The 144,179-nt window shown below is 42.0% G+C and overlaps 1 protein-coding gene and 1 long non-coding RNA gene across 5 annotated transcripts; both read left to right on the forward strand.

Annotated features, from left to right (window-relative positions):
* Window positions 1-23,430: 23,430 nt before the first annotated feature.
* Window positions 23,431-100,378, forward strand: Kit (KIT proto-oncogene, receptor tyrosine kinase). 4 transcript variants are annotated; one of them, XM_021722807.3, is made up of 21 exons: window positions 23,431-23,591; window positions 56,580-56,849; window positions 59,734-60,015; window positions 61,099-61,235; window positions 66,218-66,389; window positions 70,638-70,827; window positions 71,609-71,724; window positions 84,043-84,157; window positions 85,831-86,024; window positions 87,150-87,256; window positions 87,349-87,475; window positions 87,750-87,854; window positions 87,940-88,050; window positions 89,685-89,835; window positions 91,740-91,831; window positions 92,095-92,222; window positions 93,274-93,396; window positions 96,406-96,517; window positions 96,622-96,721; window positions 97,050-97,155; window positions 98,488-100,378. In XM_021722807.3, the coding sequence occupies exons 1-21, from the start codon at window positions 23,525-23,527 to the stop codon at window positions 98,614-98,616; spliced, it is 2,934 nt and encodes a 977-aa protein (XP_021578482.2). In that variant the 5' UTR covers window positions 23,431-23,524; the 3' UTR covers window positions 98,617-100,378. The 4 variants fall into 4 exon arrangements, with proteins under 4 accessions (XP_021578482.2, XP_021578484.2, XP_021578483.2 ...); XM_021722809.3 differs by having other exon boundaries at window positions 85,831-86,012; XM_021722808.3 differs by having other exon boundaries at window positions 23,432-23,591; window positions 66,221-66,389.
* Window positions 100,379-116,063: 15,685 nt separating this feature from the next.
* On the forward strand, window positions 116,064-116,863 carry LOC144366504 (uncharacterized). Its single transcript, XR_013425567.1, has 2 exons — window positions 116,064-116,342; window positions 116,460-116,863. It is a non-coding gene; the product is annotated as an uncharacterized LOC144366504 (long non-coding RNA).
* The last annotated feature ends 27,316 nt before the right edge of the window (window positions 116,864-144,179 follow it).

The following is a 144,179-nucleotide window of genomic DNA, read 5'->3' on the forward strand; positions in this document are numbered from 1 at the left end:
ACCAGGAGCAAAGTCAGAGACAGGGAATTGAGGTTGGGATGGGGGAGAAGATGCTAAGAGCACTCAACCTGGAGCAGTATTGTCTAGGTGAGACACCCAGGTGCATTGTCTATGTGAGACATCCAAAAAACACAAGGAGTGGATGACTTCACAGGGACATTGTGAGAACTAAATGGCACCATGCAAGCAAATCCCTCAGGACACCATATGACACATCCCAGGTGTCCTATATGTTATTGATTTACTCTCACACCCCTCAATATCCACCAGGCAACATCAAGGCGAGAGGTCCATGAGTCAGACCTCACAGACTCCCCAAGAGGATCAACAAACCGAATGCCCAAAGTTGTACAAAAACCGTTTCATCTGTTTCTAGGTTAATCCTTTGCTAGCACCGATTCCCTGGTTTAAGAATTTAATCATTTACAATCATAACCGAGTAGTCAAAGAGGATGATGTTTCTTTAGTTTGAGGTAGGACTGGATGAAGGAGACATTGGAGAAAAACAATTCTAGGGATCTGCTAAAGGACCTGGTGTTGGTTGAGACTCCTTGGCCTCCCTTCAAGGTGACATGAAGGACAGCGAGGGAGCCCGGACTGGTCACACTTTGGATGAACTTTTCATCATTCTTTTTCCCCATGGAAAGTTTAAAAACTTGTTCAACTTCTAAACCCTTAGAGATCTGCTGCTTTGCCCTATGTCTCCAGTGTCTCTTTCCTGCTGTCCCAGTGGCAAACCCACGTTAGAAAGGGTGGCAGAAGATGTGAGTCTTCAGAGCCAAGCAGGCCTGTCCTGTTCACATGAGAGAGGATTTAGGAGAACCCTGTCCCTGCAGACAGAAGGCCAGGCTCCAGGAGGAGAGCTCTTGCTCCTACCCTCTTCAGCAAGTTGAAAAAGCATCCTGTGATGTTTATTTTTATTTTCTTTTTCAAATGTGCATAATTTTCAGGCCTAGCTTGGTAGGAAAACTGCTACACCAGGCCCTGGCTGGCTTTACTGATGTCCCACCCCAGAGGGTGAAAAACAATACCCCACAGTAATCCCAAATCACAGAGCAAGTCAGTTTTTGGACTCAAACTCAATCCAAGACTAACTCCTCCTTCGTTTTGGGAGAGTTAAGGGTCACAGTCAAATTTCCTCTGCAAGTACACTGTCAGATTTTCTTTTCTTTTTTTTTTTTTTTTGATTTTCCAATAAGCAATAGAACAAATGTACAAAATATTTTGATAAGAAGGGCCACTCGCAGCACTATTCCTATCTTAAAGAATGCAAAGCAGACCCGGTGACTCAAATTTTTGGCATTAAGGGAGATACTTAAACAGACAGGATCATGCCCCTGACTTTTATCTTCGTGGACTTCAGTTCGGTGAAAGTCAGTTCACAGAGACGTTATTACTAGGCTGGAGTTGACGGTCCATTTCCTGAACTGACTTTTCATATCAGAAGGCAGAGTTGACTTTCAACCTTGTGATTTTTATTTCCTAGAAGAAAAAAAAAAAAAAAAACTAAGAACGAGCAAACAGAGAGTCATGGGACTTGAGGGGAAACCCCCTGAACAACATGTGTCTGAAATGTATCTACGTCCTTCTCACCATCTCCAATGCCACCACCCTAGGGCAGTCAACTGTTATCTTGGCCTCCTGTTGATCTGCGGGTGCCAGTGCTTGCCCTACTCTTGTATGCATTCAGTACACATTACAGCCAGGGTGATTTTCAAAAAGTGCAAATTAGATTAAGTCACTCCCCTGATTAGAACTCTATAATAACTTCCCTCGTGCATAGGGTAAACCCCAGTGCAACTGTGCGTGCAGTCCTGCATGGCCTGTCCCACCAGGCTCAACTCATTATCCTTTAACCTCAGTAGGCTTCTTGTCCTTAAGAAAACTTTTCAGGCCTGAGGACCCTTGAGCATGCTCTTGTATCTAGAAATCACTCACATTCCCATTTCTTTCTTTCCAGTGATTTCTCTCCTTGCACTTTGCACCTCAACTTAAATATCACTTTCTGAGGAAGAACTTTCCTGATAATCCGGTTTACAGGAGACTTCTTTCGAGGCATGGTGGTTCACTCCTGTAATCCCAGCAACTCAGGAGGCTGAGGCAGGAGGATTACAAATTCGAGGTCAGCCTCAGCAACTTAGTGAGACCCTGTCTCAAAATTAAACTAAAAGAGGTTGTGGGTATCTTTCAGTGATAGAGCATCCCTGGGTTCAGTCCCTAATACCAGGAGGAGAAAATCATAAATGAGGTTTCTCATTCTTATCGTTAATCTCTACTTTAGTCTTTCTTATAGTATTTTCATCTGCTATTATTTTATTTATCTTTCTTTTCTTTCTGATTCATTTTCTGTTTCCCAGACTGGATAGCAGCAGGCTGAAATCAGTGCTTCTCATTCACCATTGTTACCTTTTCCATCTTGCAAGGCACCTGGCACAAAGTTAGGGACTCAACAAATATCTGTTGAATGAACAAACACTTTCTTCTGATGGGGGTTTTAAACTTGGCTATGCTTTCTGTGAAGTGGTCTGCTTTTCAAGTTTTAATTCTATCCAACCCGGTATGACATGCCCAAGTGTCAAAATCATCTACTTGTAAATTTCTTTGAGGTTTTTTTCCCCCATCCAATTCCACGTGTTTTGTTGTCTAGTCCTTTGTGAATTCCATGAATACAAATGTAAGTCTCGTTCCGTGTATTCTCTTCACTGCTGTCTCTCCAGTAGCTACAACAGTGCTGGGCGTATTGCAGGCATTATATATGGATTGTGGTTACATAAAGGCTACCCAGGGTGAAATCTCTCAATTGATTTATTGCTGTGACTGTAAACCCACAGAGCCATGGTGCTCACAGAGTTTCCAGCCTACCAGCTAGATGTGTCCCACCCAAGTGTATTGTTTGACCTGGTTAATGTTATAAATTGTTGAAATCATTTATCGATATTTTAAAATTGGGAGATTTCAACTAAAAATGCCAATGCCAACTTTTCCTGAAAAGTTTAGAAGTCGTAGCCCTGTCTAGCCTTCATGCTCCGTAGCCAAGTGGGCTGAGCCTGGGTAGCAGCTTCCCTCTTGCAAGGATAAGTTCTTTTCCATCTGCCTTTTCTTTTTCTTTCATTTCTTTCTCTTTCTGTCCCTTCCCTCCCCTTCTTTTCTCCTTCTTCTTCCTCCCTCCTTCCTCCTTCTTCCCTTCCTTCCTTCTTTCTGTCTTTTGTGCTGGGATCTAACCCAGAGCCTTACTCATGCTGAGCACACACTCCACCACTGAATTTGCACCGCAGCCTCCGTCTGCTTTTTCTGACAGATTGTGTGGATGGAATCCTATTTCATAATAATCATCCCAAAAATAATAGTCGGAGGTTTTTAAGCTAAGTAAACAGAGAATTCCATCCAAAATTCATCAGAAATGAAGAACTAACTCAGAAAACATTTGTGCAAGACTGAGATGGCACCAGGCCTGATGAGTCTTTCAGAAATTTGTTTAAAGTTCCTGCAAGTGGTGCAGTAGGTAGTGGCTGGAATAGAAATTATTTGTCACTGAGATCTTCTATGTTGTTGAATTCTGGAGCTGGAGTAAAAAAGCTAAATTGATTTCTCCCTCTCAGGATCAAGCTAACTCGATTCATAATTTTTCAAAATCACCACACTGCCAATTAAAAGAAAAAAAAAGAGGAAATGATGTAAAGGCAATCTTTAATTCTATTCCTGGGCCATATTTCAAGGCATGTGGCAAGCAGTGCATAGGCAAAACGAGTCAAAGTGCACATCCCAACAGTCGAGGAAGAGTTGGCAATAGCACCACATCATCATCATCACCATCATCACTACCAACACTACCACAACCACCACTATCACCACCATCACCACCATCACCGCCACCACCATCACCACCAACCATCATTACCACCACCATTACTACCAATACTACCATCATCACCAACAACCATCATCACCATCATCACCATCATCATACCAACACTACCACAACCACCACCATCACCACCACCATCACCACCAACCATCATTACCATCACCATTACTACCAATACTACCATCATCACCACCAACCATCATCACCAGCATCACCATCACCCCATCATCACCACTATCACCACCATCATTACCATCACCATTACTACCAATACCTCCATCATCACCAACAACCATCATCACCATCACCCCATCATCACCACCAACACCACCATCATTACCAACAACCATCATCACCATCATCACCATCATCACCATCACCCCATCATCACCACCAACACCACCATCATTACCAACATCACCACCAATACTGATACCATCATAATCATCACCAATACCTTCATCATCACCAACAACACCATCATCACTAACATCACTACCAACACCACCATCATCACCAACAACACTATCATCATCACCACCATCATCACCTGTTTTGATATGGTCATTTGAAATCAAGTGAAACTCCCAAACAGAATAAGCAACTGTTTGTGCCTGTTTTATCTGAAGTGGGTCAAGCTACATTTGATCAGAAAATACTCTGGCCATGTGGGTAATAGGGTCAAAATAAGAAGTGACTTATGAGACCTAGAAAGGAGTTTGGCTCAAGTAAATCTGGGCCAATTTCAAAATGATAATTGAGTTTACTGTAAGCATTTTGCTTTTTGAATTTTATTTTTTGCCTCTATTGGCTCGTTTCGGTCACTATGGGGAAAAAATAGGCCTGATGAGGGTAAAAACATCCAGAACTGCTGAGTTTGATTTAGACTAGCAATTAGATACATTTTTATAAGTGCTACTAATTGTCCCTTAAAATAAACTGGAATGCTATGAAAATGGATGTCACAGTCTAAAATTACTCATCTATTTTGAAATCTAATTCATAGCTTCCACTTAAATGTTTACAGATTATAGTAAAAACCAAGAACTACGAAAATTATAAAATGTTTAAGTGTAATTTATGAGGAATTTATCATTCGTGATTTAATTAAGTAGTTCTTTGCAGCTGTTCAGTTCATTCCTGGATAAAAATATCTCGCTCCAGCAGTACCGTAGAAAACCAGAAGTTTTACCACAGCAGTTTCCTTGTTTTATTTTTTTCTTTGAAAACATGAGAAAACAATACTATAGGAAATTGGAAAAGAATGATTTTTAAAGCATGGAAAAATTAACATGTAGTTGCTTTCTGGAATAGTAGCATTGCTCTGTGTTGTAGGAACCACTACCTTGGATTGGCGTTCATTTGAAATTTCTGGTCACATTGACTCCCTAGAGCAGCCATGCTTCAGGATCGTTGATGGGAGTTTGCTTGTTTGTTCATTTCTTTTGAGACAGGATCTTACTACATTGCCCAGGCTGGTCCTCCACTCCTGGGCTCAAGTGATTGTCCTGCCTCATCCTCCCAAGTAGCTGGTACTGTAGGTGTACACCACCTTGCCCAGCTAATGGCATCTTATTTCAAATGTAGGCGTCTCTGAGTTTCCAGTTGTTTAGCTCCTTGGCTGTATCTGATGATCTGCCATATTAGGGAAGTACAGGTCCAGTTCCAGAGGACGGTAGAAACACCACAGATATCTGAAATGAATCTGTTTCCTCTTGTCTTCAAACTCAGGTAAGTCTGGAACCTATGATCTGAACTAGGCAAGAGCCCTCTGGGCTGATGTGGTGGTTATATTCCAATTATCACAGATTGAATTCAAATGTCTAATCTAGAGTATATGATTATAAGGGATTGGCAATCTGAGGATCTGGATTCGAACCAGCTGTGTGAAATCAGTCTCATCTTGGATATAGCCTCCTGTAAAATGAATGAGGTGGGGTGCTGGGAATGTGGCTCAGTGGTAGAGTGCTTGCCTAGCACATGTGAGGCCCTGGGTTTGATCCCCAGCACGAGAGAGAGAGAGAGAGAGAGAGAGAGAGAGAGAGAGAGAGAGAGAGAGAGAGAGAAAGAAATTGGAGTAAATGACCAGAATTGCAAACTGGTGGCCCCAGAACACATTCAACCAGCAGATTTATTTTACCCGAGTCCATCCACATGTTTGAAAACAAATTTCAGCTAAGTTCCAGATAGGGATCTCTCTCTCTCTCTTTCTCTCTCTCTCACACACGCACATCTAGATTTTCATCTTGAAAAGCTGAAAATTCTGGGCAACACTGGGCTTCTCATTTTCACCCAGTAACTGTCACCTGGGTAGAGCAGTGCTAACTGTCACCTGGGTAGAGCAGTGCCTGTTCCTTTCAGAAGGGCCACAAGTCTGCATATTCCTACAGGAGCCTCCCTCTCACCTACCAGCCTGCTCACACATTTATGTTTCCTGCCTGGCGCCTGGAGTTGGTGGAGCTGTTGACTCTTGTCCCAAGGTCACCTCCAGTGCTCACGTGGCTTGATTCTCTAGATGGCACCTAAGGGCGGGGCTCTTTAGGTAGGCCGGCTGTTGACTGGCATCCTCAGTGGCATCTTCTTTGTTTTTGAGTCAGGAAAGCCATCTCTGCTCTTCCTTTCTCAGATCAAGGGAGTCTTTAAGGAGGAGGCTGAAGAACACAGGATTGGAGGAATATGGTGGCTGCTCCTTCAGAAAGCGCCCAAAGAGCTGAAATTTCTCTGTTTACAGATTCCGAAGTGAATTTACCCAAGTGGGTCTTCTTTAAGCTGAATGTTTGTACTGCTGGTTCTGTGAAGTTTCAGCAAGAGCAATGACATTACTAAATTGCCAGGTTTGTGCAAGTTATAATGAAAATTGTATGGCATGGAGTCCAAAATCCTTGTACCAATATAATAATTACTGTCTGGCTGGAATTGCTGAAAGGAAGTGGCTTTGGGGAGAAAACAGAAAGTGGGGAAATGTTTTCAGATTTTTCAGAGGCATCTTAAGCCTCAAGGTGGGGCATGAAGGTTGAAGGCCTTGTGTTTGGATGTTCTTGAACCGACACAGAACTGTTTGTGCATTAATTCAGTGTCACAGTTATTGGAGGGAGTGACCTAGACAGATGTATTTTCATACCACTTCCACCTAGCCCTCTTCAATATGTGCCCAATGCCAAGAGTGGCCAGTGTCCCTGTTATTCTCAGCTTTCCAAGGTAAGTGTCGAAAGCACGATCCTTTCCTCCAACCACTTTATTCAAATCAAATATTCCTTTTTTTTTGGTACCAGAGATTAAACCCAGGGGCACTTAACCACTGAGCCACATCCCCAGCCTTTTTTTTTTTTTTAATATATATTTTTTAGAGACAGGTCTCACTGAGTTGCTTAGGGCCTTGCTAAGTTGCTGAGGCTGGCTTTGAACTCTTGATTCTTCTGCCTCAGCCTCTGGAGTCTCTGGGATTATGGACCTGTGCCACCGTGCCCAGCTCAAATCAAGTATTCTTTTAAAAATTTGTTCTTTTTAGATATACATGAAAGCAGAGTGTATTTTACACATATTACATATATAAGGTATAGCTTCCCATTCTTGTGGCTGTACAGGATGTGGAGTTACACTGGTCTTTATTCATATATGAACATAGGAAAGTTGTGTTCCATCTGATCAAATCAAATATTTCTGATCCTCAGTTACAGGCATGATCCTGTTATAAAAAACAAAAATTGATCCCAGAAACTGAAGCATGTTACAGACACCTATTCTAGTGACCCACTGAATGTTTTGAAGGAGTTCGTTGTAGAGAAAGAAACAATGAGGTATGAAAATGGGAGGAGGATACTGGGCCTCAAAAGTTGGGAGAAGTGATAAGGTGACAAGGTGCTTTTAGGTAGGGGGTCTAACAATAGTAGCACATGTTTGGGGCCTACTGTCACTGCAGTTACAGCTTCTTGGGTGATGAGAGAAATATAAGGGAGTGAGAATTGGCAAGAAATGAGGTTAGAAATCCAAGTTACTGCCCAATCAGGAGGGTACTGAAGGCTGTGCTAAGGCCCTGGAACATTCTCTTTAGGTCATAATGAGTCATTAAAGTTTTCTGACTGAGGCATCAGAAGCGTATTTAGAAAAACAACTCCCAGCATGTGCCTGGGGAGGTGCCTATAATGGGGACAGGGAGGGACAGGAAGGTCAAAGTTATTTTGAGATTTCTTACTTGGATTTGTCATTATCTTCTACCTCAAGTCTTAAAAAGTGAAATATCTGTTAATTTATATTTTGTTCAGTCATGATTTAATTGTTAATTTAAGGTTAGATTCAAGTAACAGCACTCTAAGTACATTTTTTTAAATAAATAATATATATTATTTTGTTCCAATATACTCCTTTATTAAAAAGTAAAAATAAAACAATAAGCACAGTTCAATTATTTAAGGATCTCCTCCACCACCAGTTTTATGACTTCACGGGGCCTTTTCTTTTCCTTTTCTCGTTTTCACTGTGGTCTAAGTCATTTTGCAGTACTTCATGAGCCTCGCAGCAGAGTGTGGACGTTGAAGAGGAAACGGCAGTTGTAGATACAGTTTAGGGGGCTGAACGACTCTCTGTATGGCTGTTGTCTTTTGCTGCAGAAAGCTGAGCGTATTGTGAGGCATGGGGAATGGAAACGATTAAGTCGAACATGGTAACAAGTCAATAAGCAAGAAATCTGATTATGACAAGAAGTAGAAATGCAAAGAAGCATAACCCAGTGGGAGGGACACACACACACACACACACACACACACACACACACACACACACACAGAGGTATTTCTGGTATGTTGTACATTGGTCTGTTATAAATGGTACCTATTCTGGCCTCATGGAAAATGGATGATTTTTCAGTAAAATCTACCAATGACAGTCCTTTGGGGACTTTGAAGGGAAAAGGGAGACCTTCTGCATAAAATACAATTACCGCCATGTGGAATGTCTCATGGCTGGGTCTGCTATTACTGCCCTGCTCTGGTAGAAACATACTTAAATGTTCAATTCCTATAAATATGGAAAATGACAGCCGATAAGGACTATAAGGCTATTTCATGAATTTCACATAACTTAGGACACATTCTGCCACTAGTATACGTGGCTGCAGAAAAATTTAAAGATGAACAAAGGCTGAACTTAGCATTTCGTTATTTGGCTAATACTTTTGTTATTTTGGAGAAGTACTCACAAACTCCTTTCTGAATAGCTTTATTAAATATTACTATTCCTAATTATATATTAACAGCTATTACTAAAAATACAGTTGCAGAGGTTTTACTGGGGACGATGGCAAGGAGAAGTTAGTACGCCCACAGAAGTGACATTTTTTATTTTAATGTACAACTTCCATTTTATTACTTTTCCCCCAAAGAACTCACATTTTGAATGAAGGGAGTCACACCCATCTGCCTATAGCCACACCCTACCTCTACCCACACCCCACCTGCCTACAGTTACCACCCATTTAGTCCATTCAAACTAGGATGGACTGATTAGGTCACAGCTCTCATGGTCCAATCATCTTACCTTTGAATATTCTTGCATTAACACAGGAGCTGAAGTCATCTACTTTTAAGTTCCCGAAGGTGACAGTGATGGACTCTAGGACCCTACAGCAGTGATTCTCTATTATCTAATCATAAAATTCACAGTTTACTCCACAAATTATCTGTCTTCTCCCACGAATATACCAAAGTCAAGGCTAAGGTCTCCAGAGGACTGGAAAACTCGTCTGCTACTGGCTAGAGATCTGAGGAATCTTTGCCTCAGTTTCCTCCTATATAACATGGAGACAGTAATCTTGAGTTCTAAATAAGATGATTCATCAAAATCAGGATTGATCAACTTTAGCACTGTTGACATTTGGGGCTGGATAATTCTTTGTTGTGGGAGTGTGTTAGTCAGCTTTTTGTCTCTGTGACCAAAATATCTGACGAGGACAACTTAGAGGAGGAAAAATTTATTTTGGCTGGTGGTTTCAAAGGTTCAGTCTGCAGTGGTCCAACTCCCATTGCTCTAGGGCAAGGTGAGCCAGAATATTATGGTGGAAGGGCGTGGTGGAGAAAAGCTGCTTTGTCCCTGTTCTTGGTGGCCAGGAAGGAGAGAGCAGGGTGGTGAGAAGATAAACTCTTCCAGGGCACATCCCCAATGACCTAACTCCTCCAGCCACACCCTATCTGCCCACAGTTACCACCCAGTTTATTCATTCAAACTAGGATGAACTGACTAGGTTACAGCTCTTATAATCCAATGATTTTACCTCTGATTATTCCTGCATTGACAGGGGAGCTTTGGAGGGGCACCTCATATCTAAACACTAACAGGGAGGTTGTCTTGTGCATCGTTGGATATTTAACACTGTTCCTGAATTCCATCCACTCAATGCCAATAGCACTTCCCCACACTCCCTTCTTCCCAGTTAAAATGATCAGGCATTGGGCTGGGGATGTGGCTCAAGCGGTAGCGTGCTGGCAAGCGTGTGGCCCGGGTTCGATCCTCAGCACCACATACAAACAAAGATGTTGTGTCCGCCGAAAACAAAAAAATAAATATTAAAATTCTCTCTTCTTAAAAAAAAAATAATGCTCAGGCATTGCCAAATGGGGGGCAAAATACTCCCTTGTCTCCATCAATGACTTTAAGAACGTACCTGGAACATAATAAGTGCTCAGAAATGACCACCTATCATTTTTATTTTGCACTGTTAGTAAAAAGCAGCAATTTTGTGCTCATAAAATCTTTGTTGTTTTTCTTGTCCTTTGTGAGAATGTACAGAAAAATGGTCAAATGCAAGGAATAGGGAAAGCATGATTCAAAAAAACTATAATCAACTCCCAAACAGTTTCATTAAATGTAGTGATTTTCTTTCTTTCTTTTTTTTTTTTTTCTTTCACTAAGGAGAGGAACGTGACCCAACACCAACACTTTGATACTTCCCAATATTTCCCAAATTCTACCAGGCCCCACAGATGCCTAAGTAAAGAGACTGTTGTCTCTGTGCCAGGCTTTCTGTACGAGCCAAAGGATAACGTGGTGAAATCACTTGCACACTATTATACAAGTTGCGCTCTGGTGATCCAAGCCGTCCCTGAATGTAATTTCCGTGTATTTCTTCACCCCTCACCTCTACCACAGCTATTACTTAACCCACTGACCCAGAGAGCTGCTTATTAACATTTAATACATGTTGAAGTGTTAGTGGGCTTTGAACAAAACATGAAGAAGTTTCTGATTTGCTTTTAGCTCATTGCCCTTGAACCATTACATGAGTAATTCTTTAAAGCTCTGTTCTGTCATTGCTATCACCGTGGCATGTATTTTTTTTTTAAGACAAAATGAACAATTTATAAAAAAGAATTCTCCCTCCCCCATGCATGGAAGCTTTCATTCACTTAATGAATGTTGATGAGCTCTATTATGTTGGACAGTGCCCGCCTGGGAGATCACCATGTAGAGACACTGTGTTTATTTTCCAGTTGTTTGGAAGAAGGGAAGAGGCTGAGAGACATAAATGAGTCAATGGGAGATTCCAAATCAGTGGGAGAGGTGTTCAGACACAGAAGGTGCGTCCGTAGGTATACAGGGGATAATCAAAACACATTGGAGGGCCTGTAACTCAATCTTTAGGGGTTAACAATATTGCAGCACTATTTGTGATAACAGATATGGAGTCAGCATCGGCGCCCATCAGCAGTCAAATGGATAAAGATGGTGCATATATACCCAATGGAATATTATTCAGTCACAAAGAGGAATGAAATCCTGTCATTTGCAACAAAAGGAGTGAAATTGAAAGACAGTGTGTTAAGTTAAATGATTCAGAAACAGAAAGACAAGCACCAAGTGTCCTCCCTCATATGCGGAAATTTAAAAAGGTTGATCTGAAAGTAAAACAGTGATTACTAGGGACAGAGACGGGAGGGGGTAATGGGGAGAGGGTGAAATGATGGGGAAGGGTGGAAGAGGGGAGGATGAACATGATACACGCATGCTATGGGCATGAATGGAAATAGTCCGTGACTATTACAATTAATATCTACTAAGAAATAAGAAAAACCCTAATGGACCACCACTACCACCACTGCCCCCCCCCAAACAAACAATAAACAAACAAAAAAGGAGTGCTTCCACTACTCTCCCCTTCTCAGTACTCATATTGAGAAAAATACAGAACTCAATCATATGGGAACCTGAAAGCTTGTGACGTCTGAAGTGCACGGTCCTCTTACTGGCATGAGCATTTGAGGCTAGGGGCATTGAATGTGACCTAAATACTTACTAATGCCTAAGGTCACTCCAGAAAACTTGATGTAGCTAAATTTGGCAAACGGCAACTTATTTTTTAAATGATAAGTTGCTTTTTTTAAATGATAAAAGTAAATTTAAAATGCTGTAAGTAATAACATATTTGAATATAAGTTCAAACAGCACAGGAATGGAGAAATGAGCTCCCTACACAACGCCCCTCCCCCATTCCCAATTTTACCCTCCCAGCCAAAGAGGAACAGTTAAGCAGTTCGGTGCACGTCCTTTTCGAGTTATTTTTATTTACTAGGGAAAGTTACGTAAAATTGCTTATTTTGTTTTTGTGGTGCTAGGGATTGAATTCAGGGTGTTGTGCATGCAAGCACTCTACAAAAAACTGCTTTTCTTTTTTCTTTCTTTCTTTTTTTTTTTTTTTTTGATAAAACAGTCAAATTATCCACAACTTTGTAGGATTTAAGTGAACACCTAACCTAATTTGAATCATCCTATACATCTTATTCTGTGACCCCGGCTTTGCCTCTAATGCCCCATCTTTAGACTTCATTTGAGCAAATAGAGATCGGTCTTACTTCTCTGACAGCTAACATCTCAAAAAGTATTCATAAAAATAATCTCGAGGGGATGGATTAAGGCTGCAGAGAAGAGGAGAAGCTGATGAGGGTAGAGATGTTGGGAAGATTATCAACATAAGCTAGGTTTTGAAAAATAATTCCTGGTCACCTGAGGTCAGCATGCTCAGAAAGCCCCGTTCTTCCCTAAGGGGCCCAGTGTGCAGGGTTCTGAAGCTTCTCAGTGTGCAAACAAAAGAACACTCCAGTCCCATCCCCTTCTCTGGGCTGGCTCTGGCTGGCTGGCGTCATTTACCTTCCAGACACCCAGGGCTCTCCAACTGCTCAGTGTGGGGCTCCGGGCTGTCTGGGAGAGAGGCTGGCTGGCTCCAAGACCCTGGGCTGTAGTCTGCAACTAAGACTAAGTTTTTGTGTTAATAACAAACAGTTAACTTCTTTTCTGATGACTGCTGGAGTCTTCGAATACTACCTGCCCCTCCTAGATTGTTGTCTAGTATAATCTTTCATCATTTGCTATTTTTCATAATAATGCCCTCGGAGGGCAATTTAAGGGGAAGCAGGGCTGGATTTATGGTCAGAAACTTGTGCTTCAATGTCTCCTCCACTGTTTATTAAAACAGATAGATTTGGGCTAAATCACTTATCCTCACTGAGTCACAATTAGATTTAATAGCTCTCAAATGGGGATAGGAAGAGATGTATCTGTCATCTATTGTGTGCTCAGTGTGGGCCAGGCACATACTTTATTAACTCAGGTACTTGTCATTATAGCCCAAGGAGGTGCAATTGACCTTATTCTCACCCCATTTTACAGATGAGGAAATCGAGGTGCAGAGATGTTAAATAATGCCCAAGATCATGTAGCTAGGGAGGGAGAGGACTGAAAGATGTGCAATGTATGTAGAGGGATAGAGGCAGGAGCAGGGCTGGGCAAAGTGGTGCACACCTGTAATCCCAGCAGCTCAGGAGCTGAGGCAGGAGCATCTCAAATTCAAGGCCAGCCTCAATAACTTAGAGAGGCCCTAAGCAACTTAGCAAGAACTTGTCTTAAAATAAAATATAAAAAGTGCTGGGGATGGGGTTGGGGTTGTCACTCAGCAGTAGAGCATTCGCCTGGCATGAATGAGGCACTGAGTTCGATCCTTAGCAGCATATAAAAATAAACTAAAGGATATTATATTTACCTACAACTAAAAAGCATTAAAAAAAATGTGTGTGTGGGGGGGGGCGAGGCTGGGAGGTGTAGCTCAATGGTAAACCACCCCTGGGTTCAATCCCTGGTACCAGAAAAAAAAAAAATACAGAAATAGGAGTGGTTTTGTCTTTGATGGCTTTGACAGCTCCTCTCCTCCTGACCAGAGCAAAGAGTTGGTGAACATGTCTTTTTCCTTATTTAACTATTGCCCCAGATCAGAGATCATAAAGTTTTACAGCTGGATGGAACCTCAGAGACTATTAGGGTTAAACTTCTTATTTTCAGACAGGAAGACACTGGGCCCAGAGTGTCTGGGGGACTTGGGCCAGGTTCAAGCTTGTTGAAGATAGTGCTGGCCATAGATTGTGCTTCCTGTGACCCTGTTGCTCCCATGTTTTTCTGCTTTTTGGCTAAATACCATTTAGTTGTTTGTTTTTAAGGTACCAGAGATTGAACTCAGGGCACTTGACCACTGAGCCACATCCCTAGCCCTATTTTGTATTTTATTTAGAGACAGGGTCTCACTGAGTTACTTTTGGGGGGTCCTCTCTCAGGGTCTCACTGAGTTACTTTTGGGGGGTCCTCTCTCAGGGTCTCTCAGCCTCACTTTTTCTAAGGATGGCTTTGAACTCACAATCTTCCTACCTCAGCCTCCTGAGCCACTGGGATTACAGGAGTGTGCCACTGCACCCAGCAAATACCACAGTTTTTAAGAAGTGTTTATCATAGAAAAAGTTAAACATCTACAATCGTGTAATGGACCCCCATGTTTCACCACCCAGCTTCAACAACCCCTGGCCACTCTTGCTTCATCCATATTCCCATGGGCTCCATAACTCCCTTCTCCATCTCTTCCACCTCCCAGGGGAATGTTTTGGAGTGAATCTCAGACACCATAACATCGCATCATAAACACAGTGTATCTCTAAACTGTAAGAACTCTGTTTTTCATACTAACATAATCCTATTATCGCATCCTAAAATGAGGAATGTTACTTAAAAATGATCACATATTCTGTCAGGGTTCAAATTCTCCCATTTCCTTCACTATTTCTTAAAAATGGTTTGTAGTAAGTCCTGAACTTTTATCTAGCATAAGAGACTGGAGAATACAGGGATGGATAAAAATAATTTCTACGCTTTTGTTCTGAATAGTTGGTATGAAGTTGGAAACTGAGTACAGTATTAAAATGAAACCAAAGTGCACCATGATGCTCACAAGTTCACTGTGGATGCTGAGCTCCATGCCTTCCATTTGCTAACCAGCTGACCTCAAGTGAATGATCTGACCTATCCAAGTCTTCCTTTCTTTATCTGTAAGATGGAGCTAATAATAGACCCACCTCAAAGGTTTGTTTAAAGGAGAAATGCCATAATACAGGCACTTGGATCAGTACATGAAATCTCATAATTACTCAATAAACACTCACTAGTATTATATCCTGACATGGCTATGATCCACAAATAAGCCCTAAAGGCATGTACAATAGAAAGGTGGGTATTTATGGCAATTATGCTGCAAATAATAATGCATAATGATTATTATTATTATAATGATGATGATGCTTAGGGCCAGAAATTATTTTATATTTAATGTGCAAGTCAATGCTATTGATGTCTTTGTTCTCTCTGGGGTTCTCACATACTATCTCCCTCCAAGTCCCCCTCCAAGCTGAGGTCAGGAGCATTCAGCCCTCTAGCCACATCTCCAAAGTGTTTCTTTCCTAAGGGTCCCAATGACTAGAAGAAAGCTCATTCCTAATTGCAATGGTAGCAATAGAGGGTCAAAATCATCCTGTCTGCTTAGGAAACCTGCTCATCCTGGAATGCTGAGTTTCTGCCTGTTGTCCCCTTTTCACACCCAGAAGTGCCAGTGTAGATGATAAATTATATGATCACCTGCTTACACCCAATTCAAAATATCAGATGTGGGTTTTTGTGTGTGTGTGTTTTGTTGTTGTTGTTGTTGTTACCTGGGTTGAACTCAGAGGCACTCAACCACTGAGCCACATCCCCAGCCCTGTTTTGAATTTTATTTAGAGACAGGGTATCACTGAGTTGCTTAGCACCTTGTTTTTGCTGAGGCTGGCTTTGAACTCACGATCCTCCTGCCTCAGCCTCCTGAGCTGCTGGGATTACAGGTGTGCCCCACAACACCCAGCTCAGATGTATCTTTTCAAAAGCATACATTTTAGAGGTCTTCCTCCATTTATCTTCTTCTCTTGCTCTCCCTTCCCCATGGCCACAAATGCCATTTCCAGAGGCATTTAAACCACTGGAGGCCTGGGAGACAAGCAACCACCAGGGTCTCTTCTGTGGCTGGGAATAGTTTATGGCCCAGCACAGGTAACTAGAGCCATGGTCCGGTTGGTACCTTTTCCATTGTGGAAATATAAGAATAAAGGGTGGGTCCTAATTGGAGATCATTTAGTTGCAAATTTTAAATAAATGCACAAAGATTACAAGATTGGTCCCACCAATCAGGAAACCTGATATATCTCTACTCTTTCTTATGCTAAACATATATTTACTCCTGTTATTTACTCAAATAGTGGAAACTTGTAGTCTTGGAGTATTTTCTACTCCTCCCTGCAGCAATGCAATGTGACTTCTTTATCAGACCAGAAGGAAAATGTCAAAAGATGAAAAGGTCATGGAGTTCACCATGAGATTACCACAGATTTGAATTGTAAGAATTTATAGTAAACATAATAATGAAAAAAGACATTGGATTTTCTGGGGCCAAAATAACTCCTGAAGAAATTTTAAAAGGGGCTGGGGATGTGACTCAAGTGGTAGCGCGCTCACCTGGCATGCGTGTGGCCTGGGTTCGATTCTCAGCACCACATTCAAACAAAAGATGTTGTGTCCGCTGAAAACTAAAATATATATATTGAAAAATTCTCTCTCTCAAAAAAAAAGAAATTTTAAAAAATCTAAAATTAAAGCAACCAGATGCATAATTTTTCAGTGATTCAGGTTTGCAAATATGTGGTATCCACTGGGCGCACGGCTTTGTTTGACTCAAGCCTTGCAGAGAGACCCACGGTTGAGTTATAGTGCATTTCCTCAAAGAATTTATTATTCAGTGGAGAGATTCTGACAAGGTTACAAATAATTCTGATATGAGTTCAAGAAAGATGTATGACTGAAGAGGTGTCTGGACCATGTGCTGAGGGGATTTATGGAACTCCGAACGTGACTCTGAAAGTTTAGAAATACTTCTTATTCTGGGAGGCAACATGGGTTTAGACTGGAGGCCCTGCTATTATTTTTCACAGTGCCCGCTGTAGGAGGTTCCCAGGAAGCAGTCACTGAGGACGACTGTGACAAAGCGATCTTTTAGTATCATATTTTTAGTGTGCATGTGTGATTGTAGAGCTTTTAAATTGACCCTACACACTTTTCCCATTTCTCACTAGACTGTTCTTCCTTTAGATGTCTTTGTGTGTGTGTGTGTGTGTGTGTGTGTGTGTGTGTGTGTGTGGTGCTGGGGATTGACTACAGGGCCTTGGGCATGCGAGGCAACACTCTACCAACTGAGCTATGTATCCCTTTTTAAACACCCCTCTCCTTCCGGATCTTCAAGTGTCTTCATCTCAGGGTGGCTCAGGCCTCCTTGATTTCCCCCTTTGGCCTCTAGGCCTCCTTCCTTATAGCACAGAACTTAAGAGGTTTTTCAAGGAATAAATCCTTGGTCCATTTTTTTTTTAAACTTTTAATGCAGTCTAAATTCTGGTTCCACAGAGTCTGAGTGTGGGGTATGAGAGCCCATGTTTAAATTCACCAAGACCTCTACGTTTAACTAGGGAGTGAGATGTCCTGATAACTAAGCACAGGGACTGCGAAGTCAGCCTGCCAAGGGTTCTGGTCCTGTTTTAAATTTTGTGGGAGCTACGTAATTTCCTTGTGCCTCAGTTTCCTCTGAAATGTGAAGAGAACAAGGACACCCACACGCTTTTGACCCTACAAATATTGTAAGGATTAAATGAATAAATGTACATAAAGAATTTGGAATAATGGTAGGCCTTGCCAGATCTTATTACAATGACCAACTCCCTTTGTTGGTTTTGTTTGCTGGTTTGTTTGATGCTGGGGATTGAACCCTGGGCCTTGTGCCTATTTGTTTATGTTTGTACTGGACATTGAACCTGGCCCTCTACTGCTGAGCTACACCTCCAGCTCATATTTTATTTTGAATCAGGGTCTCACTAAATTGCCCAGGCTGGGGCCCTGCTGCCTCAGTGTCCTGAGCTGCTGAAATTACATGCATGTCACTATTTTGTGCCAACTTATAGATCTTACTTGGTTTTACTTTCCATTCTAGTATCAGGCAGCACATAGGTCCATAAAATAGAATATATGCTCCAATAAGCCAAGCAGAGGAGGTCGATTTTATAGACAGAAAAGGGATGAAGAAAGCAAAAACAAAACAAATAAAACAATACAAAAAACCCAGAGTGGTCATTTCAGAGTTTCTCCCCTTGCAAGCCAGGACAGGAAGACATACAAAAATAACTAACTGGTTAATATCAGATTAGTTCAAGTTATCTTTCTGTGCTAAGGAACTGCATTATCATCCTGATGGAAACTGGCCTAAATGGGAAATTTGGCGGTCATCTCTCTTTTTCTAGACAGGTCACATGAGCACTTTAGTTTCCGGTTTCCCGTTGGTGGCAAAGAACATTAGCATGAGTGACTCCATTTTGATTTTTAGTCTAGTCTTTTCAGCCTAGTGCAGGAGCCTGGTCCAAAACACCGGCTTTCTGTAAATCTTATTTATCCTGCCTGACCGTCATATGTGGGTATTCCCCAAGGAAATGACATCTCTTACGTGCTTTCCTTGTAATGAGGCTGCAGGCTCCTCTCTTTGACCCAACCCCAATCCATGAACACCTCAACACAGCCAGTTCAACTCCAAGTCTTTGCCTGTCACTCCTAACCTACCTCTGTGTCTTATTGGGGCCGTGGGGGTTGTGGACAGGTAGTGCACATCAGGCCGGGCCACCATCCCAGAGCTCCTCCTCCCACTCACCTCCACAATATGGTGGTTGCTCACCAAGGCCGCTGGAGTCTGTGTAGCATCTTCTCATTTCCCAGCCTCACCATTCTATCTGCTCAGACTTCACCCCTTGATCCTGTCAATCACTGCTGTGGCCTCCTTACCATTTTCTGCCTGCTTCAAGTTTTGCCCCTTTCAACTTATCCTTCAGTGAGCTTCCCCACTATCTTCCCCAAATATAAATCTTACACCATCCAACCCCAGCTCATTGGGATTGTCCTTTAGCCATTCTCCATTGTCCAAGGACGAAATTCGAAATCCTTGGCATAGAAAGGTTCTTGTCTCTGTGGTCTCAATCTTCTTCCCCAAGCCCCTTTCCGGACCTGGGCCACACTCCTCTTCCTCAGGTTCCTCAGCCTGTCTCTTGCCTCTAGTGGTTTCCAGGGGTACTTCCATTGCTCTGTTTTCCCCTCTCTTCCACCCGATCCTTCAGAATCCAGTTTCCACCTCTTTGGGGAAGCCTCACGAGGCTGCTGCCCTAGGTTCAAACAGTACCCTGTGCACAGCTGTCAGAGAACTAAGAGCAATCCAATCTTTGCTCCTTTATGTGTCCTTCCTCTTTCTTTGTAAATCCTTCGAGGGCAGCATCTTTGTATTCCTGGCTCTTAATGTAGTTCATCCGGCTCATAGAAGGTGTTCAATAAACACTAAATGAAAGCCGAATGGAGACCATATATTATCACCTTTCATGCTTACAAACCATGAGGTGGTTATCATAGCATGGAGTTGTACAGTGAGAATCATATTTTCATTTTAACTTCATGAACAAAAGACCTTCAGATGATTACAGACAAAACAAGGACTCTTAAACACCAAAGGAAGAGGCAAAGGATGTGGAAATTTCACCTTCCAAATAGGAATTTCACCTCTAGCAATCCATTCGAAGTAAATAGAGGCAGGCAAGTTTTATTCACCAGGAAGCTCATCCCCAAAACATTTATGATAGTAAAAAAACAAAACAAGAAACCAATAGAGAAATGATTAGACATCTAGAATGATGGTACACCCATACAATTGAATATTATATTGCCATTGTACCTCATGCTTCACAGAATTTTTATTGACATGAGACAATGCTCATGTCATTATTAAAAAAAATATGGGTTGAAAACTAGAAAATATTGTAAGGTCTTAAATTATATAGAGCAAAATCTCTTATATGTATGTGGAGAAAACAGATTGGAAAGAACACTTTGGCATTTATATCTTTGGTGATTTTTATTTTGTTATTTTTTGATATTTTCCAAATTCCTACAATTAGTACCTTTACTTTTACAGTTAGATATTTTCAAGTTAGAGATTTTGACTGTGTGAGACTGTAGTAAACCTTTCCTGCTAGGTTTGTGCAGCATTATTGCTGCTTCTTCTGGTAAAAGGACCTCAATTTTTCTTTGGGGACCTGCTTCTCCCCAACTTAGGCCACATGGTATGGATAAAGTAGACCTTTAACCTGGGCTCCCTTAGGGTGGGCACATGGCCCATACCAAGTTAATCCCATTCATCCCTTAGTAGATAGTTCTGGATGGGCATGTGATTTAAGCCAAGCCAGTAAGACTCAGTTTCAGTACTTTAATTGAAGATGTTTCTGGGGGTAGAAAAACTCCCTCCGGCCCCACTAGTGAGCCATAAGCCTAGAGCTGCCTGAATGCATATAAGGACAGAAAAGCAAAACAGAAAAGTTTGGTAAGGGATGGAAATAGAGAAACAGAAACACATACACACACACACACACAGCCTACTCTTCAACTCCTGATGACTTTTGAGTTCTTAGGTTCAGGACTATCTGAAACATGATCATCCCTGGGCTTTCCAGTTATAGGAGCCAATACATTCTAGGTTTTTTTGCTTGCTTAAGTCAGTCTCAACTGTGTTTCTACAAGTTGCAGTCAAGAGTCTTCACTAAACAGTTATGAAAACAACAGAATGTATAAGGTACAATGTATGAGTCAAGAGGACTATCACAGAATACAGTGCAGGACTGATCAATATACCCTACCTAGATAGAAAACATTTCCACCATTGCAAGTGCTCTGTGGGACAGCGCTAATCTATAACCTGGCTCATTCCCATAGCACTGCACTAATAGCACCTTAAACACAACTTCTTTCAGTACAAACTAGGCAGGGGGCATTATTAAAATAGCTAACATCCCTAAAAGCACAGGTACTGGAAGCTGTCTGCTGTGCTCAGCATTAAACCTGTAATTGCTGGATCTAAACAGACTTGAGGTATCTCAAGAGTGGATTAGGGTTGGGGAGCACCTAGAAGGGGCCTGCAGATGGCTTTTTAAATAACACTACAAAAGGATTTCAATATGCTATCAGCCAATATGGTCAAGTTGGCTGAATGCATGCTGTTAGCAGATATTATAGTTTCTTATTTGGGTTCTGTTTTCCCCATCAGAATATGAGTTTCCCTGGACTGGGACTTAAGTCTTATTCAGTTTTGTAGGTCTTGGTGCCCTCCTGGGTGCTCAATAAATGTTTGCCGCATGATAAATAGGAATGAAAGCCCAGCATTCTATAACTCCCTATTTGGCTTTTTTATTTTTCCTGATAGAAGTTTCTTGCCTAGAATTAAATTGCAATATGGTCTCTTTTTACCCTCTCTTCTGAAGATGTTATCCTCTCCAATATCAGTTGATTGAAGAAGAAAATTGTAATTTCCCTCTCCGGTATAATGTTGATATTTTAACTCATAGTGATTTTTTTTTCTTATGACAAAATAGATTTAGAAATAAATCAAGATCCCAGAAACTTATGATTTCTTTGGTATCTTTAACCCTGTCATCCTAAGAAACACAGGTGTGGTCTGAGGATCCCCCACAGCTGTTTGACTTGAACCATTTAGGTACATTAGGGTGTACATTAGGGTGTGGGTTCCCATATTTCACAATAAGGATTGTGAAGGCAGGGCCCACATCTATTAACAATAGTCCCTCGGTGCCTACCTCCTCCTTGCTGAGCAGTACTAAAAATGTTTGTTGAATGAATAAATAAAATCAACACATTTAAGGAGAGGCAATGACACATACTGATCATTCGATCATCTTTTAGAACTGAAATATCTTAAGTGATTAGCTTTAAAAATCATTTTTTTTCTTAATCTAGCTAGGTCCTATCAATATCCAAAAGGACAGCTTTCAATATTGAACAGAGTGGAAGAGCTGGGAAATTATAAATTTTGGATGATACTTTTAAGAGACTAAGTTATACCATCTTTTACTGATGAGCATCTCCCTTTTAATTTTTCCTTTCTTAAATTCTCTGGGAGGGAATGTTTTATTATTTTATCAGAATCTATGGAGGCAAAGCTCATCATACCCTGAAAAATCTTAAAATAGGGGCACAAACTTGGGATCTTCCCACTATTAGCTATGTGATCTTGGGCTTCCTTTAGAATAAACATATCTGCTCTACCTATTCCACCAAACTGTTGTTGTGAGCATTAATAAGAGGGTAAGAAAGAACTATAAACCCTTATTCAGATACTGTTGTTTCCTTCCACTTAAGGAGTGCCACCATGAGCAAGTGTAAGCACTTTAGGCAGTAAAGCACTTTACTTTTGTTTCTAAGCTAAAGCAGCCAAAAGGAACGCAGGATTTCCCAGGTCTGTAACTGTCATCTGATACAGTGGCAGAGAAACAGTACAGAACAGAATGGAAAAAAATAAAAATAAAAAAATAAAATAAAGGAAAGAAAAAGAAAGGCGCCCAGAAGTAAAGTGACTTAAAAACCGGAGATCTCTGTAAACTCCACAAGGCGCCCCTCCCAACTCCACCGCCCAGTCTCCAGAAGTCTCAGCAGGAGCTTGCTGGGCGGAGGCCATACCGACCAATAGAAATCAACTGTGTTCTTACAGGTTACGGAGCAGGTGGAGAAACTGAGCATGAAGAATTACCTAAACCCCGGCTCAGCCTTTTACCGCGGTGCCAGGCGCCACGCTGGACGCCCCCCACCCCCTTGACTAACTGGAATGGAGAAGAATGTTGGAACCCATTTCCTAAACCCTGGCTCCCTAATTCCAATCCTCGCACCACCACCACCACCACCCGGGGTCCAGCCTCCTCCTTCCCCAGCAGGCTCGAGGGGCGGGCGGACAACCTTTATTGTCTAGGGAGCACCTGCCAGGTGGCAGGCCCTTGCCCTAATGCGCGCGTGGTGCTGGGCTTCACAAAGCGCGCGGGCAGCACCGCCCTTGACAGGAGCCACCTCGGGCGGGCTAACCATTTCACCAGGGAGGATAGGTGGAGAGTTGCAGAAGCCTGGAGGTCGCACCCCCGCGGGCCCTCCCTGTCCCGGAGGGCACAGCCCTTCGGGATTAGCACGTCAAAAGAGCAGGGGCCAGACGCCGCCTGGAGGGAGCAAGACCCATGCGGGGAGGGAGGGGAGGCCGAGGAGGGGAGCCGAGGAGGGGCGTGGCCGGCGCGCAGGGGGAGGGCGCTGGAGGAGGGGCTGCTGCTCCGCGCTCGCGGCTCTGGGGGCTCGGCTTTGCCGCGCTCGGTGCACTTGGGCTAGAGCTGGAACGTGGAACGGAGCTCCGATCCCAGCGCAACCACCGCGATGAGAGGCGCTCGCGGCGCCTGGGATTTTCTCAGCGTCCTGCTCCTCCTGCTCCACGTCCAGACAGGTGGGAGAGCACGGGGACCTTCGGGCCGCGACCCCCCGGCGCAGCCTGTGTCTCGGAGGGATTGAACACGCTGGGGTGCATCTAGAGAGGTGGCTGCCGGCCTTTCAGTACCCGTGCGTTCTGGTCTCCAGGAAGATTCTAGGCGGACCCTGGACTCTCCTGCGTCTTACCTCGCTCACCTGGGCGAGGAGCCCCCAGCTGCCGCTGCTGGTTGTCTGGCGCTGAGCCGGGGGTCTCACGCGAATGGGAGCAACAGAGGGGTTTAGGCGTGAGCGAGGCTGCAGGCTGCGGACGAGTTTGGGTTTGCTTTTGTGCCGACGGTGCGCGGGTGGCTGAGGCGGGCGGTTCACGGGTCGCACGGAGCGCGTTATCTCTCCTCGAAAGGCGCGGCCGCAGCTTCCTTTTGTTAAAAGTTGCGTGTGTTTGACCAGCGCACCGCAGGACTGGCCCGCAGCTCCTCCAGCGCACCAAGGGCAAAGTTGGAGAGCCCTTTCTTTGCTATGCGGTTGCTGATTTCTAACCGCGGGCGCTCTTTGTGCACAGAGCAGGGGACTGACCCGCTGCTGCCCCTGCTACGCGCGGCGCCACCGTGGAGACGAGTCGAAGGCAGCGGCGCTTCCCAGGCGCCCGGCTATAAATTTACCAGGGAAGCGCAGCGCGCTGCTCTGGGGCGGGACCCGCGAGCTTGGAGGTGGCGGCGAATGGGACAACTTGGGCTGGGCGTGTGGCAAGCAGCCGCTAGGTTGCAGACTTTTTGCTTTTATAAACCCTGTTCTGGAGGCTCGTCCCTTTCTGCAGCGGTGTCGTTTTGTTTCTGCCACGCGCCGAGGAGCGGCTGCAGGCAGAGCTGGGCGACTGCTTCTCCGGGGAGGCAGGCACAGCGCGCTGGGACTCCGGGGAGTCTCAGACCCCAGGTCTCTCGCGCGCCCAGCCAGAGCGCGTTACTGACCTGACCGGGCTCTGGAAGCCCTTCGTCCGGTTGATCGCGCACAGTAAAAGCAGGTGCCCGTTTTCTTAAGCAATTCTGAGATTCACGACACCCCCTCCCACGTGATTGCTGTACTCAGGGCTGCCTGAGGTGGGGTGGGATGGGGGGTGGGAGATGGAGTGGAACTTCCTGCATATTTCACTTGGTTCTTCAAGCTGTTAGGAAAATCCAGTTATATCCGCGCGGGAACTTGGATCTGAAGGTGGAGGAGGATCTGCAGGCTCCGGCAGCCTCTCAGATTCCTGCCTCCCTTCCCATTTCTCCAGGTGTCGCTGGTGCACGCGCGTGTGCGGGTTGCTTGACTAGTAGTCCCTGAAGCCCTGTTATCTGCCAGGTCATTTTAAAACAAAAATAAAATAAAATAAAAAACGTTTAATGACACCCCGATGATGTTAAAGGATAGGAAGTGAGTTTACGCTGGAATCAAGCCCTATCGCAATGAGCCGTCGCGAGTAGAACACTGGTCAGTTTCTCCCTGAGTCTCCCAGCTTCCCACCCCGCTCTCCGTAGGCGAGCAGAGGGCTTCCCAGTGGGGGAAGAGAGGCCTTGCACCTGGACCCCTGCGCCTTAGGAGGGATCACCAGGGGTCACCAGTGAGTGTGTGGATTCTTTGGTGGATTTGATTGCTTACCTTAAAATGAGCCTCTAGGTTCTATTTTTTTTTCTTTGTCCTTTATAATTTCATTAAAGGTATGTTAACTAGACCCTAGTGGTAGTGGACACCAGAAAAAAATCATACTAATAAGATCATTACCTTTTAAAACACTAAATAAATCTTTGGTTTTCTTCCTTGGGCTCCACATAGCCTACTCTGACAGCTTTTTAGCAAAGGGATTTTGTTTTTTTTTTAACCACTGAGCCACATTTCCAGCTCTTTTTTAAATTTAGATTTTGAGACAAGGTCTCACTAAGTTTCTTGGGGCCTCCTTAAGTGGCTGAGGCTGGCTTTGAACTCGGGATCCTCCTGCTTCAGCCTCCAGAGCCTTTGGGATTACAGGTTTGGGCCACCCTGTGGGTTGGCAAAGGGAATTTTAAGGTGTGTCTCCTGGGGAGCAGCATGGTGTAGCTCCCAAGCTTGCTCTGCCCCTCCAGTTCTTGTCTCCTTTTCTCTGCCATTCACTGCTCCTGTGCCCTTGGGCAGGTCATTTACATTCTGGGGAGTTCAGTATCCTCTGGAGTGTTCCTGCAAGGCTTCCTGTCCAGAATGCTCCTCACTGTTAGGATTGTAGGTTTGGCATTCTTTCTCAACTGGTTCCCTGATCACTTCCTGCTTCTGTGAAATTCCTGCCTCTCCTGGTCACAGGGACCTTTCGGCCCTTTTGAGGCATCCTACTGCTCTGTCCAGTTCTAAGCAGGGAACTGTGGTTTATGTTGCCTGCATTCAAATCCCACAAGCTCTCCTACATTGTTCTTGTAATGCCCTCCGCCTCCCCCCATGGAGTTTACAGCTCTCAGTGCCCAACAGGATGAACCTGCAGGCGCTAGTGAATCAGACCTCTCCTGTTCCTGCAGGTGTGAGCTGGAGTCAGCCTCACACCTGGGCATAAGGCATTCTGGATTATTTTCCTGCTAGCCATGATACCATTTTGTAAAGGGACCCAGACAATTTGCTTCTCCCGGTTTTTGTCTTTTCCCATCCATCCACACACCCTTTTCCTCCTTAACTTTATAAATCATTGATGCTGTGCTTTTGCAACATGCTTTCTGATGTGCTTTAAATGTCACATTACACGTGCATTGTACCTAGTTTTTGCTCTGTGATTGGAAACTGTGCCCCATGCCCCGTGCAGACAGCTTGGCAAAAAGCCTGCTGTTTCCTGTCCGCTCAAGCCCAGGAGGTAGTACCATTTCTGCCCGTACCATTTTACAACTGGAGAAACTGACTGAGGATAAGTCGGTTTGCCTAAAATAATCCATCAGTGGAGGAGCCTGAGATCAGCTCCATATGCCTAACTATATATCCATTTACATGGCTCGCCAGAATCTGTTGTAAACTAAGATTCATGCCAACATGTTTAATGAGTGCTTACTATGTACCAGGTGTTGCTAGAGGTTCTGGGAGGACAGGATGACCAGTTCTGATGAAGAAAGCCTGGGATTACCTGTGGTGTAGCATTTGAGTTAGAGTGTTCTCATTTTAAGGGAAATATTTACTCTGGGAGGATTCATTTATAGCTCCCAGCAGGAGAGGTGTTTGACCCTGTGGTTTGAGTTAACAGTGTTAACTGTTCCATTTCACTTAGGGTCCCTCAGAATGGAAAATAGGCTGGCTCTCAAATGATGAAGTCAGTTGAAGTCCATCCCCCCCACTCCCAAAATAAAAATGCCTTTAGCATCCTCTACTCTTGCATACTTGTGAAAGAGAGAGCCCCCAATAATGGCTGATACCACTGTTGTTTACCCCCAAGGAGCATGACGAGATTAAAATGACAATTTACCACTCATTGCCTTTCTTCTCCCAGAAGTTCTCACCAAGAACGTGCCAGGTATTTTCTGGGCTTCCCTTGTAGCACATCCATGTACAGATGTTGTTGTGGTGATGAATTTTGCTGCTGTTGTTGACAGCCGGTAGAAGTTACCCTTAGGATTTTGACTCATTTCCTCCAGTCTCCTCCAGCTGATTAAAGAAGGACAGGAGGAAATGAGGCAAATGAGCCATGGTGTCCTGAGCGGAATTCTCAGAGCTGGACCACAGCGCTGGACCCCTTAGAAGTAGTGGACGGCGCTGCAGCAGCAATTTTTTTTTTTTTTTGCAGAATGATTTTAGTCGAAGAGTTGGCAGGCGAGGATGTGGGAAATGCTTTATTTTGCTGCATTCATGTGTGGTAACTTTTCAAAAGTGGGATTAAAAGACATTTGCAGGAATCCAAGTATGCTAAATTTCATATGCAGTTTCAGTAACTCGAATAGATATTTTCACGGCTGCAAACCCAGAGTGAGGAGGGACTTGGAAGGGAATTAGCAGAGGCAAAAGTTTGAATTGAAAGCAAATCCATTGCAAATCTTTGTTGAAAGTAGAGAGGACTTGTAGTAAGCCTGGACTAGCAGCTCTGATTTCTGACATTTTGGGACATGATCATTTTTTTTTTTGACTTAAGGACTCCACTGGGTAAAGAGCTGTTTTAAGCCAACAGCCTGCGGGCATATTTGTTTAGCTCCCAGGATGCTTTTAAAGAAAACATTGAGACAGCCAGGGGCGGGGTACATGCCTGTAATTCCAGCAATTTAGGAGGCTAAGACAGGAGGATTGGAAGTTTGAGGCCAGCCTCAGCAACTTAGACTCTGACTCGAAATAAAAAGAACTGAGATGTAGCTCGGTAGTAAAACGCCCCTGGTTCAATACCCAGTACAAAAACAAAAGACAGAACCAACATTGAGACAGTATTTACCAATCTAGAGAATTTTTATTGTGGTTTCCAATTCTCTGTCGTCTTGACAGTTGAAAAGTGGCTCCTTAGAGTAAGACCTATACTTTTGTGGTTGCTTTAGACTCTGTTGCTCTCTACTGCCAGCCCTTGGGCATTTTGCACCGGGTCCTGGTGAATGTAAGCAGGACCAGGCAGGTGCCAGTGGAGGAAGGAGCATGGGGAGCCGGTCTTGCATTAGTCTAGCGGCTCAGGGCTGGAGCCTCGGAGCAAGTTGCTTAACCTTTCTGAACTTCATTGTTTTATGCTAGTTTGACCGCTTACTTGCTGTGTGAACTTTGGACGAATTACTTAACCTCTCTGAGCCAGTAAACGTGTTGCTACATATAAAGCTTTGAGAGTGGTGGCTCATAGTACCTACTAAATATATGTTAGCCATAATTGTTATCTGTAAAGAAGGAATTTTTTTTTTTAATCTAAGATGGCAATAATGCCTACTCTTAATATGGCTGCTCTAAAGATGAGAAGGATTCTTATAAAGGGGCCTGGAATGGGAGGTACATCTAATGAATGAATGAATTCCTCTAGTGGATAGAATTTGATTATTTCCCTTTATGGATCCTTCTATATTGGTGCGAATAACTACTAACCTGACATCTTTTAAAAGGAAATAAACTTTGAATTTTGATCTAACAGTTGAGTTTTACATAGCTTTGGATGTTAACCGTTGGCAGTTCCTGGTCTTAGAGATTGAACAGATCTCAGACTCCCTCTCTCCCTCCAGGAAAAATTCCCCACACATCTCAGAAGATTTCACCAACAAAATTATCTGCACCTGATAATTTTCCCATTCATCTTAGGCTTTACCCTTCAGACTTGCATTTAGGTCTTGATGTATTTTCCTTAGGTATCTTCTGATGCATACCTTGACAGCTAGGTTTTCAACAGTTTTGCAAAATTCTAAGATCTAAGCTAAGTTGTATTATTCGGGGCACGTGGCATCAGAGTGAAGAGCTTGGTTTCTGAAATCGACCGCCTGGGTTTTTCCAGCTCACTTCTGGCCCTCGCCAGCTGTGTAATCTGGGACCTGATGCTTAACACCCGCTCCCTGCTTAGGCTTCATTTTCTCAGCTGTGAAATGGGACGGCTGCATCCTGCTCCTGCGGGGACTCAATGAGATTCTGCAGGTGACAGGCTGTAGGCTTGGAGCTCCTGGCAGAGGAAGTGGGTAGAATCCACTGTGAGGCTGATGTTCTTAGGTTCCTCTTTCGGCTTTGTCTCTTAGAAAACATTTGGAAATGTTAAATCAGATTATGGAGGGTGTTTTGTTTTGTTTGTTTTTGGTGTTACTATGAAACTTATACCTCGCTTTTCCGAAGTTCAGAGTTTAGTGATAACTGTGCACTAAAACTTTTTATTTTTAGCCAACTTTCCACCAAAGGGGATAGAGAGTGTGGGGATAAGATTTGGGGGAGGGTGAATCTGCAAATACCATTTTCTCCCGATGGGTAGCTCGTCTAGGGTTCTCAACTTTGTTCCCTTATGTAAAGTGGCTTTGAAGATATTAGGAGAGTAAGGTGCTTGTCCTAGGCTGCTCTCCCAGGAGTGCAGAGACTGAGCTGAATTGGCTCAGGCACCCAGGGGTGCCCAGTAGACAGTGCTTTAATGACTCTCCTGTTCTTCAGCAATCGAGCTGCGTTTTGAACATAATAAATGCTCATTAAACATTCTGAATTCAGCTTAATTAAACTTTATCAATCCTGAGCTTGGGTCCTTCCAGGGACCACAGGTATGGGCTAGAGTTGGGGGGGCAGATACACAGCGACTTGGTGGCATAGATGGGAAGGGCTTTGGATGGGATTTTAAAAGAGAGGTGCTTAAGTCTTGGCAGGTGTTAATACAGACCACACTTCAGTACGAGTGTCCATGTGGGAGATAATATTTGAGATGAATTTCTGCACCTTAAAGGAAGGAGTGTCCAGAGTTGAAGCTTCAATTGGAAAAAGCCACCGAAACATTGAGCAAGTCACATTAAAGTCCTCCTGGAAACTTGTGGGACCTTTTGAGTTGGTGAGATGGCTGGGGTTTAGGAATTGGAGGGGAAGAAGCTGGGGAGGTCGACTCCTGATTGGCCTATAGGAGCAGTGGCGTGGGGATATTTAGTGTTGAATTTGGTCCAGATTATGAAGGCTTTGAAGTTCATGCCAGCGTGACCCAGGAGCAGGGTCACTATTCCAGGGCCTTCTGCTCTACGGTTCTGTCCAGTTCAGTACATTCTACAGCCGGTGTCACAGTCTGGGACATGCAATGCCAAGTCCTATCCCCAAGCTTGGGACATTCCCTTGCTGTGGGCAGTCTCGACTAAGGAAGATTCTTTTTCTTCTTTGAAATTTTAAAAATTTTGGTAAAAATGCACACAACCCCAAATTTTATCTTTTAACCATTTTCAAGCTCAGAGTTCTGAAGCCTGGAGTACATTCGCATAGTGGTGCACCCCATCTCCAGAACACCTTGTCTTGCAAGATTGAAACTCTGTATCCGTTAAAGAACAGCTCCTTCTTCCCCACGTGCTCCCAGCTACTAATGTCCAGTCTCTGAATTTGGCTATCCTAGTTACCCAGTAGAAGTGAAATTGTACAATATTTCTCAGAAATTCTTCTAACTGGTTTATGGTGTGAGCTTGTCAAGGTCCTCAAGAATCATCTGGGATATGAGGTCGGAATTTCCTTCTTTTTAAAGGCTGAGTAGGATTCCACTGTATGTACATACCACCTTTTGCCTCTCTATTCATCCATTGATGGATACACAGATTAGTTCCCCCTATTGGTGATTGTGAGGAATGCTGCCTGCTATAAGCCTTGGCATTCGTGTATCTAAGGGAAAGTTCTGGAAGGGGCTCCTTTAGGATGGCTAACATGAAGGCTGATCACTTTGTGTTGGTGGGGACCTGGGCAATGTCAGTCAGGCTCTGCAGACTGTGTCTGGTGGAAGGCGTGGAGGCCTGGGTGTGGGATCTGGGGATTATAAATAATTATGCCTTAAGTGTATACCAGTCCTATGACGATAAGAATCATCTTCGTGGAAAAAAAACTGCTTGGCAGGAAGGCCATCTTGAATGTTTTTCTTTGTATGAGACCTTTTTTGGAAAGGTCTTATGGATATTTGGGTGTCAAGGAGGGCACAGAGTTGATGGAAGCTTTGGGAAATAGGTCTTTTGGAGACAACTTAAAGAAATGGAATTTAATAAGCCTGGAGAAGATAAGGTGTGGGAAGGGTTAGTGAATGACAGTCTTCAAATAGTTCTAGTGTGTGATGGAAGAGTGGGGCAGAGGCAAGAAAAGTGTCCCAGAAGAAAATCTGCCCCCCCCCCATTGAAAAAATTCTTTAATCGGAAGGGTTGGAATTGACTTTGTTGCATTACTAGAGCTGGTTATAGGGTCTTCACTGGAGATAGGAGGAAAGCCAAATAATTGTCATTTTGAAACCTTGAGGTCCTGCCCAACTCAATTGGTTTGAAGACCTTTCAAGGACCTGTCTGAAATCCTTTCTAAATAATTTGGAAATGAGAAAATAACCAGCGGTTTTTCTTTCCCCACTCCCTTGGCTCATAAATGCTGTGTCGACTCTCAACAATTTTTGGCTATATTGAAAACAGCCAATATAGAACCTACAGCCTAAAAATAGGTTATTGATCTTCTGGGGTGGGGGACCTAACCACAGAGTAAATTGTGCACCGCGATAGCTTAAACTGAGTGTCAAAGACAAGTCAAAGGAAGTTTGAGGTCTGCAGGAATCCATGGGCGATTGTTTAGAGAATGGTGTGTCCACGGGGATGAGCCAAGTGCCTCTTTTCCCTTGATTGCTCAGGGGTGGGTCATTCCCTGAGTGGTTTACCCACCACTCTCACTTCCTTCCCATCTGTCCTTTCCCTTTGGTCATGGTTCAATGACATGCATTGGATGAGTGGGGGAAGATGGTAGAAAGGAAATTGCAATTCAGCAGCCTCTGGTTGGTGCCGTTGTTTTACCTGTCTCATCAAAACACCTGACCTTGTGTGAGATGGCCTAGGATCTATGGGAGGATCAATGCTTGGTAGTTGCTAAAGTGACGCCATTGGTGATAAAATTGAGCTAACAGTCTGGTCCTGTTCATTACCATGGCCCAAGAGGACGCAGGCATCCCTCCTTGGGTGGAATGGCTGATTCAAAGGAGGTGATGAGATCTGAGAGAAATCTTGAAGAGTGGAAGGGGACTGGGGCAAGGGGATGAGCAAAGACAGAGGGTGAGAGTTAGCGGGAAGGCCCCCATAGAAGGACTTTCTGGAGAGACTGTTACACAAGGTGAGATGGGATTTTTTAGAGCACCTGGATTTTTATTTTTCAGTAATTGAGGTATTTCCTGCAGTGCCATTATGTGATGAGATTTTCATAAATGTAATCTGGTGGAGTAGATGCTTATTCAGAGAAATGACTTTAAAAAATGGAAAGCCTGCATCTCACTTCTGCACGTAATTACGCATGTTGCATGTACAATGCAGATTCTGTATGAAGATGTTCTGAGTTTTTGAGTCCAGGGCTAATTATGTTCCTCTTCTTTCCTACCTTCTGTCCCCAGCCCCAGCCAAGATTAGAAAGATTTCTGGTCCTGATATAGGATTGTGGTGATAGATCACCTCTGATTCTTTGTTTTATTAATAGATTTTTAAATCTTTAATAAAATGATAAATGCAGTATGTAGCAGGCTTTAAAAGCCTTATTTATGTCAATTCATTTATTCAAGCACAGTGACAGGAAGGCCCCCAAACCTTGATAAGGGTCCTGTGTGGGCTGGGACACTTTGCATTTTTGTTCCTGATTCCCCAGGCCATCCTGCATTGGGGGCGGTGGTGGGGTCCTGGTGGTGGCCCTCCCCAGAATAGACAGTGTTTGGAGGAGGAGGTGCCTGTTTGTGTTGGGCAGAGTTCTGTCCCCTAAGGAAGAGAGTCATGGATGACCCTTGTCTGGGAATGCCTTGTTCTTGACCAAATGGGGGTGGGGGAGATGGAAGTACAAAACAGGAGACACCCTGATTCCTTTACATTTTGTCTTTAAGTTATTTAGTGAGAGGAAAGATCCAGCTTCATTTGGGGTTGCCCCTGGTGACTCAGGTTATTTCAAAGGATGTTAAAAAAATTCCTAAACAAACTGGGACTTCCAATAATTTGCATATATTAGCCCCTGGATACTCTTAAACACAGGAATTGCTTGACAGAGCTGAGAACAAAGGATGTCATCACAAAGAACTTCCAAAGTGAATGTGTCTCTTTATTGGAAGGAAGTATATATAGAAAGGAATCCGTTGTAGATACTGGCTTCTGAAAATAGTATTTACTGGAGATTTTAGGGGTGTGGCAGGTAGCTGGTGGTGCTGGCTGTTACTGTGTGTGACCAGTGTATGTTTGAAAAGAAAATGAGACTGTTAAAAAAAAAAAATCTTGAGAATTTTAGTTGGAATAAAGGCAATACGGGCACTTTTAAAGCAATACAATTTTTGGCTTGTAAGATATTTTAAATGCATTTCCGTCCTAATTTTCACAATGTAGACTTCCCCCTTAACGGCTGATGTACCTTGGAAAGAGTTTCAATTTAAGAAATGGGTGATATTTAGTTGGCTGGTAAAACACTGCTTGGACTGGTTTTTCCAAATTTCTTTTTTTTTGTCATTGTTAAATTAATTTTAAATCTAAAATTAGGTTATTAAGATAGCCAACGAGAATGTCAAATGGAGATACTCAAATGTTTTTCTGTTGATTTTAGTAAAGTCTATCTACTACGGGGCAAATAGTAGATGAGTTTTTAGCTGATTCAAAAGCTTCACTTTAATAAAAGAGAACTCCTCCATCCCATTTTTTTTTTTTTAAATAAACCTAACATATGTAGAAGGGTTTGTGAGGCTTTTTTTTTTTTTTTTTTGGTAGATCTGAATGTGTTGCTTAATTTACATTCTAGAATTTTCAGGGGGATATTATTTAAAATGATCATCCCACTACCTTTCAAAGAGGGAGGCTGGCCGTGGGAGCGGATGCAGACTAGCAGGCTTCTCTGTCCACACAGCACAGGACACGACACCTGCAAGAGCAGGTGCCACCCGAAGACAGCGTCATTCTGTGGTGACTCTAAGCTGACCCTGTGAGGAACCCATAGGTTTATTCATACATAATTATTGAAATGCACTGGGTGGGGAGACAGCCCATTTGGCTGGATCCTCCTGGGGCTTATGCTTTAGTGAATTTGTGTTTTTCTTTTTTTTTTTTTTTCCCAAGACTTTAGATCCAAGAGCACAGAAAGAAAAGGGGGTGGAAGGGGAAGAAGTTGAGAGTCTCTTAGAGAAAGTAGTTTTAATTCAGGTTTATTTCAGCTCCCATACTGTGGTCCATGAAGGGAGAGAGCTGAGGAAGGAGAGGTTCCTCACAAGGGCAGAGGGACTGGCTGGTGGGGGACGAAGTCCAGACAGGGCAGCCAGGAGAGCAGAAAAAGGGGTGATTTGATTTGGGGGGTGAGGGGAGACTGGGAGGGCCTAGAAGTGGGAGCTTTCTGAGTTCTTGTCACCAGTGCCACCAGCCCTGCCCTCCCTGGGAAGGCTGAGCTTTGATTGACAGATGTCCCCGCCTTGCACCACTCCAGCCTTAGTGACTTCAGAGCACGTTTTGATCACAGGTCTTCCTGGTGATGGAACGCAGCAGGAATATCCTCCCCGGAGCCTCAGTGTGCCAAGGTGTGTTGTGAGTCTGAGGTTTGGAAACTTTTTTCATTTTTCCAGAAGGTACCTGAATGCTCTTTGACAGCTAAGAGATGCTTCAGGGGTCTGGACTGGATGCTTTTGTAAGGACAGAACGTTCTTTTATCTTGTTAAAGTGAAGGAACTGGTTTCAATAGGTACCCTGCTGAGGGCTGCTCCTGACGCCTCACTTTTGACAAAGCCCCCTTTAGCCACCATCAGTCCTACCTGCACTGAGTTTCAACTCTCCCATTGCTGTCCCTGGTCTGGGTGAGGTGCCCGCTAAAAAGGGGATTAGAAGGGACATTAGAGCATCTGAGTTTTGCATTTTAGCCTTAGGATGGCCTTTCAGAGGCCCCTGAAGTGGTAAGCTTTAAAAAGATGGACTTTACAAAGATGGACTCCCAGAGTAAGAACTGGCAGTGAGGAAGGACTCGGGACTGGAAGTTTTTTCTAATCAGTTCTGGGGCACTGGAACAGACTGAATCCAAGATAGAGGTTGTCTAGGGACAGAAAGTGATAGCATCTTGAGTTGGGGCAAGATGGCAACCCCAATGACCACAGTTTTTTTTGGTTGAGAGTGTAGAAGAGGTGTCATTTAAAAATTGTAATGAAGCTACCAGCTTCAGAGATGCACAGATGGGTACTTAAGTAATTAATGAAGTCCTGTACTTGCTTCAGGTTTGACAGTCCCTTTCATCTAGTGTAATCATTATACTGGTCAGTACCTGTTGTTTTGGGTAAGGATTTCAGGTCTTGTATTTAAATAGATGATGTTAAAATTTGCTACCAGTTGAGTAGGTAAGGGTAAACAAGTTTTAAGAAGCAGTAGGGAGCCTATGATTTAATATGTGTGTGTATGTGTGTATATATATATATATAAAATTTAGTTGTCATGGACCTTCATTTTATTTATTTTATGCAGTGAGAATCGAATCCAGTGCCTGATAAATGCTAGACAAGTGCTCTACCACTGAGCTACAGCCCCATCCTGAACCTATGATTTCTAAGCTACTCTCTGAGTAATTTGAAAACCTGTTATCAGCCATTGTGTTTCAACATGGAGGAACTGAACTTCATTAACTTTTATAAAATCAGTTTTTATTTTGGTGGTATGTGCCCGGGATTAAACTTAGAGCACTCGACCATTTAACCACATCCCCAGCCCTAATTTGTATTTTATTTGGAGGCAGGGTCTCACTGAGTGGCTTAGTGCCTCACTTTTGCTGAGGCTGGTTTTGAACTCCTGATCCTCCTGCCTCAGCCTCCAGAGCTGCTGGGATTACAGGCTTGTGCCACCCCACCTGGCTTTTTTTTTTATGTGTTTTTATTATGGGAGCATCATGGCCACAACGCAGCTTCAGCACTGCCGACAAGGCAGCCTTTCTGCTTTGCCTCTACCCTCCATCCTACCTTGCTCCACGTCATCTGTCACTGTTTTCAGCATGTAGCTCTAAGACACAGACTCCCTTTTCTAAACGTAATGATGCTGTCAGCATCATGTTCTTCCAAATCACTGTAATTCTACTCTGTCATCAAGGATCCAGGGTACACATTTCCCTTATGGAAAATAAATATGAAAGTGTAAACAAATATATTAATAAAAGAGACCAAGAAAGATGCATGCATTGCAATTGGTTGATATGTCCTTGTGCCATTGCTTATCTGTAGGCTTGGGTGTGTTCTCTGTTCTCTGTGGTTTTTCAGTCTGAATTATGCTGATTGCATTCCTGTGGTAATTAACATGTTCTATTCCCCACATTTCCTGTAAATTGTTGATCTAGAGGTTTGATCATTTTTTTTTTTAAAAAAACAAGAGTCTTGGATAGGTGATATGTTCTTCTATTCATTCATTTTTCTCTGACTCTTTCAAATACCTTTGGACATTTGCAAAATTTTGTATTTTTCTTCTATATTTTGTAGGTTTTGTTTTCCCCTTTATACTTATACCTTTATACAGCACCGTGACCCATTCTTGCAGGACTGTTTTCTGTTGCCTTTCAGCTGTAACATTTAAATGAGTCGGTGGCCTGATCTTTTCTCCCCTGAGCAGATGATTTCAAGAAATATCCTCCTCCATTCAAGCTTTAATCTATGAATAGGTGAACAGCTGTTTTCAGAACTGGCTGCTTTCTCATTTTTCTGGCGGCCCTACCAAAACGGCTGTGTTGGCGCATGCTCCATATAGTCTTAGTTCTCAGGTCAGTCTGCACTTAATGCTGGCCACCAGCCCTGTCTGCCCTTCCTTTCTGAAGTCTTCCTGTAGCAAATGCCTCAGGAGGCACCATGGGAAGTGTTTCCTGCATTACAGGATCACAGCTGCCTGCTGTAGCTTTTATACTTACAGGTGGGAGTATGATTAAAAAAAAAAAAATCCATGGCCCATCTTGTCTTTGCTGAGTTATCTTTAATATTTCACTCTAATATCTTTTGTTGTAAAGTGTCTTCAGAGTCTCATGCTAATCAGATTTTTTTCCCTGCACATTTGACTTGGCATGGGTGCCTGGATACCCCAAAAGACTCCTTTTACCTTTTTTCCTTGAAGTCGAGCAGTTTTATAGTGTTGGCAGTTCTGTGTTGATCCCTCTGCCCCCATGATACGCTGCTTTAATATGAAATCTCAAGTGTTCTTTCCTTTCTTCTTCTTCCACGCTAAAGATATTTCTTAAATAGCATAGGCTGTTCCCTCTGTCCCTTAGGAACTTCCTTCTGTTGGCTTAGGAACTCCCATTATGTGTATGTTAGGTCTTCTTTGCCTGTCTTCTATATCCGTCACTTTCTCTTAAATTCTTTTAGTCCCTTTATAATTACAAAATAAAAAATAAAAAGAATCTTTCCCATCTTGTAGACCATTTAAGGCACTATGCATTTTTGTTTGTTCCTATGTTCTCTTTATCCTTCCTTTCTGAGATTATTTTACTTCTGATTCTTAATTCTTTTGCCTCCCTTTGGAAATGTCCATTTTTTTTCTCCAGCCAACTCCTTTTTGAGTTTTAAAAATTCTGAGAGTTGCTATGTTTTTATAGTCTCTTTGATTTGCATAATTTCATTTGGCCCCTTTTGAACTATTAAGTTGTAGTTTCCTTTTGCATCCTTCCTGGCACTATCGTATTGTTCCTGTCAGGGATCTCATTCAGTCCTGTAATTTTTCTTAAAATAGATATTTGGAATTTAACTGTAATTCTTTTCTGGTTTTTTTTTTTTTCCCCCACTGAGTTTTCTTGTACTTTTTGGCAGGGTTGGGTTAGTGTGGTTTTTCTAGCATCAGGGTGATCCACTGATATTATTTTCATGAAGCAGCAAAATATGGACTCTGCTTCTTAATCCTATGATCTTGCTATCTTATGTCCCCACCCCCACTTTCCACCCAGCCAGACCCACCCCGCCCTCTGCACTTTTCTTAGCACTTTTCTTAGGGAGGGGCTCTGTCCTAGGTTATTAATTTAGAGGGCCCAGACCTTCCCCATTGCAGAATATTCCAGCACATTGGACAGAAATGCACCCCAAAATGCCCTCTGTGCTCCCTAATAAGATTGCAACGGCCTCTCCCAGTCTCTGTGGGCATTCTCAGAAGGTTCTCCCGAGCTTTCCAGGAAGTAGCTGATGGTAATCCTTGTAGCTGCAGGTAATTTGTTTCTACCCCATGCACAAGGGTTCCTGGGATACCTTGTGACTTCCTGTTGTTATAGATGTTTTCTGTCATTTTTGATTGTGCTCTATTTGCCCATTTTTATGGTTGAGGAGATTCAACAAGTGTGCTTCCATCCCTGCAGCCGCTGCCACCTTCCCAGAGTCTATATTGACTTTTGAACCAAAATAGTTTTAACCTCTGGGTCTACCAAAGCTAGACCAAAGGGAGATATTAAGTTCCTGGTAGTTGCTTTAAAAAATGATTTCCTTTCGAAATTATTAAAAATTTGTTGCAGTGACAAAAGTTAGCGGTTGTAAACTATCTGGAAACTGATTAGTATGGAAATGAACACGTTCCTGACATTGGCTTTCTAAGCTTACTGTTTATGCAAACATAAGGTTGAAATCATGCAAGCACCAGGAAGCTCATTGCTAAGCTGTTGTTTCTGAGCAAAATTTATAAGAAGTGACACCCTTTTGCCATTATTTGTTTGGTATAAGATTCCTTAAGTTCTGAGGAGGTAGCGTTGTTTGGGGTTTTGAAAGCATTAAACCACATGTATTCTTTTAATGCCATCTAATAAAGATAACATCATTACTTAATGAGGTACATTTTCCTTTCAGCTTTTTTTTCCCCCAGTGAAAAATTTGCATATCTCTAATTATAGTCATTGGGAAAAAAAATAGTATCAGGGCTTGACATATTATTGATTTAGATTTCCAAAAATATTAAATTTCCTTCCTCCAACGTGAGTTTTTCTTTTTTCCAGTTGCTCACTAATTTTAATTACCTAACTGAAAAGTTATAATTTTAACATCCCTCTCCCCATCTTTTAGGGATGGTCATTATTCTAAAACCATATAAGGAAGGAGTGAAACTTTCTCAATGGACATATTGGAAACTCTCTTGAAAAATTCTGGAAAACACAAAAAGATCATTTTCAAATGTTTCCTCTTGTTTTCTACAAAGAGATTGAGAAGAGATCATTTTGCGCACGGGGCTGCTCATTAAGAATTCCTTGCAAAAGGGAAGCAGGCTTAATGTATTGCTCTAAGTGAATGTCACCCCAGAAAAATTAAGAGAAAAGTGAGCAGTCATTAAGCAAATTGACCAGCAAGCGTTCTGATGAATGTTGAAACAAATTTGAATAAACCAATTTTGTCCATTAGTGTGCTTTTAAACCAATGCGATTGTTTGGGTCTAATTATTTTCTATTTTGTTTGTTCAAATGTAGAATGGCTTCAGAATTAACTATTGCAGCAATTATCTGATTAGCAATTTAGGAAATTGGTGAACTGGTATCTGCCCACGCACCAAGAAATGCCTGGTATTTGACAGGACCCTGTGCAAGATCACGGCCTGTGCCAGGACATGCCTGTGCTCTCTACTGTTTTTCACCTGCTGTGAGGGTTCAGAGGCCCCTGTGGAGAAACCTGGTTTGTGGATGTGGGCACTGGGCCTTCAGGATCTGCTCGGTGCAGCAGATTGCAGTCTGATGTGCTGCAGAAGTTGTCTTTGCCACCCAGTGTCACTATTCTGGAGTCCTGTAGCTGTGACTGGTGCATTCTGCAACATTTCCCACTTTGAAAGCTTGGGGAATCGAGAAATCTGTGCCCGACTGGCTGCCAAGGCTCGTCAGGGGGACCCAGCGCGAGGCCGATTTCTAGGTGTAAAAGCCAGGCAGATTCGCTCACTCAAGAAAATCTGTTTTTGCAGGTTTGCTTTGAGTTCCAAGATACAGATTCTGGTGCACTTTCTTGCTGCACAAGTGCCCTGGGTTTGGGTTTCTTCTGCTAGCTGACTGCCTTGAAGGGCAGGGAGTCACCCATTCTTCAACTGGGACTGGACCAGCAGTGTCCTGCAGTTCCTGGCCCCTGGTAGAGAACCCCCCTGCCCTGACCAGCCGCATGGCTGGGAGCAAGCCCCAGCAATCTCCTTTAACAAGCCCCCCCCCCGCCCCGCCCAGGAGTCTACTCTGGGCTGAAGTTTGAGAACCACTGGTGTCTAGGGTGTCACAATTACTGGACTTTGTCACAGTGCCAGGCTCGTGGCCTCTTGATCCTTTAAGGTCAGACGAGGGTGCAATTCTCAGTTCTCTTTCTGTCACACTAAGAAAGATAGATAGGAGTTTCGGTTAGTCCAGACAGGAAAACAGACAATTGCAGTACCCTGGGATAGCACCGAGGCTTCCAGGAGTGTGCACCGGTGGGGTGGGGGAGGGGAAGAGAAGGCCCCTCTAGAGGTGATGTTTTATAAGGACGTATGTGATTGTCACCCACCCTGACGACAAGCTTTCAGAGTCTGCCCAGGAATTAATCGTGTCCTCTCAGGCTTGCTGGTTTTCACCTTGCACACAACACCTGCCCTGTCCTTTGATCTCACCTAAAGGTGTCCAGCTTCTGCTCAGGGTTCATTGCCAAGGGCATAGCCCTTCTCCCTAGCCTCCTGTGTACCTCAGGCTCAAGCTCCTGAGTGGTCCTTGCAGTTCTCTTGGATCCCCAGAATGGGTAAGTCCCGTTGGCTCTGACTCTGCAGCTGATTCCTTGACACTGATCACATTTTAATAATATAATTGTGTTATTATTGCTTTATGGCTCCCCCCCCCCCCCAGCTACATATAAACCCCATGCAATGGGGGTTGGGGAGGCCTTGCCTTGCTCACTGCCATCTGGGGCCCAGCACAGAGCAGGTCTTGAGTTTGTTTTTGGATGAATGAAGGGTAGGGGTCATCTTCACCTTTATTTCAAGGACATGGGGGCTGGTTAATGTCCAGATTTGATAGAGGGGTCACCTAATGAGTTTTGGGAAGGTGCATGGAAAGTGCTCTTCCCAATGAAAAGGCGGGTCCCTGGCAGGGAGACGTTGGCATCTCATGGCTTGGTTCTGGTTGTGGGGCACCCCGGAGAGAAGCTGTTGAGTGTTAGTATTCCAGGGTCCTGGCAGAGGGACAGATCCTTCGCTCTTGGTGATGGTCAGAAAGTCCTAACAGCTGGTTCAGAAACCAGCAAGCAACCTGAATAGTAAAAGTGGCAGTGGGAAGTTTTCAGGAAAGTGGCTGTTGTTCCATCTCTCCTGGGGCTTCCAAGAACCCACTGCCTCTTTTGCTCAAAGAAGTGGATGTTGGGGTGCCATGCTCCTTCCCACACACTTCAAATCCAGTGAAGATAAGAATAGAGACATAGCCAGGCGTGGCCACACTGCCTGTCATCCCTGCAGCTTGGGAGGCTGAGGCAGGAGAGGAGGATCACCAGTTCACAGCCAGCCTCAGCAACTTAGTGAGGTCCTAAGCAACTCAGTGAGCCCCTGTTTCTAAATAAAATATAAAAAAGGGCTGGGGATGTGGCTCAGTAGTTGAGTGCTCCTGGGTTCAATCCCCGGTAACTCCCTCCCCACCCCCCACACAAAATAGCTTTAATAGAGATGCACTCCTTTGCCTATTTTAGCCAGTTTGCCTTGGCCTGGCTAAAGCTAGGCTTCCCATTCCTATCTAGAAGATGAAAGCTTGGAAGTTGCCCCCATAGGCAGCATCTCTCTAAAGAAGAAACTCAACCTTGTCAATATTTCATGTAAGAATTGGCAATACCATGTATTTGTGTTATTTATAAAAAAAAAAAAAAACCTTTCAGAGAGTGCAGACACACATTTTCTTTATGATAGGGATCTCAAGACCTGGAGGGGTAGATATGCTCACCTGCTTTGGGAATCTTGCTTTTGTTAGGGGAACTGGTGGTCTGTTGATTTTTGCAAATTCTTTGGAATGCACATGTGTTTCCATTGGGGGCTCAACATACTCTCATACCTACATATAAACTCCTGCTTGATTAAATGTAAGGGAACTGAGTAAGTGGGAGGGAACAACAGTCACGAACACAATTTTGTAAGAAATCTGCTGAGCTGGCCAGGAGTGTCAGTAGCATAAAGCCATAGAATTTTGTGCTTTGCTCCTATGTGCATTATTTTATTTATCAGATGTCATTTCCCCCATCACTTCAGTTCATTCCACACACCCCCTTTCCTCTCCTTTTGCCTTCCTGCCCCTTCTGCATCCTAGAGAGGCTGCTTCTCTGATGCATTCCCTGGTACTTCACCTGGATTTACCCTCTGCCCTCTGTTGCTGTTATGTGCAGTAATCCCAGCAGTACTGGTAACAACAGGGGACGTTTATGGAGTGCAAAGTACTTAAAGGATTTAGAAATGATGAACTGAACTATTCAGAGATGATCCTGAACCAGTTTACTCCCAATTTATAGATGTCACAGTGGACTTGGAGAGGTCAAGTTCACTTCCCCCAAAGCCTCTCATTGCTTGGATTGGAATCCCAGCAGTCTGGCACCAAAGCCCAGACCTGCTTCATGATATTCCTGTTGCTTCAAATACTCATCCAAACTCAGAGAAGCAGCAGCTTTTCCAGCCTCTAGACTTAGCTGAAGTAAGTTACAAAGCTGGATTGACTACTTTTGTCAAAGTTTCTGTTTGGAGACAATTTCAAACTTTAAAGTTGCAAATGAAGTACAAAGAACTGGGGCACACTGATTGTTAACAATTGGATACATTTGCTTTGTCAGTGTGTGTACGTATTATTTTTCCTGGGCCCTTGGAGAATAAGTTGCTAGCATGGCTCCTCCCTTTTGTGCTCCTTTTAAGACTGTTTGTTAAACTCTCAGCCTGGTGTTTTATAAGAACATTGTACCCTCCACCCCCACCCTACCCATGAATGCCTGCTTCCCTGATTTCCACTAGGACCAAGGAAAGGTGCAACTCCGAGGTAGGCCCCTCAGTTCTTTAAGTTCAATTCAGACCCTAAAATGCACTCAGTGTCTTCCAGGAAATCTCTCTCTAGCACCTAGAAAACAGATCCTCTTCTTTGGCAAGATAAGACCAAGGCAAGTCAATGAATGTTTCCATGTATTGTGAAATGAAGGAAGAGAGGGGATTCCCTGCTTTTGTTATCCAGAGCCACAGGTAAACTGTTTTCCCCCTGCACATTCAAGTTGGCCTGCAGTCAGTGATCAACACAAGTGCGCCTATCTCCAGCCACTGCCTCAGATAAAATGCCTTTCTGAAAGAATTATTGGTACTTTTGTGTTTACTTCCTTTGGTATAAGCCATCCCTGTGGCTGTGAGGCGACAGTTTTGAAAGTGGAAGCAGAAGGAAAAATATTTACTCAGTATGGGATCTAGGGAAGGTCTGATAGGCCCATTAAAGTGGAATTTTAGAGGGTATTCGTGAGTAAAATGTACTGTAAAATTCACCTGTTACGATGAAAATTAGCATAATTATCATTTAAGTGAAGTGTCATTCCCAGCGTTTTTTTTTTTTCAGACATAGAAAATCTGAGAGGCTGTTCCAAAGTGTAGATCATAGTTGAAGATGGGGTTTAAATAATGCCTTAGGGGAAATAAATGATCTAGTTGTCAGGATGAATGAAAAATGCAATATGACAGACACGTGCAGTGGAATATTATTCAGCCTTCAACAGGAAAAAAGTTCTGACACTTGATACCCATGGATGAACCTTGATGACATTGTACTGAATTAAATAAGCGAGATACGCACAACAAATAGCGAAATGATTCCACTTATATGAGGTACCAAGAGAAATTGAATTCATGGGGACAAATGGTAACCAGGGGTAAGAGGGACAGTAGGAGTTGGGCATAGTGTTTCTATGCCCAACTAATTGGGATGATGAAATGTCGTGGGAATGAATGACAGCGATGGTTACACATCACTGTGACTGCACTTGTTGCCACTCAACTGCACACTTAGCAAATGGTTAAGATAGATATATTTTGCCACAATAAATTTATTAAGTGCCCCATTGCCATAGGTGTGTGTATAAATGCATTTTCATATGTATACACCCCTATACGTGTATATGTGTAAATATTATCCAGTTCCTCAGTTAGTAATGTTTCATTTGATAGCGTTAGAATTTGATGCCATAGAATTAGAAAAGTTTAGAGTGACCACTTTTTTATTTTCTAAAGTCGTCCCCCCCCCCCCCCCAGTCTGCAGGGATTGGCATTTTGCAATTTAGATTTTCCATAGGAGGGAAGGGTTGGTGGATTAGTCCATCAGCATTAGAACGCCCTGCACCTGCCTCTGCCTCTGCCTGGGCCCAGGACGGTGCTAACTGCAGTGCCCGCCAGGATAGAATCTCGCGAGAGTTGGCTGCAGCCCAGACGGTGAGGATGTGCTTGGGGCCAGGCCCCTCCTCTGTCCTTGCAGCAGCTCCCAGGTCAAGCCGCCCTGTGAGTAGTGTGGCTGACCTTTGCCATGTTCTCTGTGAACGGTTCCCTTTTCCTTTGTTCTTAGTTGTTCTTTGAGTTAAGGAAGTTAATGTTGAAAGAAGGGAATGTCCTACCCCCACCCTGAGCTTCACCAGGGTGAGGGCCTCGTTCTGGTGTTTATTGGATGCTGGCCCTCAGCGCCTTATCTAGTGCACATTTCAATAAGTGCTCTCCAGAACTCCAAACACGGAAATCGACATATTTACCCCAGAGCTGTCCTGGACCATCAGGAAAAACCCACTGGAAATGAGAAAGTTCCTCCTTTCTGCTCAGGGATGTATCCCCACACATTGTGCTGGTCCAATTCAGACCTTATCTGACTCCCCAAAGGCGGACTTGGTAATGGCCAAGGGAGATTTCCTCTCTTGAGGTATTTTTATCTAAGATCAGGAAGGGAAGTCGGCTTCCTTCAACCCTGGGTTGTATTTTTCTTAGGATGAGTGAGCAGCGAATATATGAGGTAGTCCTGTGAAAGCCTTCAGTGCCGGTAAGCTGAGCATATCTAGAAGAAATTCTACAAAATAATGAGCTAAGAGGAACCCTTTTTGGAGTGTGGAATGATGCGAGCATCTTCCCAGATAGTATTGACTTTAGAAATTGTAAGAGCCAAGGACCAAATTCCATATGGAGGCCCTTATTCTATGTTCAAACAAAGTAATTTGACAAAGTAGGTGATTAGTTAGTTATCTCCTAGAAGAATCACTGCTCTTTATTCTTGCCACAAAACTTTCCTTGTCCTGTCCCCGGATCTTTTTTAAGGGGATTTCTTTATCTCGACCCTGTTATGACCTACGTGTCTGCAGGTCTTGCAGTTTTAGAGTTTTTGGTGTCTATGCACTGCCTCTTTATTTTTTTTAGATGAGGAAATGGAGGCCTAGAAAACCTAACTGACTTGCCTGAGATTTAGAATCCAGAGCTTTTATTTGTCTCACCAGTACCGTGTTTTCCCCTTTGCCTCTTTGACTAAGTATTTGAAAGCAAAAATTGGCAGCTATGCATTTTATCTAAAATATACTGATGTATCTTAGTGAAGATCACACTTAATCATTTTGCTCATGTCCTTCAACCTGAGAAAAGCTTTGACAGATGCCATCACTTTAAAGGCACTTGGTGGAAGCTTGAATCCCTGGGGCCTGGTCCTCCTAGTGAGTTTCCTTAGAAGAGCAGAACATCTGACATCTCTTTGATCTTGGTGGTGGTTTTCCGAAAAGCAGAAGCAGCCCAAGGGCATCTTCTTGCAGCCCTGGCCGCTGGTGAGTTGGGACTCAGTGAAAGGAGTAAGTTGGGGATTCCACTGAGAGGGTGTTCCCAGCTCGGCCTTGTGGAGGAATCCAAGTGGGAGACATATTTTATAGTCGAGAATGAGGTCACTCGATTGCCCAGGGACTATAAAATTAACAACCAGAAAAGCAGAAATGGTAAATGCTACAGGAAAGGTAGGAGCAGGTGATTTATGAGTTCTGGGTTTTGTTCATGTGGTGAAGGCAGAAAACGGGGCTGATGTGGGCCTGAGAAGGAAGCAGCTCTCACTCGCAGAGGCAGGAAGGGCCCAAACCACGGGTGGCCCGCTGAAAGCCCACACAGAGAGGGTCAGAAGGTGGGGTGGGGTGAGGTAGGGTGGCAAACCCTGACCTTGCCTCTGTTCGCAGTGGGGCATCCCGTCTAGCAATTACAAGCCTGGGAACCCACTTCCTCAAATATCCTTTGGAATGGGAGCCCTAGTTCCAAAAGACGAGGTCCAACAGAAGGGAAGGGACACATAAAAGAGTGTTTTCTCCATACCTTCAGTGCCTTTGGGCACAAAGTGAAAAATGCATCCCACAGCCCCTGGGGTCAGGCAGCAGCCCAGGAGCGGCAGCTCAGCTCAGGATCCTTCTCCTTGAGTCACTTGTGTCTCTGTCCCTGCCCAACTTCCTTCTTTCTTCTTGGTTCTCCCAGCCACCTGCCTCTCTGGATCCTCATCTTCCCAACTCTTTCTGAACCCAGCAGGAGGACCCAGTGTCTTCTGTCTTTCCACCCCACCAGCCACTGTCCCTCATAGTCACTGGCTCCCAAGAATTCTCCCTTCTCCTTCCCCCTCCCCAGACATTGGCCCCTGAAGTTCCTGCTGCCCCAGGTCCAGGCTCTCCTCCCATCTCCCTCTGCAGGACCAGGCCTTGAACTCAAAGGTGCTGGTTTGCTCATCACGGTCAGGCTCGGATGCCAGCATTTGTATCTAGGCTCTGCTGGTGACTTGCAGTGTGCCCCCAGGACTGGGAATGACAGGTGGCAGTGGAGTGACTCCCCCTGCTTGTTATCATCAGTGGCCAGTCCTGCACAGGGAAGACTTGGGGGCTGGCTCTCTGTCCTTGTCTGCTTCCTCACGTGCTGCCATGTCCTCTGAAGTTCCAGTGGCCATCTCAGAGGCCCTCTGCTCCATCTTCTGTGTCCTGTACTGGTTCTTCTTTATCAGCCGGATCAGTGTCATTTTCTCCCTACTGCAGCCGCCTTGGGCTCTGCCACTTCCTTCTGTGCCACCTCTGTTCCTTGTACTCTCCATTCCCTCTTTGGGTGATGCCTGGACACCCCAGGGGACTACCCACTATGTGCCACTAAGACTCCAGAGTATATCTGTGCCTCCAGCCTCTCCCTACCCCAAATATCCAGAACCTTCTAGCTGCCACCCGCGGATCCCAGTGCCCCTACATATGTTTTTCCTGGTCTAATCCCTTGGCCCCACCTCCCATCATGGAAGCCCCAAACTGGAGTGCCTTCCCCCTCCTTGCTCCTCACTGCCCAGGCCAGTCCTCCCGCAGGCCCCTCCTGTAAAGACCTCCTACCTACCTTGCTGTCCCCACCATCCCTGGTTTATGCTCTCATCTTCTAGCAGACCATGTCCCCAGTCCAGTTCCCAGAACTGTCGGGGCCGGCTCAGCACTGTACCATGGTCCAGGAGGCCCTGCGGTGGTCCCGCCTCCCTCGCAGCTGAAACGCTCTGGTTTTGTGACTCAGCACCCACTTCACTAGTTCTTCTGTGACATTGGCTCTTGTGTCCCTCCTGGTCTAATAAGCCTCTCTCCTACCCTCAGTCTGGCCAGGGAGGGCTCTTCAGTTGGAGTTTCTGGCCCTTCTTCCCCTGCCTACCCACGTAGTTTCCCAGCTAGGTTCTCCTTAGTGTGGATGATTTTTTGAGTTATGATAGGGCTGTGTCCTGATAAATCCATCCCAAGTTGAAAATATTGGCAGTCACAAGTGCATTTAAAGCACAGAACCTACTAAACCTCCTTGCTTAGCCTGGCCTACCTTAAGTGTGCCCAGAACACTGCATGGACTTACGGGTGGCTGAAGTCATCTAACAAACATCTAACTAAGCCTATTTGGTAATATAGTACAGAAGACCTCCTGTGGCTGAGTCCACCCAAGAGAATAACCAGTGACTGGCTTGTCTGGGGAAAGATAAAAATTTAAAATCTGAAGCTTGGTTTCTGCTGCACCATCCTCAAGTTGAAAAATTGGAAGCTGCACCAACCTAAATCTGAATGTTTGTACTCGGCTTGGTTTTTGACAAGTGTTTCATTGTATGGTAATTACCTAGTGGTCTGTCTCCCCCACTGGGCTTTGTATTCCTAGCCCCTGGCCCCTCCCAGGCTAAAAGGCAGGGCTCAGATACCACTTCATCAACCAAGATGTCTCAGAAGCGTTGGCTTTGTTCCTAACCCAGCTTTGTTTGCCATTAATTACTGACCCCTGAAACTTGGCTTTATTTGGTTTTGTTTCTCCATTCTTGAGATCTCTTGTGAATTGGTTTATCATCTTTAGACCAACCTTGAAATATACTTAAGGAGCTGCTTTCTTAAAAACCATGCTGCAGAGAAGCCTTTTGTGAATTTCAAACCTACTTTCAAATGGCTGATTATTTTACAAAAGAGTCTCTCACCATTACTGGAAATCTTAAACTGGCTCAGATATTGAAATGGATTTTGTACAATCACTAAATACGCTGTACCTGATAGGGTACTATGACCTGGCATGCAGAGAGAAAATTTCTTTAATTTTGCAAAGTTAAATAGAAATTTGCATTGTACAAAGGAATTATGTTTTCAGGTCTCGGAGTTCAGTTCAACACTTGAAAGATTATATCAGTTCCTTATTATTTATCTCATGTAAAAACCTGCAAAGATTCTAACGATGAGTTCTTCCCAGATAAGTCTGTTAGTCTCTGTATTACTGGATTAAAGATAGACTCCAACACTCTCTTATCCAGAAAGTCCTTTGGAAATGGCAGAATGGTGAATCCAAGTGCGATGCACTTGGGGTATTCCTGAACTTGTGTGACGATGTCCCAGGAGGTCGTAGTTGTAAGGTAATTCAATTTCTGAGGTGGGGTGGTGGTGGTCGGGGGTGTGTCCTGGGGATTGAACTCAGGGTCACTCAACCACCAAGCCACATGTCCCCAGCCTTGTCTATTTAGATACAGGGTCTCACTAAGTTGCTTAGCACCTCTCCATTGCTGAGGCTGGCTTTGAACTTGCAATCCTCCTGTCTCAACCTCCTGATCCACTGGAATTTTTTTTTTGTTTCAAAGTGCATGTTCCTCCATCTGAAAGTACATTTGATTTTTACCTTCTTTGTATGAACTGTAAAACGATAGAGGAGATTACTTAAAATGATTTGCCACCAAGTGAAATTGGTCTTTAAGAGAGCTCATGAGCTAACAGCCTAGATTGGAGAAGCGGTGTGAGCAGGACGAAGTCCCCAGTGAGTCAGCCCTCCTTCCTGTCTGCGCCTTCCCATTCCCTGGACTGTGGTCATTCCTCTGCTGTGTGTTGACTGAGCAGGTTCTGTATTCCTGGCATTCTTGAGGCATCATGTTTCGCAGACAGACCTTACTTTAGATTCTGGAAGTTCACCGATGAGGGGCTGGAGCTGGGGGTCCTCAGGACCCTGGTTTTTCTTGAATCACTGCACGCCTTCTTACTTGGAGAATTCTGCCTTTGCCTCTCCTCGAATACACATGCAACCACCCATATAGTCTCCCTGTCTCAGCTCTCTGGGCCTCACCCTGTGGAGCCTCTCACGGTCCCTCTAGCAGCAGGATGGCCGCCTCCCTTGAGCCCTGTGATGTGTTCACCCCCTCTGCATATTTCTATTTCATTGTCTGACTCCTGCCCAGCACCTCTGCATATTTCTATTTCATTGCATTGTTTGTCTCCTGCCCAGGGCTGTGGAGTCCCTATCAGCATTGAGTTCCAATTATGCAACTGGTGTATGTTGCAGGAAAAACTGGAATGGCTAAGGAGCAGACCTCTCCTCAGTGGAATGTGGTCAGTTCTGGCCCCTCCTCCCCATGCATGCTGTCCTTCAGCTTGCAGGGATGCTCTACTGCAAGAGCATTTTTGAGGACTTGGGTGGACTTCACTGAGTTCCTGTTCCCCCTTCCCAGTGTTATTCTGTTTCCAATATCATCTCTTGTAAGTAACACCTCCAGGGTGTTGTGGAAGTTACTAGGATCCTTCCATCTTGGTTTTTCACCCACTGTATTCCCATGGGGATATAAAAGTGTGTCAGAAGCCGTGCGACAACACGTCATTAGCTTTTATTTTTATTATGAATTGTGGTTAAACAGTACATGAACTGAGGAGTAGTTTGAACATCAACTTCTCTACCTTGGTCACATAGTTCCTGCTCTACTTCTCTAAAACCCGAACAGGACCCTCTACGTGGGTTTTCTTCCTAGCCATTGTTTGGCCTGGTTCCTTATATTTGTGTCCAAAGGAGGAAAGGTTTTGAAATGACTTCCTTACTTTTAGCCCCAGCTATAAATCCAGACCTTGCAGCTGTAGACACTTGTGAAGGATGCAAAGACCCGGAAGTGATGGTTAGCATGGCCCACCTCTGCCGGACACCTGGGAGCACCTGTGCTCCATCAGCAAGTCACCCCGCTCACTCCGCTCTGTGGGCCCTCGGTTAGTCTCTTAATTGACACATTGCAAAAAATCCAGGTATGCCTTGAATATTTTGTTTTTGTTTAAAAAATGAAAGCTGGACAACTGGTATATCTTTAGGTAAGAGGACCAAACTATTTTTTTTTTTTTTTTGGAGTTTTGATTGATAGGTTCCAAGAGAGTCCCCAGCTGCCATATTCACCATTCGCCATACCCCAAATGCATGATCTGCAATTTCTCTTCCTTTTTTTTTTTTTAGTTGTAGCTGGACACAATACCTTTACCTTATTTGTTTTTATGCGGTGCTGAGGATCAAACCCCATGCCTCACGCATGCTCGGCAAGTGCTATACCACTGAACTACATTCCCAGCGTCAAATCTGAAATTTATTATTCTCGTTTCCTTAAATGTCGTCCTCGTGAGACAGTCTGGATGCAGAGTCTCCCTAGGTTTTTGTGAACCGGAAACCCTTCTCGACGGAGGCTTCACCCACCTGGAACTCAACAGTAGATCTTTTTTAATGGAGCCGCTGTGAGAGTCCTTCTTGGTTATGTCTAGGCATACACTCATCTTTCATCAGTTTTTATAATGTGAGCTTTGTACATATGATTTCTACAGGATACATCATCAAGCACAATTTCCATAAACAGGTTTGGGCTTAAAACCAGGTGACTCAGATGGTGTGAGTGGAAGAGCAGAGATAAGGGTAATCAGCGTGAGCTTTAGGTGCCTTGGGCTCCCCATCAGCCTGATTTAAAAACAGGAGCCACTGGGTCATTCAGCTCAGAGGTAAAAGAGCTGATGCCCAGGGAAGGGGTGTGGGGGGGGAAGACGTGGTCCCTGCCCTCAAGCACAACCGTGGGGAACAATTAGAAGTGATGACTAATTAATTTTTTTTAATGATGAGATTTGAAATACCATTAGGGGGACTCGGGCTCAACTAGAGGTCAGAGTGAGCACATAAGAAAGAGCCCAGGCGGCTTGTGAAGTTTTAGGCCGTAACTGGACCTTGAATTGTTGAATTTTTAAAAATCGTAGTTTTTTTTTTAATGGCGATAAAATACACATAACATAAAATGTGCCATTTTAAATGTCCAGTGACATTAGTTATACTCACAGTGTTCTGCAACCATTACCACTGACTATTTCTAGAACTTTTTCTTTCATCATCCCAGACAGAAATGCCATTCATTAAACTAACTTGGCACCCCCCAACCTCTAGTGGCCTGAAGTCTTTCTTTGTGAGTTATCCTATTCTAGGGTACCCCACATATGCAGAATCATATTCTTTTGGGCCTGACTTAGTTAACTTGGTATAATGATTTCAGTCCTTCTGAGTTATAATACATAGCACATTTCATTCCTTTTTATGGCTCAGTAGTATTCCATATTGCAAGGCTATGCCATATTTTATTTATTCATTCATGTGGTAATGAACAGTTGGGTTGTTTTCACCTTTTGACTATTGTGAATAATACTGTTATGAACATTGGTTTACAAGTACCTAAGTCCCTGCTTTCAATTCTTTTAGACATGGTTAAATTTTATACCAGTAGCAGAGTGAATAGCCAAAGTGCCTTATGAAGCTTTGAGCAGAAGATGTGGTGGAGCGTTTCTTCTACTTTGTATTGTTGGTAAAATCTGATGTCATTGACTGTTCACTAGTACCTCCTTTGTGGTAGGACTATCTTTTTGCTTTTTGTAAGCAAGTACTGTCTTTTTGGCTCAGTACTCAGCAAGGTAACCAGGTTAAGTACTTACTGAGTAGCACCTGGATTTCCTAGCCTAGTATTCATTAGAGGAGTTGTTCCCCAGAGTGCCGAGTTTTGTCATCTATCATTTTCTTTTTGGTTCATTAATTAACATTATGTTCAGGGAACAGAAAACAGTTCTTAATATTGGCTTTAGCCAAACATAATTAAGGAAGTACATTTACTACTGCAAAAAGTCCCAATATAGATAAAACACAATTCAACAAACATTTGTTGACAACTTGCTGTGTACCAGAAACACTTCAAAATGTGTCATTTCAGAGCAGTTTCAAAGCTCAGGTGTAATACCTATTTGAAAGATGTTCCTTTAATCTGTACTCTTTTTTTTTTTTTTTTTAACTGTGAGACCATTATAACAACATTCCAGATAGTTTGGAAACAAGAGAATAAGCATTACCCACAGTCCCACACTAACAAAACTCTCTTTTCATTTTATAGTGTGAATCTGAGAATTGAACTAAAAAATCATTTATTTTGAAAAAATAAAATCCTGAATGCAGCTGTTGGTCATTAATTTTTAAATGATTTTGTAAAACTGGAAGTAAAACAAGGTACTGGTCTCGTTTGCAGGCCTCCGTTTTGCAGTTGCCCGTAACTGTTGAATCAGTGAAATAAGCCACTCTTCTCTTGGTGGAGCACTGAATTGACATATGATGTCTTTGGGGGACAGGGCAGTGGACTGCTGGCTTCTATGCAAGGGACTGGGTATTCAGGCACCTGTCCTCCCTTGGGTCTTTTATATGATCAGGGATTGAAGGGGATGCTTTGTGACTGTGCCAGGGGACAGAGCACAGTTTGGATGCTCACTTATGGGCTCCTTGGGCTCAAAGACCTTGCATGGGGCACAGGAGGTAAGACATGGACGGGCCCCCTGGTGAGCAAAACCCGAACCCAGGACGCGTGATGGAGCCTCCAGAGGAGTGATGGCTAGGACGTGCTGCTGCAGAGGGGAGGCGGCAGGAACCCACTTGGGCCACCACGGGAGCCCTGCACGTAAATAGGAAGTGGGTAAGACCGGACCGATGCCGAGGGGCGATAAGAGGTTCTTTCTAGCATAAATGCGCCTGACATTTGTTGTTTTCTGAGTGCCTGAGACAAAGCCCAGTGCTTTATACTTCAACTTTATAATTGCTGTCCCCACTTTGCAGATGAGGAAACTGAGGCAGAATTCAGTAACCCGCCCGCAGATGGCACATGCAGTAGTGGCACTGCCAGGGTGCATGTCTAGACGTGCTTTGATTCAGTCTGTTAGAGTGTTCCACATGGTTGTTGGTACTTATTGAAAACTTCCCAGCCCTGTTTGCACACCTCATTGATTGTCCTAAGAACTCTAGGAAAGGAGGATATTTTCATTTTCCTGTGTGTGCCAGGCATGGAAACTTGGACACAGAGAGTTCCAATGACCTACCTTAAGTCCCACAGCTAGGACTCCCACCTGGCCCTGGGAAGTCTCGAGAGGCCAGCAGTCTTTATTTGGTTAATAAATGAATCATGTTTCTGTGAGCTGTTAACATGGACTCATGAAGAGTTTGAATGGATGGAAATACATGGCAGTGTACATCCTTTTGGAATTTTTGGATCAAATTTACTACCACGAGCGAATTGACTTAGAGCTCCTTCTTTTTAAAAAGGGATGATTAATTGAAGTAATAGCATCTGCCTTTATTGCTGCCCCCATTTTTCCTTCTTCACTCCTCTGTACTTGCAGACACCCGGCATCCTTAGCCTGGCTGCCCTGTTTGGACACGGGGCCCTGCACACTCAGGTGGTCTCCCCTGTGGCACCTCATGTTGTTTGTGCTTAATAACATCTGATGATTATAATCAACCTTATTGTCACCCTCCCCAAACCATGGTGGCTTGGGAGCCTTTTGATGGGGGGTGTCCTCTGCTTAACACAGTGGGGCTACGGTTGTGCCTCTGGGTCAAGTATCTGTCCGCATAATCAAGAGGAGTCAGACTGGTCATCTGTACACACACCTGCGGAAACCGCTCCGGCCTTTCTGTTGCTGTGTGCTGTCCCCGCTCTTTGCACGTGTGAGTAGGTCTCCTGTTTCCTTTACCTTCCAGCCTCCTTTGGCCACAGCCTGGTCTACTCTTGCAGCTTTTCAGCCCTGGAGCCAAGAGACATTCCCACTCAACTCCAGTGGCGCTCTTGCATTTCTTATGGTCTCTTTGTAACCAAGTCAAGGTGTTTTTTCCCATCTCCTGTGACCTTGCTGTGGCATCTGCCCCAGAGCGCCCAGCTCTGAAGCTCTCTGATGTGTCACTGTCTTTGCCACTTCTCTGGGGCCTCTCTCTTTCCTTCCTTTTGAAAAATCTCTTGTGACTCTTTCCAACTCTCTTGGCTGGTAGAGCCCTGCAAGACTGGCGCTGGGTTTTTTTGTTTTCCCCCCTTTGATGATCTGGTACTGTCTGGGGTTTTTAACTTCCCAGGGTCTCTCTGTGCCATGACCATCTGAACTCCACGTGAACCTCAGGTCGGAAGTCACTCTCTGCTGAGAAGCCCCTGCATGCACCAGTTGGCAGGTGCGAGAGGCGCCTGCTCTCCCGTCCCAGTCCCCATCTCATCATGTCCCTGTCTCCCACCCCTGCTGTCCTGGACTTGCTGCCTACAGAAGGAAATGAAAGCCCCTAGGGAGCTCTGTGTGGTATTGGCCCACCTCATCCAGGGACCTTTTCTTCTGCACCTGTCACCTAGGTCGTCCATGACAAGCTATAACAACATGTTCTTCCTCTGGTTGCTTCTCCTCTTATTCTTGACTCCGTCAGCAGGTTCTCGTTGCTGTCACTTGCACACCAGCACCTCTCACTCCTTCCTTGGATCTGGTCATTTCTCTGGTGTCTTGCTGTGCGTGCGTGCCACTTTTCAGTGAAAAACTGATGTTCCAAGTACTTACTCCCAGGTGTGCAGGGCTGGGTGTGCAGGTTGATCTGGTCTCATACTTGGCCTTGCCCCTCACCCTCTCCACAGGAACCCTGTTTTGCAGCCAGGCTGGTTTTGTTATAGTCTGAAAGGCCTCATGTGCCAACCTCAGTGCCAGCCAGCTCCTCCTGCTCCTCCTTGCCTCCCCTTGATATGCACTGATACAGTCAGGACCCAGCCTGCCTCTTACTTTGTCTTCATCTTTTTGTTTTTTGGTACCAGGGATTGAACCCAGGGACATTTAACCACTGAGCCACATCCTCAGCCCCTCCTGCCCCACTTTTCCTCATCCCTTTTTTTGGTGTCTTATTTAGAGACAGGGTCTCGGCTGAGTAGCTTAGGGCCTTACCTAGTTCCTGGGGCTGGCTTCGAACTTACAATCCTCCTGTCTCAGCCTCCCAAGCTGCTGGGATTCCAGGTGTGCACCACTGCACCCAGCCTTCGTCTTCATCTGAAAGCTTGAACTTGCAGCCGTATTTTACTTATTCTGGCACATAAGCGGTTTGTTCTTTAAGCTCTGGAATGTGTGTGGAGACCACGAGTCACAATGACATGTACTTTCCCCAGCCCTAACACGACGCTTTTGCAGATCCTCATGAACAGACCTTTGAATACATGGATGCCTGCACGAGTAAATAAATTGTCTACTGTAAACGTTCTCAGGTTCAAGTTTCGTATTTGGAGTCTAAGGTTTTCGTCTTTATTAAACTAGATACGCTGGCTTCCTGTCTAGGAAACCTGTCTAGACATTATTAGGTTGATCAGGTTGAAACCCAGCTTCTGCCACAACTTTCTGACCTTAAAAATGGGATTCTCGTTTTCTGCCTTGAGATTCTGAATAGTTCTGCTTTTAATGAATGTTGCCATGTAAGGAAAATTATATAGAAATAACTGAATCCACAAGGCCTGAAGGACTAAGGATGTCATTGTCATGTACGTTCTGCCAAAAGCATGATCTGCTGGTGGCTTTTCATTACGGTAGCGTGAGACTTCGTTTTTGTCGTCTCTAACCCAACTGTCCGCTCCATGCGATGGCCCATAATCAGAATAGAAACCTGACCCGCTGGCGTATTTAACCCAAGAAGGCTGTGACATCTAGCAAGCTTGGAACACCAAATGTGACCCTTAGGATTAATTGAGGGTTGCAGAAAATAACTTTCTAGATGAACTTTAGAAACTCTCTTGACAGAACTCCCTTCCTAGCCATAAATAGCCAGCAGCTTTGTCCTATTTTTATTGTAGAGAGCACAGAAGATGGAACTCGGCACAGGAAGAAATGTTTTATTTCGCCAAGGAAGATCATACTCAACATGATTCTTATTTTTCTTGGCAGGCTCTTCCCAACCATCTGTGAGTCCAGAGGAACCGTCTCCACCATCCATCGATCCAGCACAATCAGAGTTAATAGTCAGGGCTGGCGACCAGCTCCGGCTGGTATGCACGGATCCAGACTTTGTCAAATGGACCTTCGAGACCCTGGATAAGAGGAGTGAGAGTAGGCATAATGAATGGGTCAGGGAGAAGGCCGAGGCCGCCGACACCGGCAAGTACACCTGCACCAACCGAGGAGGCCTGAGCAGCTCCATTTATGTGTTTGTTAAAGGTAAATGCCTGACCCTCTGCGACGCTCCGTTTCAGGGGACTTAACATCCTGTTCTTAATTTCTGATGGCATAAATGACTAACCCAAATTTAGAAATATATCTGTTTTTCCTAGGACGGGGGATTGAACCAGGAGTGATCTACCATTGAGCTATAAAATTAACTTAGCGCCCCCTCCCAACCTTTTTTTTTTAATTTTCGATTTTGAGGGTCCCTGGAGTGGCCTGGAATTTGCAGACCTCCTGTCTTAGCCTCCCAAGTTGGGAGTGAGATTAGGTCTGAACCACTGCACCTTGGTATGTGTCAGATTATGCTGGCTGGGTCTAGAAAACCTAAAACAAGTGGATAATTTTTTTCTTCTTCTTTTTTTTCTTTTTGCTGGTTTCTCCCATTTCTGGATTCATAGTGGCTTTGAGTGTGACCCCAGCTGGAGGTCTGCAAGGCTGTGATACTCTTCTTAATGAGATTGTTTAGTCCATTTGTCCCGGTGCTCCAAGTAAACCCTGAGAATAAATTATGCCCTTTGGGAAAGCTACATTTTAATGCCTTCAGATACGAGATACTCCCATTTAGCAAATACACTTTGGAGGAACCAAAGGCCTCTAAGGGCCTAAACAAACCAGCACTTCAAAAGATTTGGCTCTCTCTTAGAGAATGAATGTCTGAAAAACAACTTGGACAGCTAACATCCCTTTTCTGTCATAGATTCTTTGTACGGTGGCTGTTCCTTTAAAAAATTACATGGTCTTAGCAAAAGGAAAAGAAAGGTAATGGTTGGATTTCTCTACCTCATTTCTTATAAAGAATTCAGTGGTGCGTCTATTTGTGCTTTTGCTATCTCGTTAAGAGTAGGTTAGCTGGGCAGGGCTGTATCTTTTGGCTGATATAAACACAGATTTATGGAAAGTTTGAGACAAATTCAAGTTACAGGAGGAGAAATGAAGTCCTCCTGGGACTGGGCATACCAAAACTGGGACTGTCATTAAAAACAGGCCTGGGGGACAAGGCCTACTCCATGATATTGTGGATAAACAGTGGCTACATTTATCATGATGGGCAGTCTACAGCTACCCGAAGAGTCTATTTCCTCACTGCAGTATTTGAGTAAGATTACCAGTTCTGTCTTCCTTGGGGAATTGTTAGAATTGTTCAAATGCTAGCATGCTCTATCAAGGGTTAATAAAGCTGACTTGGAAGATTGCTATGAAATTGACTGTGTCTCAGCTTAGTTTATCAGCTGTCCTCTCCTGAGTGGGTAGCTGAGAAGAACTGTCCACTGATAAGCCAGAGCTGAGCTTCAGGGTACGGTTCCATAATTGTTGAGCCAGTCCACGTGACCTTTGAAAAGGTGCTCGTAATCTCCAGGTGATAATGAAGCATCGTTCCTACTTATTAACAGGACGAGTAGACAACTGGATATACGAGGAAATGCTGAATTAGCCAAATCACTCACCCACCTCACACAACTTTCTTTACAGGAAAAGTCATCTTCCATAACTTGGAACTGCCTTTAATTACAGATTGAAGGCGATTGGATCCTCCAGTCATCTATGTCATAGCAGTGAAGAAAAGGGGGGGCATGGTTGGAGGAGCTAGAGGCTGATGACTGAGAAACAGTAGGGAGAAAAACAACCAGCTGCAGTTTCTTCAGATCATAGTGTGACCATGACATTCTTTGAATAATTTTCTTTTTTCAAAATTAAATGATAAAATAGAACTCTATTTCAGTGATATCAGATTAATTTTTGTGGGACACCTGGTGTCCAGATGTAAAGGACATCTTGAGAAACCAATTTTTAATTGGTAATCTGTTGACCCACCCATTTATCTGCATTTTCATCACAGAGTACAGGGTGGCCTGGGATTGTGTCCTCAGAGTATACAGGATAGTCTCTGCTTATGTGAGGTCCCTATCGGTTGGAACCCTTCCCTGACTCTGCCCCATGTTCTGACAGCATGATTAACGGTGTTCCCTTCTGCTCACAAATGTCCTGGCCTGGGCAGTAAAGTATCTCAGTGACAGCCCTGCAACTCATAAGCTCTATATGTGCATTTGAGATTATTCACCTTCTACATTTCTTTTGAGAAATATGAATGTTGAGGCCTATGTGTTATTTGGACTGCCCAGCCTGCCCAGAGTTCTCTAGAATCTCTTCAGGAGGTGTGGACCATTCTGAAGCCTTGCCGTTCTGGAGAACCTTTTCCTGCCCCTAGCTGGAATTACGTGACTGACCTATTGACTGCTGCTCCTCAGGCTATTACCTTGTTCTTTTCTTACAACTGTTGTAATAGAATATTCTCAGGATTTTAAGAACTCAGATTTTGGGATCTATCACTCTTGGCTTTGAGTTCTGCCCAGTAGTTTCCAGGGTATATCACTTGAGGAGTCTTGCTGTCGGGAGACCTGAGTCTTCTTATCCAAATGGAGATAATGATACAGGCTGAGTCAACCTTATCTGGAAATTTGAAATCCTAAATTCTCTGAAATACGAACCTTTCTGAGATTCAAAGGGATACTCAAAAATTTTTGTATTTTGGATTAGGGATGCTCAACTGGTAAAGTCTTTGCTCAGATTTCAAAATCTAAACATCTCTGAAATCTGAAACACTCCTGGACTGAAGCATTTTGGATAAGGGGTACTCAGCCTGTTGAACTGATCACAGACATTTTGAAGACTAATGATGAGTGTAGTGGTCCAACCTTGGTGCCTGACCTTTGAAAAGTCCATAGGATTATTGAAATCAGTTTTGCTCCTTTGGGCAGAAAGAGGCATTTGGGTCACTAAGAATTGCTGTCACAAAAAAAGCAACATTTTAAATATTTTAAGAATGTTTTCAGTGTCTGGGACCAGCCATTCAAAGTACTAATTTTTGATATGTTTATAGATCCTGATAAGCTTTTCCTCGTCGGCCTTCCCCTGTATGGGAAAGAAGACAATGATACGCTGGTCCGCTGTCCTGTGACGGACCCAGAAGTGACCAGTTATTCCCTCAAGGAATGTGAAGGGAAACCTCTCCCCAAGGACCTGACATTTGTCCCTGACCCCAAGGCTGGCATCACAATCAGGAACGTGAAACGCACCTACCATCGGCTCTGTTTCCGCTGCGCTGCCATCTGGAAGGGCAAGTTGGTGCAGTCAGATAGGTTGATCCTGAAAGTGAGGGCAGGTATGGGCATCGTCTTTCCAATTTTCTAGGCACTTGAGAATCTATTCACCTGAGGTTGGCTTCTGTCTTTTCACTGTGCACCTTAGCATAGGTGATCAGGACATGGGCCCTTCATTTGGTCCCCTAGCTTCCAATTAATGTCAGCTCTCACCGTGGCAGCCCTAAACGACTCACTTTTTAACATTTTTCTAGTTGAGATGGGGAGTCTGCCATAGATTGGCACATAGACTACATTGGGATGGTCATTAAACCTACTGGCTTAGGTCATCCCAAAGATACATAATTGCATCAAGTGTTCACACCAAGAGAAACCCAGTAGGAAACTTTAATTATGCTGTTTGAAAAGATTAACCTTGCAATGATTCATTCTTTAATTTACTATTGACATGTGAATTGACTTTCTCTTTAGCCGATTAATTTTAATACATTTCCAAACTATTCCAGATCTGAGAAGGAAAGCATTAATTGACTCTGGACCTTGTTATTATTGTGGCATTATGTAGAATATTTCAGAAGCCAGAAGATAATCTAGGTTTTGTGAGATTATCTAATTCAGCACCAGTTGGCATTCAGCTGTTAAGTCATTTTTATTAATGCTTTTGAAAAAGTACGCTCTTTGAAATGAAGGGAAGTTTGATTATTTTAAAACCTGTGGTTTTCAGAAGCAAGCAAGGTATTGTTTGCATAATGAATGGGAAAGATGCTGTTTGGTTAAAAGAATAAAATTCCTTGTAAGTCCCATCCCCTGAAATCATCAAGATTGTCTGAGATAGAGAGCAAAACTGCTGTACAATGGGGCGGGTGGGGATAGGGGGTAGGGGGGTGGAGTGCTCCTGTTTTGAAAAAGCATTTTCTAGAATCTCATATTAGGCATACTATTCTACTCAATAGTAATTAATTTATTTGAAGGATATATGATATAATTGCTGATGTCCTCAAATAGGCAAATAATATAAGTAGGTGAGTACCATACTTTAAGTTATAACAAAGGAAACTGCACATTTGAGGGGGAAAAAAGGGAAGTTAAAATTTCATGTCAAAATAGAATGACTGATTTGAGGGCCGTATTTCTTTTTATTCCAGCCATCAAAGCTATTCCAGTTGTGTCTGTGTCCAAAACAAACTATCTTCTTAGGGAAGGGGAAGAATTTTCAGTGACATGCACAATTAAAGATGTGTCCACATCCGTGGGCTCAATGTGGTTGAAGGACAACAGTCTGGTGAGTGAATTGTTCCATTCGTTCATCTCAACACATTGTTCTGCATGGGAGTCTTTAAGTTTTTGTTTGTTTGTTTTTTTTAAGAGTGCCCTGGGCGGGACTCCACTGGCATGCTTAGCTGGTTGGAATTGTGGGGAGTGTGTTCAGATGCTTATCTGCCCTTTATGTACTTCTGCATATACATTTATTATTAGTGACAAGTAACTGTCATGTTGTAAATTTATTGGGCAAGAACGTCAGCATCATATTATTAATGCTGTTTCTTTGAATGACTTCAGTAGGGAAAGTTTTTTTTTTAGAAAGGGAGTGGTCAGCTTCATAAATACCTTGCTTTAAAGCTATTGTATTATGCAGGCCAGATTACTTAAAGTAGAAGGGGTTGCTAATGTTTCCCTTCCATACTTACAAAGAGTAAGTGGTCTCAAATATGAACCAGAAAGCGCTTTCTTCCCTGACAAAATGGCCTAATCACTGGAGAGCCAGGTTTCTTTTTGTATGGATCTGATTTCCTCCTTTGAGGCTGATTACCTGAGATTAAGTTGCTAATGGTTTTCTATTTGTTTTAGTTGCTATTAATAAAATGATTCTCTTTAATCCAAAACATTTGGACATGGTTAGGTTCTCATTCATTTAACAGATGTTGAATGTCAGAAACTGTGTTAGGTATCTTACAAATTTTAGCCACATTTTTGTTTGTTTGTTTGTTTGTTTTATTTGCTGCTTTTTTTTTTTGTAGTGCTGGGATTGAACCCAGGTCCTCCTGTGTGCTAGGCAAGGTCTTTGTCACTGAGCCACATCTCCAGCCATGATATTTAAAGCTTTTTCCTCCCCCGCCCCCCCATCCCTAAACACTCATATTACTAATAAGGCTTTCAAGTGTCTTAATTTCCCTAATATTTTACTTTTAAAATCCTCACTGATCAGATTTTCAGTAGCTGTTTCTCTTTCTTTCTTTTGAGTAACCTTGGCCATCTAGTTAACTAGCTATCACAGTGGTTTCTCTTCATTACACGTCTGCATTAGATTAAAAAGAAATACTACATTTTATTCCTCTCTCTTCCCCCTCCTCCTCATGCCTTATTTTCAACATTGGCAATTTCATGCCTGTTTAAAGAATTCTTTGCCAAAAACCATGGTAATTAGCATAGTGCAGACTTTCTGATGGTATTCATGTAGACCTGTGATAGATATCTTGCTCAATGAAGCCTGCCATTGACCTGGACAATGGATTGTATTAGAGACTTATTCTTTCAAGCCAGTGGCTCAGAGAGAAACAAGTTTTAGTTTTCATATCACATAATGTAATAAAAGCAATAGCTTATGTATGGATTTTTGGCTAACTTTACGGAACACAATCCCATATTAATTGGCTTTCTATAATCCTTGATGTCAGATGAGAGAACAATTTAGACTGTGTGTATGTGCATTTGAGCCTCTATAACTTGAAAATTAGCCTTTTTGAGATGAGAAATTAAATTGCCCCAGGCGGTTTTGTTCAGAACCATTTTTCCCAGGAGTCCTGCATGCCATTCCCAATTAATCCACTGGCGTTGGTAGATAAGCCTTCAGTGTTGGGAGCTCCTTGGGGAAATCCCAGGGTGTACCTCCAAGGGTTAAAGAAAACCAAATCACATGCAAACAATATGTAATGTGTGACTTGCAGATGGGGCTCCTGGCTGTCTGCCAAGGTTCACCCGTGAATCTTTGATTGATATCCTCTGGCTTAATTTGGAATGCTGTTAGCACTATCAAATTATTCCAAAAATCTATAATATTTGATCCTGACCTTTTAGAATTAAGTTTATCTCAGTGAAATTTAGGATAAAATGACTTTTTAAAGTTGCTGAGATTATTTGTTTGAGCATAAGAGAGTCTTGGAGTTCCTTCAACATTTGTTCAGCTTGGTAACCTTCCAAACTCTAGCATTTTTACTTGCTTTCAATTCTGAGCTTGACTGTATCCTAAATTATGATCTCTGGGTTGAGTGTGGAAATTGCAAGTTATCCCATCCAGCAGTGACCCATCCAGAGTTGCTGCTTGGCTTCCTCCTGTGGACTCTGACGCCCTTGAAAGAAACAGATGGAAGATTTTTTTCAATCTAGAACTTAGTATGTTCAGTCTAGAACTATCTGTGTTACTCTGCTTTTGGAGAAGAGCAATCTGAAGAACAATGGCTTGAGAAAGGCATTGGTAAGCTTGGCTTCACTTGGCTGTGATCTAATTGAGTGGAATGGCCAAAATTCTGCCAATGATTAGGATAAATTCTTAGAAGGGGTGATTTCAGATCTACATAGCGTTCTAAACTGGAAAGGCCTTTAAAGATAAATTTGTTTCTTCACACCCCTTTGGAACAACTGCTAGGCCTAGGATTGGTGGTGTCTTTGACTTGCCCAGGAGCTCACACTTAGTTAACAACAGAGCACGTTTCTCTTCTTTCCGTTCCCCTTAAAAACAGTCAATTTTTATGTGTCCTAAATATTAATGTAAAACAAATTTCCAAATTGGGCTGGAGGTGTAGTCCTGCCTAGCATGTGGAAGGCCCTGGGTTTAATATTCAGCATTGAAAATAAAATTCAAAAATATAATTAAAAACAAGAAAGAACCATAATCCCATGTTTGTAGATTTCAGTGTTGTGTAATAAAAATGTATTATGAGCTTCATATAATTCCAAATTTTCTAGTAGGTATATTGCAGAAAGAAAAAAAAAGTTAAAATTCATTTTAATCAAAATATCTTATTTGACCCAGTGAATCCAAAATGTTATCATTTCATCCTATAATTAACATAAATGTTATTAATAAGATATTTTGCATTTTTTTATTATACTCGGTTTTCAAAATCTGGGATATGTGTCTCTCTCACACACACACACACACACACACACACATACACACATACACACACACACACACACACACACACAGAGCATAACTCAGTTTTGACTACCACATTATAAGTGTGCAGTGGTTACAAGTGGCTAGTCTTTAAAATGTAATATAGCCCATTTTTTTATATTACTTTTGTCTCTTCCTCCATGCATATGTATTGTCATATGGCTGCAGTTTTAAAGTACATCCAAATTGTGATTTTTCAAGTAATATAAACATGTATCTTTAAAAATTTTTTAAAAATATTTGTTTTTATAAATACACAAAGTTAATCTAACAAATACCTCATACCCTCTTTTCAGACTTAATGAATGTCACATTTTCTTTGTTATAATTCTTTTCACATTTTCCAAAGTTTTTTTTTAAGTTTTAAGTTTTTTTTAAGGTGGACACAATATTTTTATTTTACATTTATGTGGTGCTGAGGATCGAACCCAGCACCTTGTGCATGCTAGGCGAAGCACTCTACCGCTGAGCCACAACCTAGCCCACAAAGTTTCAATTGAAGACCTCTTTGTGCATCCTAGTAGATCCTCATTTTTTACATAGTCATAATTTTTATTGTTATCCACACCTGATAGGTCATTTAGGTTCTTTTGAGTTTTAACTGCAGTCAGCATCTTGGAGCTTTTGGCATCTGTTGTTATTTCCTTGAAATAAATTTGCTAGAGTTTTCCAAGGAGGACTGCCAGGCTGTTTTCTGGAAGGACTGTTCTGACTTACAGCACTGTCCAGTGTTCTATTAGGGTTGCCACAGTCTGGCCAAGGAATCACCCTTGATTTCATTCCATGTCAATATCAACTCTTGTTTCTTTTCTTTCTTTCTTTTATTTTAAATATATTTTTTAGTTGTAAATGTATCTTTCATTTTATTTATTTGTTTATATGTGGTGCTGAGGATTGAACACAGGGCCTCACACATGCCAGGCAAGTGCTTTACCACTGAGCCACAACTCCAGCCCCGGTTGTTTGTATTTTCATTTTGATAAGAATGTGTGTGCACTTTACAGAAAATTTGGAAGATTAGTAGTGGACACATTATTTTTTTTTGGTACAGGCATTGAACCCAAGCATGCTTAAACTACTGAGCAACACCCCCATCCCTTTTTAATATTTTATCTAGAGACAGGGTCTGTCTTGAGTTGCTTAGGGCCTCACTAAGTTGCTGAAGAAGTTGGCTTTGAACTCTTGATTTTCCTGCCTCAGCCTCTGAGCTGCTGGGATTACAGGTGCTCACTACCGTGCCTGGCAATAGTTGACTCTTTTTAATCTTTTCAAGGAATTGCTGTAGTTTGTACTATGGTTTTTTCATGCTATTTTAAATGCATGCAATCTCGGAGAGATTGCATGCATTTAAAATAAGAGTGAGATGATATGACCACGAGGGTAGATTCACAGCCCTTTCTCTTCAGTTTCTGCTTAAATACTCCAGCATGGTATTCATATGTCTTGTGTTTCTCAGAACTCTTTCTTGTACAAGAACTGTGGGATGGGGACTGGGGATGTGGCTCAAGTGATAGTGTGCTCGCCTAGCATGCATGAAGCACTGGGCTCGATTCTCAGCACCACATAAAAATAAAGATTGTGTCCACCTAAAACTAAAAAATAATAAAAAAAACAAAACTGTGGGATGAGTTTTCAAGTTAGTTGTCCACATTTTGATCCTATTTTTTCCTGCAGATAATAAATGTTAATAAACTAGAACATTACTAATGCGAATGTGTTTTCTTTCAATCATTAGAATATAGCACAGGAAATGTTAATATGACATACGTGTGCTGACTCATTATAATATATCAGTATTCTGTAATATTTCCTATATGGTAACTTTTAAAATATAATACTGCAGGGAATTTGAAATGAATTTTCATGTTTCTTTCCAATCATTAATAATGACTATCTTTCAATATAACCCTGTAAGATGTGAAGAGTTCCAATGACAGTCTTGTCATGATGCTTTATTATTCCTACTTAAGTAGTGTATAATGAATGCTAATATGGAGAAGTTAATTGCTGCTATTTTTAATTTAGGAAGATCCTGAATATAAATTATATGGTAATCTTTGATTTTTTTCCCCCCCTTCTGAAACCAGCAGACTAAAGCACAGGTAAAACGTAATAGCTGGCATCAGGGTGACTTCAATTATGAACGTCAGGAAACGTTGACTATCAGCTCAGCAAGAGTTAATGATTCTGGAGTGTTCATGTGTTATGCCAATAATACTTTTGGATCAGCAAATGTCACAACAACCTTGAAAGTTGTAGGTAAATATCTCTATGGGAATGTATAAATTACTGGCAATGGTGAAAGAAGAAATTACTAGATAGTTTCCTTTTTATGTAAATGGAATTCTAAGAACAGATTCTTGGAATTTTATTATCACTGAATGAATGAATGAATGAATAATCTCCCTGTCGCCTCTTACAACTACAACACAAATGAATTCCACCAGTTTCACAGAAGAAAAGTCTGTCTCTGAAGTTTAAACCTGTCATTCTCTGTAACCACCCACTCTCCCTTTCCCGGCAAAGTACACGTTGAGCTTTTTCTAAAATTCTAGTCTTTGCTGAATGACTTGAGTTTGGAAACGGTTGTAGGTTTTATTTTTATTGGGAAGGACAAATGCTTAGAGGCTGGAGTATTTCTCTGAGTCTTTCTCGGTAGCTTTCCTCTGCCCATCATTGTGATCATCTGTGGTGCACCCAGAGTTGGGCACCTCCTGCCTGGTGCTCCCCGTCACCTCCCTCTGTCAGCAACCTTGAAGGTGATGGATGGCATAAGCCTTCAGGAAGGAGGCCCACTGGGGCGTGGGGCATTGGTTCTAGAGAATCAAGTAGAAGAGGGTCATCTGCCCTGACCCCATCTTATCTGGTATGCGCAGTTGGTTCAGCTTTATCTTCCCTGCTCTAGAAATCCCACTCGGCTCGTTTTCCAAACATCTCTTTACAGAGAGCAAAGTGTAGTAAGTTACTTGAAGTTGCTTGATGTTTTGGGGGCTGGGGGTGTAACTCAGTGGTAGAGTACTTGCCCAGCATCCTGAAGGCCCCGAGTTCTATCCTAGCACACACCCCCTCCCCCCTCACGAGAGTTGATTTACTGAGAAAAATAATAATTATCTTAATGTAATCCTATTCCTAGTGCTTGGCTTTAATTAAATACTTGTGGGGTGGTGGAATTCATCATCATGAGCAATATTGAAATGATGTAATATTTGTTTACATATCTCTCCCCCTCCCCAAGTTTCTTCAGTAATTTATGTTGCAGTGACTGATTTCTGATTCACCCCATGGTGATCTCACCAAAATTTTGGGGTTTTCGCCCATGTTCTAATGGACAGTATCTCACCAGAATGAATACAGAGAAGTTACGTCTTGCAATTATAGAGTTAGCACACAGAAAGTATACCAGTTTGTCCCTAAATGTGATTGTGAACCATTTATTAATTTGAATAGAAAGCTATGCTTTTAAAATATTAAACTCCATAAGCACTAATTTGCTAAGTTGATTAGGGAGCATGTTGATATATCAGCTTCAGCTCGAGAAAGCAATTAGTAAGGATGTTTTGAGCATATTGTTGTATGTAATCGGATTTTAAAAATCCATTCATCAATTTCCAAGAATTATAAATGTGTGACTGGAAAGACTTGTGGCTATGAAATCTGACTCTGGTTTTGTATTGTTTCGGGAGGGGGTCAGGATGGAAGGGGAACAGGAAAAGACAGAGAAAAGTAAATTTTTAGCAATTGGGAATAGGATTCGGATCCAACATGGAATGGTAGAGAGAAGGTGGCTTTGGGACCATCCTGATTTTCCCAAATTGTATAGAGTTAAGTTATACATGATGTTACAGGGATACATATAATGTGGATATGACATAGATACATGTAAAATAGATATAGATAATAAAAAAGTTACTATTATGAAGCATATCAACATAACCATAATCCCACCTAGTGATGGTTTTTTATTTTCATTTTGTGGCTAGAGAAACTTGAATCTGACCTGATTTTCAGTTGAGGGCTGCACTACTTAACTTTCTAATGCACCCTGCTTCAGTTCCACCTACATTTTCTCTTCTAAGAAACACAGCCACTAACTCCCACACTGGAAAGGAGAAGCAGAAGTAGGTTTCATGGAAATATCAGATGTAGAATTTATACTTGATTAAATATTCAAGTATCACCAACTTCTTAATGCATAGGTACTTGAAAACGATTATACTTGATGTTATAACAATTCAGATGGAGTTCTTTGATTCTTTTTGTTACAGCAACCAAGGTAAAGTTTTAATAATTTTTACATTTTGTGGATTTGAAGCTGTTTCACTGTATTGAGCAAACTGGACTACAGAAAGCTCAAGAAGACTAAGTATTTTCTATACAGTCATTGTGAAAGAAATAATTTCAGTGCAAATATTGTCTGAAATATCTGAATACTTTGCATTGTGTACGGTTTTTGAATGTATGACCTTGAGAACCTGAAATTTTAATGTAACATGCATATGATGAATATTTTAGTCCCTTAAAATTAACCTTAATTGGCTTACAGAATGGCAAGGTATCATTTATGATTCAATAATGAAATGGGGTCAGGGTTTCCATCATTCTCCAGGTTTTATTTGGATAATTTTTCATTCTCACCTGAAAGATCCTTTTTAAATTGGTAAAATGGACAAAGAAGATTTTGACTGTGTTTTTTTTTTTTTTTTTTTATTCTGAAATTGTAGGAAATTAAAGAGCAGTAAAAATGACAATGCCAGCCTCGTGGATCTCAATATTATTTACCCAGATAGCACCAAAATTAATGAGTAATTTTAAATTGTATAATTAGTTCTCGGCGGACACAACATCTTTGTTGGTATGTGGTGCTGAGGATCGAACCCGGGCTGCACGCATGCCACTCGAGCGCGCTACCGCTTGAGCCACATCCCCAGCCCCCTTAAATTGTATAATTAAATAAATAGAAGAATAAAATTAAATCTCCATCATCCTATTAACTTGTTAGAACTACTTGTAAGATTTTGTTAAACTGATAATATTTTTGTACATAAAAATTCCAATAATACATACAATTTTACTTATATTCTCACAAAATAAGAGTGGGTATGCTGTAGTAAAAAGAGGTAGACCTGACTTCTCAGACCTGTGTTCAAGCCCAGTGTCTGCTGCAGAGCTCTTAAGCCAAATGTAAATCATCTATTTCATCTAATAATTAGAGGTCATCATCAACTTTGTCTATAAACTAGATACCAAATCTATATATTTTTTCATCTATAGAGATTTCAGCTCTTTCATTTTTATATTTAAACATCATGATTGTTAAGTAAAATGTATGCTAAAGTGCTTAAGGTAGCCCTTGGCATATAGTAAACAGTCCATAAATAGTGGCTATAAAAATAATATGGACAATTATTTTATTGCTCTTTTTCAAGTTCTATTTTTTTTCTTATATAGCTATTTCTAGGGCTGCGTTATTTAACCAGTTTTCTATTTTTGTCATCTCAAAATTATTATGACTAGTATCAACAGCCCTGCTTTTGTGTCTGTCTGTCTCCCTCACTCTAGGAAGAATTCTCAAGTGGAAATTACAGTAGTAAGATTTAAAAATAGATAATTAAAAAAAACTATATTGCTAAATGCTTTCTAAAAGAACTGTGCCAGTTTAAAGTGTGTGAGTCAGTGTGCTACTTTTGCCACACTTGCAAGATTCTTGAATTTATTCTAAATTAGTTTTGCTATTTTTAATAAGGGAAACCTGGTAGGGTATTTTAATGACTAGTTTGGCCAAGCGTTTTTCCTTTTGTATTTTAATGTCTTTTCCCTGTTACCTCAATTAACTTTACTACACAGACATTTAAAAATGTTTATGTGTTCAAATTTCTTTTGTAGAATGTTTTTGTTCTGTTGTTTCCCGAAAGTCTAGAACCTGCCACATCCTCTTAAGTCTGAGAGGAATCAGTACCACGGTTTAATTAAAAGGATGCTTTGATTCTTCATTAAAATGGTCTTTGATTTATCAGTGATATATGAGGGCACCTAAGTTTATTTTTCTTCAAATACAAAATGGCATTCCTTCAGCATCTTTTGTAGAAATTAGGGCTATTTTTTCTTCACTCATGACATTTTTTAATCATATGTATAAATTTATAGGGTCTGGGCCTGGGCTAAGTATTTAGCCCCAAGACCTACTAACCTAATAAGCACTGGGACTAGTGGAATGAGAAGCCTTTTGAGATGGTGACAAGTCTTTTAAAGAACTGTTGTTTTGGGAAGTCAGGATTCCCTGTGTGTGTTTCTTCTCACCTTGAGACAACAGTTTCACAGAAGTAAAGCAAAATGAATCAGGGCTAGTTAAACTTGTCTGGCTTGTTGCTAGTTGATTAACTAGCAACAAGCAAGTCCTCTTTTTAATTCTAAGATGACTGTGTGTGTGTGTGTGTGTGTGTGTGTGTGTGTGTGTGTTTTCTTGGACGGTGGTAGATAATGATTCCTGTCTCCTTCTGTCACGATTAGATAAAGGATTTATTAATATCTTCTCCATGATGAATTCTACGATATTTGTAAATGATGGAGAAAATGTAGATTTGATTGTTGAATACGAAGCGTTCCCCAAACCGGAACACCAGCAGTGGATGTACATGAACAGCACCACCGCTAACAAGTGGGACGATTACCCCAAGTCTGAGAATGACAGCAATATCAGGTAAGAAAGGGACCTGGGCTGGGGGCGGTGTCACACACGTACCCCACTTCCACTGGCCTTCCCAGGTCCTATTTCTGTGACCTGTCAATGTACGAAAAGACACCGGACCAAGGGTTGGAGGGATGAGGAAGGGTTTACGGCAGTCCAAGGCTGCCTCTCCAGGCCCCATCTGGCATTCCATTGTGCCTGCGCCTCTCTGCCTTGGTCTTCTCCTTTGTAAAAGGGGCGAGGTGTCTCTGAGTGTAGCTGTCTTCTGAGCGTAGCCCAAAACAGTGACCAGAATATATTCAGGACACAATAAATAATTTTCTCCAGAGGATGAAGAAAGTTAATGCCTTTACTCATTGCTTAAAACTCTAAGGAAACTAAGAATCATTAAGTAGGTAGCTTTGGGCCAGGTAGTGAGCTCAAGGGCTTTTATATCAGACCTCTTAGTTGATCTTGATCTTCAAAATATTATAATAAAATAGTAGCAACAGAAATGCCTTATGCATGCTGTATATGTATAAGGCCAGGAGAGTAGCCAGGGACGGAAAGAGAGGGCACAGGCTCGAGGTTTCCTGGGTGTTCAGATGGCCTTTCCAAAGCTTTGTTACCATACAGCAGGCACTTGTCCCAAGTCAAGTGTACACGTTCATTAATGTGGATTTTGTTAACACTGAATTAAATGAGCCCTATTTTCCCCCAAACAGGCATCTGTTTCCTGGTAGACATGAAAAAGACATGGACAGAGGTGGAGGTGGTGTCCACTGTGGGCTGATTTATTGTCCTTTCCTTGTAGATATGTAAGTGAACTTCACCTGACCAGGTTAAAAGGGACTGAAGGAGGCACGTACACATTTCTCGTGTCCAACCCTGACGTGGACGCTTCCATGACATTTAACGTTTACGTGAACAGTAAGTCCAAGGGAGGGGCTCCTTATCTTTTTTATTTTTTATTGCATGTTGTGGCTCGTGTTTGTAACAGCTGCAGAACCGAGCTCACTTGTGTACCATGTAAATAATGTTTCATGATAATTTTGACCTTAACAAAGACCTTGTGGTTTGGTGGTGAGGAGAGAAAACCAATTCCCTGTCCTACTTTTCACTGACCACATGACCTTGTTCAAGTGGCACAAATTCTGGGGGCTGTCTTTGAAGTAAACAGGAGCCATACAAGTTGAAAAGAGCAAGTTGAGGGAAAAACCTGTTATTATTGATTGTTGAAACAGGAGCCAGATGTTGAATGGGAGCTGGGTTGTGGTGTCAGGTGGGAAAGAGAGGCCATCAAGCCCTGACATGATTTCTTTGTTACAGTGCTTTCTCTTTTCCAGGCTCTGATGCAATTTGTGTTTAGATTGTCCTCCCTTAAGACCAGTGCAGTATTGATCCAGCTCAAGGGTTCTTCCCAAGTAACGTGTGGGTCTTGTGGGAGCAGGTAGCAAGCAGGTGGTCTAGGAAGGAGGGTGGCTGTGTTTGTTCCTGGGAACCTCAATACTGCCCTGCTGTGGCCCTGCCCACCTCCTACCTGCCACATCTTAAAGAAATAATCTGCACAGGGGTTGAGGCTGAGGAGGGCCCATAGGGAGTGTCTGCCACGTGTAGGGCTTCTTCCTGACTCTACACCTGGTCTAACTTGCAATTCCAGGGAAGGGTGGACAGGTGCCTACCACACCATACCCACTAGAGTCTCCCAGTAAAAGGACTGTCAGAATTGGCCCTTCTGGGGTTTGGAGGATCTGGAGACTATAGGGAAACATTCCCCACAGATAATTTAGCAACTGAACTGAGTGCTTTGTGTGTGTTAGGCTGCAGGAGGGGTTGTGGAAACAAAGGCTTCCAGCCCATTCCTTGCCCTGAAGGAGCTTACCTGCTGTTTTGCATAATTAACTCTTTGTGTGCTCATGCCCCTCAGCCAGGGGGATGGGATGGGTAGTCTGATCCATTAAAAAAAAAATGAAGGAACAAAACAGCTAGTGAGTGACACTCAGGACAGATTTTTGATTACTAATCTATAGAGATTTTCTTACTATATCAGCATTTCCAAAATTGCGTTTCCTAAATTACATGTTAATATGAGTTTAGATAAAAAGGTCACATGCATGTAATTAAAAACATGTTTTTTTTTTTTTTTTAATTGCCTCTCCAGAATCCTTAATGTGCTGATGTGCATCCCACCTTCCCTGGAGGATGCTCTGGGGTGGAGTGTATTATCCCAAACTTGTTTGACCACAGAACTCGCCCTTTTCAAGGGAAACATGTTAATTATTATTTCTGTTCCTCAGAGCAGTTTTGATTACGTGGTATCTCATTGGCCCTCAACTCAAATGTTTCTAGATTAATTCAGATGTTAATCAAAGGAGCTTAGTATATTACACAGGGGCAAAATTATCTGTTTCTGAAAAATCTTAATATTCAACTAACCTAAGAGGTAACTGTAGGCAAATCAATATCCTTGCAAGCTGATATGCATACTGATCATTCAAAACTTTTTTCCCCCACTCTAGTACAGCAGAGCTTCTCAACCCATCTAAGGCAAAATGACTCCCTGTTCCACCCCCAACCCCCAGATTCCCAATTCACCGTGGATCAATACTTCTTCCAAAATACAGCCAAAACCAGTTGCTTGAAAAGTGAAAAACAACAGAGATATACAAAATACAAGCATGAGCTGTTTCATTCATTATATCCCACTGATTTAAAAAAAATGGCTTTGCCAAGTCATCTCCTAAATGCTCTGAGCCTCCCTGTCTTTCTGTGGACCAGTGTGGGTGTGGAGTACCTCATAGAACTCAACATTGAGAAGCTCAGCAGTTGGGGAGTTTATAAAAATCAAGTGTTTTGTGTTCTCTCTTTTCCCCCAGTACCAGGGCCAGAGGGACATTTAGATGGGTTCCTTTCTGTGGTCTTCCCGCTTCCATCTGTTACAGAGCAATCTGTCTTTGGTCTTGAGGTACTGGCCCCAGAAGGACATTTCTCGCCTTTTTTCTGGGGGGCAGAATTGCTACCACTTCACTTAGAATTCTAACTTGCCATCCGACTAGACCAGATTCTAACACTTTCGATGATGAACTTGCACCTCTTTGAAATTAGATCAAGTGTGCCCTCAGCCTGCCAGGGGACCTCCTTCTAGGGCCTGGGTATCCAATCCCCTGCTGTATCACACAGGGATACAGATAGGACAAGGTAGGCTCTGCCCTCTGTGGTTAAGTTCTTCAGGGAGTCTCTTCATTCATGAGTCAGTTTGTTACAAACACTGATTGAAGGCACTCATTTTCACTTGCTAACACATTGGACTTCCAAATGTGAACTCCCTCTGGTGGGGCCAGCATTTCTTAAATGCTCTTTTCATTTATAATTGGTTGATTTTTTTTGTGTGGACTTTTTTTTTATTGAAAAAAGAATCATAGTTTATAGTATTATGGGATAAGCCTTTTTATTTTGAAATTTGAAATCAAAAGCTAAATTTGTTTTAAAGTTTAGAACTTGGAACAGATGTGTTCATTCGGGCATCATCTTACCTGAGGCAGTTACATAGGTAGGTCTATTGTGTGGCTTATTCTGTAAATATGCTTAGCCACCAGGGTGAAAGGAATCACATTCTGCAAAAATTAGAATTATAAAAACCAAGGTAATAAATGCACAGGGTTGCTGCAGAAATTCAGGTTGTTTAGTGACACTGATTCATAATTGCTTAATAGATTCACTGTTGCAAAATGTGAGTAGAAACCCTTGATTTGGAATGAATAAATGTTTGCTTTTTTTTGGTGGAAAAAAAACCATTTGTTTTGAAATTTTCATCTGTAGATTTCAGTATATGGAGTGTATGTGAGGTTGGGAGGTGGGACTTTAATCCCTGTGTAGGAGACTTTTAAATTATTGAGCTCAAACAATTTGTGTTAAGAGAACAATTTAATGTGTAACATGTTAAGCTTGAGAATGTTTTAATAGTGTTTTTAATTTCTCTAACCAAGCCATGATATATATAGTCTGTTAAACTGGCTCAGTGTCACTCAAGGTAGTTTTTATGGTCTGAAGCTAGGATGTATTTGCCTTCTTTGAATAGAACTTCCAATGGAAAATAAACTGATGGGAGTTTTCATTACAAAACAAAGCAAGCTGGGTGTGATCATACATGCCTGTAATCCCAGGGATTGAGCAGGTTGGAGCAGGAGGATCAGAAGTTCAAAGCCAGCCTAAGCAATTTAGCAAGACCTTATCTCAAAGAGTAAGAAGGACTGGGGATGTAGGTCAATGGTAAAGCACCCCTGGGCTCAGTGCCCAGTACAAAAAAACAAAGTAAGATAAAATTCAGTTATTTTTTGCATTGAATTTGCATTACTGTGATTACTCTTGGAATCCCTTATCCAAGATGAATATAGAAACCAAATTCCTAGTTACAAAAGTTTTTGGTGAAAGTGGTGCTTTGTTTCCCTTGCAAATAAAAATTAGGAGGAATGTGAAATTCTAAAAACTTTAAATCTTTACCTAAAAGTATGTATGTAATAGGGCTTTTACTTTTTCTCAAATTCCTGTAGATGTTAGAAAAAATTGCATCATCAAGATTTTATAGTTAGCCTGTGCTACTTACTTAGAAATCCACAGTTTCTTTGGTTATAAGAAACATCATACAGTGAGATTCTTTAATCAGATCCTGGGCAAATAAAAGGCCAGGTTTGTACTTCAACCTTAATTTATATTAAAGTCAATTTAATTGGGCTTTTTTTTTTTTTTCTACACTACATCAGATTTCTTGGATGAATAACAAGCTTTATAGTGGGCTCAAGTGGTAGAAAGTGAAGTAAATGTTTTGTAAGTTTATTTTGGCTTCTTATTTCAAATACTCATATGAGTCCTGAAGTAGTATATCTAATTATAGAAAAAAGTTGATTATAAATCCATTACTTTTTAAACCTCTGGAGTGATTTTTTTTTTTTTAAAGATCCTGTAACTTTAAACTAAAACTTCAAAACATCATCAGCATTTCCAAATTGGTATTTTGAACTTAAAGTATGTGGCATTTAAATGGTATGTAGGGGTCATCAAGAGATCTGTCTCCAGTCTTAAAGGAGCACCCTTTAGTGACAAAACTCAGCCAGTTGAGGAACATTGCTATAGTCTTGCATGGTGATGACCGGAGGCTGGCATTGAGAACCAAAGGGTCTGCTTTCATCCCGGGGCCTGCAAGAGCACCTTTTACATTCAGCCAGACTGGAAGCCCAGATGACCCACTGGCCTGCATCAGATTACTCTCAGAAACCACTGATGTCATTCCATTTATGGAATGGGATTAAAGGGGAGATTGAGGTTCAATTTAAGGACATGCTAAATAATGTATTATTTCTAAATGTCACTGTGTCTTATAATTAACATCCTGCCTGGTGTTAGGCGATTATTTATAGATCCTACAATGTACCAAGATCAGCCAAAGCAATCAATCAATCACCCGGAATGAAGTCTCTGATGAGAAAGTTCCCCTTGGACCACATTGACAGAGTGTGGGTATTTTTGGTCAGGACTGAATCCGGTTGCAGATGGCTGGACCAATTCTAGGTAGAGGCCACCGCAGCGCAGTGGCCTGCAAGTAAAGCACATGGCCAGAGTGCCATTTGCCAAAAGAGAAGGTGGGCCTGTCCAGCCGGCCGTGTAGATTCCGGGGACTGCCTGCCAGCCTTCAGCCATCTGGGTCACCCACCTGGCTGGAATCTCAGGGACCGCTTCCCAAGCTGAAACGTTAACGGCCAGCTTGCCTTCAAGGACTGCTCGGTTTGGGGCCTTTGGGCCATTGTGTCCTTCAAGAAGATCCTCATAAAACAGCAAAGTTACTAGAACTTGGCTTCTTTCGGAAGTTGGATATCTTTTCCTACCTTATAACCCTCCTATTTTTGGGGAGGTGGGGTGGAGGGGAGCTGGAGGTCAAACCCAAGTCCCTCTACCACTGAGCTATATATACCCTAATCCTTCTAGTTCCACTTAAATTGATAGCTCTAACAAACCCATGGATATTCAAACCATACTTGTGTTAGAGTCTAAGATTTTTAAATGTAAACACATTCTCTCTGGGTTTTTAAAAATCTCTCAAGGGAGATTTTACCTTTTAGTGTTTACCCCCATTAGGTAGATTCTGTTGGAATCCTATATTAAATTATTGGAATTCTTAACCATTAAATAAAGCTGATGCTGGTAGAACTCCTCTCTGACTTACTTTCTGGGGCTACCACAGGAACTGTAGGGTAGCTTGGTTTATGTGAACATTGGTATATGTTCTTAAATTAAAACGATATTTTCACATTAGAAAAGTGTTAATGAAGGATATGTATTGAAGCAAACATTAAAAAAAGGCAAGTTTTAAGCTTACTTCTAAGTTTATTTACTTTTTATTATTTACTAATATCCCTTATTACTCTTTCAGTGCATTTAATTTTATTAAATTATTATTTTTTTAATGAGGTCACACTGCTTCACAGCCTGATTTTTTGGTGTTGAATCACAGATATGTTGTGAATATCTTTCCATGACATAAAATGCCCTTCCACAGCATCTTTTTGGTGTCGTGGTGTGAGGATCTTCTGTGGTTCATATAGTGTGTGTCTAATGCCATTTGGAAACATCATGGAATGAGGCAGAATTCTGAAATGATGTGACTGACTTCCAAAAGAAACCTGTCAGACAGTTGTTTAAAGTTGATAATTATCTCGTTTAATCTTGAAGGAGTGACCTTGCTAAGTGCCTGGAAGTTAGCAAGGTCACCATCTGTCGTTTTTCTTTCACGCTCTTGTGTCTTCCACATATGTGTGAAAGCTGCACAGTTAGGACAGTTTTAACTTAAACAATAATCCTCAGATCTTCCTAGTGTGGTGGCATATCTACAGAGAAATAGTTGCTTGTCTTTTCACAGCGATCTTTTTATAGGTAATGTGTGTTTATTTGAGATGTCTCAACAGCTTTTGATTTTTCTCTTCTTGAAATTTTGTTCTCAAATTGGTTGGGATTTATGAACATTGTTTCTGATGTGACAGACTCTAATATCTTCTTATAAAAAGAATCTATGGACAAAAGAATGGTTTTAGACACTCAAATTGGGGAAGAAAAAGACATGGCAACCTACTTTTAATGGAGGATTTGATTTTCTTCTAATGTGAAAAAAATTCTACATTGGTAGCTACAAACTAAACATTTTTCCCACTCAAGTGTTGGTGTAATTTTTTCCCTTCATATCATAAGAAAATTGATCTTGGATGTGTTGCTGATTGGGAGAGATCTGTTTGTTTTTTTGTTTTTTTGTTTTTTTTAAATCTTGGCAGGGAGGTATGGGGTTTGAATTAGGGGGTACTTGACCACTGAGCCACATCCCCAGCTCTATTTTTTATTTTATTTAGAGTGAGGGTCTCACTGAGTTGCTTAGCCCCTTGTTTTTGCTGAGGCTGGCTTTGAACTCTCAATCCTCCTGCCACAGCCTCCTGAGCCTCTGGGATTACAGGCGTGCACCATGGTACCTGGTGGGATCTGTTTTTAAAAAGCTAACCTCTTAGAGAAGAAAGTAGCCCCCCTGGATTCTCAGGCCCTTTGCTGTTCAGTTTGTGGCTTTTTTTTTTTTTTTATGTATATGATAGAAAGGTGGGGAAACAGGTTTAGGTTTGTTACTACATAAAGTTTGCCAAGGTTGTCCCTGGACTTTGCTAACAACAGCATGAGGAGTCTCTTTCATATGGTGGTACTTCCACCCTGTAGAAATTTCCTTTTCAGTGGAGCCAGGTGTGTTTTTACATCAAATTAGCCTCCTTCCTTTGTAAATGTGCGCGGGGTCACCTGTAATTTAGTGGAAATTTAAATTAATCTAAGAATAGATACATAATTTTTCTATGGGCATTGTGTCAATACCCTTCTCCTCCACTTCTGAATTACAGGGCAAAATGAATTAGCTACTTCTACAGAGTACAAAAATAGCATTCATCCCATGCCCGCCCGCTCTCCTTGGCAGCACAGGGGCCGGGTGGGGTGGGGTGGGGGCGTGCTATGTTATGGTGTATGCTCTGGTCCCCTCCCATGTCTGGGGCACACAGCAGCAGGATACCGTGATTCTAGCTGAGGAGGGCTTTCTCCAAGTAGTCATCATTTTCCAACTACATCTTGAGATGGGGCGATCTTTTGAATGGCTGTTTAGAACAGCGATTGGCAAACTAATCCTGCAGGTCAGATTCAGCCTGCTGCCTGGTGTTGGATGACCAACAGACTAATTTTGGGGGTTGGTTGCTGGGGACTGAACTCAGGGGCACTCAGCCCACTGAGCCACATCCCCAGCCCTATTTTGTATTTTATTTAGAGACAGGGTCTTATTGAGTTGCTTAGTGCCTCACTTTTGCTGAGGCTGGCTTTGAACTTGCGATCCTCCTGCCTCAGCCTCCCTAGCCACTGGGATTACAGGCATAGGCCACCATGTCCGGCAATTTTTTTTTTTAAATGGGGAAAAAAAATCAGAAACTTTCATGAGACCTGAATAAAATTCATATTTCAGGGTCCATAGTAAAGTTTCACTGGACACAGCCCTGCCTGTTTGTTCAGGCAGTGTCTATGGCAACTCTTGTATTCCAGCCACAGGGCTGAGTTGATGCAAGAGACACCTGACCTGAACGCTCATCTCACCCTTTACAGTGGAAGTTTGTTAACTCTTATTTGAGATGACTGCTTCATTTCTTTTCTTCTTCTTCCTCTTTTTTCTTTTTGAGGGCAGGGGTACCAGAGATTGAACCCAGGGGCACTTAACCATTGAGCCATATCCCCAGCCCATTTAAAATTTTTATTATGACACAGGGTCTTGCTAAGTTGCTTAGCCCTGGCTAATTTGCCAAGACTGACTTTGAGCTTGCAGTCCTCCAAGAGTCGCTCTCTCAAAAATAGCTGGGTACAGGAGACCACAGTTGAATTTTTGTTTTGTTTGTTATTGAAGTACTCACGTACCAATTTCTGGATATTCTTAGAAATGTGTGAAATGTAAGCTATTCTGGAGATTTTTCTAAAAAGTTTAATATTTCCTTTAGTATGTAAAAAAGTTAGCTTGAGTTATTTTTGTCCTCCTAGTTTAGCTGATTTAAATTCCTCTGTTATAACAGTGTTGTGGCAGGAATGTAGGTTTCACCCAGACCAAAACCAGGGTAGTGACAGATTTCTGAAAAACACTGCCTCGTTGCCATTAAACACCAGCAGCCCTAGAATTGTAGAAGCAGAAATTTGGATCGCTCTTCATTTAGTCTTTTTATTATTTGGAGACTTGAGCCTGTGTTCTTTGTCCTGCTGATGACATAGCGTGAGCAAATGTGCATGGACAGTAGGAGATGGGTAAGGTGGAACTGGACAAGAGAAGAGCTGTACTCAGAGTGCTTCTCCACACAGAGATGAATGAAAGAAGGCCCTCCCCCTCCACTTCCCAGGGTGCATATCTATGCCCAGCCCGAAACTGCCAGCTCTTGGTATCTGTGCTGTGTTCTTAAAATTCATTTCCTTCTTGCCTTCCACATGGACCTGATGGTAGGAAAAGGGAATATTTTTCAAGATTACAAAATCCGTGGAGTAAACCAGTGAATGTTTAGGATTTTTAATTGCACGAGCAATGAATTCTTCATAGTTGACTTCCTACAAACTGATCACTGTTGTTGAAGATACCAGCGTGACCCAAGTCTACCATGCTCTGGAAAGGAGAAAGACTCTTTTTTTTAAATCTCCACTGGAAATACATAACTTATGCACCTCTTAGGCTTATCTGAACCTCCAACTTGGGAGGAATTAGGGAATGTGTCATTTGGTACACTGCTTATTGCAGAATAGCTAAGAAACCACAGCTCGGATTTAACCTGGAAAATTGCAGTTATGTATCTTTAACAGCAAAATGTATATTTAATGCCTTACACGGTGCATTGAGGCACTTACAAATGTAGATGAGCCCAGATTTTCATTTTTAAGGAATCAAATTTCACCCTTGCTCATTCTTTATGAATTAGACATTTTCCTAATGCAACCTGCCATTTATAGCCCATACTGGACTAGTTTATAATTAAGCCTTTTCAGAATGAGATGTCACACCACCAGCACTCAGGACAGGGCTGGGGCTGGGGTAAGGTGAGAGGTGTAAAATTTAAGGAGCCACTCAATGGCAGTTGCCAACTTAAGAGACCTTTGGGATCTGTGCCTTCTCAATTCCACACCTGGTTGCTCCTCTTGCCTGGCCCTGGTCAAGGTTTCTTGAAGATGCTTTTAAAAAGCCCATTGCTGGATCAGAGTCCTTGATTACTGAAGCTCTGGAGGTGGGCCCAAGAATCTGCATTAACCTCCCTTAGTAAGTCTAATGCACATTGAAGATTTAGCACAGTCTGAGGCCCAACAGGACAAAAGCTGCTCATCTAGCCTCAAGTCATGATCCACCTGGATAAGAGCTTTAAAAAACCACCTAATTAACCAGCATCAGGAGCAAGTAGGCCAGCCAGACCGCACAATTGCCTGCCATGGCCCTTGTATAACTGCTACCAGGTGTCATGCTAGGAGGCTTGGATCTTAGAGCACTTGTCACCAAGGCTCAGTGTAATTGATTATGTAATTTTGAGCTGTTCCAATTTTTTAATTAAAAAATGTTTTATAGGTTCATTTTTGGCTACATGTTCACTATAGAATAAAATTAGAAAATAAGTCAAAAGAACTATCCATGTTCTGCTACCCAGAGATGATCATTGTCAACATCTTAAGGTATTTTTTCAGCCTTATAAAGCTTCCTTTTTTTTCCCCTATTGTGTTAATATTTAATTCCACTAAAAGTCCTTCATGTGGCATAGTGGGCATTGGGTGGGACAACTGACAAAATGAATGCAGGTGGAAATAGATCTGTTTTATGAACTTGATTCCCATTTGAGTCCTATTCATTATCTCTGTCATCAATGTGTGACCTACACATCATTAATCTCAGTATTTAAAAAAAAATCATATGGCTAGGCATATATGAGGATTTCTTATGTTATAGCAGTCTGTTTGTTATAAGAATAGTAGAAATAACTTCCTGACCCAGAAAAGTCACCATTTGGCTCTTCTTCCAGGTCCCTTCTTGTCACTCTAATTGAATGCCTTTGGAACCTTAAAGACTTGTTCCTTTGGGTGGGATCCAGTGATTAACCTTACTATATGTCTGTGAGGTCAGACCCTGGGCCAGGAGTCAGAGGTGTAAAGAATAAGATGTGGTTTCTGCTTCTGAGAATATGGGAAGCTGATGGAGGAGGAGGACTGAGATTTTGTGCAAGTGTCAGATGCAGAAACAGGGAGAGAGACCATCTTGGTTTTGGAGAGTTGGAGGTTGCTTCAAAAAGGAGGTGACACTTAAATCGATTTGAGTCCACAGAGGGACCCCACCGTATGGTGCCTCCAGTCTCTAGCAAAGTAGCATTCTCCTAAGAGTCCACTGGTTTTTTTGTGTTATGTCCTACTTTTCAGCCTGATCACACAGTTGCCCATGATAATTAAATGAAACTTGCCAGATGGATGCTTTTGCAAGATGATGGCTCGTCTTCTTGCTCTATTTGTGAAAGCTGGCACTGGATCCAAGCTCTCAAGGATGCTCCTACCTTGAGATCACTTTGGAGAGTAGTTCTTTTGTGTGAAATTTGCCAAATGGCCTGCCCATCAGCAGGGCCAGGCTGAGTGACAGGTGGGTGTGTCATGCATGTGGACACTCCAATCCTTGCCAACTCATTTTGCCTCCAAGGAGGTGAGCTACTGAGAGGTTGTTCTACAAAGAGGTCTTTTATCAGTATTACCTTCTTTTGGAGAGATAGGCTTCCTAGGCTTCTGATCAGTCAGTCTCCTCACCATTTATTGCTCTTATAAGTTGCAATATAATTAATATTGAATTCCCAATACACCCAGTTAAAACACATGCACATTATCTCACTGTCTTAAAGAAGCAATTTTCAGATCATTGAAGGGAGTATTAAGAGTGGCAGACACAGTTAACTTAATCTGTAGAAAACTTGATTAGCCAAGGAGGGGAGGTACTTTAATTAGAAAAGGATGAATCAGTAATAATGATTAATAATAAATGCATTGTTTCTTTTCTGTGAGTCATTCTTTGTGCGCATAGTCTCATCTGTCTTGTCTCAACATCCCTATGAAGTGGGTACCACTATTATTCCCGTGTTACACATGAGGAAACAGAAATTAGGAGGGACATTCTGAAACTTTAAAGGGGCAGAGCCCCATTAATGGTAATAGTGGGAGCTGGCGCTCAGATTGCCCACCACACACTTGGCCTTCATGGTTCTGTGTTCAGATGTGGCCTATTCCTTGCTATCCCTTTAAGGGTATGGGTGGGCACTGACCATGTCCTCAAGATGAACAGTTTAGGGTCTTGTTCTCAAAGCATTAGGTGCCTTCAAGCTTATTGCCTTTAGAACAAATGAACATAAGTTCATCTTCCTTTCACTTCAGAAATGATTTCAAGAATTTGAAATTGTTGAATATCCATTGATTATTGTAGTTACATAGAAGTGTCAAATTAGAGCCTTCCCGCTGATACAATTTATGTTTTTGCTGATTATATCCAGACTCTAGGTACGTGTACGAATAAAATTCTTGGGCTGGCTTTCTCTTCTAATTTTCTGTCTGTATTTTGCATTGGAAATAAAGATTTGGAGTTAAAAGCACATTTTGTCTTTTTATGTTTTTGCTTCCCTATAAATAGGATGATTCAGCTCTTCATCAGCACCACCCTTCTGGCCCCCTATCCTGTATCTGTTAACAGTTCCTAATGTCATCTCTTCCACTTGCCGTGATAACCTGAAATCCTATGGCAGATACCATCATTGAATCCCACTGTCAGGAATCCTTTGATTTGTACATTTAGAACAGTTGGGACTCGAGAGCACTTCCCAGAGCCATTTTTCAGATTGTCCTTGGCTGGAAGCAGAAACGTGCCTGGTGGTCAAGCGAACTCTTTTGCAGAGACCGTCACATCTCCAGGGCGGGTGGGGATGGTCTTCATGGGGTGTGGGCAGCAGTAATTGTGAAAGTCATGGCTGGACTCTCCTGTCCACTTCTCTGTATCTCCCACTCACTGGTTCAGATTCTGCCTTTGAATTTGTTCCCCCGAGCTCCCCAGAACCCCCTCATACCCTCAAAGGGTTGAAGGATTGGGAGGAGTGGGGCAATTCTTGCTGGGGTTTTTCAGCCGTCTGACATATGGCCACTTCTCTTTTCCTACAGCAAAACCAGAAATCCTGACTTATGACAGGCTCACAAATGGCATGCTCCAGTGTGTGGCAGCAGGATTCCCAGAGCCCACAATAGATTGGTATTTTTGTACAGGAACGGAGCAGAGGTGAGATGATTATTTTTGGCACTACTTAAAATGCAGAAGGGAAGGACTACAATCCAGTTGAATATCAAATGTGGGTTCAGATTTTTTTTTTTAAAGAAAAAAATGCTTTGTTTTGATTGTTTTTTTTTTTTTCCTATCCATGTGGCTGTTTAGAGGGGATAATGGCTATATTTTTCCTTGTAGACATTAATTTTGTTGGCTGAAAAATGATTACTGAATGACTTCTCTATTTTGGTGGTTATCTTTTTGGATTTATCATGCAATTTCTAGCCTGCAGGTAGATAAAGCAATTTTCCAGGACAGAGTAATTAGATTTCCATTCTATACACAGGAGGTAATGTGTGTGGGAAATGTGGCTGTAGTTATCATGAAAAAAATTACCTCAGAAGTTAATTGCCAAGTTACCAAAAAGTAATGATCGCGCAATTACAACATACATATGGCATTTGTAAGCGACGGGTTTTTTATAAAGGTTTTCTCCTTGATTAGGTGCCCAGCCCCTGAACAGGGAACATCTGGCAATATTCTGCTTCTCCCTCGAAGTCCACGCTTAAGTCTTAAATTGTCCCTTCACATTACCTGAAGGCGAAAATGGGGTCAACATTGCTTTTTTATCCTTCAAATGCTATTTTATGCTCTGGCTTTAAAAGCCCGGTTTAACATCACAACTGAATAGTTAGGATGCAAGTGGAAATTTTATTTTTCCCAAAATAGACCTCTTTATGACAACACATCAGCGGAGGTTTCGCAGGCTGATCATTTAGGGATGAGCTTTAGTGGAATGTTTTCTTTGGGGTAGTAATAAGAGGGGTGCAAGAGCCCTGGACAGCATGCCCACAGTGGAAAACGGCTCTGGTTGTTGCAGTCTTCAATTCAGCAAATATTTACAGAGGGACAACAGTGACAGGTGGTGCTGGTCTAGTGCACAGAACATACTGGGTCCCTTGTTTATGAGGCCATACGGTAGTGGGTGGAGAGAGATAGTGGACAAGATAACACCTAACACAGGTAGGTGTTCAGAGAGGAACAGGAAATGGAGTCAGGGTAGTGCAGCCAGGGTCTGGCCGTGAACAGCCTCCCTCCCAGTGTGATGGAGCAGCACCAGAGGTGGGCGGTACCTGCCCACCCAGAACCCTGACCTCAGGTCCTTGCTTCTGCAGTTCTGAGGGCTTCTCTGTCCTTGCCCTTCTAGATTTTTCTTGCTTTCCTCTTTTATGCCTCTCCTTTCAGCCACTCATATTTTAATAAAGCCACACCCTTTTAGTATGTGTTGAATATTTGTTTTAAGGATCTCTTGTATGCCAGGATCTGTGGCAGTTGCTATAATTCATTTCTAACCTTTTAGTAATCCTCCAGCATGGGTGTTATCACTCTAGAAACTAAGTCCTGGAGAATTTATATCGCCTGTGAGAAGTCAGCAGAATAGGTGTGTTTAAGGCAGGATTTTAACCCACATTGAACTCCAAAACCTCTTCGTCTTTCTTCTCTTTCTTTCCTTCTCTGGTCCCTACCTGGACCACAAAAGTGCTCAATCCCTCATCAGACTCTAAATACTCTGCAAGAGAGTTTTATTGATCATGAATCCCTTTGTTACAAGCGTAAAGCAAATGCAATGAATTGGACGTGTCCGTTTGTTCTCCCAGTGTGAGCCTGTGCTGTTTTCTTGTCTCTAGATGTTCCGTTCCTGTACAGGCTGTGGATGTGCAGATTCAAAACTCATCTGTGCCACCGTTCGGAAAACTCGTGGTTCAGAGCTCTATAGATTCTAGTATGTTCCGGCACAATGGCACAGTGGAGTGTAAGGCTCACAACGATGTGGGCAAGAGTTCTGCCTATTTTAACTTTGCATTTAAAGGTAACAACAAAGGTATATTTCTTTTTAATCCAATTTAAGGGGATATTTAGGCTCGGTCTACCATATCAATCATGATTTTAAGTCCATTCCAACATTGACCATGTCAATTCTGATAATGCCTGCATCACACCATATTGTCATCACACTCGCCAAATTTTATTCCATAGTAGCTTGTCAATAAAGTTATGCTTTTACTAGAGTAATTTTAACCACATTATCGTATGTTTTATGTGTGTGCATGTGTACACACTCATGCGTGTGAATAGTTGTCTCTTTCTTACTAATACAATATTTTGTAATTGTCTCCATTAGAAGGGGGTAGAAAGTAAATCGGGGAATATATTTATGCGCAAACATCATTCAAGCAATTTAAATTTTAAATTCGATTTAAAATTTCAGTCTTTTAAAATAAGTCAATACTTTGCCAGACACTATGTCATTTCTTTGTGTAACCATGTGAGCTAGCCATTTCTTTAAAATTGCCTCATAATGACCAGCTCTTCTAACATAAATTAAATGATTCTTGAGGACAAATTGATGGATTTGTATAAAGTTAGAAGAAGACAAACTGGAAACCTAGGATTTTTTTGAGTTTTTTTATTATTTGATTTGGGAAAGACTAGTGCCAAAATGTTCTGTTTCCTCAATTTTTTGAGTAATGAAGGAAGGAAACTTCCATTGTTCTCCATTATTGATTTTTCAGAGAAATAAAAAGGACAGTTGGTAGAACATTTTTTCTTGGTCATAAAATACATTTATGCACAGTTTAGAAAACTTGGAGAACACAAGAAAACAAAAAGTTGAAAATAATAAGCTACCTATAAAGGAAATTTCATTTTAAAGTGATCCAAGGCAGGAATTTGAAGTACAAAGTCCACTCAGATGTTGCTTTTCGTGGTAAAAACAGCATACAATTATTCATGTGATACAGAAATCTCAACTTCTTAGTGATCTGGCTTAACTTGTAGTTTTATTGATTCATTTGAATACTGAGAGTCAGCTATAGCTAGGCTGAGGATCTGAAACTCATGGCTGTGTCCCATGCATGGGCTGCAAGACGGAGGTGGGTCAGTTTGGGAAGGTGCAGAGCCCATGTCTAGCTGATAGTTTGTGATACCCATTTCTCTTCCATCTTAGAGCAAACCCATCCCCACACGTTGTTCACACCCTTGCTGATTGGTTTCGTGATCACAGCTGGTATGATGTGCATCATTGTGATGATTCTGACCTACAAATATTTACAGGTAACCATTGATTTGTTCTCTCCTCTGAGTGCTATAATAACTGAGGCATTGATCATTAAAAGGTGATTATGTCTTTTCTTTTCTCCCCACAGAAACCTATGTATGAAGTACAGTGGAAGGTTGTCGAGGAGATAAATGGAAACAATTATGTGTACATAGACCCAACACAACTTCCTTATGATCACAAATGGGAGTTTCCCAGAAACAGGCTGAGTTTTGGTCAGTATGAAGCAGGGGCTTTCCATGCAGCCTGTTGTATACATGTAACAGTTAGTTTAGGGAACTCAATGGCTTCCTTTGTTTTTTATTCCACCTGAAACCAGAAGTGTTTCGGTGACATTTGACAGAAACTAAGTCGGTGTGGCACAGAGAACTCTGAAGGGAACCATATGTAGGCACACTCGTTTTTGAATTCCTTTGTTGATTTTGCAAATTTGCAGCTGGCTCTTTAGTCCTCTTGTCCTTGCTCACCTCGTTGTCTTCCTCTCTAAAGGGAAGACCTTGGGTGCTGGCGCCTTCGGGAAGGTGGTGGAGGCCACTGCCTATGGCCTAATTAAGTCGGATGCGGCCATGACCGTGGCTGTGAAGATGCTCAAACGTAAGTTCCTTGCAGGGTACTGCACGCGCCCAATGCCAGTTTGGCAAATTTGTCGTTTACTGAAGTGAGCTGTTTCCGGTTCTAGCGAGCGCCCACTTAACGGAGCGAGAAGCCCTCATGTCGGAGCTGAAGGTCCTGAGCTACCTCGGCAATCACATGAACATTGTCAACCTCCTCGGAGCCTGTACCATTGGAGGTGAGCCCCAGGCCCAGTTGCCTTTTATTGTCACATTATCAAGTGAGAGACATTTTCATATGACTTTGATGATGTTTAATTATAAACTGTTTGCAGGATTTTTACCCCTATTTTTATTTTCTCTTGCTAAATTTTGTTTTCCTTGTTGTTCTTACAATGTGGATTTTATTATTTTTATGGTTGGGAACCTTCAGACTCTACCTAGTTATTTTAACATGTATTATTCCTCTATAGACTATAGTTGTCCCACTATACTATTGACTATTAGAGCTACTTCTCCCTCCATCTGCATTTGATTCCCATTTTCTGTTCTTTACCTCCCCCTTCCAGCCCCTAGTAGCCTCTGTCCTCCTCTCTGTTTCTATATGATCAACATTTTTATCTTGCACAAATGAGTGCGAACATGCAGTATTTATTTTCCTGTGTCTGGTTTATTATTACCTAATCTGATTCCTACATATTGTATACATGTATCAAATTATACTCCATGAAAGTACCAAATATCATATGTAAGTAGAAAAAAAGAAATATTGGGGAATTTATATCATAAGAATAAATGAATATCTAAATTGATAAATAAATGAGAATTTAAAAAAGATTTTACTTTTATCATCCTGAAGAACAGCAGCCCTAGACATTATGCCAGTTATCGTCAAGTATGTTACATTGATAATGACCCTTTGGTATCTCATTCTGACCAGAAGACTTTTCTTGTTTGCCAGCTTTATATATTGTTGCATCATGCTTATTAGTCAATGAAGGGTTTATGTTCACTTGCATACCATAATTTAAAATGGACCCCTGAGCTTCCCAGTTCTCAAATATATACCAAAATGAAGCAAGCTTGTCACTTCTTTAAAAATAAAATTTCCAATCTGAAGCCTACGTTGAAGTTCCTCTGAGATTTCTATGATGTTTGCAGAAGGCACTTTGGTCTAAAGGAATACAGAAGTGTGGGATGAGATGTCCTCTTTGGGACAGATCCACAAGAAGGTTGATAGCTTTTGCTACTGTCTTAAAACAGTCCCCAAGTGGTGCTTCTCTGCATCTTGACTTGTTCATGAGACAATTTCCACCCAAGGTAATTTTATTTGCCTATGAACTTCAGAACTGTGGTTTCAAGCAACTATAACACCAAAACTCTATCTTAACTAGTCGTGCGCAGAACACGGGTCATTTCAGGTTTTTGCCCACTTTCCAATCTGGTCTCAGCTAGCTGTTCCTAGTGATTGATTTTCCTACTGTGTTGCAGTTTGGGCTCTTCATTTCCATAATAACGTTACTGAGAGTAAGGGAAGCCCTGCTGTAAACAGAAATGAATCAAAGGCTTCACGTAGGAATCTTGATGATGGAAGTTACTGCTTTCAAAGGTTCTGCTATCTGCAAAAGCAGCAGTCCTGCTTGGCTCCTGATGCTCATGTCACTTAGAAATTCAGTAGATAGGTGTTTTCTTGTTTTATTTTACTCCACGTGTGTCACTTTTCTGATAAGTGATGTTAATAGATAGAATTTTATTGGGACTAAGTGGCTCAGCCATGGAAGGTGGGTGTTAATGGCTATGGCGATGCTCACAGGAGGCAGAATTATCTAAGAGAGATTTTACCTGTTTCTAACCTTTTCTTATGTCTTTGTAGGACCGACCCTGGTCATTACAGAATATTGTTGCTATGGTGATCTTTTGAATTTTTTGAGAAGAAAACGTGATTCATTTATTTGTTCCAAGCAGGAAGATCAGGTAGACGCAGCACTTTATAAGAATCTTCTGCATTCAAAGGAGTCTTCCTGGTAAGACTGATTTGCATAAATAGTCAGCTGTTGACAGGCAGTTTGTGGGGTCATAAGGGTTTGCAATCAAGGCTGATTCTTTAAAAAACGAACCAGGTACTCTGAAGTGTGAAATCAGAATTATTAAATTATTTAAATGTGATTAACTGTTTAGGAAGTTCAAATAGTGTTTCTGAGGATTCAAATCATGGTGAACTTAGATTTTTGCTGATTCTTTTTTTTTTTTTAAGTGCATGTTTAGATTTTATTCCTAAGCCTAAATTTTCTCTGACTGAATGGATTCTGTACCTATTTCTTTTATCATGGTTCTGTCCTTGCCTGTGTGTTTCCATTTGTACTCTTGAGCTTAGTACCACAGTATGGCTTTACAGTGAGACTGTTTATAGGAAAATGCTAGAAACTGTCAAGTTGTCACGGTAAAGTCCTTTAAAACTTCTAACAGAATGGTAAAGAGCACTGAATGCATCTCTACGTGAAGGTTTTTTTTGCCATCAGCCACTGAATCACCCCTGTCTGACCGATTTCCCCATTGAATTCATCGCGCTCTAAGAAGCATAACTGCTTTAGCACATTTACAGAAGTTCTGGACCTAATTCTCTTCCCTTTCAGCCGCAGCACCATTCTGAAGCTGAATAGTGTGTCAAGAACTTTAGGTTCTGTTGACAGCCAGCGTAGACACGCACACAGCCTTCACTTGCCTGTTCTTCCTTTCTGAAAAACCACCCTTCAAGGCCTCTGAATTCACCCAGCTCAGTGACAATCCTAGTCACACCCAGTCCATTTCCTTGTATTGCTGCAGTAATGTGCGGATTTCCCCTCTCCTTTTAAATTTTCCTCCAGAGTCTAGGGGTAGAACTCAGTTGCAGAGCGTATCCTCAGCATCTGAGAGGCCCTGGGCTCCATCCCAGAGAAAATAAAATTTTTTATCTCTTACGTTTTGAAATGATAAGACTGCCTCGTGAACTCACTCGTACCAGGCCTTGGTCAATATTATTGATAAGCAGTTACCCTTTAAAGCCATTTTTTTAATGCCTCTGGCTAAAGCTTAAAAGGGGGAGTTTTTTATTTTTTATGTTTTCGGTCCTAAAAACTTGAGTAAAGTGGTAGGAAAATACTGTAAAACTACCTTTCTAGTTTCTCCTGAGCATGCATTCTTTATGTGAAGACACGAGCCACTTTGTCTAATTTCTAAAAGCTTGGTCCTGTATGTATTTTTTAACTTTCTGGAACAATGGCCTGAATTGTGCAGTCCTATGTGATGTTCTTTGTGCTTTGGGATCCCATATGGGTTTGGAGCCACCAGCACACTCTGAAGGAGGTTGTTGTCATGGTGTTTCTATGCTAATCAGAAGCAGGAAGTACTAGAAATCTTGAAGACTCTCCAGCCAAATGTTGCAGATTCAAGAGGTCCAGATGGTTCAGAAAATCATCCAAATTATTGGTGTTTATCTAAACCAAACTTGGTTTTTTTAAACCTTCTCCTATCAGTCGCTATATGTTAACCATCTCCCCACTAACACGACTCCAAAGTTCTTGTTCTTCATCTTGAATCTTGGGTGGGGGGAGTGGGGGCGCTAATTTAGAAAGTTTTGAAGTTACTATGAGATCATGTTTTTGGCTCTCTGTTTCCTGTTAAATCCACCAGGTCTAGAGATGGAACACTTCTAACCCATGTCCCCACAAAATGACATCTAATTCCTGGGGATTGCACCCTTGTATTGAATATTAAAAAGCTGACGTCTTATAGAACATGATTTTTACTCTCCAAGTATTGCTTTCCTCCAGTAAAAGCAGCCCATAATTAACAAAATGGATGAGGAGATGAATCCTGTCCTCTCGTGCTCCCCCAGCCCACCTCCCCACTCTTTTCAGACATGACCTGATGGGTACTTTGTCTCTCCTAGCAATGACAGTAGTAATGAGTACATGGACATGAAGCCTGGAGTTTCTTATGTTGTCCCAACCAAAGCAGACAAAAGGAGATCTGCAAGAATAGGTGGGTACCTATATATATACACACACAGAGCATTTAAAAAATTAAGTCACCAACCCGTGTCCTAAGGATTTTGTAACCCAGTCCAAGGTTGTTGAATATTGGCTTTGTATTTCACTATCTACCTTTCCTCAATACTGGGGAGGTGATTTGCCTGCAAGTTCACATCTGCTCACTGATGGTCAACCTTTGGTATTGTCATTGCCACTATCTATTCCCAACCCTTGAGGCTGTAATTGCTAAGAAAATCTCTGTCTTCCTAACAGGCTCATATATAGAAAGAGAAGTGACCCCCGCCATCATGGAGGATGATGAACTGGCCCTTGACCTGGAAGATTTGCTGAGCTTTTCTTACCAGGTGGCAAAGGGCATGGCTTTCCTCGCCTCAAAGAACGTAAGTGGGAATGATCTAGGAAGAGTCAGTCTTTTTTTTTTTTTTTTTTTTTCTTTTGAGAAGAGAGCATTTTAGAGCCCTAGTTAGAATGCAGAGTGTCATTTTGAAGTGTGGTAACCAAATGCAGAGGAAATTTAGTTTCTTCATGTTCCAACTGCTGTCTCTTTGGAATTCCTGTTCTAATTCATAAGCTTTAAAGTGCAAACCTGTCTAAATGAGTTTTCCATGAATATTCTTTTATATGCAGTGAATTCATTTAAAACTTTTGGCTTTAGGATATAGGATAGGCTCCTTGAAAACAGTAGGATAATATTATATCAGCAAAAGCAGGGGTGTACCTCATAGTTGCTATGCTTGGTGAAGCATATATGTTAGGTTTCATTGAAATTAGACCTGAAATATTCTATGCATAGCTTATGAAGTATCAGAAAATAGGAAATCAGAGAGAATAGTAAATTTGGAAAGGATGGGAATGGGAAGAGAATGATGGGACCAAAACAAGGAACATAGATCTGGAAGGGTGAGAAGAATTCTATAAGAAATAAGAATGACCAAAGAGAACAAGGTCACAGCCCCTAATCACTGGTGACATTTCCAAACAATTACCAAACTAAAAAGAGTATATAGGAGAGCTGAAATAAAGACTCTGTTCCTTACATCTTTGGGGGGTTTCAAATTGAACTTGCCAAGATATTTTAGGAGGTCCACTGAAAGGACATTAAAAGTGGTGCATGCAAAATTTTCAGTTTAAAATTGATACAGCTTGACTATTATATATTTTCCTATGAATGAAAGCAGTACTGGGGGGACATTTATTAGAATTAGTTTTGAAAGTGATTATAGTAATTAGGATGCTGATAATGTGAACCAAAAATATGAACATTCAAGGCATAATTTTGATTTTTATTTTTGGTGCACTAAATACTTTAAAACAAAAGTTTTGGATGTTTTATAATGTAAGTAGCATTCTAATATCAAAAATAGTTTTCACTCTTTGAAAGTTAAAATGAATTTTAATGTTTTTTTTTTCTTTTTTCCCCCAAACTATTAGTGTATTCACAGAGACTTGGCAGCCAGAAATATCCTCCTTACTCATGGTCGAATCACAAAGATTTGTGATTTTGGTCTAGCCAGAGACATCAAGAATGATTCTAATTATGTGGTTAAAGGAAATGTGAGTACCCATTCTCTGCCTGACAGTCCTGCAAACGATTTTTAGTTTCAAGTTTTAATAAGAATTGTTTTCTAAGATTTTCATAATGCAAATTCTACCTTGAAATATCATGCATTTTAGCAGTCAAATTAAGTGTACTTCAGCAAAATTTGCATGGAATGTTGAACATTTCACTACTAACATTTGATAATACAATTCCTAATTCTAATTGTGTAATTATGGGGCATGTGAAAGAAACAGAAATAGCCTTAATTTTCATTATAGTCTGAGAATAGCAATGAACTTGATTTTGCTCAAGTGTAGCAAATGTAGACTTGAAGGTCACAGCAACAGATTTTTTTTTTAAGAGATTGACATGCTATATGAAAGTGATTGCAATCTGAAATCCTGTTCAGTATTAGCTGTATAGAATGTTGGATCTTATAATCAATAGAGGGCTATTAAGTAGGTTCATAAATAATAATTGGTTTGTAGAACATGGTAAATTTTTTCAAAGTGCTTTATTTCATTGCCGGTTTTTATTATATCCTCAGGACAAACCATGCTTTTAGAATGTGGTATCTTTCTATTTTTAATAGTTACAGAAACTAAGGCATGGTATACAGTAGTGTTTTTTTTTTTTTTTTTTTAACCTGAGATGACACTGGTCAGTAGAGGCTGAAACCAGAAATCCTGATTTTTCAGAGCAGTCTCCCATTGGTATGGAAAACGTACCCTCCTTTATATATATTCTTCTATGCTTATTTTCCCAGGCCCGTTTCCAAAGTCCAGATTTATTCCTGGAGGTAAATTTTTGTGTCCCTTACCATAATGTAACATTTTCTCCTCCATTACCGTAGCATCTCTGTTGGTAGGCTGTGCTCGACCTGGTTTTTATAAAAGTGTGGCTGGGTTTAATCCCCATACCCAAGCACATCATTCTGAAAAAGCTCCCCGGAGACCATCTATCATCACTAGGAAAGCTAATAAAATCAACTTCTCTTCCTCCTGGTCTAATACTAAGTCTAAGTCTTTGTGATAGTACTTATGCCATAGCTTCTTATTCACTGATGACTGTGATTGACAGGGTGGGTGAGGCCCCACCAGACCTCTAGACTGTGCACTTCAGCCCAAGTCAATTGAACTCACCAATCACTAACATTGCTCTCAGGCTACTCAGTAAGAAGAATTTATGAAGTAAGTTAAAAACAAGGAAACATAACATATTACTGCCCCCGAATTTAAGTCGTCATTGTTTGAGGTTTCCTTGCTATGTCAGGTTCTCTGAAAATTCTCCCATTACATGGAAGTTCTTAGTCATTTTTATGCCATGGGCCCTTTCAGAGCCTAGTGAAATGTATAGCTCCCTTGTTAGAATACTGTTTTAAATGCATAAAATAAAATACAGAAGATTACCAAGGAAAGCCATTACACTGATTTCAGTTATCAAATTTTAAAAAGTAAATTTGTGATATGTCAATGCATACGTTTCTCTGTTATACATAGAGCTACATATTCTACTACAAAACTATTGTAATTTCAAAGTGGTGATGAATGTAAATATTGTTTTGAAATACTTGTAAATTCTAATAGGATATGAGGGTATCTGTAATTACTCTTGTTGGACAAATCATGGTACTACAAATGCTACTGTGGTTTACTACCTTCATTTGTAATTTTTTTAAGAAAATGCTAGGCTTCACTTAGAAGTTAATGAAAATAGGATGTATTTCTTTTCTTTTCTTTTCTTTTCTTTTTTCTTTTTACCTTCCAAGTACACAGGCCTATAGTTCAAGATACCTATCAATCTCAGGTTAAGAGCCCCATTCTGCAGCTTTAGCACAAAATCTGGGGAAGGATATCGGAAGGCTTTTATTTTTTTTTATTTTTTAGCCAACTAAAATAACTTTAAGACTGGAAATAAGTGTCTTCCCAGTTTTCAATCCTAAACGGATTAAGAGAAGGATTGATTTAGCTTTTTATGGTAGATTAATATCCGGAAATCCAGTCTCTAAGAGGAACAGTCGCAGAAAGTTTTGTTAGACCTTAGTGGGAGGATTCAGATGTGAAGTCCAGCTGATGGACTTCAGCCCTGAACCCGCCTCTCCCCAACTCAGAACAGCCATAATCATCACAAGCCATTATTGAGTACTCACTTTGCTAGGTGATTGTTTTTATTTTATTTTTTTTTAAGTATTAGAAAAGGCTAAGCATTTTTACCCACATCTATATGCCCTGAAACAAATCATGGAAAAAAAGAGAAGTGTTACTTTTTGTTTTATAGAAGAAGATTCTAAGGCTTAATTATCAATATTTAAATGATTTTTCCAATGTATTAGTGAGAGACAGTTTGGGTTGTATATGACAGAAAACAAAAGAAGGCTAAGGGTTGCAGGCGAGGGTGCTTGGAACCAATTCCTTCTATCTTTCCAAGTTTGGCCCTTCTTGGGTGTAGCCCTTGTCTTCATGGTCCAGGGTAACCACCAGATAGAAAGCCAGCTATTACAACCAAAAGGCAAGGTGGAGGAAACAGCACTCCCAGAAAGAGGGAAGAGGCCCACTGTATTTTAAGGAGGCTTTTCTAAAGCCACCACACAACACTTCCTCACTTAATCCCAAAAAGGAAGCCTCAGAGCTACAAGTAGTTGCAAAGCAGTCTGGGAAATGTAGTCCTACTTGTGGGGAGCCATGTTTCTGTTATTACCAGGGAAGCATTCACTGGCAACGGGGCGGTCCCTGCCTCACTGAACGTCAGTGATAGAGCCAGGATTAGAACCCATGCTTGTTTGTCTGACTTCTGTATTCTCACTCACTGTGCTGTACTGACTCCAGGTCCCCATCCTAAATGAGCCACCCATTCCACAGGTTGTGGGCATCATCTGAGGTCATGTAGGCCAAAGGTCTTGTGCGGTGGTACTCAGGTTCTCATTCCCATCTTTCCGTGGGAGAGATTTTTACAGGAATATTTCCTGTTCTGCTTTCTTGAGCTTCTTCATTAACGTGGTTGAATCTGCTGTGCTTCCCTCCTAGGCCCGGCTTCCTGTGAAGTGGATGGCCCCAGAAAGCATCTTCAACTGTGTGTACACATTTGAAAGCGATGTCTGGTCCTATGGGATTTTTCTGTGGGAGCTCTTCTCTTTAGGTAATAGCATCCTTGATAATGACACCATTGTTAGATTCAGAAGTTCTTGAGATTTCATGCACTTGTCGTTGATGATTGTGGTCTGCCAACTGTTTGTGCTTCAGGAAGCAGCCCCTACCCTGGAATGCCTGTCGATTCCAAGTTCTACAAGATGATCAAGGAAGGTTTTCGGATGCTCAGCCCTGAGCATGCCCCTGCTGAAATGTAAGGGTCAACAAGTTTTTCTTTTAGATGATATTTTCCCCCCTTTCATCTTCTTTTTATGGACAGAAACTCAGGTGTCAAGGGTTTACACTGTTTGAAATGTCACTTGGTTCCTTTTGTGACCACCCTGATCAAATGTCATTGCTGTAGTTTCTTTTCATAATCTCTTGTCTCCAAAACTATGGAAACTTTTTGACAATGTCTCACACAGACAGTGTTTGCATATGTCATCTTGTGTCCAGGGGGATAGCCCTGGGGTTCTCACGGAAGTGGTTGCATGGCATTCCCTGGGAAGACAGGAGTGATAGTTAACGTCCCTGTTTTGCAGGTATGACATTATGAAGACTTGTTGGGATGCTGATCCCCTGAAAAGGCCAACGTTCAAGCAGATTGTTCAGCTTATTGAGAAGCAGATTTCAGAGAGCACCAATCATGTGAGTCCACTGGCCAGGAGTAGAGTCCCTGTTCTCCCAGTTCCAGCTGTGTCATCCTCAGGTTCAGGGGTGGGGCTCCCCAAAACCTCTCCTTGACTTGGGTTGTAATCCGGGCTTCATGTAGTGGGAGGAAAGCAATGGAAACCAGTTCTTTCTGCCCACTTCCCCTGATCTGAGCCCAGAGAAGGATGAGAGACAAGGAGGGCTGGGGGTGGAGGGCTGGGTACTCTGAAGTGTGGAAACAGGAGTCCGCTTAAGGATTTCCCTTGTTCCCTCCTCCACCCAGTTGTCAGTCAGGGGGTCAGTATGGTTTCCGTCTCATGTCAGGGCCGTTCATCCCTGGGAGGGTTGGGGTGATGTCAACTAGAATAAAGGCACTGAAGCGGCAGCTTGTGACTGCGGTGAAGTTATTAGCCTTCTGTGCAAGTGGACATAGCCCGCAGTGGCAGAGGACTGTCATGCCACAAGCTGTATTGAAGGAAGGAAGAGTTGTTTGAAGTTGGGAACTCCATCCCCGTGACTTTGGCCGGGGGGAGGGGAGGGGGGGGGACGGGACAATGGTGAAAACTCAAATCCGTTATTTCCTCTCCTGCTTTTAAGGAGAATTAGTGATTCTTATTTGACTCAGATTTTTTGAAGCTGCCTTTTTTTGCCCCCTGAACTCCATGCTTGGGGCTATCTTTTCTAATAGCATGCCACTGATACTTCTGGGTTAAAGCTTGCTCTGCAGGGTGTCAAAGCATATTTCAAATTAAACAGCATTTTCCACCCAAGTGCTTTGATTCCTGACAGAAGATCCCTGGTAGAGCTATGAGCTTCTCAGCAAATTACATCTGCAGTTGGGTCGCAGTTGGCTACGGGGATTTGTAAACCTTTTTAATAGGTTAGAGAGTGCCTGTTCCCAGATGTTTCCCATCAGGAGAGCTAGACTTGCTTACGTCCTTCCACTGCTTCTTGTATAATAAAATTATTATACTTATTTTTTTTGAGAGAGAGAAATTTTTTTAATATTTATTTTTTAGTTTTCGGTGAACACGACATCTTTATTTTATTTTTATGTGGTGCTGAGGATCAAACCCAGCTACCGCTTGAGCCACATCCCCAGCCCTATTATACTTCTTATGTAAAATTATTTCTTTGGGAAAGAGGAGAGGAATCAAAGCCTGTATTTGTTTTGTTAATATGATTTGGGTATTAGCCACCAAGTTCTTGGAAACCACCTCTCTTCAAAAGTCGTGGTCTGTTACTGGTGGTGCTCAAGTGATAGGTGCCCCTTGGTTGCTGTGTTGCTTGCAGGGACTGCTGTATTGACTGTGGGCTTATTTTCCTCAGATTTACTCCAATTTAGCAAACTTCAACCCCAACCCAGAGAATCCCGTGGTGGACCATTCCGTGAGGGTCAATTCCGTCGGCAGCAGTGCTTCTTCTACCCAGCCCCTGCTTGTGCACGAAGATGTCTGAGCAGAGCCAGCATATGGACAGGGTCTGCCCTGCAGGAGAAATCCCCATTCTTTTGGCTTCCATGATGGTTATTTTATTCTCCTTCGACTCGCATCCTACTCCAGGGTAGTGGGCCCCCTACTGTAATCCTGTCTTTATGAGCACACTTTAGTGGCTGATGATGATTTTTTTTTTTTTTTTTTTTTTTTTTGGTCATCAGCCACCATCCCATTACAAAGGTTCGAACTGTATATATTCCCAAGTAGCTCCTACTATAAACAGAAGGAAATTCTGCTTTAAAGAAAGGTAGGGGGAGATGGGCTAGATGCCCAAAGTTCTTCCCAATGCTTCTCTAATTCTGGTCAAAAATACGGTTGTTAGTTTATTAAATACATAGAAATAGTCACAGTTGGCCTATGGAAGCATCCATAACGATAAGAAGATGCAGGATCAGAAACTGCAGCCTAAATCCTTTATGTAGAAAATAGAACATCATTAGAACAAAGGACACAAGCAGGAACATCTAGGCTTGAGAAATCTAGTATTTCATGCTGAGAATGAGACCTAGGCCATGGAAAAATGCCCCCCAAACAGGAATAAAGACACTCTGCTGTGGACCACTGCATGAGCTTTTGTATAACTGACCTGATTTTTGAAATAGAGTTTGCTATTAGGGAGTTGAATTGGAGACTAGGCCTCCCTAGCCAGCGATTGTATATACTCATCAATAGGTTGTACGCATTTACACGTTGGAGGGGGGAACCCACGAGGTTTGGTTTCTGTGTACAACCCTGGTGTTGTGTCCATTGTGTATAGGAATAGATGAAGAGCCAAACAAGCTCAAAGGAAACAGTTAATACTGACTTGATTGTTTGTTAAGGAAAAAAAAAAAACATGTAACTGCCAAGCACAGTCTTAACAAAATCTCCTCTTTTTAGCCAATGAACTTGCTCTACAGATTCTCCAGAACAAGCCTCCTAGCTGCAGAATGGCATTGTACCCAATGGATTTGATGCTGTTTGAAAAAGTGACTGATTTACCATAGCACGATTCCCGCAGGAAGGAGAAAGCAATGCTATCTTAGTGTGGAATCTGATGTTAAAGATTCTGATGTAAAGCTGGAAGTGAAAGATTCAGCCTCCTTTACAGACACATCCTGGATGTCGGGCCAGTATCTGTATAACCTGCGTATGCATGTGCTTGTGTGAATGCGTGTAGACAAGGGAGCATTTTTAACTTGAGTCCAAGAGGGTCCTTCAGTACCCGAGGAGTAACTCGGCTTCCTTCATCAGTCCTATTTCTCTGCTGTCTAGAGTAGCTGGCATAGAGGCTATCAGAAGCAGAGTGCCTAAGGACCTATTTATCTGCCGTCCACCCGCACTTAAGGCACTCTGTTATTTATACTCAACATACTGTACCCATTGCTTAGATGTTATGTAATGCTACTGTTCCGCTGAAACGTATTTAAATTCTACCCTTTAGGCTGTAACCTGGATATTATTCTTGTAGTTTACCTGACCCCTGCTTCTCATCGCCGCCCAATAGAAGAAGTAAATGCATACATAGCAAGATTGGTGTGTTGTCTTGCAAGGGTCAGGTCTCCTCCTTCACAATTCCCCTCATCCATCCCTTAGAGTACATTCAGAGAGAAGTGTGGCCATCGATCTGGAAGTGACCATTTGCACTGGAGTTCTATGCTCTCGCACCTTTCCAAAGTCAACAGGTTTTGGGGTTGTGTTGTCATGTAAGAGATTGTCGCCGTTTGCCATACTTTGTCCAAAAATTTCCTTTGTGTTCCCATTGACTTTGATCATGGTAAGAAAAGTAGTTGTTAATTGTAGATGTCTAGGTACTTCAGGGCACTTCATTAAGAGTTTTGTCTTGAATATTCTTGAAAGTTTATATTTTTATAATTTTTTTTTACATCAGATGTTTCTTTGCAGTTGCTTAATGTTTGAAATTATTTTGTGGCTTTTTTTGTAAATATTGAAATGTAGCAATAATGTCTTGAATATTCCCAAGCCCGTGAGTCCTTGAAAATATTTTTTATATATACAGTAACTTTATGTGTAAATATATACACGGTGCAAGTTTAATGGATGTTGGTGTTTCATGTGTTTTATTTCCTGATACGTTGTCCAATTGTTGACAATTCTGAAAAATTCTAATAAAAATGTAAATATATAAATCAAATGATATTTTGAAATTTCTTAAAGTGTTTTCACCCTGACAGAAAATTTCACACCCATTTTGCATAAAACACATGCAGGGCGGTCAGATCACACTAGGACTTATATACTTGAAAATTGAATTGGTATTTATTAAAGATTTTTGGTAGGCACTACCTTTTCTCATTTTTATTCCTACAGCCTGGGGCCTGTATTTCAATTGAGAAGCAAATGTAGAAAACATCTTGAATTTTGCACATAGCCATGATGACTAATTTGATTCACGGGAAATGACCATGTTTGTCAGTAAATAGCAGTCAAATAACAGCAATTTCACATCCAACCTAATGTCCCTGGAAAGTTTCCTCCAAAAAGAGATTGTCTAAGAATTAACTTGAACAGTCAAGTAACACACAGGGTGACATGGGGAATCCCAAGGAAGCCGATCCTATTCTCTTTGCCTTAGGTTTTGAAGACAAGTTATTACATCATGAGACATTTGTGTTCTATCCTCAGTCCTTATTGGCTTCTGGAACAGAGTTAAGTTATATCCCTGTGTTGGTCAGCTTTTCATCACTGTGACCAAAATACATGACAAGAACAATGTAGAGGAGGAAAGATTTATTTGGAACTCAGTTTTAGAGGTTCGGTCCATAGTGGGCCACTCCATTGCTCTGGGCCCAAGGATAGGCAGAACATCATGGCAGAGGAAAATTGTTCAGCTCCAGACAAATGGAAAGCAGAGGGAGAGAGAGGGGAAGGAACCAGAGAGATCTGATAGAATCCCCAAGGGCATGTCTCCAAAGCGACCGATTCCAGCTATGCCCCCTTACCTAAAGTCCACCCCAAGTAGTCTTTTTAAATGATTAATTTATCGACAAAATTACAGCTTTCCTAATTCTCTGAACAACCCTGTGTTAGCTAACCCATGAGCTTTTGGAGGGACACCTCATATCCAAATCATAACAGTCACTCACTTGGAGGGTGGTTCCTTGATTTGACATAGTCATATGACTGGACCATTCTGTGGGACCAGATGGTACTGTTGAGTACCATTGGAACCTGTAAGAGTTCTCCCAGTTTAAAAAGACCACTCTGAACCATGTAATCCTGTAAGAATGGGTTAGGCACCTCAACACCATCAGTCTTGACTTCCTTTATGATTGTGACATCTACAGATGATAAACTGTCTCCTGAGGATAAGTCAGGGATAAAAGGTGACTGTAATGAAGGGCAACGCTTTTCAACTTGGGAGGAAATTGTGTGGCCAGGAACATCAATAATCAACAAAAAAACAGACCCGTGATTGTCATTATTTTATTGCAGACAAGAATGGGTGATAATCACAAAATGAAGTTCTTTCTAGATGTTTACACGGTCATTCAGCCTTTTTCCTGTATGTGAAACCTTGAGTCAGAAGCAAAGAACCCACGAGTTTAGTTCCCTCACTAGCCCAGCTTTTCATTGCAAAGTAGTATCAGGCTCTTGATGTCCAAGCTGGGTTCAGATCCTGTTCCAGTCATGTCTGTACCATGGCTGCTGTGTAATGTTGGACAGATTAGCTCTTGAAATCGCAGTTCCATAATACATAACATCTACCATGATGTACTTGTATGGAACTGTCGAGGTCACTTTGTTTACGTGCCTAATGTGTAAATAGTGCTCAAAAATGGTAACTCTGGTCATGGCAATTTAGGCTTATTAAATTGGAAAGAGGAAGCACAGTACTCCCTTACTGGATAGCTCAGTAGAATTATATAATCAAACATTTGATTTTATCATGATCTTTTTCCTAAATGCAAACAACATTGCACTAGAATGCTAGGAAGCTCTATTTTGATGTAGTGTCTTCTAGGCTCTTACTAAAATTCTGCAATTTAGCTGGTCATCAAAGACTCTGTGTTCTTGTTCCAACCTTCCTTCTGGATTTCCCTTTCCACAATTGTGGGCCTGTGAGTATGCCTCACATTCTTCTGCTTCCATTCTTGGCCTTGTGTCTTAAATAACTGTCTTTCAAGGCCAGCAAAATTCTTTCTCTGAATTCCCACAACACCTAGTAGTTCTTTTGCTCATACAATGGATTTTGCCTTATACTGTAGCTATTTTGGCTCTTTCCTACCCCCACTACATCCAGACTTAATTAACAAAATACCCAGATGCTCTTGGGTCACTAGCTTCATTGGTATCATTTACTTGCTCAAATATTGAATTATCCAGACATGCTGAGATTAAATTGCCCAAGAGGTTGCAAGAGTTCATTAAGACTTAGCCGTAGTGCACAGAGCCAGAATTTGTATCCAGATCCAAGCCTCTGCCTTTCAGTGATGGCAAATGCCTGGTCTTCCCAGGCTGGCATCTCCCACTGCCCTGATCATGCAAGACCTCACTCGTCCATCCCAGGAGTCTGAGCCTTGTCATGAAGCCCATACAAATCAACTGAAGGCCTGAGGACAGACTTCCCTGTCACCCTTAAAAGATGACCACGACCTACGTTCTTGAACACATCTCCATTCCAGATGCCCCGGAAACTGCTAGCACAGTGCTCCATGAATAGTTAATTAATTCTTGTTGAACAAATAACGTTTTATCGTTGGGAGTAAAGGAGACCCAACTGGGAGGACACAGGGCTCCAGTGAAAATGGACAAAAACGTAGAACAAAACTCTTTGTCCAGGGTGGGACTTCATTTTACACTGGGAATGAGAAGCATGCATGGCTTTAGAAAGTTCCTCTGCCTGACCCCTTACCAAGACCTACACAACTGCTTTGTGGGACTTTTAGAGAAGTGAATAAAAGGAGTGCTTGGGTAGATGGGTAAGGGTGGAGAGGAAGTTCTCTTCCTATTCAGAAATGGGGAGAGGGGCTAACGCTGCCAAGTAGAAGCCCGTGTGTGGGCTTGAACTATAGAAGCAGGAGACTGCTACCCCAGACCTGACCTTGGAGAGGGTCGGCAGAGCCAGCACCTGCCAGGAGGAACGCCCTACAGGAGCACTCTGGACCAGCTGGGCAGCCTTCTGGTGAATTGTAGAAAGGAAATGGTATTGATTTGCTGGGGCTGCCATACAAGGTACCTCAACGGGCTGACCTCGACAGCAGAGATCTGATTGCCTGTCAGTTTTGAAGGAAGAGTTGGCTCCTTATGATGATTGAGAGAGCATCTTTCCCACACCACTCTGCTATCTTCTTGGGGGTCACTGGCCGTCTTTGGTATTTCTTGGCTTATGGATCACTGCCTTTATCTTTCTGGGACACTATCCCTGTGTCATCTTGTCCCATTCCTCCTTTTTACAAGGACACCAGTCTCGTTGGGTTAAGGATCCATGCTACTCCAGCATGACCTCATCTTAACTAATTGATCTGCAGAGTCTTATTTCCAAATCCTAAAGTACTCGGGTTAGGGTATGACTTTAACATGTATTTTTTATGGGGAACACGCAATTTAACCCATAACAGAAGGTTTCAAAACCCCTCTGTGTTGTAGCAGGTGACCTGGTCCTCACTAAAGTACTGAAATCAATTCTCCAAAATCTCTTGAATGATCTCCAAAAACATGTCCATTGCAGAGGACCTTGATTATTTATTGTTTATTTGAAATTCCAATTTGATTTAGGGCCTTGTAGTATGTTTGCTAACTCTCATAGCACTTGTCTAGATTTTGAGTCTCTAGATTTTTTTTTTTTTTTTTTTGTACCAGGAATTGAACCCAGGGGCACTCAACCACTGAGCCACATCCCCAGTCCTACTTTGTATTTTATTTAGAGACAGGGTCTCACTGAGTTGTTTAGTGCCTCACCTTTGCTGAGGCTGGCTTTGAACTTGCAATTCTCCTGCCTCAAACTGCTGGGATTACAGGCGTGAGCTACCACGCCCAGCTTTAATCTAGCGCTGCACTTAATTAATCATGGAATAGTTAAGGTCCAGCCCAGAGAGAAAAGGCAAAGTTTCACTAGTAGTAACATACAAAGAAGGAACTTTATTTTAGTGAGGCTCTATAGGTAGTAAAACCCCTTAGTTTTTGTTGTCTGTATTATTTCACCCTCCTTCTTGAAAAATATTCTCCCTAGCTATAAAATCAAGAATGGTCTTTATGTTTTTCAGCACATTTACTTCCAGCCTTGTCTGGCTTTCACTGCTGCTACTGAGAACAGCCCTGTCTGTGGATCCCCTGTGGATAGTTACCTTTCTTCTTTATTGTTTCTTACATTTTCTCTTTGCACTTGGTGTTTGAAGTTTCACTATGACATATCTAAGCTTGAATTTTGTTTTTAATCTTTGCACTTTTCAAATAATATGGATTGGTGTCTTTCAACAATACTGTAAAGTTCTCAGTCCTTTTAAAATTGCCTCTTCCCCATCCTATTTCTCTCTCTCTTCCAGGACTCGGACTCAATGCATCTTAGACCGGCTCATTCTATCCTCTGTGACTCTTTATCTTTCACAGTTACTTCTTTTTTGACTTTCTGTGCTGCATGCAAGAAAATTTTTGCCTTTCCTATTGTCTGAATCCCCCTTCAGCTCCTGTCCATGGAGAATTTCTTGTTAACCCTTTTACAGAGCCATATAGCCTCAATAACATACCTTACAATACCAATAACACACCATAAAACATTTCAGCATACCATAAAATCTACCTGTTGCAAGGGCACATTCAATAATTTTATTGTACACCAATCTCCACAATCCAATTTTGGAGCCTTGATTTCATTCCAAATATTTTTGTTATGCTAACCAGGTGTGGCAGCACTTGCCTGTAATCCCAGTGAATCAGGAGGCTGGGGCAGGAGGATCTCAAGTTTGAGACTAGCCTCATCAATTTACTGAGGGATTAAGAAACTTAGGGAAAATGCATCTCAAAACAGAAAGTAAAACGTGGGAATGTGGCTCAATGGTTAAGCACCCCCTGAGATCTATCCCCAGTACCCCTCAAAAAATTCCTCATACAAATAATTAATTTTTCAGTTATTCTTGCACTCTAAAATGCCACCACATATTTGACTCTTGTAGCACATACTCACTCTTTAGCTAGGATCTTTCTAGATGTTTTGACTCTATATAAAGAATGGTGATAACTGATGGATTGGCTTATTTGGATAATTATCAGTAATGAGGAGAATAATGATAGCAACTATTATTTAATGCCTACTATGTACCTGGATCTGTAGTTCATATTTTATACATATTACTTTAAGCCTTATAATAGCTCTAGGAGGTAGATATTGTTTATCCCCACTTAAAGATGAGAAACATTTGTCTCTGTTATCCTTTCCTAAAGCTCAGAGCTATGAGAGGCAAGTTATAATTTGTTTGACCCTGAATCCTAGGATTTTAATCTGTCTATATGTCTGTCTGTCTATCTATCTATCTATCTATCCATCAATCCATCCGTTCATCTTGCAATGCTGGGTGTTGATCCCAGGCCCTTGAACCTGCCAGGGAAGCTCTCCACCACTGAGCCACACCCCTAGCCCAATTCTAAAATTTTACACAGCAACTTCCTTAATCAGGTTGGTACATGAGCAAGCCCTTCTTGTCCTTTTCTTGGTTTTGGCTGATCTTTTAGCTATTTTATTTCACCCTGAAATATAAGAAATATAAGAAAAGGTAAAAGAAATCTGAGCTACTTTTAGCTTACTCCTCTAAGATGCCGGTTAAAAGTGTGGTTGAAGCTAACATGAGGCCCCAGAATTATGTGCTGATTTCACAGGTTTATGATCTGCTCACTCACCCTCTTCCATGCCACTCGTTCCCTTGTCCCTTGGAAACACCTCTCTCTCTGTTTCCAAGCCATTTCCACCGGAAGCTTATGAGAAAGGGTGCTGGGTTTAGAGAAGGGTGTGGGATCTGGAGCAGAGAGAAGCGTAGAAAGGGTGAAGCGAGGATTGCAGATCTGTGCGGGTGTGAGTGAAAACACCACCTTCGCCTCCCTTGAACAGTTGTTGCTGTTGGTTATAAATTAACAAGCTGTTACCCATATGTCCCTCTGCCATTGATTCCATTTCCCTTGGTTAACTGCAGCTTTTATGTTGTGGGTTCTCCTGTGGAGGGTTTAACCTCCCGAGGGCTGGAGCTCAGGGTCAATGCTCCTGATTGAAATAAATGTTCTCGAGTGGCTCGCCTGTGTGATGGCTCCATCATCCACGGCTGGCTTTGAAGTGTGCGTGCTCTTTTGAGCCCATCAGCAGGACTGTGGTGTATTTTGCCAGACTGACCTTTTTCTTTGTGGTCTGTGGCTTAGCAGTCACTCCTGGGCGGTAGCAAATCAAGAATGAGGACAGGCAAAAGGACTTTCTTCATGGCTGCTTGTCTCAAGATAGGAAGAGGTGTTCTCGGGCAACTGAAAATCCTCACAGCCACACAACAGGACGCCAGGCCTGGGTGCCAAACCGACCTCTATGGCATCTTTTGCTTTGAATCAGAGTGTGTGGGGGGTGTTGGGTATAGAAAACTGATGTAGGTGAATTTCTCTATGGCAAACACCAGATATTCCAGTTGACATGATTTGTGGAAAATAGTTTTCATTTGAGGAGCTACTCAACTAGCAACTACATGGGGTGGCTTTGTTAAAAAGGATAGAGATTTTAAGCAGGTTCAGGAAGAAAGAATTCTATAGTTGATTGGTTATGTCTGCCTGGTCCTGGGTGTGGGGATTCGCATCATGTGTGCCAGCTCTTACATACCACCCTTGTATAGCTCTCTTCATGTTCTAAGTGCTTTACATGCATGAGTTAATCTTCTCAATAACTTATTGTCTCACAGATGAGAAAATTAAGGCATAGAGAGGTCAAGTGTGTTAATCAGCTTTTCATGGCTATGACCAAAATACCTGACAACAACCATTTAGAGGAGGAGAAGTTTAATTGGGGGCTCATGGTTTCAGAGGTCTTAGTCCGTGGTCAGCTGACTCCATTGCTCTGGACCTAAAGTGAGTCAGAACATCATGGCGGAAAGGCATGGTGGAGGAAAATTGCTGAGCTCATGGTGGCCAAGTAGCAGAGAGAGCACAAGGAGCCAGGGACAAGATACATAGTCCCAGGGGTACACCCACAGAGACCTATTTCCTCCAGCCATGCCCCACCTTCTTATAGTTACACACCATAGCCATTCAAATTATTAATCCATTAATGATTAACTTAATGGCTCATAGTCTGATTGTTTTTTACCTCTAACCCATTCCTGCATTGTGTAATATGAGCTTTTTGAAGGGATGCCTCGCATCCAAACCATAACATCCAGTTAATTTGTGCAAGGTCACTCAATTAGTATAGGGCCAAGGCAGGATTTGAATCCAAGGAGTCGGGCTTCATAGTTTGGATTCTGAATCACCACTGTTACGTGTCAAAGTGGACAGTGGCAATAGGAGTCCTGGAAGTTCACCTGCCAGACTTCTGCTCCTCACGCTACCCTCAGACTCTCTGGCCCTTCACAAACCACCCTTGGGTAAGTCCCCCTCAACTTAGCGGCGGCCTAAACGCCCATCCTGCCAGGAGGTGGTTGACTGGGGGGGATGTCCTCTCTCACTGGAAGACTTCTTGTCAGACTGTCTTGTCATTTTGGTCAAGAAAAATGACTTAGGCCTTTCTGGTTCAGAAAAGGCTTCACATTTGTTCCTGGCCTAAGATGCGAGAGGGAGTCTTTACCGTGATGCTTACTAGACAAGAGCTTCACAGGGCTCCATCGCACTTCCTTCCTCCCAGACTGACAAGGCTTAAGATTCTCGACCTTGTAAAACGAGATGGCTTTTTCAAACAGATGAAGATTAAGTCCCAAGGATGAAAAGGTTGCTCAAAGCACATATCTGTGACAATTTAACCCAGGTCTCTGGAATGCATGAGATCTGTTGGTGACAGGGAAGTTGAAGACACTGGTGTTTCGAAACCCATCGCCCTGTCTCAACTGTGCCACTATTTGCCACTAAGGTGATCCTTTGTTTGTCTGTTTTAAAGCAAACATTTATTAAGCACCGAGTACCACATTGCAATATTCACAGCCACCGAGGAGATACAGATTTATCTGCATTACAAAGATGAGGACCCTGAGTCTCAAAGAGATTAGGTAAATTTTGTTGGACTCCAAAGTCCTTCTCAGTGGAATTGGAAAAGTTCAGCTTGTGTTGTTATTGTTGCTGCTGAATCCCAATAAATGAAAATGCCATTAAGCAAAGCAGATGTAGCAACAGGGTTCCCAGAAGTCTACCTGCCAGGCTCCTGCCCCTTGTCTCAGCTACTCCTCATTCTCTAGACTTTCACAGAACGCTTTTAGGAAACTGAGAAAGTCCCCTGCAGAATAGCAGCTTAAAATCCCATCCTGCCCAAAGGTGGCTGAGTGGCGGATGTGTCCTTTTACTGGATAACTTCCTGTCATGGGGCATTTGGGGCTCTTCCCCAGCCACCTAAACACAGGCTCCCCTGTTTACTCAAACAGAAATATCTGAATGGAAGTACAGCTGTGTCTACAGGTTTTCTAGCTTTCCCCAGCACTAAGGTCCTTATTTTCAAATTTCTTTGGAATTTTTGTTTAATATGCAGACACTCCTCTGTACCTGCAGGGAATTGGTTCTCAGATCCCTGCAAATAACAAAATATGAGGATGCTCAAGCCCTTTGTATAAAATGGTATAGTATTTGCATATCATCTGTGTACATCCTCCTGTATACTATATGTAAATGCTATGCAAATAGTTGTTATACTGTATTGTGTAAAGAATAACAAGAAAAAAAATCTGTACGTGTTCAATCCAGATGCAGTTTTAAAAACTATTTTTCTATCCCTGGTTGAATTCATGCATATGAAATCTGCAGATATGGGGGAGGGGCTGATTATACTACTATTTTGAAACAAATTTGCTCAACTCAAACTCTTCTATAGATACTCAATGTTTACTTTGATATGATTCCTGCTATGCCTTTCTATTCTTAAAAAAATTTTTTTTAGTTATTGATGGACCTTTATTTTATTCATTTATTTATATGCTGTGCTGAGAATCAAACCCAATGCCTCACACATGCTAGGCAAGCACTCTACCACTGAGCCACAACCCCAGCCTTTCTATTTTTATATGCATATATCAATTACTGAAAGAAATGGGATCATACTATATGTATTCTGCAACTTATATTTTTAACTCACAATATATCATGATTAAAACTCCAGAGTACCATTTATACATTAAATTTATAATTTCTATATAGTATGAATATACCCAAAACCTAATGTTTTCAGAAAAGAACTTGTCACATTGGTTTTTGGAATCCTAAGAGCTTATATTTTTTAACCCACACCTACCAAATGTAGGCATACTTTTTTTGTGGTTTTTCTTGTGGCTAAAAGATATGTCAAGGGAATTATGTGAAATTTGATTTTTGTTAGTTTATCAAATAAACATAATCCACGTGAGAGGGCCTAGTGCAGCGTGCTAGGAGAGGTACATGTGCTCATTAAAAGCTCATTAAATCTGAAAATATAATATACTTTAGCAAGTAAAAATGGACTTGAGACAGTAGAGTGAATATTAGTGTGCCTGGATTGATTTTTATTGAATGTATTTTAAAAGTAAGATTATTAACTTTTCTTAGGTGACTAAAGGAAATTGGAAGAAAAGGAGTTATTTTCCAATCACACACATGCTTCTACAGTTCAGCTACCTATGATTAAAATAAAGCCAAACCACACCAGGGTTACATTAGATATTCACTGTTCAGATAACAATAGGTTATCACTTTCTTTTTGAATTGCTCTCCAATGAATGCTACCCCCCCTCCTTCCAAGAATGTCAATCAGTCCTTACTCCTGTTTGGGCTGATTGGTGAAGCATTAGCCTGCTCTTAACCGACAATGAAAATAGCTGCTCTCCAGGTACTTGTCAGGCAGTATAACCTCTAGCTCCCTGACACTCAGCATCCATCCAAAGCCTAGTTGATAGAAACAATGCTTTTGCACAATTGTCTAAAGAATAGTCAGTTCATCTGTCCTCTCTTTGAAATTCAAGTTCTATCCGTGAACATAAGAAAGCTGTGTTCACGAATTAGGTTGTGGGATCATGGTACCGTAATTTCAAGAAAAATGTTACTTTGGGGCAATCCATCCTTATTGTGATTAACATTTGATGGTTGGAGACAAGAGATTTGAGTTTTATTTTTTTTTTTCAGCTATGCCATGTATTAGCTGTAAGACTTTAAGGGAGTTATATTAACTCTCTAAATCTCAGTTATCTCATCTGTTCAATAGAAATAAGAACAGCTCCTCCTTCCTAGGCTACTGGTAGAATTAAATGAGATAGTCTATGTTAAGTATTGGCAATACAGTACTCACTACATGGACCAACAGGAGTAGCCATTGTTTTAACCAGCACCTTCTAGGTCTTCTGCGAATCCTAAAGACTGATAACCAAACTCAGGGCATGTTTGGACCAACAGGTTATTCTCTAGTTTGCCTCCACAAATGCTCATGCCCGCCAAGCTGTGCTCATCAAAGTCAACTGCTTTCCCCAACATATTTAAGCCAGTTGAATTTGCTACTATAGACATATACTTTAAAATTTGTATTAAAATATTCCAAGAAATATGACTAGAATTGTTATTTCAATAAAAATCAAGGGAACTGTTTGAAAAGACTTCATAAAGGTGAATAGTCAAGAAAAATTGTCATTAATGTAGCTGTGCATATAACAACTATTAAAAAATGGGGAAAGGAGTATCAAAAACTAGACTGGGAGAAATACACAGTCAAATGCTTCATCAATTGTATAATTTCACACTCCAATTTAAGTAAGCTGAAACTCCAAATTACAGGTGATGCATTGTGGATGTAATTTATGTAAGAAAGATGCACTGTGATTTAAATCACAGGACTCTAAATCAGAGAAAGGACGTGGCCCTACGCAGGCAGATTGGGGAAGGAATGTACATCGTAGGATTAATTTAAATAAAAGGTTTAAGGTGTGTCTGTATAGTGATTGTGTTTGTAAATACGTGTCCCACTTTAACCAGCCTTTTTTTGTTTCTGTTTTTGTTTTTCCTCAACCAGGGAGTCGCTGGATGCAGATCATTTCTGTCATCACGAACAGCACTTTTCCAACTCATGAGAGAAAGCTCTCTCTGGTCCCAGAACAAGCAGTACTTTTCCATGAGTCAAAATGTTTTATCTTAATGGATTTTTGTGAATCAAATAATTGGTTTCTTTTTTCTCTTTGTAGTTATTCCTGGAAAGTTTAGAACCAAATTAGGGATCTACCCCTTACAAATGAAGACAGTTTGATAATATGCATTTTTGTACTAATCCCATGCCTGGCCAACCTCTTCTTTCCCTGCATTTCATTTTTTTTTTTTGAGGTTTATATTATTTTATGTAACTTTATGTATCATTCAAGGTACATATACAAAACTCAGGACAGTTCTAAGTATTTCAGATAGAGAGGGATACATATATATATATATATATATATATATATATATATATATAACACGTATGTAACGTATGTATATGTATATATATATTGCAGGAGGCGCAGTACTAAGGATTGAACTCAGGAGCACTTGACCATTGAGCCACATCCCCAGCCCTATTTTGTATTTATTTAGAGACAGGGTCTCACTGAGTTGCTTAGTGCCTCGCTTTTGCTGAGGCTGGCTTTGAACTTGCAATCCTCCTGCCTAAAGCCTCCAGAGCTCCTGGAATTATAGGCATACACCACCACACCCATCGATAGTGAGGGATTTGATGTAAGGAATTAGATGATTTAAGCATGGTTTAAATTGCTAGAAGGGTAGGTTCTAGAGTGGTCCTCCAAGAATGTCTCCCTGAGAAACACTGCCAAACGGAACCCAAGGGACCCTGCAGCTAAGGCACAGCCAGGAAACAAGTCAGGAGGCTCCCACTGGAACTACAGACTTTGAAAGCTCACCTCATAGCTGCAGCTTAAAGGTGTGGAAACTGCTATCCCCAGGCTGCTGCCTCTGTCTTTTTGTTCCCATGAAGGTAGGGAGGATTTGGCAAGGCAAAACAGAAGCACACGTCTCCAGGTCCTGGGACACCAAGAGAAGTAGCCAAAGCAAGAAGAGAAGATGGCTTCCAGGTGGACTTTAGGACGTCATACAAGTACTCTGACAGATGCCCCTGAATTCCCAGCAAGCACCTGGCTTCCAGAGAGTCCAGGTGCTCTGCCATCTAAGCTCAAACTAGAAGGTTACTGTGAGTGCTAAGGGACAATCCTTGTGTGCTCAAAATATTGTTGTGAGTCACCATAAATCCTTTCTGGTCCAAGATGGGGAGACTCTAATTAGGAAAATCCTTCCCATCTCTTTAAGTAGCAAATTATTTTATTACGTCACATTTGACATACCTGTCTTTCCGGAGACATATATTAGAAGTAACAGTTGGAGAAAACTCAAAGGGGAGACTCAAAGTTTGAACTGAGCTCTGAGTTGACCTCTTACTGCCCACATCACACTAAGCCACCCCAAGATGCAGAGTTCTCACTTACATATAATAACACCTTCCCTAATTATGCCATGTAGTATTTCGGGACCAAAGGAAATTATAAGTGTGTGGTACAGTTTACTTTATCAGACTGGCCTGTGGTAAGGATTTCATTTTGATCTCTCAATTCTCTAAATCCATTTCTATCTGCTCTACACCTCATCCTACCCAGCTGGCAAGAGATTTAAACAAGGGCTGGGGTTGTGGCTCAGTGGTAGAGTGCTCGCCTAGCATGTACGAGGTACTGGGTTCGATCCTCAGGACCACCTCAATGTAAAATAAAGATATTGTATCCACCTAAAACTTAAGAATAAATCTTAAAAATAAAATAAAATAAAGAGATGTAAACCAAGCCATTACTAAGGTTTCTTTCCTTCCCAGAAATATACGGGGAGCTACTGGGACTCAGACAGTGAGGGGGATTTCTTAGTTTGGTCTGCCCAGATCTGTGAGATGCCTGTATTGGAGTCACCCATGGCTCCTTGAAGCTGAGGGATTCTGCTGCTTCCAAACCAGTTGGACACCTGGGTCTTTGTCTCCAGGATTTGGGGCATCTTGGGGTCTGGTAGTCCTTTGCCTTCAGAACTGTTCCCTGCTGGAGTGTGTGGTACTGTCAAGTTACCTGCTGCAGCACAAAATTTCTATTTCCTATAAGTCTCAGGTAACCTCCCCAAACAGTCCTGTGGCCCCTGCTCAAGTGCCCACCTGCTCACGCCTTCCAGGAAAAGCTATCATATACCTACGCTGAACCCAGACTTCAGCAAATGAAGGATGCAAAAGGGAGATCTGTTGTTTTCTGGCAATTTCTGCCTGTCACACAATTAATCTCTCAACAAATTACACTGCCACATCTGAAAAACAGTTTTTAGACCTGTCAAGTGTTCTACAGATGCACAGAACATAACTCAGGGCTTCGCTTTCATCTAATCTCATCCTAGGCTGGTCCTAACAAAGAGCTGCTTTTGAGAACCAGGCTTTGGCGACTGCCTTGGGAAAATTGCACACATTAAAAAATAGAAAGCACTATTTTAATCACTATTTTTAGCAGGCATACCTACCAGAAAGGAAGCAGAGAGGCCTAATGTTCGGGTCTATCTAATCCCACTAATATGCTGAGCTCAGCAGCTGGGTGACTTCATACAGGTCATTTAAGCTCTGTGGGGGTTGGATTTGTCATGTTTGAAATGAGATGGTTACGATATGTCCATGGTTTTCTAAATACTCAGTAGGCATGAGGATGGGAGTGGATGGGGCCTGGGGTCTCCACCTCTGTTTAACCAGAGCTACATGACATTTATTGCAGTTTATGTGTCTGGTTTGAAAAAAAGAATTCTGCTACTCAAAGCAAGAAAAAGTTTTTGAAAACCAGTGGACTGGCTGATCTCTTGGGTCTGATTCTGTGAATGCATCTGGATCTGCTGAGAACTGGAGTTGACCTGTCTCCTGCCTGCTGTCCCAGCGAGTCCTTCTCTCAGATGTGAGCAAATGCTGACTGTGGCCCCGGCCTTGGGCTGAGAACCAAAGATGTAAGGACAGGATTAACCCTTCAGGGACGTTCAGCTTCTGGGGAAATAGGAGCTGATGGTTCCAGGGCCCCTCCTCTGCCAACCTCTATCACTTTTTAAACTGGAACACCTCCCCATCTTGCCTTGGGCTGTTTAAATTTGAGGTGGATGCATCACAACCTGGACAGGCGATCTTACACGCTGTCTGTGGCTGCCTTACCTGCTGCTTTGGCATTTTCTATCCTAGTCAAATGAAGCCCACAGTTCTAAATCTAAAGTCCAGATTCACAGCGGGTAATATTAATGAATCACTTAATCCCTACAGTACACAGTTTCTGAGTACCTGCTCTGTATGAGGCAAGAGACCAGGTGCCAGGCTTACAGTGACAAATGAGGCATGGACAATGTCCTTAAGAAGTCTATGTGCTCCTGGGGGAGACAGATCACAAATACATGACACTAAAGTGGGAGCTGGGGTCCACACAATGACTTGGGAGCACAGAGAAGGGGACAGTTAGCTTTGCCTGGGGAATTGGAAGAGACTTCCTGTTGACTGGACTATAGTAGCTACTCAATAAATATTTATTGAATGAGACTGATGTTTGAGATGATGGACTTTGGAGCTAGACTGCTTGGAACTGAATCCCAGCCCCATCACTTTATCAGATCCATGACTTTGGGCGAGTTATTTAACTTCCATGGGTCTCAATTTTTCTATCCGAAAATGAGGCTAATAGTACTGGCCCTTCCTCAGAGGGCCGTTATGAGAATCTAGAGTTAACAGGAGTTAAGTACTCACAACAGCCTTATTCCCCTGGTAAACGCCACCCCCCCACCTGCCCCATCTTGCTGATTACTATGAGCCTTGAACCAGAGCCCACTGAGCACAGAAGAGAGGCCAAGAAAATGCACGGGATCAAGTTCAAAAACATGGGAGAGCTTTCCAGAAACCCAATGAGGAAATTTGCTTTGACTGGTATTTTTAAAAACGGATGGGGCTTGATGAGGGCATTCCACGTTTTATTAGACAACCATATCATCATTTTGTACTCCATAAACATGTACAGCTATAATTTGTCAACGCAGATTTTTTTTTTTTAAATTTTGAAAGGGGCAGGGGAGTGTGGGAAGCATCGTCCCCTCTATCCTCCCTTCTCCTCTGTCCCTGGACTCGCCTCCTTCTCCGTTCCACTCTTTACTTTCTGTCCTCCTCCTGGGACTGTGATGGTTCATCTTACCAACCTGGCTGGGCCACGGGTAGCAGGATAGCTGGTTAAACATTATTTAATGCTCCCTCTCCTCCTCCTTTTCCGTACCTCGGTTTTCCTTTCCCTCCTGCCACTCTCTTTTGCTCTCTCCTCCCCGCTCTTCCTCCTTCCGTCTCTCTTCCTCCTTCCGAGGTCTGTTCTTCTCACCCTGACCCCTCTTGACTCTCTCGGTTCCTGTGCATCCCCGGGCTGCCCACCCACTCAAGCTGACCGTACAGTACTTCCCCACAGCCCGAAAAGCCAGACCCTCCTTTCCTGTCCATCAGGATTTGCACAGACCAGAGCCAAGACATCCATCATTTTTGTGGTTGCTGCTTCTCAGTGGAAAGAGCCAGTGGGTGCCCCTCGGTAGCCAGCTCAGCCAGGGCTCCCAGATGACATGTGCAGCTGGGGGTGATGGCAGCTTTTGCTCTTCTAACTTTTCACTGTCAAACTCTCTTGTGGTTTTCAGGGTTTCAATGACAAGCAAGCAACAGGGACAGAACCATCCCTGCTGAGAGCCTGAGGGCATAGAGCCTGGATCCTCAGAAAGAAAAAAAACTCATGAGTTTACCACACTCAGAAGCTGAGGCTCAGGCATGAAGAGGAAGCCTGGAGCCAGAGCAGAAGGCCTTCGAGAAGTTGGCCTGGGCGCCTCCCGAGAGGGGCCTTCATTTCCTCGGCTCTGCCAGTGATCCCTGCAGGTGGATTCTGTTGCAGATTGTGGGGCTGGAGTGCTACCGAGATAGACCAGGCCCCTGCCCTCCCGAGATGACGTCGAAGTTGCAGAAAGACCCTAAAGAAGTAAAAATGCAAAGAAGATACTTTTAGATAGTAACCAGTGCTGCAAAGAAAATAAAGTCATTAATGAAAATACCTTTGTGGGCAGAGTTGGCTTTCAATTGCAGGGTCTGCAAAGTCCTGCCTAAGGAGGAACCCCTAGTGCAGAGTTCTCAATTACAAGAAGGAGCAGCCATGGAGAGACACCTGGAAGAGTACGAACACGAGCCAAAGAGTCAGGTGGGAAGTGTCTGGAGAATAAAGGTCCCAGTGATGGAGTGTAGGGATCTAATGGGGAGGGTGGTGTCTGATGGCTTTGGGGAAGGGGCCAGCCACCAGGACACTTGAGGCCTTGTAAGTCATGTCTCTTAGTCTGTTTGGTAAGTGACCAAGAACGAGTGGATGATTTTATCAGGAATTTATTCATAGGAGCATAGGTGCCCATTGGATTGCCAGGGACAGATGTGGAAAAGAGATCAGCATATAGGGGTGGCAGTCGACGAGTGTTGGTGTTGCCAGCGCTGGCCCCTGGGCCCTGGATGGCAGCCCCTGCTGCTCTGCTCGCCATCTGAGTGGATTTGCTGCAGTCATCACAGTTGCCTCCAAAGAGTGGGTGTGTTAGGCAGGCTCTCCAGAGAAACAGAATTAATAGGCTATAGGGTGTGTGTGTGTGCATGCATGCAAGCCCGCCCGTGCGTGTGTGTTGTTATAATGAATTGGCGCATATCATTATGGAGACTGAGACGTCCCAAGCTCTGCATTTGGCAAGCCAAAGTCCCAGAAGCACAGATGGTATAGCTCCAGCCTCTGTTGCTGAAGGCCTGAAACCAGGAGAATTAATGGTGTCGATCCTTGTCCAAGTTCAAATACAGGAGAAGATTGATGTCCCAACCCAAGGCTAGCTAATCAGAGACAGTGAATTCTCCCCTACCAAGTCTTGTTTTATTCAGGCTTTCAACTGATGTGACCCACCAACATTTTGCTTTACTTAGTCTACGTATTCAGATGTCAATCTCACCCAGAAGTGCCTTCGCAGAATAATGTTTAACCAACTCTCTGGATGCCCATGGCACAGTCAGGTTGATAAAATTAACCATCACAGTGGACAAGTGCAGCCGATGGGCTCAGAGGTCATGTGCCTGCTGCAACCTGGGGACAAAAAAAAAAAAAAAAAAAAAAAAAAAGCCTGGGAAAGTGAATATCCAAAGTATTCTTGAGTGGGAAGCAGAGTCTACTGGGGAATGAAATTGACCAAATCATTATGTGCATGTACAGATATGTCACAATGAATCCTGCTATTATGTATAATTATAATGCACCAATAAAAGGAAAACTCAAAAGGCAGGGGATTTCCCATGTATAGAAAGTGGGTTAGGGTTCTGGGTAACCAAAGAAATGGCAAATGTCCACCCCATCATGTCATCATGTCAGTTTTTAACTTCAGTGCAACGGGAAGTCACTGGAGAACTTTCAGCAGGAAGCTCTATGATCGGATTGATAGTTTTTAAAGGTCAGCCCGGCTTCTAGGTGGACAGTGGGTGGAAAGGCAGCAAGAGTGACAGCAGGAGGATTCTGGAGGGACGATGTTGAAAGAGAACATTAGCTTGGCCAGCACGCTTGCAGTGAAAGTGGGAAGATGTGGTTAGATTAAGGATTTTTTTTTTTTCAGAGATGAAATGAGCAGGACTTGCTGATGGATTAAGGGTAAGGGGTTAGGTAATGGGGCTAGTCAAGGGTTTTAGTTTTTTCAGTTAAAAAATTCAGAGAGCCAGGCATGGTGGCGCATGCCTGTAATACTAACAGCTTGGGAGGCTGAGGCAGGAGGATCACAAGTTCAAAGCCAGCCTCAGCAAAAGTGAGACACTAACCAACTCAGTGAGATCTGTCTGTAAATAAAATACAAAATACAAAATAAGACTGGGGATGTGGTCAAGTGCCCCTGAGTTCAATCTCTGGTACCAAAATAATAATAATAACAATAATTTCAGAGAGTGATACAAGTTAAAGGGATGGGATGTGGAGTCTGGGGAAAAATATGCTTGTTTTGATGTGTGAATTTCAACATTCATGAGTCACCTATTTGTTCTCTAAGTGACAATATAAAGTAGACCTTTGGGTATTTTAGATAGGATTCAGAAGACAGGTCAAGCTTAGAGAAACTGGCAGGAGCATATAGCTTTGCTTTGGCTTTTGCTTCCACTAATTACTAGCTGTGCAGAACTTGAGCAAGTTGTAGACTATCTGTGAGCGCCAATGTCCTCAGCCATAAAACAGGGTGTATTAGTTTCCTTGGGCTGCTATAACAAAGTACCACTGGGTGGCTTAAAACAATAGAAATGTATTTTTTTTTTCATAGTTCTGGAGGTTCAAAAGCTGAACTGGAGGTAGCAGTAAAGCCAGAATCCCTGCAAGGGACCTTGGAAGGAAGTTTTTCTTGGTTCTCCCCAGCTGCTGGTGGTCCTCAGCGATCTCTGGAATTCACTGACCAATCTCTGAGTCAGACGTCATGTGTCACTCTTTCCTCCCCTTTCTGTGTTTCTGCACTGAACAGTTGTGTCTTCAGTCTCTTTGGATATGGAACTTTCTCCCTGCATGACACTGAGATTTTTGAAGAATACGATTTTCCATCCCCTTTGTCAGTAATCATTCTTCATTTGGAGTTTGGGCAGTGTTCCCCTATAGTTAGATTCAGATTTTTCATTCTAGGTAGGACAATTTCAAAAGTGCGCTCTTCCAAGATGCCCATTGGAAGGCATAGGAAGGTTATCTTTGCCACATAGGCAAAGTTATTTTTTATTAAACATTTTAATGGCCGTATAGTATATATTCAGAAAAGTGCACAATTAATCAATGGGCAGCTGTGTTAATTACCATAAGATGACCACACAAATATTATCACAACTAGGATCTGAATAGAATACTAACAATATTCCATAACCCACCCTCGTGAGTTTTCCCAGTAACCTCTTCCTCGCTCCCTTTTTTCCAAAGGTAATCACTAACCCAATTTCTAATTTCACAGATTGATGTTGCCTATTTTGAAACTTTATGTTTTGGTGTGTCTGGCTTCATTAGCTTTACTTTATACATTTGTAAGATTCACTTGAGTATACACTTTGTTCATTCTCACTGCTGTATAATATTTCATTTTAGGAGATCTCTTCCACCAAATGTAAATGTTGAAACTCTGAACCCCAATTAGTATTAATATTAGTTTAGGGGCCTTTGGAAATAAACAGGCATAGATGAGGTCATGAGGACAGAGCCCCCTGATGGAATCTGTATCCTTAAAAGAGAAAGAAACTAGAGCTCTCTTTCTCTGTCAAGTAAAGACATAACGAAGAAAACCCCTCACCTGGAGCTGAATGGGCTAGCACCTTGATCTTGAACTTCTCAGCCTTAAGAAATATAAGAAATAAATTTCTTTTATGTAAGTCACCTAGTCTAAGGTATTTTTGTTATGCAGCCTGAACAGACTGAGACAGTAGTACTATGCACAGGCTTGTACACCTACTTTGTTGAACATGGATTTGCATTTCTGTGGGTATATTTGCAGGAGTGCTGGGTTGTAGGGCATGCCCTGTAGGTATTATCAAACATTCTTGCAGAATGGCTATATTAATTTTTCCTCATCCCAGCAGGGTGTGAGTTCCTATTGCTCCAAATCTCTCTATCACTTGTAATATACTGACTTTTAAAAATTCAGCCAATCTAGAACATACAAAGCACCCTCACCGTGATTTCAATATGCAGTGAGGACCTTTTCTTAGACTTTTTGGTCATTGAGCCATTATTTTTATACAGTTCCTGTCCAAGAATTTTAGGAATTGTTCTTTTGTTTTTTTTTTTCTGTGATGGGTTTTCTGAGATTTTCTTATTGACTTGTAGGAGGTCTGACTATTCTGGATTTGAGTCCTGTGCTGGTTTTATGTACGGAAGGGGTATTCCTTCTCTGTTGCTTGCCTCTTCATTTTCATAATGACATTTTGGAGAATCAGAGTTTCAAGATAGTTTAATGTAATAATTGGTTCCTTTATGGTTATTGTGTTTTGTTTAATATTTTACTTTTTCAAAGCCATGAAGCTATTTCCATATTTTATCTTCAGAAGCTTTTGTGGTTTACCTTTCACATTAAAGCTACCATCTATCTGGAGTTGATTTTTGTGTGTGGTGTGAGGTAGGGGGTGAGAGGCATTCTCCATCCCCCCCCCCCCACAGGATGTCCAGTTGACATGGTTCCAATTGTTGAAAAGACCAAGTTTTCTCCTCTGCTCTTCTGGGCCACTTTTATTGTCAATAAGGTATGAAATAATGAATTATTTTATTGTCACTAAAATATGTGTAGTTCTATTTCTGTATTCTCAATTGTGTTCCTTTGGTTTGTGCAAACAATTGCAGCCTTTATTAGAGTTTGTTTAGAGCTTAGAGCTTTGCACTATGTCTGGAAGATGGCTAACAGGAGTTCTCTAGATTTGGACATCACAATTTATTGGGGATAGGGGGTGCTATTCTTTATTCTTTGTATTTCATAAAAATCCTAGAATTGCCTTGTTGAATTTTAACAAAAATATCTGCTGGGTTTTTAATTGTCACCCAATGTATAAATCAATTTAAGAACTGACATCTTTATAACATCAATCTCTGGTTCATGAAAACTGACATTATCTTTCAGTTTATTTAGGATCTCTTTAATTTCTCTCAGTGACATTTATGCTGTTCGGTGTGTAGATTTTGAATAGCTTTTATTAGATTTAGCCTTAGATATTTGAATGTTTAAAGAGTATTATAAAGGATATTTTATTAATGTCTTATTTGCTACTGGTGGCTAGTATATTAAAGCACAAATGACCTTTTGTCAATTTATATTCAGAAATCTTGCTAAATTAACTTATAATTTATAAAAAGTTATCCATAGAGTCCTTGGATATGGACACAAATCATGCCATCCATGAACACTACCAGCTTCACTTCTTGACTCAGGGTGCTTTTACGTTCTATACCTTTTTGTGACATTGTTGTCCTGATGGCATTTTGCTGATTGTGACCTATGTGTATCTCAGGGCACTGTCACCTTGTTCCTGATCTCAAGGCTCAAAGTTCTGCAGGATTTCTGTCAATACTCTTTACCAGATTTAGGCAGTAGACTTCTATTTCTAGTTGGCTAAGAATTTTTTAAAATTTTTTTTTTATCATATATGTGTGTTGAATTTTGTGAAGTGCTTTTTCTGCTTCTATTAAGATGATTATGCGATTTTCCTTTTGTTCTGTGAGCGTACTACATCACTTCTATTGATTTTCAAAGGTTCAATCAACTTTGCATTCTTGGAATAAACTCAGTTTAGTTCTGATGTATTTTATTTCTCATATTCAATTTGCTAAAACTTCTTTATTTCTTTTTTGGCATTCCATACCTAGGTCCTGAAAGATGCAACACTCCACCACTGAGCTATGTCCCCAGACCAGCGTTAATTCTTCTTAGAACTTTCATCTGTTTGTGAGACACTCTGGCCTGCATTGTAACCTGCTGAGGAGGACTTAATGTCAGAGTTTGGTTGGTCTGATAAAGCCAGTTCAGAAGCTTGCTCTCTCTCTCTCTCTTTTTCTTTCTATTCCCAGATATTGCATAAGATTGATATGGTTTCTTCCTTAAATAGCTTAAATATGTGGAAGACTTCACTGATGAAGCCATCTGTGTCTGGGTTTTAGTTGCCGGAAGGATTTTACTATAGATTCACTTATTCTGACAGATAGAGGACACTTTGGATTTTTAAATTAATTTCAGAATGGGTTTTGGTAGGCTTTCTTTTTCTAGATATTTGTCTAATTAAGCTAAATTATTAAGTTAATTGGCAAAAATTATTCATGATATTCTTTGATTATATTTTCAATGTTTTAGAATTCAGAGTAGTACTTACTTTTTATTCTTGGTATTAGTTATTTGAATATCTCTCCCCCCCTTCTTTACCAGCTTATCAAAAAGATTATAATTTTTTTTTAGTCTTTTCAAAGAACCAACTTTTAGGCCTTTGTATTGTATATCTCTTTTCCTTTATTCATTTCTGCTCTTATCTTGATTATTTCCTTTGTTCTACTTTCTTTAGTTTTGCTTTGCTTTTTCTCCCAAACATTTGGAGATATTTTTGTCACTGATCTCTAGCTTAATTTCACAGTGGTCAGAAAACATACTTGGTATAATTTCATTCCTTTGAAATTTTTCAGTTTTGCCCTGTAACTGAACATTTGGACAACTTAAATATAAGTGTGCCAGGGGTGTTTGAGGGGTACCTGTGTTTTACAGTTGTTGGCTGCAGTATATACATTAAGTAGGTCAAATTATATTCATTTATGTCTATTTATATTTATAAATTAAGTCAATTTGTTTTTCATCGTGGTCTTCAATTTTTTGAATCCTTTTTTACTTCTTGGTTTTCTTTTCAGGGTACTGAGGATTAAACCCAGGGATGCTCTACCACTGAACTACATCCTCAGCCCTTGTAATTTATATTTTAAGACAAGATCTCTCTAAGTTGCTGAGGCTGGCCTCATACTTGCAATCCTCCTGCCTCAGCCTCCAGAGTTGCTGGTATTATAGGGTTGTGCCATCTTTCCTGGCTTTTATATCCATATCAGTCTTTTTGTTCACTTATTATATCAATAACTAAGAGAGATGTGTTAAAATCTCTCACTGTGTGATTTTTTTTCTGCTCTGTATTTAGGTGTGTCACTTTCTCCATTATGTATTTTAAAAGTTTGCTTTTGCACTGCAGGCAGCTGGCATAGGGTTGGCTCACCCTAATCCACTGAGCTGATTTGAAGCTGGTTCTTTGTGAGAGCTGGTCTATTCCCATCTGTCCTCTTGGTTAATATTCTGAGATGTTTTAGGTTACACATACATTAATTCACGGAACAATATTTCCTGCATGCCTGCTATGCTCTGGATGCTGTGCTAGGTGTCGAACCCTCTGTATCCTCCAAGCATTATGAGCAGAGTGCACGGTCTCTGAGAAGGGGTTCCCAGCACCAGGGTGGGTATTTTTACCTGGCTTCCTCATTTCTCAGGGTTTTTTATTCTAACCCAGAATATTCCTTTTAAATGTATAACTCATCCTATATCCTACTGCCCGATGAATCTCTCTGAAGCATCTCCCTCCTTCCATTACTCATTCACTCAAGAACTTTATTTTCTAATGACTAAAACTCTTTTGTCCAGCTTGGAGTATCCAAGGGACACTACTTTATCTTCTCCTTTTGGCCTTATCAGTACTTCCAATGTCCTCAACGTGAGTGAACAAAAAATGCAAAGAAAGAGAAAAATGGGAATCTGTTGAAATATATATATTTTTTGCAACTCTAAGAAAAAGGATGTTCTTATAATTGTTGGAAAGTATAAGAAAAAGTTTTCTAAAATGGAACAATTGTGACTGTGAACTAAATGATGCTTTGGCATTTTCTCCAATTTAAAAATATCCTGCACTTATATAGGTCTTAGATTTAAATTGGCAAGACATTTTATTTTTAGCCTCTTAACATCTTCCAAAAGATAAAGTATTTACATTTTAATTTTATAAATATGGCAGAGGATGAACAAAAGATAAATATCTTCTTCCAAATGATCCAGGTAATAAAACCATCCATCTCTCTGGTCTTTGGTTTATTTTTCTAAATGTGTCAATTCAGCATCTATTCATTGATTACTACTATCAATCATCGCTGTCAACAGATATTTCCTAATTACTCAGGTACTGGGTATACAATAATAAGACACTATTTGTGAAGCTTCTATTCCAGTGGATGAGCAGAAATTAATAAATCACAATATTCAAATTTGATGATGACATACAACACAGAAAGAAACATGTACACAAGTTTTAGAAATACCTGGTGCTATGATTTGAGTATCATCCAAAGGTCCATGTGTTAAAGGCTTGATCACCAGCCAGTGTTGCTCTTTGGAGGTTCTGGAACCTTTAAGAGAGAGGGCCTAGGTGGGAGGAAGTTCACTGGGGCATGTCATTGAAGGGGATTTTGGAACCTTGGTCCCTTTCTCTCTCTGTTTGCTTCCCAGTTTCCATAAAGGAAACAGATTTCCTCTGCCACCTGTTTCCACCAAGTTGTACATAAGTCCAAACGCAATGGACCAACTGACTGTGGACCGAAAGCTTCAAAGTTGTGAGCCAAAATCAACTTTTTATCTTTTTAAGCTGATTATCTCAAATATTTTGTGACAGTAATAGAAAGCTGACTAACCACATGGTGTATCCTAGGGGTTCAGGAAAAACTTACCTGAGAAGTAATTGTGCTAGACATCAAGTAGATGAGAAACGACATGAATTCCCAGGCAGAGGGTACATTGTGCATGAGGCCCTGAGGCAGGAAGGAACTCTGCATCTCTGAGAAGAGGAGACCTTAGGCAGGTCCCTTAACATTTCTAAGCCTCAATTTTCTTAAAATTTTTTAATGTGCTAAAACTCTAACCCTGACTCCTCCCCAAGTTGTCATTCGATGCCAATTTGATATATTCATTCAGATCTCTAATAAGCCTATTCAACTCATTTCCAAAACAGAATTGTGGATTCCTGCAGCTCCATTCTCTGGATTTCCCCCCTTATTTCTTTTCCCCCATTTCAGTAAATACCTCCATCACCCACCCAACTGCTCAGCTCCAATCCCCAGAAGTCATACTTCTACAACTTCCCTCTGTACTTCATGTGTCATTTCCCCCCTCATTTCCCACACAAAGAAAGTCTTGTTGGCTCTGATGCCAAACCAGACCCCAAATCCTACCACTTTTGAACATCTCCCCTGTTATCCCTGCACCTGAGGACGACATTTTCTCACCTGGATGAGTGCCACAGCCTTCCAGCTACTCCCCTATGTCTATTCTTATTCTCCTATGATCCATTACCCATGTAGCAGCCAGAATGTTCCTTTTAAATGTATATTTTCTTGCCATCTCTCTACTGCAAATACTACTACAGCTTCCCTCTGCACTTCAAATGAAATCCAAACTGCAAGTCCTCAGATGAGCAAGTCCTTGGCTGTCTCTCTGAGACCTTCTTGTACCTCTTTGCTCTCAATGCTCCGCCATGTTGGTCTTCTGTTTGTTTCTCAGCTATGGCTGATCATCAGGTCCTTCTCATGAATTATTCTTCAACTAAAAAAATCACATTCCCAGAGAAGGCTTCTCTGGCCTTCTATCTAAAGGGGTGTCTCTCTAGAGTCACTATCTGGACTAGAGAGTAACTATCTAGTCATGGTGATAACTTATTTTAGTTTCTCAATAACAAACCCCATTCCCTGAAATTATATCAAAGTTAAATTATATCTTGCTAACCTCACCCCAACTTCCAAGTATAAATTCCAAGGGAGCAGGACCATGTCAGCCCCATCCTCCTCCCTTAGCAAAGAGTCTGGTACAGGGTGGGAGGGCAGTGCAAATACGTGCTGGCAGAATTAACCAACATGTGGATGAAACCAGGTCACAGGAGCCCATTCAATTCAAGAGCCAACATCTATTTGCCTAGACTGTGCATTCTGTTTTCATAAGACCAGCATTTCATCAGCATGATTGATTTCAGTTTTTTAAGGCCCAAACCTGTTGGCTTTTGTACAACCCAGGGTCTATTCTCAACATCACAAGCTGTGTCAGTAAACTCACCAGAGTTTGGATATTTCACCCTGATATGAGTTGTATAACAATGGGCAGCTCATTCCCCTGATTCAGGTCTCTTCCTTCCTTTCTTCCTTCCTTCCTTCCTTCCTTCCTTCCTTCCTTCCTTCCTTCCTTCCTTCCTTCCTTCTTTCCTTCCCTCCTTCCTTCCTTTCATGTTTCAGTTTAAAAACAAACATAAAAGAACTCAGGAAAACTATCTCCCATAAAAGCACATAAAGTTTCAGCTAATGGTTTAAAACATCTATTGATTGCCCAGTGGATGATTTGTAATTACAGATTACACATTTGGTGAATTGGTCTTTGTGGGCCCTTTGAAACTTGTTTTATTGGGCTAACAGATAATTAGGGTCTTTTATGTATACATACCATAACTGCTCCTTTGGAGCAATTAAAGTTTGCAGAATGGATCCCCAGCTCTGCTGCTTCTTTGATGCACCCCTCCAGCTCCTATTACAGCCAGCAAGAAGAGAGAGAGAGAGAGAGAGAGAGAGAGAGAGAGAGAGAGAGAGAGAGAGAGAGAGAGAGCGCTCAATCTGGTGTTTAGGAAGAGAGCCGTTTTGCATTCAAGGTAGATCCAAAGCCTGGGAGGGTGAGGGAGTTGTTCTGCAGTCCCGAGGCCGTCTCAGTTGCCCCCAGCCAGCCTTGGGCATGGCGTCAATTGCCGCTGTTTCCTCACCAGTGTGGACCACCAACCTGCACCATGTCAGACTCAGCGCTTTCTTTTCTGGGGAGGGCTCCCCATTGTTCAATTTCCAGTTCCAAGGATCTGTTCCCAGGTTGGCGCTGTGTCAACACAACCTTTTCCTCAGGACTCCTGCTTTGAGACCTACTTTCAAATACTCATCACAAAGTTTTATCCATCCCAACTCAGACTCGGGAGAAACATCCTGGCTTAGAGGCTGGGTTCGAGAGAGACTGACAGGTTTGAATTCAGGCTCTGGCATTTTCTAGTTATGTCCCCTTGGGAAATTTGCTTGTCTGTAAACAAAAAAGAAAAGAAAAAATAGCATATCTAATAGCCAACTTTTAATAGACACTTGCTTATCACCAGGGTTTATTCTAGGTATTTACATATATATATTTCTCTTTTAGTAAGATAAGATTGATTTTTTTTTTTTAGAAAAATTCTTTCTCCACTTCAAAGATAACAGAAATGCCCTGGGAGTCACATAACTTCCTCATGGTCACAGGTAGCTACAGGGTTCAAACTAAGATCTGGCTCATGAGTTCAACCATTACTTTCTCCTTTTTCCTAATAGTATCCCTCTCATAGGGTTGTTTTAAGAATTCAATAAGCAATGTTCATAAAGCTTTTAGCACAGACCAAGTAAATGCTCAATAAATGTGAGGTATTGTTATTGGTATATTTTCCCCTTCCTACGAAGTTTCCCTCGACTCCCTCCTGGTCAACCTATCACCTGTGTTCGTTTTTCTCTTCTTTAACACTCTAGCTTTAACTATTGGTTCACCCATCTGCTGGAGCGGTCCCATAGGTGGACTGGAGTTTCTCAGGGTAAGAATTCTGCCTTCCTCATTTCCAAGTACAGTGTTAGGCACAGTGTAGGAGCTCAAGGGAAATACTCAGGATAAAAAGTAGTATGTATGGACACACAAAGACGTGAGCCTGGAGAGCACAGCCCATTCAGAAGCTGGGCAAGAACAGCATGGCGGGGCCATGGGAGGTGGGCAGAGGTGGGTGGTGAGAGGAGAAAGAACTCCCAAGGTGATGCTGGCGAGGAAGGCAGGCCTCTTGGGCCATGTGATGCAGTGAACTTGCCCCCCAGGACCATGGGGATGAGATAAGGGCTTTAAGCAGGAAGTCACATGATTAGTTTTATCTCAGAAAGGCCACTCTGGGTGAAGGGTGGAGATGGATTGGGGGTGATGTGGAGCAGGGACCAGAACAGAAGCCAGGAGTCCACTTAGGAGTCTGTGAGAGTAGTCCAAGCAAGAGACCCTGGGGTTCGGGAGCAGGGACTGCTGATGGGGTGTGATTTCACATTGATGGGGGGAAAAGCCAGATTCCCAGTATCTGACAGAGCCCGAGCCTCTTCTGAAAGTTTGGAAAAATGCCTTCCAGCTCTTCAACACCAGGTAAGAATTCAAAGGCCATTGATTTTGAAATGTCACTTACAGCATCCATTATTGGCTCATTTATTTCAGAGACCAACCCATGGAAAAACAAAGAGCTATGGATCTCATCTGCGTGGAGATACCCTGTCTGCCTCAACATTTGGAGAAAATTAGAGAATTTCCAGAAGGTTCCAAGGATGCTAATCTCCAGGTTATCATTCTGATCACTGGTAAATCAAAGGAAGTAAAAAGAAAGCATACACCATAGACATTGGTCTCCATGGAAGATCTCTGTCCATTCTGACCACTACCCTGGCAGGTGACCTGTGTTCATCCTGACCTTCCTTTAACATAGTTATTGCTATCACTGCTTTTCCACATTTGGATCAACGAGAAGGAAGATAGTTTTCACCCAAACCCCTGAAACAGGTTCCAAGGCAGTCGTATCAGATGCCACCCTTTCCTTCCAAACATCAACAGCAGGTTAGAGAGGAGTGTCTGTTCTGGGTGCAGATGAGAGCAGGGTGTGTTAGGTACCCGAAGAGCTTTTCCAATTTTTTTGTCCCCTAAATTAATCACAAGTCACCATGATCCTCCAAGGGCCTGTGCTGTGTGGATACACATGCCATTGTGGGTTTCCCTTTGGTTTGGTGCTTTGGGGAGAAGTCAGTTAGGAAAGAAGACAAAAGGCCAAAAAGAGATGCCTGAGTTTATGAAGCATGAATAGGCACAATCAGCATCCTGGCTTGGTTGAGGGACTGATAACTCCTCAGAGGACGAGCTGGGCTTATGTCACTCCTGGTGAACCTCTGAATGTCCTGGGCGTAGGGCCCAGTTGAAACCTTGTGAAAATTGCCCACATACTGTCCAAAGTTTGCTCCTTCTACAAGTCGATCCCAGTAGACAGAAGGAGATGCACTTTGTTCCAGAGGGGTGATAATGAATCCCAAGTTTGGAATTTTATAATACAAAGTTCAAAGGTTTATGAAGCCCTTAATCAGCATTATCGTAGATCTTCTCCACATAGATCCTGTGATACAGGTAGAGACAGCTCCATTTAATAGACAAAAAGACTGAGACCCAGTTTGAATCTATTTCCAAAGGTTGCATAGGAATGAGGTGGTGGGTGAGGAATCAAATCTAGAGTTGCTCACCTTGTCAAATATTTTTCACCGGCATCTTCTGCAGTCAGTCGACGTGGCAGGCACTGGGAGCACAATGGTGAGCAGAGATATGGAGCCATCTCCATGGGCGCCACTGTCCAATAGACAGAGGGGTACTCAAAGACCAGAAGATTCTAAAGACAGATAAGAGCTATGAAGGAAAACACAGGGTGCTGAGGGAAATGTAGTAAGGACCTAATATAGGCGTGCTGTGTGTTTGTTTGTGTTTGTGTGTGCAGGTGGCTGAAGACCAGTCACAATATTTGAGAACTGAAAGCTAGGGAAAGTGACCGGAGATGAGCTGTGGCGAGAAGCTTCAGCAGGAGGTGAGAGAACAAAGCCAAGAAGTACTTGGTGTGTTTAAGGACTGAAAAGAACTGAAGTGGTCCAGGAAGAGCTGGCCCAAGGTGAGCTCAGATGCTGGTAAGTGGGGCCAGAGCCTGCAGTCCATTCAGCCAAGGTGGTTTTTTCCTAATGGTGGTGAGAGGCATTGGGTGATCTGTTGTTTTTTTGGCCCTGAGGATTGAACCCAGGGATGCTCAACCACGGAGCCACATCCTCAGTCCTTTTCATATTTTATTTAGAGACAGGGTCTCACTAGGTTGCTTAGAAGCTCTCTAAGTTGCTTAGGCTGGCTTTGAACTTCCGATCCTCCTGCCTCAGCCTCCTAAGTTGCTGGAATTACGGGCATATGCCACCCTGCCCAATGGCATTGGGTGATTTAAGCAAGGCGATTGACTTGGTTTTACACTTTAAAACAACCACTGTAAATACTCAGTCGATATTCAATTGGAGGAGGACAAAACAAGAAGCAAAAAGACAAATCAGAAAGATATTGGACTTAGGTCTTCAAATCCTGATGTTCATGGCCATGGTATGTGCTGTAGGTGTAGTTCTGGAGAACTGTCATTTGGTATCCTTTTAAAGTCACCCTTGAGGTTTTTTTTTTTTTTTTTTTTTTTTTTTTTTTTTTAACATAGAGTATTTAGGGACAATGGAGCCCTTAGAATGTTCAAGAACTGGCAAAGATTCCAGCCACACTGTTCCATATTAAGAAGCATTTCTGCTTGAGCTAAGAGTTGCATGACAGACCTTGCAGATGACATTTGAAAAGGAAACTGACCCTCACAATACTTACTAACTGGTCCTCACCCACCAAAAGAAACTCTACCACTTGTACTAGCTATGTGACAATGGACAAGTTACTTAACTTCTCTGAATCTAATTACATCATCTGTGAAGGAAGGAAAAGTAGTCAGTTTTTCATAGAATCATTCTAGAATGAGACTAGGCTTTGAATCAGAGTCATATGAAGATTAAATGAGATAATACTTGTCAACACTTCACACAATACTTAATGGAATAAGCATTCTTTTTTCCATAAGTGATAGCTGCTATAATTATGAATAATGATACTTCTACAGTGTAAGTGGAATAGAATTAGATATCAATAATCCCTTCCATGGAATAATTTATTTCTGTCCCCAGGCAAAGTATCGACATATGTAGCTTAATTTATGAAATATTACGTTTCTTGTCAACCCAAACTATTTCAAAATGCTTTGAAATTCTTGGATGAAAGAAATTATATAACTATAAAATATTGTTATTCTACAGAGGAATTTTATCCTGCAGAGCTAGACTTCCCTAATGACTAGAGGCTGTCTTCAGAGTAGCCTGTTTTATTATCAAACTGAACAGATGGCAGCATTGAACACAATTGCAGATTCGGCTTTAAAAAAAAAAAAAAAAAAAACAACATTACCTGGATTTCTGAATGCTGTGTGAACTACGGTGAGAGGTAAGTCTTCTTCTAGCTCTAAATCCACTTCCTTTCAGCGTAGGGCATTACCATAGAGTTTTACATTTTTGATCTTCTCCTGATGGCTTCAGGTAAGCCCCGACACAGCTGAAGCATTAGCCTCTCATGGAGGAAGATGTGTCAAATAACAAGCGCACAGGGCTGCCACTCACATCGCTTCAGTTCTGCTGGTACGAGTGCTCTTTCAAAACCTTGTCTAATGAGAGAGTATGGGGGTGGGGAATTCCTGAGATTTATCACCTTTTCTAAACCTCAGTGGTCTGAGCTGAATCCAAAGATAATTCAGAAATGTCTAGAATTGCTGGGTACAGGGGGGCCTACCAGTAATCCCAGCGACTTGGGAGGTTAAGGCAGGAGGATTGCAAACTCAAGGCCAGCCTCAGCAACTTAGTGAGACCTTGTCTCAAAATTTAAAAAAAAAAAAAAAAAATCTAAACGGGCTGGGGATGTGGCTCAGTGATAGAGCATTTGCCTAGCACAGCTGAGGACTTGGTTCAATCCCCAGTACCCCCCCTCCCCCAACACACACCCCAAGAAGTTCCTACAATAGTTATGGAATCCCCAGTGTGTTACCTATATCCCTCCTTGGCTCACGTGGCTCAGTTTCTGCAGAAACCTGCATTCAAAGACTTATAGATTAGTCAAAGTAATCAAGAAGGGATTTAGCCTCTGATTTGCATGTCTTTTAAAAAGTTATGAAATTCTGAGAACCCAGCAACACTTTCCACGTCTCCTTGTAATCTCCCCAGCTCTCTTGTTCCCCCATGTTCCACTCACGACCTCCTCCCCACAAAATGGGTCTCCGCCTCATTTAGCTCTCACCTCTCCCCCAGCATTTAGATTAACTTGCTATTTCCTCCCACTTTTTTTTTTTAAATAACCTTTATTTTTATTTTTCTGTGGTGCCGAGGATCAAACCCAGTGCCTCCTGCATGCTAGGCGAGTGCTCCACCACTGAGCCACAGCCCCAGCCCCATCTCCTTACCTTCTTTTCAGTACCTCTAACCTGTGATCTGTTCGTTTGTTCTGCTCTGTATTATGGATGCCAAGAGATCCGGTGGACAGAGACTAAGTCTCCCCAGGGAATAAAAATGTCACATCCTAATAAGAGCTTCATGTCGGCTTCTATGACCTGCTGAACATCAAGCTGGTGCGTAGTGTACTACCGGAGATGTGGCTTGGATTTTGGGGTTCCATGTTGATCGTATTCAGTCCCAATTTGGATGGAGTCCCCAAGTCCTCCTTGGGGGGAACTTGGAGTGAGACAGCCAAGGAGAAGGGGATAAGATGTGTGAGCAAAGCTGGCTGTGTTGATCCTGATGGAGCTTAGAAGTACAGAAAGTAGGGTCTGCCATCAGCTGAGGCTCTGGGGCAGGAAAAAAATGGAGGAAGGAGAGAGTGGTAGGAGAGAAAAGAGATGATGGAGAGGAATGTAGGGGTCCTAGTAGATATAGCAAGAAGGAGGAGAAGAGAAGATAGAAGATGCAGGCAGAGGCAAAGAACCTTCCAAAAAGTCTACAAGGCAGCAACTCCATTGCTTCTGGTACTGGTAACCTGATTTGTGGTCCAGGGAGTTCATTACAGAAGCACAGCGGATCACGCATCTGAATGGAGACCTGAAGCTGTGATCAGGGAGGCTTAGACTGTGATCAGCAGCATTTCTTAGCTGTGAATAGCTGGACTAGCCTGCGCAGAATATGGCCCTGGACCATGAGCTGGTGTGATACACGCCTCTGTTCTCCACACTCATTTTATTATCCTTTAGAAGCGTTTCAAGGTCTCCGCTCCACCTTCAGAGTCATCCCAGCCCAAAATATGTGCTTCCACATCCGAGCCAATAGAGACTCAGCTGAGGTTTACTTAGATGTTGCCTCTCACTGCAAAGTAGGTCAAGAGTTTTTGATTGACATTCTTGAGGGGACCGTCTGCCATTTTTTTTTTTTAAAGGTTGAAAGTAACCTTGGGAATCATACAGAACAATTTCCTCCTTGAACAAGTGAGAAAGTAAGGGGCAAAGTGATCATTTAAAACAACAACGATAACAACAATCCTACTTCTGAGTTTGGATCCACCTCTGATCTTTAGAAAGGATGGAAATGAACTCCACAGTGCCTCCAGGTTGATCCTAGAACATGACCAATGATGAGAAGCAGAGCAAGGAGCACTTCCATTTCCGTGTCCCTCAGGATAACATGGTGACAAGTGTGTGTGTGTGGAGCTGACACATTTCACAGGTGAAGAAATGGAATTCAGGTCATTTTAAACCACAGACAGAAGGAGAGAGTCCTCCTACTTCAGATCCAGGATCTCAGAGGAAGCGCTGTGCCACCCTAAAAGTTGGCCTCCATCTTCCTTGTGTGAATGGCTATAGTGACCTTGGGGACCAACATCTGTCGTGCTGCTAAAGTTGAACAAGACCAAGTCGAGCCATTTTGACTCACTGTGCTTTCTTTGGGGCAATTCCAACAGAGGCCTTCATGGTCTGTAGAACCACTCCAATAGCATAGCTGAGAGATGGGTTAAGAAGCTACAGAGGAACTGGGGATAAAGGACAAGCATTAAGTCTTCTTTCTTCTTATCCTCGGGTCTTCCCTCCTGCCTCCTGCCTTGATTGCTTGTTCCCTGGGTTGGTCCTTTGAGGGCCACTGCAGTGGGAGCACCGGATGGAAGATCACATGGTGTAATCCTACTCCTATATCTCATGATGCTGCCTGAAGAGGGCAGAGTGAATAGCCTCCTTCTCCCTCCCATGCTGAGGTCCTCCTCCTCAGCACACACTCTCTGGGTACCTTAAATTCTGTGAGCTCCAGGAAACGTCAAGAAGGGTCTGTCTCCACATCCATTCCATGTATTCACATATGACAAGGTAAAAGCATGAATAAGGATTAATGGTCCCAGTATTAGCATTACCTATCACTGGTTAAGAAGATGCTGTCATTGGATGTTCTGTTTTTTTTTTCCTGTCCCCTGTTGCCACCTCAAGGAACCATCTAGAACTTCTCCTTTATCCTGGATTGTTCCGAATCTCCCCAGACTACTCACTCTGACATTTAAATATTTTTTTCCCCCTGACTTCCTGATTGGCCTGCTTCTTCCCAGATCCCTACGTTTTACTCCAATATTTGGTCTTTTCTTTTTCTTTTTTTTTTTTAAGTCATTAGGTCAAAATCCACTTTCTTTAAATGGACAAGTGAAAATGAGAAAAAGTTAAGATATTTTATTCCACTCCCAGCCCAGCATAGTTTCAAGACAGCTCAAGTGCTGGTAGTGGGAAGTGCCTCAGAGAATGGAATCCCATCCAATAAAAGTGGGCTGTTGTTTTTGGATCACATGCTGTGAATTGATTTATTGTTTGAAATGATGAAAAAAGGTGTTTGGAGACTTGGAGGAGAGTTTTGCTCCGCGGCAATGCCCCCGCTCTGAGCCATTCAGAGCTAGGAAATGTGGGGTTATTTTGGTAGCTGTCAGCAGGAATTGGCTACAGTCTGTATGTTAAATAAATACAAACTGCCTATTTAATTATTTAACCACGAGAACAAACGTCCCACTGTTGGCAAGTGGAAAACAGTCAACGCTTGAGCCCATCTCGTTCCCATGATGTGATCTGACCCTGCTTGCACCCACAGACTTGCCTGCAACCCTCCAGGGCATCTTATCGCTGTTTTATTGGAGTTGGAACCTAGACTGGAATTGGAGTACAAATTTCCTAAAGCAAGGAAATGCTGGGGAAACAGGAGCAAGTTAACCTCCAAGTGGGTTCCAAGGCAACCACTGTGTTGAAACTTCACTTGGATTTCGCTGGCTTTCTTTTTATTCCCCCTGCCTCTGCCAAATTGTTGATGTCCTTGCCTCCTGGGGATGGCTGAATTTGAGCAACCAGGGGCAAAGGAGTCTCAGTTTTACTTAAGAACTACTACAGCGAGAATCCCAACTCTTTGTTCTTAAAAAAACTAGTTGGTAATGCTGTGCTGATCCTGTTGTTTACTGAAGAAGAAAGACCCTCGAGGCCGATTTCCATAAACATATAGAGGCAGCTGAGCCTACTAGAATTTGCATGACGCTTGTAAGTGCTGAACCCTAGAAAATTATTTGATGCCGACTTAGCAGCCACAATCCATCGAATTTAGTGTGTGAATGTGGGTGTGCGCGTGGAAGCTTGGTGTTTTGATCCAGTATGTTCTGCAATGTCCATACATTTTTACATTGGAGGACAGAGAAGATAATAACTATTCAACATGAAAACAGGTGCTTATTGGTATTTATACAGGTATTTATAGTCAAGATGGGTAGAGGTGCTGCTAATCTGTAAGACTGAACAATGAAGTGGGTAGTGGACCGCACAAAGGGACAGAAGCAGCCAGGACAGAAAAAAGGGAAGGAAAGAACAGACAAAACATAAAAATCTGGATGCGGAGGTGCACACCTGTAATCCCAGTGACTGACTTGAAGGCTGAGGCAGGAGGATATGAGATCAAAGCCAGCCTCAGCAAAAGAGAGACACTAAGCAACTCAGTGAGTACCTGTCTCTAAATAAAACAAAAAATAGGGCTGGAATGTGGCTCAGTGGTTGAGTGCCCTTGAGTTCAATCCCTGGTATCCACCCCACCAAAAAAAAAAAAAGACATAAAAAATGAGCTTTCTCTGAGAGTTTTGTGCTTCTTGCTCTCAACCTTTCTGCTACTTTCAAGGGGGAAAAAAAAAAAGCATCAATACTGGGATCTCAGTGTCTCTAGTTTGTTACATCCTGTGTTGATAAAGTTCCTTGAACCTTCACCTGGGCTTCCACCTTTTTGTTGGGTTGGAGAATGAGGATTGAACTTTGTGAAACTGGTTAACTGTTGAAGGCCCTCCCTACTCGTCCACACCTGGCAGAACTCTCAGCGCTGGTGTTTCTAATTTCCAAATTCTCAACAGACTCAATGCATGGCTTCTGGTAAACACCTGCTCATCTAGACATCTCAGCGCCCAGGCTTCCTCCTCAGGAAAGTGGCTTTCTAAGACCCCAGAGGAGGCCAGACCCCCAATTCCTCACACTCACATAACTCCTCATATTTCTCTTCCATAGCACTCACTCCAGACTCTAAGCACATGGTCGTGTTGTTAATGTTTTCTTCCTAAATACCCTCTGAGTTCCAGAGAGCTGGGGCAAGAGCAGTATCTCTTATCCTTATAGATGTAGCATCTCCATGTTGCCTGGTAGCTAGCAATTGCTCAATAAATATTTATTAAATGATTGATTATAGTGCTGTATATATACTATAATATGCTATAATAATGCTGCATGGAATACTATAACACACATATATAGTATTATAATATGGTATATATAAATACATTTAATACAGTGTATGTGTGCACACTAATGTATACATAAGGTTGTAGATGTAGGTATCTATATGGTATGTGTAGGCACACACACACATCTAATACTCACTTGATTTTTCTGAGTCTCGCTCATTTTTGAAGTGCAAGTGAATGTCCGACTCTGCAAATTCAAAGTCTAGGCCCATAAAAGGGGTCAGGTAGCCTTTCATATTAAACATGATAGAGACCCCCCACACGTGCCTCCATGCTTATAAAATATATTGAAACATCGCTTAGTCAAGTTCTCTCTTTTCCCCAATCAATCCATCATTCTAAATTTAGGGTCATTTCCAAATATAGCTCATTTCCTGTACCATTCCCTCCCCCCAAAACAGCCATGTCCAACCAGAAGTGAGCCTCTTATTAGCCCAGTTGCCTTTCTGGCTCCCTCTTGGCTGCAGTGTGTGAGCTGATGGGGACCCATGTGACTGTGCTCACGTCCAAACTGAGTAGAATGAATTTTTCAAGCATGATTTGCAAGTCACGCTATCACATGCCTCCCGAGTCCAGCTGTGCTGCAGCTGCCGCCTCCCCTGCATCCGCTCATCTTGCACTTGGATCAAAAGCCCAAGCACATTTGCCTGAACTGATTGGGCCTGAGCCAGCTGTTTGTTCCGCATTGTCATCAGGATGTTTACAGACCTGCTGCTGTTCTCGCTGTCCCCGTTTCGTTACCACACTTGGGGCTGAAGAGCATTTTAGCACATGGCCGTGGCCAAGGCACGCCACTTGGCCAGCTTTTCTCGGTTCCTGAAACTTCTCTAAGGCATTTGTTTCAAACCTCCCCAATTGATACGCATGCCTGGGCTTTTCTGCAGAGGTAACAAGAAGTTTTTCCAGGACTCTGCATCTTGCTAAGGATGGGCTATGAGTGTTATTTTGACCCACTGCTTCTTTTTTATTCCATTATTACTTCCTGTTTGGACAAGAGAGCTCTCCCAACCTGAGATGAGGCCAGATCAGAGGAAGAAATTCATCCTTCTCCTTCCAATTTGGGTCAGTTGGGTAAATGTGTTTTGCTTTCTCAGAAAATCATGTAGACTATTCCTGGAGCATGCCGATACCTGTCGGGCAACAACACGTATTTTGTTGGCAAGGACCGACCGTGCTGGGGGAACATCGGGCAGGGCGCAGGAGGGTGTGGGAAGAAGGCTAGTGGTCAGAGGGAGATCCTCGGGCTTGCTGACCCCTAACTGTGACAGCATGTGTGAGTCACTTACTCTCTCTGGGATACAATATTTGCCAATTATAATAGGTACCATCCATTATCATATTAAAACTTATCATTAAAAATATGTCTTAGAAATACAGATTCCCAGACTCATCCCAAAGATCCTGATGCGCTGTGACTGAGGTAGGGCCTGAGAGTCCACATAAATTGATGCCTCTCAGTACGTGGCCAGTGATCCCAAAACCTGCATCTTCACCACATCCACAGTGAGCCATCTGACCCATTTGATATTTTAAATCAAATGTTCTTCGTTGATAAAGAACATGGTTCTGATTTCCCAGCAGTTCAAAGCATGAAAAGATAGTTGCATCTACAGGGCAGGGCATTCTGTCCCCTCTTGGTGAACTGAGACTGCAGAGCTGCACTGTCTAGTAAAGCAGTCACGGGCACGTGTGACTAATGAGCTCATTGGAACTGGGATGTGCTGTGAGTGTAAAACATGCATCGATATCAAACATTAGTTTGGAAAAGAGAATGTGTACAATATTTATACTGATCACATAATGAAATGATTGTTTTTTTAATACAATGGGCTAAATAATATACATTAAAGTTAACTCACTTTTTAAAGCAATTTTATTGGAGAATGATATGCAAAAATCTGCACATGTTTAGTGCATATTTAGTACATACCAGTTCATGGGTTTTGGCATATGTGGACACTCAGGAAGCCATCACCTTGATCAAGTTAATGGATATGTCCACGACCTTTCAAAATTTCTCTGTGCCTCCTGCCACCCTTTTTTGTGGTAAAGACACTTAGCCAGAGATTTACCTTTTTAATAAACTTTTAACGGCACAGTGTTGTTGACTACAGGCACTAGTGTTGTTATGGCTTAAGTGGTGAATGTCCCTCAAAGACTCATGTGTTGAAGGCTTGGTCTCCAATGTAGAGAAGTTCAGAGTTGGGGCTCTTGGGAAGTGACTGGTCATAAGTGCTCTGACCTTCTCTACGGATTAGTCCATTGATGGGTTTGTATCTGATGCCCTTATTGGGAGATGGTGGGAACTGCAGGAGTTGGGGCCTAGCAGGAAGAAATAGGTTCACTAGGAGCAAGCCCCTGAAAACTATTTCTTGTCTCTGGCCCCTTCTTCCCTCCCTCCCTCCATCTCTTTGTCTGTCTGTCTGTCTCTCCTTCCTGACAAGCATGAATTAAGTACCTCTGCTTGCTACATGTTCACAGCCAGGAGAGTCTGCCTCACCACAAACCCACAATGATGAGGTCAAGCACCTATGGACTGAAACCTCTGAAACTGTGAGCCAAAAATAAATCTTTCCTTCTCTAAGTTGTTTGGCTCAGATATTTTTGTCAGTGATGAAAAGCTGATTAACACAGAAGAACTTATTTTTCTTGCGTAACTGAAATATAATCTCAACTCAACAGCTCCCAATTTCCTCTTCTCCCACCTCTTGGTGACCATCCTTCTATTCTCTTCTGCAATCAGACCTCATAGAAGTGGAGTCATTGTAGGATTGATTCTTCTGTCCCTGGGCTTAGTTCACTTAGCATAATGTCCTCCAGGTTCAATTATGTTTTCCCAAATGGTAATCTGTCTGTCTGTTCCTTTTTACTTTTTGCTATTGAGTTGTAGGAATTCCTTATGTATTTTGGCTATTAAGCCCTTATTAAGGTTTGCACATATTTTCTCCCATTTTGTAGGATGCTTTTTCAATCTGTTGACTATTTCCTTTGCCCTACAGGGGCCTCTTAGTTTGATGAAGCACTGCTTATGTGTAGCACTTTTGTACTTTGATGTCATATTAAAGAAATCACTGTCACGCTCAATGTTCTACTAAAGCTTTTTCCTATGTTTTCTTCAAGGAATTTTAAGGTTTCAGGCATTATGCTTGAGTCTTGAATCCATTTTGAGTGGGTTTTGGGGTATGGCATAGGGTCCATTTATTCTTTGGAAGTAGATAGCCTCGTAGAGTTTTCTTCATACTTTTTGAAGAAGAGACTATCCTTTCTCCTTTATGTATTCTTGGCACCCTTGTGGGAGATCAGTTGACTGTATATTCATGGGTTAAGTTCTGGGCTTTCCGTTCTGTCCCATCAGCATGTATTTCTGTCTTTATGCCTGTATCATAATGTTTTTTTAATATATATATTTTTAGTTTTAGATGGACACAATATCATTATTTTATTTTTATGTGGTGCTGAGGATCGAACCCAGTACCTCACGCATGCCAGGCGAGCGCCCTACCACTTGAGCCACATCCCGAGCCCTCATAATGTTTTAATTATCATAACTTTGTAATATATTTTGAAATCAGAAAGTGAACTTGTTTCCTTTACCTGTCTTTAAACCTGGCTCCTGGAAAATTAAAAATTACAATGGTGGCTTGCATTATGTTTCCATTGGACAGTGTTGCTACTCGGCACAAGGCAATCTGTAAGTGGGTGGGGATGACATGCCCATGAAGATAGACCATAGCATGTATTGGGTCATAGTAACCTCAGAAAGTGACCCAGAGTAACTCTGCTGGTCCTGACCAAAACCTGCATTCTAATTTCCATTTTAACTGGTAGAATTTAGAAGTGAAGTCCTGAGAGGGATGGGCTAGACAGGGGGAATGGAATGCTCACCTTCTCAAGGGGTGCTGCTTCTCAACTCATGTATCCTGCCTGCTTCCAACAGCTATTTAAAATGAAGAAGCTGTTTCCCATCATAAACATAGACTTTTGACCTTTCCTGAAATACTCTTTTCATTCTATGCTTCACCCCTTGGCAACCCAACAATGGGCAACCATTCAATTAGAAAAAAGTGATTTTTCAATAAAAATACCCATTATAGGAAAGGTGTGGTGAATTGGGACACTTGTATACTATTGGAAATAGCAAAAATTATAACTCCTTTGGAAATCAATGTGATGTCATGTTTTAAGAGCTATAAAAATATTCTTAAAACCACTCCTGGGAATTTGTCACAAGGAAATAGCCAACAGAAGCAGGAGAAATGCATAAAGATATTCAATACGGCATTATCTATACTACAAAATTAGAAGCCATTTAAACACCTAATCATTGAAGAACAGTTAAGAAAATTATGCTGCAACAATTCAATATAATTTTATACATTCATTCAAATTTATAATTACGAAGACTATACAAAAACACAGAGATGTTTACAAGACAATGTTAGATTTTATAAAGTAGAACACATAAATTTTGTGTGGATTCTAATTGCACTATAACAATTATGCATGCATATGGAAGAAGGTTTAGAAGAAACGCACAAAAATGAAATCTCTGTGTTAGGGTTATTAAAGAATAAATCAGAGCATTTTAACCAGGAGATTGTGGTCTCCTATGGGATCCAGAGATGGGCTCCCACAGTGCTCATAAAACAAGTGAAAATATATAATAATATTTTGTATGGCTGTGCATGTCTGGTTTTTGAGAAGTGGAAGCAAAGTTATTATCAGATTCTCAGAGGAGTTTGATTACCATCTCTCTCCCAATTAAGAACCAGATTTTAATGACTGGACTATAATTTTATTGTTTATAATTAAAAGAAAATGAGGGGGTCTCCTCTCCAGGCATATACTCAAAGATGAATTCACTGGTGGGCTTCGGCAAGGATAAGAACGCTTAGGAACGAGCAGGTCTGACCCTGGTAGAACTCAAGGGAGAAGTCTGAGCCTTTAGGAGCCCCACTTCTCATTGATATCTCGATTCCCTGCTTACCCAGGCCCTTCTGTCTCCAGAGCCCAAAGCTGGTCAAAACCCTCCTTTCTTTTACCACCCCTCCTTTCCTTCTCTCCCATGTTCCATATTAGGCCAGCTCTGCTGACTGCAAGGCCTTTCAACCCTCTATTCTAGGAAACACATCTGCTGTGTGACCTGCCGGGTCCATGGGTTACCCTACCAGAGGATGCTTGCCTTTCAACAGGTGCTTTGGAGGAACCATACCTTCACACAGGACAGGCCAGCGCAGGAGGGTTTTCAAACCCAGAGCCCGTGTCTGTGTGGAGGCACCTGCAGCCTGCCTCACCCCTACGTGTGACCATTTGAAGGATCCATAGCATCAGAGAAACGTCAGTCAATGAGTCTAATAAAAGTCAGGGTTACTTGAAAAGAACTCCTTTCTTTTTATTTTATTTTATTAAAAACAAAACAAAACTTTATGGGCACAGACTGGTTATACAGAATGGCAGATTTCACTGTGGAATGTTTGTGCATAGATGAAAACATAATTTATCAATTCACTCTCCAATACCTCCCCTCCCTTCCTCCTTCCCCTGATGCCCTTACTCTACCCAACTGGTCTCCCTTCTATTTTCATGAGATTCTCCCCACGTTTTCCCTCTATTTTTCTCCCCAGCTTGTTCACATGAGAGAAAATATACAATACTTTTCTTTGTAAGTCTGACTTATTTTGCTCAAAATTATGGTCTCCAGTTCCATCAATTTTTCTACAAATGACATAATTTCATCTTTCTTTATGTCTGAATAATATATATATGTATATGTATAATCGCATTTTCTTTATCCATTCACCCATTGACAGATGCCATGCTGGTTCCATAATTTGGCTATTGTGAATTGTACTGTGATAATCATGGGTATACATGTATCTCTAAAGTCTGCTCACTTTTATTTTTTTGAAAGAACCTTCTTAAAACAGAGTCTGGCAAAGGTCTTACCATTCAGGTAAGCTCCAGGTGGTTCTTTCTCAGGCATCTACCTGACAGTGTCTGAGCCCATTCATCTTCCTACCTGAGGTCCAAATACATCACTGCTGGGCTGCAAATTGGTTGCTTTTGTGTGGGAAAGATTATCTCTTTCTGAATCTCTAGCTCCCAACACCCCAGAAAGTCTCCAGCTTCCTTGGGCTGCAGACCCGGCTTCATTCATTGTACTGAGCCTTCTGTAATCTTTTCTGTTTAACCTACTTGCCTGTATAAAAAAAAAAAAAGATGTTCCATAATGGACACCTATAAATGAGCTGAATAAAAGAAAAAGAAATGAACATTAAATAAAGGTAGCCCAGTAGCCCCCCTCTTTTGAGAATTACTGCCAGCTTCATCCCCTGCTCGCTTACTAATGGCCTCTCTTCCCAGGACTTTGCTTTCCCCTGACATTTTGGCAAAAGCCTTTTTATTTCCACTCCTGTCCAACATTTACTCCTTTAACGGTTCTGTCAAATTTCTTTTTCTCTGAAAACCATTAAGCTAACTGGATATGCGGTCGTTACTATTTTATTATTCTTTCTTCACGTAGACTAGCCTCGGATTCTTTCTCATTGCTTCCTAATTCTATAGAGGTCTGTCCCATACAATATATGGGAGAGAAGTCCCCCATATATCCCAGGTCCTTTTCACCCATGGCTGGGCATCTCCTATGGATGCAAGATGGTATTAAACTTTTCTGCAAGACCCATTTCCACACAATCACCCTGGTAAGACTTAAAACATTTTTCACATCTGGCTTAGCCATCATCTGATGACAATGAGTGGTTGGGGACATTTGCCACATGCCCTTAAAGATACTTGCTTGTATAAAAAGTAGTCAGTATTACTTGTTAAGAAAATGAATTTCGTGATCAGAGAAAGATGAGGGGTTGGGTCAAGCTCAGGTTACTTCCTATTGGTATGGCCCATGAAGAATGAACCAAGCCCCAGTGACCCCATCAGAAAATAACAACACAATAAGGATTTCTGTTTCGTAAGTACACTGTGACAGAGACTAATTATTTTTACAATATTTCTTTTCTCCCTTTTGTCCTCCATAATAAGATCTTAGTTAGATTTTTATCTGGGTTCTTGGCTGCCTAGACAAAAGATTATATTTCCCAGTTGCCCCAATAGTAATGGGGCAAAGTAAGTTCTGGCCAAAGAAGTGCAAGTGGAAGAGATGAGTGTAATTGCTTGGAAGAGTCTTTAAAATGAGAACTTGCCTTTTCAGCTCATTGTCTTATTTTTGTCCAGCACAGAACTGGAACACAATGTCGGGAGCTCCTGAAGCCATCATGAACAATGAGGATGAAATCCATATGACACTTTAACAAGATAGGAGGTGCCGAAGTTTCTAACACCACGGAGTACCATGAGACCCCCAGACTACCTTCTGATGTTGGCAGA

Source organism: Ictidomys tridecemlineatus, chromosome 9 (assembly GCF_052094955.1).
Source record: "Ictidomys tridecemlineatus isolate mIctTri1 chromosome 9, mIctTri1.hap1, whole genome shotgun sequence".
NCBI lineage: Eukaryota > Metazoa > Chordata > Mammalia > Rodentia > Sciuridae > Ictidomys > Ictidomys tridecemlineatus.

Excerpts from the sequence above, each read along its gene's own strand:
- Kit (XM_021722807.3), top strand. The coding sequence starts at position 23,525 with ATGAGAGGCGCTCGCGGCGCCTGGGATTTTCTCAGCGTCCTGCTCCTC. Across the intron at positions 56,850-59,733 it reads CATTTATGTGTTTGTTAAAG|ATCCTGATAAGCTTTTCCTC; the intron begins GTAAATGCCTGA and ends ATATGTTTATAG. Across the intron at positions 97,156-98,487 it reads TTTCAGAGAGCACCAATCAT|ATTTACTCCAATTTAGCAAA; the intron begins GTGAGTCCACTG and ends TATTTTCCTCAG.